This window comes from Eptesicus fuscus, chromosome 5 (assembly GCF_027574615.1).
Source record: "Eptesicus fuscus isolate TK198812 chromosome 5, DD_ASM_mEF_20220401, whole genome shotgun sequence".
Classification (NCBI taxonomy): Eukaryota; Metazoa; Chordata; class Mammalia; order Chiroptera; family Vespertilionidae; genus Eptesicus; species Eptesicus fuscus.
In genome coordinates this window covers 48,384,719-48,528,897 of record NC_072477.1, presented here as the reverse complement: position 1 = coordinate 48,528,897, position 144,179 = coordinate 48,384,719, and positions in this window count along the sequence as shown.

Genomic DNA, 144,179 nt, shown 5'->3' with positions numbered 1-144,179 from the left:
AAAGAGAGGCACAAGGGTAATGGGAGAGAAGACAGCAAGCTCTCGGAAGAGGAAATATAAAATAGGGAAGCAGGTCAAAGTTTAGGAAACCAATGAAAAGGGAACAGAGATGAATAAGAAAGAAGAGAGATGAGAAAAAGAGGAAAAAATACAACTTCAGATTCTACAAGGCATTAAAAATGCCCAGGAAGATCACTGAAAAATCCTTCATCTGTGCAAAATGAGCTACATGCATACTGGGAGATTACTGTCATTTTTCTGAAGTTTCTGACTTTTCAGAAACTCATCTAGCATTCACATGACATTGGTCAAGTTATGCTAGGGCAGGTGTCAATAACAGTGTCCATATTTCATTGGCTTATAACAAGGAAGGTTTAGTTCTTGCTCATACTATAGGTCCATTGTGATTCAACTGATGCTCTGCCCTCCCTTGTTCTCACTTAGGAACCCAGACTGGGAATGGGGAGGCATCTCCATGAATACTTAGATAGAGAGAACACAGAAAATCATGCACCGACTCTTCAAGCTTCTGCCTGGGAGTGAAGCATGTCATGCCCACTCACATTTCATGGACCACCAGCAAGTCACATGGCTGAGGCTGACATCAAAGGAGGAGGGAGTGTAATTCTACTGTGTACCTAAAGGAACTAGAACTATTTGATCAACAGAATTAATGACTCTGATGTGGTAAATTCCCAGGCTCTCTATTTCCAGTGTGGTATGTTCATAAGCAGAATTCATAGAGCCATAAAGTGGCAGAGCAGGGAGACCTAGCAAAGTATCTAGCCTAGGTTTCTAAATTTACTGGTAGGGAAAATGAGCCTCAGATAGATGAAGTGACTTATTGAGGACCACACTGCTAGTAGAACAGCCAGATTTCTGATTCCCAGCATTCTGTGCTGCTTGTATCACACCAGGGCACTTATATTAGCCTAATACATATCTACTCATTTGATCTATCAGATTCATTCCATTCTGAAGCAGGTTTTTAATCACCACTATAAGAAAAGGAAGGCCCTGACTGGTTTGGTTCAGTAGATAGAGCGTCAGCCTGGGGACTGAAGGGTCCCAGGTTCGATTCCGGTCAAAGGCATGTACCTTGGTTGTGGGCACATCCCCAGTAGGGGGTGTGCAGGAGGCAACTGATTGATGTTTCTCTCTCATGGATGCTTCTAACTCTCTATCCCTCTCCCTCTCTGTAAAAAATCAATAAAATATATTTTTTAAAAAAGAAAAGAAAGGATTTCTTGCCAAATGCCTTGGTGATGCCAAGTTATTTGTACTTCCAATAATGAATCCCAAACATACAAATAAATAGAAGGCAATTAAGAGTTTGAACTAAAAATTTGGATAGTATTAGAGAAAAATGTTTAACAATACACATTTCGGAGTCCTGTAAAACATAGAATTATTTTGTCCATTAGAAGAGGTATACATAACTATATATGTGCACACACACACACACACACACACACACACACACACTTGCAGCTATGTAGAATATTCCCAAATGGATGCCTAAGAAAGGGGTAATGGTGGGAGGAGATCTGCAATCAAGAGAGAGACTTTCATTTTCCCATATGCCTTATTATAGCATTAGGATTTTTCTACCATGTGTATATTACTTTTTCAATGAAAATAGTTAATAAACAATAAAAGAAATAAGATTTTAAAAAGTAACAGATGTCAAAAATGCTTAATGGGACTCTGCAGTATCTTTTAGAGTAACGTGAAGTAGAACAAGATGAGGGAAAAGACGAAAATGGAAGCAACTGACAGCACTTACCAGCAGGCAGTACATTTTTTAGCAAGTTGCAATATATTTTTATGTCAGACAAGCATAATTTAAATATCATTAGGCTGAGATAGTCAAGATCTGGGTTCATGCCCCTCAAATGCACTGCGGTCTTTTGCTATTAGTTTGAGAGGAAATGACTTGAACTTCTCTGTGGTTCAGATTTGCTATCTGTCAATAGCCTAGGATTTGGGTTTCCTCTACCAACATCTGTTTGTGCACTGGCCACTTGGGTTTTATTGAAGAGTCAGCATAAGCTGTGAAAAGACCAAGTGCCTTGAAGCAGACATACTTTGGTTTGTATTCTACACCACCCACTTAATAACTGTGAGACCTTGAGCAAATTAGTTAGTCTCTTTCCATTTTCGATAAAGTTGGATAATGTCTGCTTTTGGAATTGCTGTATCAGTAAAGATTAACTATATGGCAATACAGAAAATTTCTAGTACATGATGGCACTCAAAGATTGAATTCCCTTCTGAAACCATCTCAACAAACCAACAGAGAAGATCCCACAGTCAAGGAGGATGGCAATTACCCATTTCTGGCATTTAATTCATTCTTCCGTGTCTATATTGATGTAAACAAGTAACAGAACAGGTTCATACAGAATGACAAACTTCTGGTGATCAGAATCTTTTATCTATAACATATCTAGTGCTTGGTGCTAGATAGTATTTCTCTATAGTGTTCTCTCAACAGGGAATAGGCATCTTAAAAAGCAGCCCAATCACAAAAATAACAATAATGTTAGAGCTTATACCATGTTTTCACACATACTGTCCCATCATATTACCCAAATAAGTTGTGACTCATTCACCCATTTATTCAAGTCATCTACTCAGTAAATATTTATTGATCATCTACTATGGGCCAGAAACGCAGATGACCAAAATATATTGGTAGACAAAAAGAGCTATTCTATGCCCTCAAAAATCCTACCATTTATTTTCCTTTTATTTTTAATCCTCACCTGAGGATATGTTTAGAGAGAAGAAGGGAGGGAGAGACAGAGAGACAGACAGACAGACAGACAGACAGACAGAGAGAAACATAGATGAGTTGCCTTTCATCTGTGCCTTACCAGGGATCGAACCAGCAACCTTTTGGTATATATAGGACAGCATTCAACCAACTGAGCCAATCCAGCCAGGCAGAAATCCTACCATTTAATGAGACATACATTAATCAAATAATCACATATATAAGTGAGAAATTAGATCTGTGCTGAGGGCTTTTTAAGCTGCAAGGATATTGTGTGCAAGGACCCTGTGGCAGAGAGAGAAGGGATCATGTTAATAGGGGGGGGAGGAGTGTTCCCAAGTGACACATTATAGCATGAAGTTACTCCCTGGAGACCCTGGGAGGTAAGTTGGGTGAAGTAGGCTTTGCAGGGCCAAAGAGAGATGTCCTTAAGAACTACAGACAGTTAACATTTGCCAGAGGCTGGATTTGGATCCCAGAGCTGACAAGGTACACTAAAGAATATGCTGGTTATATTCAAGTGAAGAAGTCGGTGGAAGACTGGCAGACATTGAGTGCTTTCTGAGTGAAATTCAAAAAGCCTACGGGTGCCCTTGTCTTATTTGTGTCTCCTAAAAGCCCTATGTTGGTGGGAACGATGAAGAAGGAGGGGAGAAAAGATGGGGCTCATGAGCCTTATTGCAAAGGTAGCTCTAATGAGGCTGTACAATGCTTTGAAGAAGATGGGACTTGGACGCTTTTCTTTAATAAGAAATTCATGGTTTCAATACTTTCCTTGGTACCATATCTTTTCTCAGTTCTTTCTCCTAACCCACAGATGCCTATATTTATTATTGTTGATGGCTTTTGGAAATTCTCCCAGGCCCCCCAAAACAGACAGTAAATTGAAGTGTTTCTGCAATTGTGTGAAGCATCTTGACGTATGGGTTGCTCCACAAATTCAAGACTACTGAAATCTCTGACAACATTTTCTCTGAGAAAGTGAGTGATAAGTCTTGAGATAGTCATTGGAAGAGACAGTGGTTCTAATATATCAAAAAGATGCAGTCACTTGTATTAGGCTCACATCAGCAAACCAAGACTTAATACCTAACCTAATTACAGTTTCGAACTTCCCCAGGAATATGACCTTTAACCTGCCAACCTGGAATCCTGGTCTGCACTAGGAGGCAATCTGCTGACAGACCCCCACTGTTCCCCTTAAGAGGGCAACCTTGCCTGAAACAATGCATTCTTAACGAATAATTTCCCTTTCTGCCTTAAAAAACCTTCCATTTTGTACAGCCCTTTGGGGCAACTGTCTACTTGCTAGATGGGATGCTGCCAGATTCATTAATCACTCAATAAAACCAATAAACTCTTTACATTTCACTCGGTTAACTTTTGTTATTTAACATAACCCTAGTTACATGTTAGAATCAGCCGGTGACAATTAACAAAAATCAAACTATGACTAGGTTGCCTGCGAGACCAACCACATCAGAACCTCTGGAGTGAAGACCAAGGTTTTTCTTGGCATTCTTGGATCATTCTGCTGTGCAGCCATGATGGAGAACCAGTGGCATGGAGAAAGCACATCTTGATTATTGGTTAAGTGAACTTAGGAAATTCACCCCTGTCTTTGGACCTCAGTGTTCCTATCTGTACACTTGAGGAGCTGTTCCAGATTATCTGAAAGACCTCTAACTCCACTGTAGGAAGCCCGACTGCATCCATAATGAGTCCCTTCCCTGCCTGGGCTCTAATGTTCCCTCCCCCAAGTGCCTGCCTCAACGTGGGCCATGGCATCATGGAAAGAGCACTAGGCCAGGAGTCAGAAGATAAGTTTTCCAGTCCATACACCCAAAGTATTAGCTGGCTAACACTGAAAACATCACTTGAATTTTTTAGTCCTCAGTTTGCCACATCTGTTAGTTGGTGCTAATGTTGACCTTTCTCAGTACCAAAATCAGGAACTTGGACAGGACAATCCCTCCAGGCCTTTCAGCTCTCCAGTCTCAATGAATAAATTATTACTCCTGTTGGTAACACAAAGCCATCATCAGCAAGGAAGGGACAAGAGGGAGACCCCACATCAGTGGATGGAAGGTATCTGGACTCCGTTATGATTTATGTGCTGAAGACTCCCAATCTCCCTTCTCTTACCTGAGCTCCATATTCAACTACACCTTATAGCTGTTGTTGTTTTTTTAAAGGTACCATCTCATACATTGAGAGTTTGCCAAGATACATCCCTCTCTATCTTGTATGTTGAGGTCTGTGCAATCTCATGCTGAAATATCTCATATTCCTCCCCCAACCTCCTCCCTGCTCTTCTTGCTAATTACCCCCAGCTATCTATCCTGGCTGAATGACTTCCCTAAGACACAGTTTAAATATCATTCTGCCTCTAAAAAGCTGTTATATTTTTAAAAAATCACCCCAGTGATTTATTGTTCATAACTCTCTTTAGTTCCTTCACAGCACTTACCAGAGTCTGCTATTACTTTCTTCATTTCCCTGCTGTCTGTCTTTACACTAGAATATTGGTGCCACAGGGTAATATTCGCTTTCTGCTCATGTGAGACCCTAACATTTCGCACAGTGCCTGGCACAGGATAGGCCCTCAACAAGTATTTGTTACATGAATGAATGCTCATTGGGTGAAATCCAAACGTTTTAACCTTGCATACCAGGCCCCCCACCTTGCAGTCCAAGCCCACCTTCTTGCCCTATCCACAGCCACTGCTCCCCATCCCCGACAATAGGCATGTTTCACCTTTCTCCAAACCACCATGGCCTCAAATGTGCATGGGAATGAAATTGAAACATGCTGGTCCCAATGTCTGAAATAACACCCCGTCTCTTCTAGTAAACTCCCAGTCATCTTTAAGGAGCCAGCTCCCATTTCACATCTTTTAAAACTTCTCTCTGCCCTGCCAATCTCTCTTCTGCACTTCTGTGGTGCTCTAAAATCCCTGTACTGGATTTTTTTTTTAATCGAACTTCATTATACCCACTTGTTTAAGTGACTACCTCTCATTCTGGAATGTGAGCAATTTGGGAAAAAAATCTATTTATTTTCCATCAGCACTTGGTGTGATATCCAGTTCATAGTTAACAAACCTATGCAAATTATAATCTCCAATTCCAAATAATATCGTGCAGAATTGTCAGTCCCATTAGAATTTGCCTAAACTCATAACTGTCAGAATTAAAGAGCAGGAGCTTCTAACCAGCCTAGAAAAGCACACCTAGGCACTTTATTCATTTATGGACTTCCAATAGTGACAACAGGAAGCAGAAAAACAGGCCCACTTTTGGGAATAAAGTCAGATGGGTTTCAAACAAGGAGGTGATCTCCCACTTTATCCTTCTGCTGGAAATGACATTCTTCCAGACAACATTTACGAGTGCCTACTAAGTACCAACCACTGTACTAGGCACCAGAACCCCCCAAAGTCAAATAAGACATGGCATGACCTGAGGGAGCTCCAGGTATAGTAGGGGCAGAAAGAAGACATCCTTTCATGTTCCGCTGCCTAGTTTAACTTAAATCCTGATCATCTATACTAATAAAAGGGTAATATGTTAATTAAGATGTCTTCTGGACATCCATCCAGATGTCCATCCAGACAAAGCCACAGTGGCTGCAAGGGCCTAGGGCCGGGTGCACTGAAGAGGCACCACCGTGGGAGACGCGGGTGGCACTGCAGGCTGGTCCAGCGCCATGGCCCCTTTTGCAGAGGCAGCAAGAAGGTGGCACCCACATGAGAAGGCGGTGCCAACACGAGAAGGCAGAGCCCAGGCAAGAAGGTAGTGCCCAGGCAAGAAGGCGGTACCACGCCCCCTTCTGCAGAGGCGGCCCAGTCCCAGTGCTGCCCCTTCCACAGAGGCAGCCACATAGGCAGCAGCGTGGGCCCGGTCAAGGCGCCATGCCTCCACAGAGGCTGGACAGGGTTAAACCTGCTGTGCCTCAACCTCCCACAGCCCCTCCCACAGCCAGCCTGGCCCCAGATCTCCCCCTACCCACCAGTGGGTAGGGGGCAGGGCCAGCACTAAGAAGCGAGGGCTAAGGGCCAGCAGCTGCAGCAGCTGGCAATGGCAGCAGCAGCAGCAGCGGGTTGATGGGGGCAGTGCCTTCCCCTGATCAGCCTGGTTGCCTCCTGCAGAGGAGGACATCCCCTGAGGGCTCCTGGACTGTGAGAGGGGGCAGGCTGGGCTGAGGGACGCCACCCCCAGTGCACAAATTTTCATGCACCAGGCCTCTAGTTATTGATAAGGGAAAATCTCATCCAAGTTGGCTTGCCTGGAGGGCAACTCCAGTAGCTTTCCAGGGGCAAAGGGCCTTCTTAGTGCCCTTCCGGACATAATTTCCATGGCAGAACAGCATACAGCACAGCCATCGGGAGCACCTGACCTACCGACAATGAGGCACAAGGGAAGGTCCCTGCTGTGGAGGAGCCTAAAGCTCATGCATGATACAGGCACCTGGGACACATTCATTGACACAAAAGTATGCCAATTTCAGCACTCTGCCTAGGTTATCCTTAGATTATAAGAACTATCTACACTATTCCTTCACAAAAGATCACTGGGACTTCCTGGTGGCTTGTCCCATTGCCCTAGAACACTGGCAGATGTCTTAAACCCCATGTGTTTGTGGGTTTAAGATTTTTCTACTTTTGGAAAAAATGACTCAGAAGTGTGCAGAGCATGAGGGACAGATGGATTGTCCCTCCAGCCTGTTACCCTCTCAGCTATAACTAGAAGAGAAATAAGCTTCTAGTGTAGCATTCTCTATCAGAATGAAAACAATACTCATGCTCCTTACCCAGGGTGGCCTTTCAGAAGATCAGCATCTGCTTCTACAGCTATTCTCACTCCCTGATCTCTTGCTAAGACAGGGACACATATCTCCAGGATGACCTAACATAGCTCAGTTCTGAGCAGTGATCCTTCTGAGACTAAGACTTTTATGAGCGTTTGCCTTGACCTCCCCTTTTGGTTTTAAAACCCAAATTACATCTATTACATTCCTCAATAGAAAGGCTCTGCTGGCCAGAAGGGAATAATAAATTTTACAAATTACCCAATTAATCGCAACAGCAAACAATTAAGCTGGTGTGACAGTTGGCATTCCACCTTCTTTTTGGAGGAATGTTTTAAACCATACATAATGCTGTGGTTAATTTTATCATTGACGTTGTTGAGGTTGCTTAAACTTCTTATCAGCCCCTAGAGATCAGCATTAACTGGGCTACTTTATAGTGAAATCAAGCTGATTTCAAATATACTGCTCAGGAAAGTTTATACGAGTAATATTTCTCAAGCTTGTTTTATTTGTCTTCTGATATGTGTTGTTTTTTTGTTTGTTTTGTTTTGTTTTCTGAAGCAGGGAGATGGCATTGAATACTCTCAAGGTACAGTTCTGAGCACCTATTACTCACAGAGCACACCTATGAGCACAGTGCTAAGCATTTCATAGGTTTGGCCCCTTCTGGTTTCACAACCCTGCAAAGCCTGGGACTCGGAGGACCTGAGACCCACCTGTTTTACCAGCACAGCATCCTGCTCACCCTCACCATCTGATTCAGGTTTGCTTTCAGAAATGCAATTTGGAGATCTGCTCTCTTTCATCTAATGATCAAACATCCATTCATCCTATATTTCATTTCACTGATTTGGAGGGTAAATTGAGGCCCTGAATAGTTATAGTGGAAGTAACAGTAGTTACTTTTGTGTAGGGTTTATATGTGCCAAGAGTTTTTACTCATATTTTTAGTAATCATCACATGTCTTTTATGGTACATATCCTAATACTCCCCTTAAAATTTTAAAGCTAAGGTTCGAAAAGGTTATTTAACTTGCTCAAGGCTACAGAGTGGATCCAAGCAGGCAATGGAGGATTTGACATTTGGGAAGATGAACTTACTACATGAAACAGGCTCAAGCAAGTGGTTCAGGACTCAGCTGTTGCTGATGAAAGGAACCAGAGAGCAGACCCTGGCCAAGTGTGTCATAGTCAAGGGCCAGTTTGCTCTCTTTGAAGAGGCATGTGGAGCCAGGGAAAAATTACTTCAGCCAGTAGAAAACCACCAGCATTTACACCGCAGCACCAGTTTGATGGGGGTGAATGTGTGGTGAAGGCAATGGGCTGCTATACTGCAACACCAGAAATTTAGAACTGCAAGTGCTCTGAGGGACGATCCAAGCCAACCTGTCATTTCACAACTGAGAAAGCAAAATACCAGACAGGGCAGGTCACCTTCCCAAGTTCCCACAGCTTATTGGTGGTGGATTCAGTATCAGAAATCAGAAGTTCTATGTCCTAGGCTAGTGTCCCAGTTCATACATATGTGTAATAGTGTTGGGTACTCATGAAGATGGCTTAACATAAGCTCTATTTTTTTAATGGTACTAGCACTAACATAGACCTTGGCCTCAATAAGGTATGATTTTTAAAATCCTTATCAAATATCAACTAACAAGGACCTCTCTAAATGAATAGGAGTCTTCAATATATAAAATAATGAATACTGAATGATTAGAAATAAATGGAATAGACCAATGCCACTCCAATAAATTTAATTAAAAAAAAAGAAATAGAATAACAAAATAATTAAATTCAAGCCAACATTTATTTGCTTATTGACATTTTATTTGTTTCAAATAAGCATTGAGTGTATGTTGGGCATGCAAATAACAATAATTATAACAAATACCATTTGTTGGCCACGATTTTATATACATTATCTTATTTGCCCCTTAAAACAATCTAGTAACTATCCTCATCCCTGAGGCATAGAATACTAGCTACCTATTTCAATTTCCTTTTAGAAATAGAAACTTGATTTCCAAGTGGACATATTTTGCCCAGTCAGTTAAATGTATTTCTCAGAGACTCTTACCTGTAAATGTAGAGACATAACTAAATTTGGCCAATAAAATGTAAACAGAATAGTCATATGAGGAGGCTTCTAGGAAGTTCCCTTAAAGAGCTACCTCTTCTTTGCCTCTATCCTAATTCTAAGAACATGCATGTGATGGCTGGAACTCTAGCTTCCATTTTGAACCATGAGGATAATGGCTACATCTTAAGCATGGTTAAATAGAGAGCTGTGGCTCACCTGGCATGGCTCAGTGGTTGAGCGTTGACCTATGAACCAGGAAGTCATGGTTCAATTCATAGTCAGGGCACATGCACAGGTTGTGGGCTCAATCCCCAGTATGGGCATGCAGAAGACAGCCAATCATTGATTCTCTCTCATCATTGATGTTTATATCTCTCTATCCCTCTCCCTTCTTCTCTGAAATCAGTAAAAATATATTTTTAAAAAAAATAGTTATAAGGATTTGGAGTCCCTGACCCTTCTCTAAAGTTACTGTACCATTGTTGAACCACCTACAATGAACATCCTTTTTGTGTGGGAACTGGGGGAGAGGCTTGTCTAAGCAGCATAACTTCAATCAAGACCTAATCCTAACTGATATATTTCATTTTTCCAATGAGGAAAAGGAGGCTTAAAGAGGCTAAGGGCTCCTCCTACTTCTGTGACAGATATGATGCTAGAGATGTAACATAAACCCATTTCATTTTTCTCCTAGGAGCACAGGAAGAATAAATGTCTCAAGTTCCCTAGCTGTTAGATTGAGGCCATATGGCTGAGTTCTGGCCAATGGAATATGAGTGAAAATGATATATACCACTTGTAGGCCAAGCAGTAATATCCCCTGCATTACCCTTCATGCTTTCTCTTTTCTCTTCCATTTGCTACTCATCCACACTGAAGATCGGGTTATGAATGACATGGGGGGGAGGGAGTCGGGGGGGGGGGGGGGAGGAGCAGTGTGGCTGAAACTCCTGCCATCTCACAGACCCTTATTTGACTGACATAATAAAGAAATAAACCTTAGGGTATTAAGGCACTTAGACTGTAGCTGGTATTGATAAATTTTCTAATCCACCTTCATTCAACTATTGTGTAGAGGAACTGGAATTTGATCTCTGTTTGACTCTGAAGACTACACTTTGGTCCCTTCCTTGGAGGAATTCACAGCATGTCATGGGAAGACAGATGGGTACGTCGTTAGGTGCAATGGAGTGCTAGAGTCCCACAGCAGAAGTCTACACAGTACTCAATGTGACACAGAGGACATAATGGTTAATTCTGACGGTTTAAAAAGTCTCAGCCAGGAGTGGGAAAACTGAAAGTACAGCACATATTTTTAGGATACAAAGAAGCTTAAACAAAGCCTCTGTCCTCCACTACCTTACAACCAGGTTATGGAAGCAGAATAACTACAAATGAAACAAAAGCAATAGTGGAAGGCAGTGAAATGATTAAGAAACAGACTAAGAAACACATTCTGAGAGCTTCTCAAGAGCTAAGAAAAGAGCGGACTGAAATCTGGAGGGGGCAGGGAAGGCTTCATGGAGGATACTCAGTCAAAATTAGACCTGGAAGGACAGATGGAATTCGAGTTGATAGAAGGAAGAAACAGGAAAGATTTCACGGGAAAGGAACAGCCAGAGAAAAGGCAATGGTAAAATTTCTCACTTAGCAAAGTTGAATTAAGCGTCTATAATGTGGCAGGAAGTTTGCTGGCAACTTGAAACACAAAGATAAATAAGATGAACTTCCTGCCCTCAAGGAGTATGCGTTCTAGAAGAAATGAGTCTATTTATTGACCCGTAATGACCACAGAATGAGCATTTCCCTCAGAGGCGCATGTAAAGTGTAGCAGGAGCACAGAGGATGGAGGGAGCCCAGCAGGGATTTGCGTGAGGATTTGGTCAATGGGACAGGAAGACTTCACAGGCTGACAAGGTTCTAGCAGGCAAAACCATCCCAAGCATAGAAAACGCCTCTGCAAAGGAGGCAAAAATATGATGTGCCCATGGATCATAAGTCAAGTAATTTGGCTTCAGTAAGATTTGTGCTGGCACAGAGCCACAGCAGGTGAGGTTGGGTAAACAGGCAGAGGTAATTAGAGATTTTATAAATCCATGCAGGAAAGTTTACATAAAATACAATAATCAAGAAAACCCAGAGCAAACAGCATCATATGGAGTACCTATAGAAGCAAGTATGGAATCTGGACTTCACTTTCCGATTTGGGGGCATATTGGAAGAGAAGATGTATTTTCAAGGTGGCTTAAAATTTGGAAGGGATGGTGTCAGTCAAGTTAGAGTACAGAGGGCATTTTCATCTCAGATCTCAGCCAACCACCTTGAAACAGAAAGCTGGGAGTGGCCGAAGTAGAGGTGAATGGAGGAGAGATGAGAAAAAGATGCGGACAGTGGAGAGAATAGTAAGGAAAAAAGACACAGAAACTTTAATAGTGAAGGTGATTGAAGATGGAAATCTAGGTAAGACCTCAAGGTACCAGTTGTTTTCTCCTCTTCCTCTTCCAGAAATAGTGAATCCCTTACTCTACTATCTTTTCCTAAGTGTATTTATGATTTAGCCATGAACGATTATAAATGAAAGATTGATTAATTAGACTTTATCAAAATTTAAAATGTCTGCTGTTCCAAAACCACTTTTAGGAGAATGAAAAAAAAGTAAGCCCAGACTGGGAGAAAATATTTGTAACACTCTGTTAAAGGGCTTTTATTCACAATATATAAGGAGTACAAAGAGTACTCAAAAGTCAATAAGAAAACAAATGATCCAATTAAAAAATAGACAAAAGATCTGAACAGATGCTTCACCAAGGAAGAGGTATGGATGGCAAATAAGCAAATGAAAAGATGTTAAACATCACTAGTCAATGGGGATATGCAAATTAAAACCACAAGATAGCACTACACAGTATTCTAATGGTCCAAATTTTTAAAAAGTCAATACCAAAGGCTAGTGAGGATGCAGACCAAATAAGACTGTCTACATTGCTGGTGGAAATGCCAAGGGGCGCAGTCACTCTGAAAATGAGTTTGTCAGTGCAGGTTAAACATACACTTATCATATGACCAGCAATTCTGCTCCTAGGTATCATCTAAGAGAAATCAAAACTTATGTACACATAAAAACCTATAAACAAATGTTGATGGAGACTAATTTTTTGTTAATCCTCGCCTGGGGATATTTTTCCATTGATATTTAGATAGTGAAAGGGAGGGGGAGAGGAAGAAGGAGAGAGAGAGAGAGAGAGAGAGAGAGAGAGAGAGAGAGAGATGAGAGAGACAAGTGAGTGCCTCCTGCACACACCTCAACCTGGCTGGTGACTGAACCTGCAACCCAAGTACATGCTCTTGACTGGAAATTGAATCCGTGACCTTCCGGTGTGCAGGCCAAAGCTCTAACCACTTAGAAACACCAACCAGGGCAATAGAGATTACTTATAATCACCAAAAACTGGAAGCAATGCAAAGGTCCATCAACTAGTTGTGGAACACCCACACAATAAAATACTGGTCATTAATACAAAAGAACAAACTACTGGTACATGCAACAACATAGACAGATCACAGCATTTTGCAAAGTGATAAGAAGTCAGTGGCACTGCTTCCTTAAAGGCAGAGCTGGAGCTTGTGGCCATGTCTCTGGACATGCAGTCCCTGCCTTTTCCCAAGTGACCACCAGCTGACTGACCTTAGGTGTAGCCTTGAATGAAGTGCAGCATTAAAACAGGCTTTTTAAACCCCTGGGAAACATAGCAGGGGGCTTCACAATTTCTATATAGAAGGGACAAAGGCATGACAAACTGAATGGATGGGGTCTGGGGATGTATGTTGAAGTTATATTCCATAGCAAGCCCATTGTTCATACTCAGGTTGCCTAACATGGATCAATAAAAATAGCTAAACCTCCTAGGGAAGCTTTATTCACTTTAAATAGAATTAAGAAAGTATCAAATGTCCATATCAAATGAAATTTTTTAAAAATGTGGGGTGGCCTGGAGAGGTTTAGTCACTCCATGTCTCCCTCAATGCAAGCAGCACCTGCTGAATTTACCTAAAGAGAAATGAGCTACCTTCTCTTGAAAAAGCAAAGATCTAACCTCAGCTTCTGTCCTCATACAAACTCCTCAAGGCAGAGATTCGCGGGGAAAGGCACCTCATACAGACACAAGCACAGCTTCTGAAACCACAAATATTTAAATTCCCAGATGCTGACTCAGAACTTGAGGAAGGCTGCTCTAATGAAAATCATGTCACCTGCTAGTGGGTTTCTCAGAAAACATTCATTCCCTTTCCTCCTATGACATCTAAGGGAAATCCTATATAATAAAAGCCTAATATGCTAAGTGTCTGTTGGTTCAACCGTTCAACCAGTCACTATGACATGCACTGACCACTAGGGGGCAGATGCTCTGACTGGTAGGTTAGCTTGCTGGTGGGGTCTGGCTGATTGGGACTGGGCGAGATGGGCCGGGCACACCCTGGAGCCTTCCCATTGTCCCTCCCCGGCCTCTAAAATATCTCTTCTAATTAATTTCCTTTCAATGTACACAAATCCATGCACCAAGCCTCTAGCATTTTATTAGTTAAAAAACATTTTCCCCGAGGAGACCAATTCTTCATCCCATTTGATTTTCCATGAGGTTTTAAGCACCATAGTTTAAAGGGTTTCACTAGAATAAATTTTTGAATCAAATAGCTATGAAATCCCAAAGGAGCAACTGGAATTAAAATGGAACTGGAGAACATAATCTATGCAAAGGTGAAGCCAGCAGAAAGGTAAAAACAAATGGAAAGAAGTCAGTTACACTGTAGAACATTCATAGCTCCAGGAAAGTATCAAAATTATTAGCTGCAAATATTTCCTGAGGAACTTACACTAAAACCCCCACTGTGTCTCTCTTACTATTTACCTAGGCGTTTTAATTTGTACCTTATGCTTTTCTTCATAGTTTTGGTTTCCCATTTGCTTTATTCCTCTCTAGGCAGAATAATGACTAGATGTTTTAAAACATATGAGTGTTTTGACAACTTAGCATAAAATAAGTGAGTTACCTCTTTATCACTAAGGAACCCTATAATTTGGTAATTTGGCACTCAGCTACCTTCAATGAGAATTCAGCTTAGCTGAACATCAACCACATCTCAGATAGTATGCTAGGCATTGTGGGTAGGAAAACAAAATAAAGGCACAATCCTATTCTAAGGAGTTCCGGTCTAGAAGAGAGTATGGGCATGAAAACAAATAGTTATACTTCAAGGTAGGTGATACAGCAAAGGTAGAGTATATAGGGAAGGAAATCAGTACCCTTGTCTATAAAGACTCTTTGAAACTGTCTACTAAGCTTGCCATTTGAAGAATGAACATTACTTCCCCAAGTAGACAAGGTTGGAAGGGCATTCCAGGAGGAGGAAATGGCATGTGGGAAGGGTGAGAAATGTTGATAGCATGATGCATTTCAGGGATCTTAAGAACTTAGATATTACAGGACTGTCAAGTACAAAGTGGAAGAGGAATGTGAGAGAAGCAAGCAGTGACCAGATCACAAAGAACATTATCTGCTGTGCCAAGGAGATCAGATCTCACTGGTAGGAAACGGGGGCATTGGGGCAAGGGTTCTAGGGCATAGTATTTCTATCATAGAAAGATTACTTTGTCAGCAAAGGGAATCTCAGAGCCTGGACAAAAGCTCATGACAGAGGGAACAGGAAAAAGAGGACTCATTGGAGAGATATCAAAGAGAGAGAGAACCAGCAATCCTTGATGCCTAAGTGGCAGTGTGGTGTAAAAAGAGGCAGAAATTAGGGTAAATCCCAAGTTTCTAAGTTCAGAGGCTATGTGGTTGATAGTGACACCCAAAGAGATGAAGAATACAGACTAGGTTTTTGAGAGGTAAAGGGTGGAGATGGGAAGATGACTGTTCAGTTTTAGAAAAATTGAGTTTTCTATCTAGGTAAAGATATCTGAGAAGTGTGTTTTAAAAACCCTAGAGTGAAAAATCACACAGGAAGATAAGAGCAGAAGACTAAGGCAGACCCTGGAGAAGGCCACCAAAATGTTGTGGGCAAGCAGAAGAACAACTCCAGGAAAAGGTTCTGAAAACAAGAGCACGGGTCCAAATTAGGTATTTTCAGACTCACTAGCTGACTGAGGAGCCCTTTCCTTAAACAAAATCTCAGCTGAAGCCCAGAATGTAAAACAGAAGTAGGGTTGATTTACCTGAAGGAACTCCACCAACTCTTTATCTCAAAGAATACAGCCTGAAAAGCATGGTGAATGGTGCCTTGAGAATCACGGTGCAGACCACAAATACTTAACAGCAAGTGGTTTGAGGCACAGACCTCCCCCCAAAGTGAGTAAAGAACATGTAAACTACATATTGTAGTTACAGCACTGCAAAAAAAAAAAATGCAAGACCAACCTGGGTTTTGGTTCATTGCATATGCAACAAGTATGAACATAAAGCAAAGACTGTGACTGTGAGCACAGAGGACTACCTCCATCTCCCACTGGGGGAAAAAAAAAAGAGGCTCAGGGTTAGACAGCTGGTGAGTCAAGTTAGTTGCCCTAAGAGTAGCTGAGTGAAAATCATACCTTTATTTCAGGATTCTTATTATTTTATTCACTCCCTTCAACTTGCCCTGGAACCCAACCAGAAATTGAAACCCAAGCCTGAGGTAGAGTTTCGAGTTCTATTGTAAGCTTTTAGGCCATGGGGTATCTGGGTTTTGACTTCAATCACTGTGCTGAAAGAGCTCACGTTGCTTTCTCCTTGAATGACAGAGCACATCTGAAAAGGACATTGGAGAACCTGGGCTGCTTTTCTGAGGGCAAGGGGACCTTTGACCAGGGAGGCTATTTTCATTCATTCAGCATTAGCAACCTAGATCAGTTCCTTCAACTGAGAGGAATGGCACTGGAGGAACATTAAGACTTCTCTGTGTCAGGTGACAAAGCCAGCTAGGAGAAAATTGCAGATGATCATCACAATAGCACTGTGGAAGGTCAACTCATGAGAATACCTGTGTCAAGATGGCAGGACCAGCTATGAGACCATAGTGGCAACTAGATCCCTAAGCAAGTGGAGATGGTGGGGAGCATGGCTGGAAATGGAGATCCAGGACATGACATTCCTGTCCCTTCCAAGCCATGTGGCTTCTCACTGCTAAGATATACTAGTAGGAGTAGGCCATAATCTAAAAAATCTTGGAAATAAGAGGCAGGTCTGAAAGATTGGTTATCCAAAGATTGGTCATTCTGAGACAAATACTGAAGAGGAAGGAGGAGAGGCAAGCAATTTGCCTTTTAATTTATCTTGCTCTTCTGGATAGATTAACCTCTGGCTTGCTATAGCACAATTCACCTCCAAGTTTCCTGCTGGCAAACCATGTTGCTTGCTGTAGCTCAGCCACCATGAAGAGCATCCTCCTCCCCTTGTAGGTATGTGTGTTTCTCTTTTATACCAGTGGATTGAAGCTGAGGTGTTTCGAGCTTGGTCTGACACAGAATCTCCCACTTGAATAACTAGAATCTTGACATCTACTGTGGGGTCACAAGACAAAAGTATATAACTCCGTTTTCCATCCAAAGAAATCCAAGCCTCTGTCTTGTCCTAAGGCAGTGTCAGAGGTAATTTAAATAGGCTGGCTAAAATTATCCAAAACACAATCTGGTTTGGGAGAAGTATGTTCCATTCCCAATGCTCCCAAGTATTATATGTGGATTTTGAGAATCAAACATAAAACAGCGGCTAGCTAAAGATTGCTCAACTTCCAAAAGTCCCTGCAAGTAACCCAAGTGAATTGATGCCCTCCTAATGCTGTTCTGGAATCTTGTTAGTGGAACAGAATGTCCCACAAATTCCAGTAATTTCTACATTTTGCAACACAAGTACAAATAATTTTCTTGGTATTTTAGTCTTTGTTCAGTAGGAGTTGGTTTTGGGGGTGGAGTCTATGGAAATTGCTTGTTGGTGGCTTTGTAAGATACAGATGAACTAAAAGCTGAAGGGAAATCTTTCAACCCACCATGGGAACATGTCTCAGTGAGGGGCTCAGGTTTGGAGAATGGTACATCAAGTAACACTTTGGAGAAAACCTAATGAGAGGCCCTAGTCAGTGTTGCCAAGTGGTTAGAGCACTGGCCTACACACCAAAGGGTCGCAGGTGCAATTCCCAGTCAAGGACACGTACCTGGATTGCAGGTTTGATCCCCAGCCACCAGTTGGAGATCTCTCTCTCTCTCTCTCTCTCTCTCTCTCTCTCTCTCTCTCTTCTCTCTCTCTCTCCCTGACCCCATCCCTCCCTTCCTCCCACTCTCTAAAAATCAATGGGAAAAATATCCTGGGGTGAGGATTAACAAAACAAATCTAATGACAGAAGATGATCAGGATAAAACTTCATGCAAGTAAATTACAGCATGCAGCATGATAAAGTATAGAGGCAACTATCAGTAACAAGGAAATGGTTGTAGGTTCATCTGAGTGTTAGGAAAAAACCAAACAGATGGCTGAGGAGGCAGTGACATGTGGGCTCTCTGCCTTCTGAAGCATTCTTATCCAGTTGCCAGTTCTCAGAAGCAAGAGATAGCAAGAGTGCCTGTGGACTGGACCAAGTGTCCCAATCAGACCTGGCCATGCTTCTGGACTTGGCTTCAACAAGGAGGCTCAAGGGAAGGAATATGATCTAGACTGACATAATTCAGCCTCTCTAACTATCTGCTTCATCCTTGGAGCTACTCATTAAAGTCCTACTCCAGGATAATAGTAGCTAATCAAATATTTTCCCCAATTCTGTAGTCTTCACTGCAATATTATTATATGGGTAGATATTGTTTTCAACTCCATTTTACAGATGAGAAAACAGAAACAGAGGCTCAAAAGGGTCAAATAACTCCCAGAGTTTCATAACTAGCAGATAGTCTTCAAACCCAGGTTGGCCTAGCTCTAAGCCTATGCTCTCTCCATTCAAGAAGGTGTAGGTACATAGTAGCTAGCCTAGGACATAGCTCCAATAAACCACATTTCCAGTGTTATTCTGGGGGACATCTATCAGATCACTCTACTTGGCTCAACCATCTTGTCTTACTAACATCCCCCAACAATGGTCCACAAAAAGACTGTGAGGGGAGGCTCTTGGTTGTGTGGCTAACATTAAGGATGGTCCACAGAGGATCCAGGCACTATCTCCTATTGAATGCATGACCCTGAATCTTGAGTCCCAATCCAGTAAGTCCAATATAAAGAAGGAAAAACAATCTAACAAAATAAAAAGAGAGGAAGGTATACATTGAGCAAAAACATGCAGAAAATGGAGCTACTCTAAGGAATCAGGCATAGGAAACTGAAGGTGCTGGAGGAGAAGACGAATGCATCTTTGTGAAATGCTTGTGTGATTTGAGGGATTACTCAATTTGATATACTATTTTTAATCAAACTTCATAAAAACAATGAATTCATTTTATCCCATATACTCACTTCTGCATCCTATCTAGTGATTCCTTTAAATATAATTCTAGTTAGTTGGTGCTGAGCCGGTCTCCATGAGGGCAGGGCTGGTTTTTTATATGTTTCCCCTTGGCCACTGCCATCCCTGGGCTTCAAGTAGAGCTGGTCTCCAACACATGTGTGTTCAGTGTATGAACAAACAGATGAGTGAAGGAATAATTGATTGAATTTTATTTGTAGAACGAGTGAAGGAATAATTGATTGAATTTTATTTGTAGAATGAGTGAAGGAATAACTGATTGAATTTTATTTGTAGAATGAGTATAAATATGAGTACCATATTTATACTTTCTTTTTCAGTGTGAAATTTAAACTGCATTTCCTTTAAAGGGAGGCAGTGCCTGTGAAATCCTGCAGTGGGATAATGTCAGCATTTGCAGTCTTGGCAGAGGCACTCTGGCTTTGGCTAATCTGGGCTGCAGAGTCCTATGGCTCTTGAGCCTTGTTTGATGACCGTTGCCTACAACTTGCTCTCCAGTTTTTCCTTCTACAAAGATGATGGAATACTCTCATTCCAATTCCAACTGTCTATCCCATCCCAAATGGCCACCCTTTGCCCCTTACTTGGCCCCAAGAAGACTTCATTTTCTTAGAAATACTAGAGGCCCGGTGCATAAAAATTTGTGCACTGGGGGTGGGGGGGGGTCCCTCAGACTGGCCTCCCTGCTCTCACAGTCTGGGAGCCCTTAGGGGATGTCCTACTGATGGCTTAGGCCCGCTCTCCACTCCCTCTGTAGGAGGCAATGGGCCGATCAGGGGAAGGCACCGTTCCCATAACCCCCTCGCTGCTGCTGCCTCTGGCCTCCCTCTGCAGGAGGCTACTGGGCTGATCAGGGAAAGGCAACACCCCCATCATGCCTCTGCTGCAGCCACTGCCGGCCACTGTGGCTGCCTGAGCCTCTGTCCAGACCTCGCAGCCACAGCTGCCATCCATGGCTTGCCTGAGCCTCAGGCAGCCACTGTGGCTTTTTCCAGAAGGTTGCCCAGAAGACATCCGCTCTAATTGGCATATTACCCTTTTAGGTGATAAACACCCCACACACCCACACCCACACCTATAAAGTTTTCCTATGAGATGGTAAAATATGAAACATTTGATCCCATGGGCACAGAGATACCCAAACTGCTTTTAAAAAATACTACAGAGGAAGCTATAGAAACCAAACACACACACACACCCACACACACACACACACACACACACACACACACATACACACAGAGTTTTTGTGATCTTCTCTCTAACTGCACTCCATGGCAGACTATGTGGGAGCATGCTGGCTTTTATCTTTGCACTAGAAACCCGATGCACAAAAATTTGTGCAAGAGTAGGCCTTCCTTCCCCCAGCTGCAGGCACTGCTTCCCTCTGGCACCCAGGACCTGGGCTTCCTTCCAGCCACCAGCAGGCACCAGGGACCTGGGCTTCCCTCATAGCCCCAGCTTCGAAAGGTCTTCTGGAAGGATGTCCAGTCTAATTAGCATATTACGCTTTTATTATTATAGATACTGTTTCTTTGATAGAAGAAAAAACCAGGGTCTCAGCCCAGGAGAGAAGGGTTCAAGCAGGAGTTCCTGGGGCATAGAACTATGAACACTGATAAGGGCCCTGCTCAGCATTTGGAATTTCTGCTTTGAACAGATGTCCTGGTGGTCATACGGGCCCAACTGAAATGCCCAGTACACTAACCCAGGCACTTTGACTCATTTACTCATTGGTTTGAGAGGCAATAGAGAAAGCTGTTCAAAAAGTGGGCTGCTTGGTTCCAATCTTGACTCAACCACATACTAGCTCTAATCTTGGCTTAACATATCTGTTTCATTATCTGCAAAATGGCAATGATTATGCTAATAATACCTATATTACAGGATGATTATGAAGAATAATTGATCAGATACTTATACAGGTCTTAAATCTACTAGGTGGCCATGTTAAAACTACTTTACTTTCTGGCACTAAGGGCTACTGAAAAATTCATAAGACCTATCTATAAGAAACTTAAATTCTTCGAAGACAAATGAGACATGCCCATTCACATCTAAAATTCTAGATCCAAAGTGATAAGTACACTACAACAGAGTTACAAAGAAGTATTATGGGAGTTCTGAGGAGGAGTCGTTTCTTCCAAAGTGCTGGAGTAGGGATTGGGAAAACTTTGGAGAAGGTGGCAATGGAACTGGGTCTGAAAAGGTGATAGAAACTGTAGATGTACATATAGAAAATGTGCGCATTCCACAAGAAGAAGCTGTATAATCAAGGCAAAGAGACAGAAGAATCTGAAATATGTGTGAGGAGAAAACAATTTGGTTAAGACAAGCTAAGTTTTCAAAAATACTAATGCTTCAGACTCCACACCATTATCTTACACCAGAGGTGGGTAACCCTTTTTCTGTCAAGGACCATTTAGATATTCATAACATCATTCACAGGCCATACAAAACTATCAACTTAAAATTAGCCTGTTATATTTGGTCAAACGTTTAATTTAACTCACCCCTAATGATCTTGTGGACCTCATTCGGTCTGCAGGCTGAATATTCTCCACCTCTGCCCTAGACTATTTGCTTGATCTCTGTTACAGTATGAGTATTAATAAGATAGTGGCCATGATGGCTAAAATCCACAGCTGACTAGAGAGGTATAAGTCCAAGGTCTTGAGAGTTGGGTAAGAGGGAGAGGAGGTGGTGTCTAGGAAGTCCCAAGGCTCAAGCTCAACTATTAAAGACCAGTAGGGCCATTGAGTGAAACTCAGAGCATATATGGGAAAAGTAAAGACTAGGGAATTGTGAGAAATTCCTTGACACCACAAAATAGATTCATCATCCCTATTTTGATGAGAACCATGTGTATGGAATTTACTCCACCTGAAGATGATTAGTACCATAAGATTGGTGCCTATATTCTAAGTAACATTCCTTTTTTTGGTTATAAATCTGCCTCTCAGTCTCCTCTCTGACTCAGTTCTTTCCATTCTGACTCCTCAATTACTCTTCACAAATTTCATAGATGGTTCCCTGGCTGCATACAGCTGGGGTGTGTTGGATACATCCCTGCTCATCTGCTCCAATCCCTATATGCATCTGTATGCAATTGGCGCATCCCTTCTCTGCCCCAGTCTTCCCATACTGGAGTTTCATTTTTTTAGTCAGTTTCCTGTCCCTTGAATCATCCCCATGCTCTTCCTCTGAATCTTCTCCAGCTCCATCTTACCTGTCTAGAGATGTATTGACCATAAGTAACATTCCAGTATCCCAGGAGTGGATTCCATGTGGTTCCACATACAACCCCTGCTCCATCAAATAAAGAACTACTCTTTCTCACCGAAACCCACCTCCTTACTGGGTGGGATCTGATTACCCCTCTGGATACTTGAGCTTTCCCACCCATTTTATTTAACATACATAGGTATTCATGCACACATATGTATAATAATCTGTTCCAAATTAAAATCAAGTACATATTATACTCAAAATGCGAAGTATGACTCCTTCAGATTAAAAAGGCTTATTTTGCACAAGTGAAAAGGACGTCCTGTTTTAAGACACCAGAGGCTTCTTTTGATTTCATTCTCCTTGGTCCCCGTCTCTCTGAACACTGCTTAGCAGATGAAGTTCTGCGGAACAGAAGGAGCTGGGACGGCACCACTGACATCCTCAAAGAACAGAGGAACATTTTTAGCACAGCACCGTCACACACGTTTTCCACCGCTTCCATAAAATGACATGCACTGTATGAAAATGACACCTGCCATCTATTCTTAAGTACATCACAAAACACAGTGGTTTTATACATAAATCTTTAACAGAGAAGGAACAATGAGACAGGAGCTCAGCGTTCCTTTGTTTCCAGTCAGCCCTGGGTGTGATGGCCATGGGCACAGGGTCAGGAGCACGCCTGTGCCTGCAGTCCCACTGCCAAGGAGAGCAGGAGCCACAAACCCTTCCCTCACCCGCCCAGCCCCACTGCTTTTAAACTGTGATTTTTCCCCTCATTTCAAAATTACCTAAAGACCAATTGGTTCCAGGCAGCTCTTTCTGTATATTAATTTTTAATTGCAGAAATAGCAATTAGATGGCTGCACTGATTGCCAGTTCCCGTAATCTTTTTTAATTTGAGATAACAATCTATTCAAAAAATGAGTTTGTCCCTAAAATATCTTTTCTTAATGGCAATAATAACTGAAGTTATATACAAAACCAGCAGAGCAGCCCACAGGGAAGGGGTCTAAATTATACATGGAATATTCTGCACCTGGTTTGTCAGTTATAACAAGAACCTTACCACGGGTGCCCTATGAAAATGGTCCATTTCATATGTTTTCTTATTAATATCATTTTTGAAACAACCAGATCCTCTTTGAAGAGATGATTTTCAGGGTATGAGGCCTGCTTTTGTACACCCAAGGAACATAAGACATGTAGATAATAAAATAATTATTTTGCGCCTTGCTGTGGAACCTGGAAAGAGGAAGGTTATGAGGGAGAAGGAGAAATTAGATGAATAGATTTCCTGCTTGCAAGGAGCTCCCAGGCTAAGGCTGAACAAACAGAAAGCAAGTTCAGTACTCAGACCTGCGGGTCTCAGGCTTTCCCCACATACTCCTCACTGTCAGGGATGTTGAGAGCTCCAAAGGAATGGGCAATAAATGGGCTTCCTTTGTCCAGCCAGGTTCTGAACCATTTCAGAAATAGAAGAGTTGAGATGGAGGCCATATATCACAAAAGCTAAACAAGAGACCACAACATAGGAGGGAATCCAGTGACGAGCTAACTGAACCCCTGAACTAGGAAGGCTTCTTACCCACCAGTCATGACATAGCAACCTACCCAGGAAATGGGGAGTTGAAGACTCCCAACTAATCACTAACAAGGAATGGAGCACTAGAAAGAAAAACAACAAAGGAGTTGCTGAGCATGCTTAGTTACTCTTTCCACATTTGCCTACTAGAGAGATCCACTCCACCTCTCCAGGGGTGTGAGAAAACAGAGAAGGAAAACCAAAATTGAGGAAATGGGTTTTCCTCTAAAATATGAGAGCAACTTGACTGGTGTGTCTCAGTGGTTGAGCATCGACCTATGAACCAGGGGGTCACAGTTCAATCCCACATCAGGACACATATCAGGGTTGTGGGTTTGATCCCTAATAGGGGGCATGCAAGAGGCATCCAATCAATGATTCTCTCTCATCATTGATATTTCTATCTCTCCCTTCCTCTCTGAAATCAATATAAATATATTTTTAAAAAATGAAAAATGAGAATTGGAGTCCTAAAGAGGTCACTAAAAATCACCTGCCCCGCCCAGAATAAATTTTTTTTTTGCTTTTTCATGATTTTATCTTAAAATTTCATGAGCTTTTACATTCTGCTTTGTAAGATTTCATGAAAAAGGTTTTGGCCAGATCACCTGAGACATTTTATATTCTGGGTTTGAGGTCTACCCTTCCAGTCTGAATGGATTGTCTGTCTCAGTTCCCTCATCTGGAAAATGACTGTCCTTAATAGGACATCAGAAAATGATCAGAAAAGGCAGGTCAGAGAAAAGGCCCTTGGATGTGATAAGTACTCAATAAATGTTATGCAAATTCCGTGTCTATGCTAGGGTCTCATGCCTCCTGGTCCTCCACTGAGCAGCCTGTGGCTCACCTTCTCTAGTGAGAGCAGCTTTGTCATCACCCCTCAGCTGAACATTCCTTCCCTGCATCGTGCCCACACCCTGCTCCTCCAGCCACACTTGGTCCTTGAGTGTTGAAAGTCTGGGGTGTAAAGTGTTGGGAGTAAAGATGAAGAGACAGAGAGAGATGCAAAGATGAACCCTCAAGAACTTCAGATCTGGCAAGCATGAAAAAACCTATTATTCCCAAGTGAAGTAAACTGTGGAAGTTGTACAAGTAGAAAGTATGATACCTGGAGTGCAAATGGGGTCTAAAAGGCACCATCCCACCCTGCTGGGATCCCGCAGGAGTTTGTCTCAACATGCTCACTGGAGACATTTTAAAAGGGGTACCACCTATGACTAAAACTTACAAAATGAGGAGAATACCAATGTGAGCAGATATGTCCACTAGAACTCATGGGAATGAACTAGGCTGCATGAATCACAAAAGGTATAATACTGGGGAGAAATTATCTATAGTTTATTCCTAAAATTAGTTGTATCAGAAATATATTACCCACAGGGAATGACAAAGTCTAAGAGATAATTTACATCATGTGGTGAGTAAATTCATGGATAATAATATAGCTAATATTTATTGCAGTTACCACAGTTCGAAGGAATTAACTTGCATTATCATTTATAAAATGGCAGATCCCCATAAACCTTAGGACAGAAGAAACCTATCCTAGGTGAATTCCTCTAAGAAATGGACTCTGGGGCGGAGATTCATGAGCAGAAAGGTGGCGGGGGAGAGCCTACAGGAACAGCACATGTGAGGAGTGAGGCTCGCAGGACCAGGTAAGGGAGAAGTGGAAACACATGCACCTCAAAAGTCTCAGATGATCCCACAGGGAGCTAAGCTAGGAAGCTGAGATGATTCTTCAGTGATATCTCCAGGTGAGCCAAGGTGGCCAGGACTTCTGTCCCTGCATCAACCAGTCGGTGGATGCAGGCTGTTCCCCAGGAGGGGATGTAACTTGGCAGCACCCTTGACAGGGCAATCCTCAGGGAGAGACTCAGATGTGAGCTGTCAGCAGCCAATGTCCCCAGTAGCTGGGGAATGAGAGCCTCAGTACTCAGGAGGGGATCTGGTGGCAACCGCAGTATCCATTCCAGAGAGAAAGGAGTGAAAGGGAGCTACACTTATGGAGCCCTTCTATATGCCAGGCACTGTGTATGGCACTTTCTTTATGGTCTTTAATCATGCTGCATAGGCATCAGTGACCTCTCCCAACTTCCAGAGAAATTTCAAGATCCCCTCCTTCCTCTAACCTAGTGGTTCTCAACTGAGTGTGGTTTTGTCCCCTGGGGGACATTGCCAGGGCAATGTCTGGTGATACTTTTGGTTGTCACAACTATGAGTGGGGTGATCCTGGCATTGATAGAGGTTAGGATGCGGCAAAACAACCCATAATATATAGAACAGCCCTCCATAACAAAGAATTATCCAGCCCTGAATGTCCACAGTGCTGAGGCTGAGAAACCCTGCCCTGGTCCATAGGAAGGAGAACACACCACTGGGCCATAGTAATTGGGGCAAACTTTCTGAGTGGAAGGCCTTGATCCATGTGAATAGGACTATAGGTGGGCTTGAGGCTGCTTCCCTTTGGCACTCCTCCCCTTGGCAGGACCAGATGGTTTCAGAAGGGCCTGGGGTTGAGTTGATACATTAGGTCAGTCTTTTTTAAAACATATTTTTATTGAATTCAGAAAGGAAGGGGGAGAGAGAGAGAGAGAGAGAGAGAGAGAGAGAGAGAGAGAGATGGAGAGAGAAACATCATTGATTGTCTGCCTCCTGTATGTCCCCCACTGGGGATTGAGCCCACAACCCTGGCATGTGCCCTGACCAGGAATCCAATTGTGACCTCCTGGTTCATAGGTCGACACTCAACCACTGAGCCACGCTAGTCAATGGGTTAGGTCAGTCTTGCTCTGGGACATGGGAAAGAGGAACCTTTATTCCTTTGCCTTATCTTTGTGCCTCTTCTTAACATCAGAAGGGTAAGACTCCAAAGGGCCAGATGATATGGGTGAGGGGAAAGAGGCTCAGGAAACTACATTTATTCTGGGCCTTTGACCAGAGAAACAACCAGCTCTCTCAGTTTTCAGCTGCCCAGGGAGAAGTCCACTTGGAGCTCTGGTCATAAACAATGTGCACATTCCTTGAATGCTCCTCTGCATATCTTCAACAAACTCTGATGGGAAATTCAGAATTTTAGCCACCTCTATTTTTCTCATCAGAAGAATAACTATAAGGCCATTACTGTCACCATATTATAGATGAAAAAATCTGGGTCATAGGAAAGTTAAGCAACCTATGCATGGTCATACAGCTAGTCAAAGGCATACTGTACAAAACCATGCTCACTTATTTGAGAAACATACATCCTCTTTGAAATTATAGTCGTGCATTGCTAAATGATGAGGATACATTCTGAGAAATGCATCAGTAGGTCTTCTTGCCATTGTACAAACATCAGAGAGTGCACTTACTAGAACTAGTACACAAACCTAGATGGCATAGCCTACTACACACTAGGCTATATAACATAGCCTGTTGCTCCTAGGCTACAGGCCTGTGCAGCATGTTACTGTACTGAATACTGTGGGCAATTGTAACATAATGCTAAGTATTTGTGCATGTAAACATAGAAAAGCCACAATAGAAGATTTTTTTTAAAAGGCACACCTGTACAGGGCACTTACCATAAATGGAGCTTGCAGGACTAGAAGTTATTCTGAGTGAGTCAGTGAATGAGTGGTGAGTGAATGTGAAGGCCTAGGACATCATGGTACACTACTGCAGACTTTATAAACACTGTCCCACAAGTACCCCCCACCCCTGCTTCCTTATGACAGGGTCAGAAATAAAAGATTAAAGATATTAATGCTGCTCCATTAATATGAATATGGGCTGGACTGATTGGAATTACCAAGGAGTATCTGGCTGGCTTGGGTGTTTGCCATTATAGTAGTGACTGTGAGGAGGGAATGAAAGTGCCCTGAGGATCAGTAGAAATCCTATATAATAAAGAGGTAATATGCAAATTAACCCTCATGCCCTCACAAGATGGCTGCCTATGACCAGGCCAGCACGGGGGTTAGTGAGGGACGACCAAACAACTGAACAGCAGACTGTGTGGAGTGACCAGGCCAGTGGCGGAGGCGGGGGTGGTGGTGAGGGGTGACCAGGCCAGTGGGGGGGCGGCAGTTGGGGGTGACCAGGCCAGCAGGGGGGGCAGTTGGGAGCAGTTAGGCTGTCAGGGGGGACAGTGAGGGGTGACTAGGCTGGTGGAGGGTAACAGTTGGGGGTGACCAGGCCAGCAGGGGGGGCAGTAAGAGGTGACCAGGCTGGCAGGGGTAGGGGGCAGTTAGGATCAACCAGGCCGGCAGGGAGGGGGCCATTAGGGGCGACCAGGCAGGCAGGAAGGTGAGCAATTAGGAGCCAGCAGTCCAGGATTGTGAGAGAAATGTCTGACTGCCAGTTTAGGGGTCCTGGATTGGAGAGGGTACAGGCTGGACTGAGGGAACCCTGCCCTGTGCACAAATTTCATGCACCGGGCCTCTAGTAAGAAATAAAGATGGAGTGGTAAAGGAACATAGGGGGTGGTCAAGGCAATGTGATTTGGGTTATTGCATGTTGAAGTGGTCAGTTTAAAGAACTTCATGATATTTTTTTTTTTAAAAGAGAGTGTGTTTAACATGGCGAGGATATAGAACTGAGGACTGAATATTTTGATTTTGCACACTTGCTTTATGTTCCAGTGGGCACAAAGGACTCTCTCTAGCACTCAGTTGATGGAAGGAACAAAACTTATCTATGCTTTACAATATTACAACCTGAAAATATTTCCAAAGTATAGGGACACTGGCTCCACACTACCACAGAAAGCTTTCACTAAAGTTGCAATGGCACTTAATGCTTGTTAGGATGGCTCCTAAGGCCTTACATACTTGTACAGGATCACAGGTCCTCAACAAAGAATTTACAGCAAATTACTCTGAAGACCATGTAGCTGAATCTGAGGGCTGATGCACCCTCTAAATATGTAGGTCTGGGGACAGGCTCCTTTGTGCTGAAACAGGTCAGTGGCTGACTGCTTGGGATGTAATCTGTGCACTCAATATTGAGGTGCTGTGAGCAGAAGTGAATCTACTGCTAAGCCCCACAAATATTGCTCCCATCAAAGAAAAAAAAAATTCCTCCTGACCCACATATTCTTCCATTTCTTACAGGAAATTGAGCTCCATTATAATCTTTTGGGACCACTGTCATTTATGTGGCCCATCATTGACCAAAACATCATTATGCAGCACATGACTGTAATCACAGGGGGCATGCATGTCTCCCTATAGGTCCCTTGGTACCCTGAGACCCAAGCTGGGCTGAATAAACCTTGGGCTAGACTTTGTCTCATAAGCTTTCTGTTCTTTGCTTATTTGAAGTGTAAGGACTTCGTGAGCTTTCCAAATTTCTAAGCGAAGGCAAGATATGAAAGACAGGCTGGGTGATTTATATAAAGTGATAATGTGAGCCCATCTCCTTGCAGCCATCATTTTAGTCTGCAATAAAAATGACTGGTCTAGCACCTCCACTTCCGGAATATCAGAGGCCTAACTGCTTGGACTCTCAGACATAAAGCTCTCGGTTAATGGGCCTGTCAATTTCTTAAAGTGAGCAGTTTTTCATAGCACTCCATAAAACTGGGGGGGGGGGGATAAAATTTAAAAAAGAACATAACATTTAACATGAAAATACGGGTATCACTTATTGAGCATGAACTAAAAGCAGCAGAAAAAAAAAACTGATAGAGGAGCAGTGGTTAGGGAGGAAAAACAGAGATTTGCCTGGGCAGAGTGTTCTTTATCTATTTAACAGAGGCCCTATTTTCAGCAACTTAAAAGAAACACACAGATATTCATTAAGCATTAAACTTAAAAGTAAAAATCTTTATGTTCTTCTAATAACAATCTAGTGTCCTTGTTATGATAGATTTACTGGCCTCAATTTAGACGGTGATCACATTCATGCCCCATAAAACATATAGGAAGTATATTACTGAGCAAGTATTTACTAAGAGATTACATAAATATGTATGCCCTATTAAAGTTTCACTTATAAACTACATTCATTTCTTGAGCTGTTCAATTCGTAAAATTATTTACAAGTTTACAGACACCAAGGAACAAATTGGACATACTGTGTTATGAAAATATATTTTTCCAAATATGGATGTCATAAGAATAGAACACATCTAGTGATCAACATTTAATTATAAAGAATAGTTCAAGGCTTCATTAATGTCAACTGTACAAAAGATAATGGAAAAATCATGGAAGTTTTCAATGATTTTTATTAATTCTCTATAGATGTAGCTAATTTAGGAAGGTCAGTCTCATTTACATTAGAATTTATATTCAAGAAAAATATCAGAGAATGCAGAGACTAACCACAATATCATGGGTTTGCATCTCTGTTTAGAGCCAGCACAGCATAGTAAGCATGAACTGCAGTTCAAGTCTGTAGAGATGGGCTAGAGACTCACTTTACCATGATCAAGATGTGTGACCTTGGGCAGGTCTCTGAACTTCAACATTATCTGTTTCTTACATGGAAATGTACATACTAATCTTTGCCCTACTCACCTCTTAGTGTTATCATGAGGACATGTGAGATAGTTCTGTGAAAATATTTTGTCCACGGAATGAAAGTAAACAAGGGTGTTATCATGAGAAATATAATTATGTTTTTGGAGAATGTTCTGTTGACAAACAGTGATCCAGTGCAAACATATTCTCCAGTGGGAAAGTATATTGTTTGAACATGCCTAGGGCTATGATAAGGCTGCAAGAACTTCTGAATGCTATAAAGCACTATTGAAATGGTATATCATAATAACAAGAACAACAAGGAATGGTGACAGAACCATAAAAGAAAAAATATAGAGGGCATTTGAATTTCAGATAAACAGTGATTTTTTTAACCATAAGTATACCCCAAATATTACATGAAGCATACTTAAATATACTTATATTTATTTTACATGACATTCAAATTTAATGGGGTTTTGTTTGTTTTGGTTTGGTGGGGGATTAAATCTGACAATCCTAGTGTAGAAAAGCTTTGAGAATTCTCTATCCCCCTTGCCCAAGCAGGACAAACCATCTTGATCACTGAGAGGATTTCCTTCTTGTTTTGTTCTTTTCAAATATCAAGGGCTTCCAAGATGGTCCTCTCCTCTGGCCACTTCTTCTGGGTCACCTAGCATCTGCACTACCATAAACAATTAGAACATTATTATTCTCCAAATATTCGATTGAGAATTTTTCTTCCCAACTAAGCCGTGACTTGAGGAAACAGACTTAATCATTCTGATCACTCATTGCCTAGCACATAGTAGGTAACCAGAAAATGTTTTATGAGTTAAAAATCACCATTTTCTTCTCACTACAAAATCTCATTATGAGAAAACTTGCTCATGTCTGATACTTAAATGAACAAAACCCAATGCACAAGTCAACAGTCCATGTCTCTGACCTGGCCTTCACTGACCTCCAAATCATGTTTTGCAACAAACTATTGGCTGTCTCCCACAAACACCTCCAATGCAACACATCCAAGACTGAATGCTTGTCCCTCACCTTAAAGCTACATTTCTCTCTTGGTGCCATATCCTATAACCCAGGCCAGAAAACCAGAGTCATTCTAGACCACTTCCTCTCCCCTGATTTCCCTCATTACTAAATGCTTTTTAGTAAAAATAATAATAATAATAATAATTAATAATATATTTCTTTTATTGATTTCAGAGAGGGAGAGAGAGATAGAAACATCAATGATAAGAGAGAATCATTGATTGGCCGCCTCCTGCATGACCCCCACTGGGGACTGAGCCTGCAACCCCGGCATGTGCCCTTGGCCGGAATCGAACCTGGGACCCTTCAGTCTGCAGGCTGACACTCTATCCACTGAGCCAAACCGACTAGGGCAAGTCAAAAACTTTTGAGGAGACTTTGAAAGGAAAGTTCTTATTCATTGTTCTTATATATTGTTTGGCCTGCGGCAAGGGAATGGGCATTTTTTAAAGCGCGTATTTGATTCAGTGGAATTTAGGAACCAGTGTCTCACAGAACACAGCAGCAGAACTAGAAACAGCCTCTCTGTATACCTTACTAATTCCTTCTAAAAAATGAAAATACCCTCATCTATTTTGTATTCATAATTTTGAGAGCCTTATTAGCTTTTGACCTGAAATACTATTTTCATTTTTTAGTGCTCTTTGCATTTTTAGGTATAATTTGGGCTAATCTTCCCCACCCCACATACTTCAGGAAGACATTTCTCATTTTATAATGAAAGTAATTATAAAAGAATTAATATAAAAATCCATGTTATAAGTAGCACTTGTTTGGTAAAGTATTCATTTTATTATGAGTTTTCTCACCTATACTCTAAAAACACCATTAATTAGAAACAAAAGGGATAAGAAAAACAAAGGTTTTGGATTATTTGGAGTCATTCATATGTACACATGTATATGCAGGCATGCATGCATAGTAATACATATACACACAAACATTAGGATAGTTTATCCACTAGGAATTTATAGATGTCCCAACTTACCCACCATCATTCTTGGAATATGCTTCAGGCCCAAAATATGCTTAAAACTCAGAATAGCGCTTAATTATAAATAAGCAAAAACATTCCCAATTTTCTATCCCCCTCTAGATAGCAAACCATTTACCTCGCATCTTGCATCCTCTCACACAAAAATGGTAACTGAAATATCTTACAGTCAGTGAAAAACATGTTTTTTTCTAAACTTTTAAAATAAATGGTTTACCCAGGGGCGAGACCTTTCATACCATCTTAGCAGAGAGCAGATTTCCCTAGCAAATTGGCTGGCTGTGCTCTGAATTCTCAGCTGAAATTGAGGCACTCCTATTATTCATATTATCTGGCTACATAAGCTTTTTTTTTTAATCCACATATTTTGTTTCACTGGAAGAAAATTAGATTATATTAGGTTGTGTACAATATGGAGCTTCAAAACATTTATCCTGTCAAAATAATTTCTTAATTAGTTGTACAACATACTTTTTCAAGACAGAACTTGTCAGAAAAACATCCTGCAGTAGGGAATTTAGTGAATTCATTCTCGGGATCTTAATAAGACTTCACTTTGCCTTCTAGATGGAGGGGGACGTACTTGTCTGGCAATTCTTTGCTTCCTTGGAGACCCACTTCAGAAAAGAAGTTTCATCTACTTTTTTTATAAAGAAATTACTTATATTTTTGTTTAGAATATAAAAAATACATTCTGTTACTATATGTTGGGCTGGTGACAAAACATATATAATAAGGTACTGAAAAGGAAAATATACCTTCCTTCTCAAAATTAATATCCGCCCAGGAGTCTATATAAAATAAATTGGTTAAATACAAGGATCTAATTAAGGAACACACCATGCTGTACCTGCAACTGACATAAAAATATTTTACCACTCTGTCAATAAGTACTTTAAAGATACCGCTTTATTCATATAAAACATGATCTAGCAGAGTGTTTTGGTTTAAGAAAACAGAAGATTTGGATTTTCAATCTCATCTAGTCATGACATTTATGAGTGATATTCAGAAAACCAGTTAAGTTTCCCAGAGCGCTTCTTATTCAGCTGTAAAAGGGACAGAGTAAATGAACCCTCACTGATGCACAGGGTTATTATGAGGGGTAAATGTTGTCATGACTTAGGCCACACTTTGAAAACTCAAAAGCAGCATATATCAGCTGCCGGTTACTTACTAGGTGTCTACTCTGGGTCAGGCACTATTTTAGATGCTTTAGAGTATGAGCAAGGGATTATCCATCATTTAAAAGCTATGGATAAAGTGAGGCTCAAAGAGGTTAAACAACTGGCCCTCAATCAAACATCTAAGAAACAGAAGTGAGATTTGAACCTGCATCTAGGGGGCCCATGCCTGACAAAGCACCTTTTTACTCTTCCTCACTCCCTTTTCCTACTCTTAGGCCTCAAAAATTATGCTCTGTGCTCTGTTAGAGGGTAGAGAAAAGAGCCTGGAACTAAGCCCTGGGCTATCACACAGCAAGGCATGACCAATTTGTCTTGCTCCTAAAAAATTAGTCCCTGGGAACATTGCCAATCACCAGCATGAAGACCACACTGGAGTGGGATTTGGGCTCAGCTATTCAATCCTAATTCAAAGGAAAGTTGTATAATGGGACCATCAGGGTTCAGGCTCAGGGTTTCTAAAACCACAGATGGCACAGTTAAAAACAGAGGCAGTTCTTTCCCTCCTTACCATCCAATGTGGTGGCCGCATGGTAATATGTCCTGCTTGTTAATGAGAATATTAATGAACACCTGCTTTGTGCAAGGGATACCCAGGAGTGTATGACACGGTTCCTGTTCTCATAGAGGGCAAAAAGTCAATAATAAGCACATTAGAAATAAAATGGCAGTACATGATTAAATTGTTCAAGGGAACAGCCAAGAAGGCATCATAGTGCAGCACATGAAGAATAGCCATTTGTGTGGTTCAGATAATAAAATGTTGTGAGAAGTCAGAGGGGGAGAAATCTTTTGGGCCCAGAGGGTCAGGAAATACTTCAAAGAGGAGATCAAATTAATCCATTATGGCATTTTAGGTATTTTCATTTCCTCCCACCTTAAGCAGAGCATTTATTCTTTATTCTTTGCAATATTTTCTATAGCACACCTACTGGCCAAAGCTCCTTGATATGTTTAAACAAGGGGTAGAAGCATTAGGGCCAATGTGTCATTAATGCCTACTTTGTTAGGGATCAGAGATCCTGACCACAAAGCATTGGAGAACAGATGGGAGAGTGGAGAGAAGATTTCCTGGGTGAAAGAGAAGAGTATGAGCAAAAGCAGAAAGGAAGAATATGGTAACATGTCATTGTCTTCAGAATGGCTGTCATCAATAAATCAACAAACAACAAGTTTGGATGTGGAAAAAGGGAACCCTTGTGCACTGTTAGTGGGAATGCAGATTGGTGTAGCCTCTATGAAAAATAGTTTGGAGTTTCCTCAAAAAATTAAATATGGAGCTGCCATATGACCCAGGGATTTCTTGTAGGAATATATCTAAAGAAATCCAGAATACTAATTTGAAAGAACATATGTACCCCTATGTTCATTGCAGCATTATTTTCAATAGCTAAACTATGGAAGCTGCTCTAGTGCCCATCAGTAGACTAGTGGATTAAAAAGTGTGGTACACTTATACAATGGAATATTACTTGGCCATAAAAATGAATAAAATCTTATCATTTGTGACAGCATGGAAGGACCTACAGGGAATTATGCTAAGTGAAATACGTCAGATAGAGAAAGACAAATGTCATATGATTTCACTTGTATGTGGAATCTATTAAACACACACATACAAAAAATAAACAAACAAAATATAAAGACTCATAATTGCAGAGGACAGACAGATGGTTGCCAGATAGAGGGGGATTTGGGTGAAAACTATGAAGGGATTAAGAAGTACAAGTTAGTAGTTACAAAATAGTCACAGGGATGTAAAAGTATAGCATAAAGATATAGTCAATAATATTGTAATATCTATATACTAGAAACCCGGTGCATGAAAATTGGGCACGGGTGCAGTCCCTAGGCCTGGCCAGCAATCAAAGTGTGAGCGTCTGGCATGGAAGGGCAGGTCCCAGCTGACCTCTGGGCCCTGGGCAGCACCTGGGCCCCTGGGCCCCCACACACACCCCTCTGCCTGAGTCACTGTGTCTGGGACCCCATGCAGAGATGTGGTGAGCACGGCTGGACATCATGGACCAGGCGTAGCATGGGCTTCTGGGCCACCCAGCAGTGCCACATGGAAGCCGGATGGGCAGTGCGCTCTCTCCTGGTCGGCCTTGCAGACCCACTCCTGTGCAAACCCATGGGGAGCCCGACTGGCGGCTGTGGCCCGGCTCACCCGGAAGAGGCCACATGGGTGCACGGCGGGCTCCTCGTGGGTGCCCAGTACCTGAGTGTGGGGCTTCTCCAGAGCATAAGCCCTAGAGTCCCAGGGGAGGGTAGCTGGAGGAGTGCAAGTGAGCTCGGTGGACACCCCGCATTCTCACTGCACCTCTGTCCCGTCACCCCCACCCCCAGGTAGCTGGCAAGAGGTTGCAGCCTCTGCACCTGGGCACCAGGTTGCCTTCGCCCACCATGTTCCACACCACCCCCTGGTGGTCAGCGCACATTATAGCGAGCAGTCGAATTCCCGCCCGAGGGGACAATTTGCATATTAGGCTTTTATTATATAGGATGGTGGTGTCAGGTGGGTATTTGAAATACCATGGGGATCACTTTATAAAGTATAGGATTATCTATCCACTATGCTGTATATTTGAAACTAATACAAAATAATATGAAATATCAACTGTAATTGAAAAAGAAAACTGAAAAAAAGAAAAGGGAAAATGAATGGGGGGCATAGTAAGAGATGAAGAAACAAGTGAGAAGGGTTTGTATCACGTATTATGGGTCATTGAAAGGAATTTGGCTTTTACTCTGAGTGAGAGACATCCATGGGAGAGTTTGATCAGAGGAGTGACATAATCTGATTTGTGTTTTTAAAGGGTTTCTCCTGTATTGAGAAGAATCTGTAGGGGCAAGTGCAAAAATAGGAAAACTAGCTAGGAGATCTTAGCAGTAATTCAAGCAAGAGGTAACAGAGATTCACAGCAGAAGGGCAGCAGTAGAAGTGGTGATAAGAGGTAGAATTCTAGATATCTATACTATTAAAAGCCTACATGGCCCCCACGCCCTCCCGTCATCACAAGATGGCCACCCCCATGTTGTCACAAGATGGCTGCCCCCAAGTCATCACAAGAGGGCCACCACAAGATGGCCACCACTAGATGGCTGTCACAAGATAGCTGCCACAAGATGGCTGGAAGGGGCAGACAGTTGTAGGTGACCAGGCTGGCAGGGGAGGGCAGTTGGGGGCAATTAGTTCGGCAGGGAGGGCAGTTGGGGGTGAATGGGCCAGCAGGGGAGCAGTTAGGCATCAATCAGGCCGGCAGGGGAGAGGTTAGGGGGCTATCAGGCTGGCAGGCAGAAGCAGTTAGGGGCAATCAGGCAAGTGGTTAGGAGCCAGCAGTCCCAGATTGTGAGAGGGATGTCCAACTGCCGGGATCGGGCCTAAACTGGCAGTCAGATATCCCCCAAGGGGTCCCAGATTAGAGAGGGTCCAGGCTGGGCTGAGGGACACCCCCCCGCCCCAGTGTACGAATTTCATGCACTGGGACTCTAGTGCTTTTTATAATAGGGCTAACAGAATATTTCCTGAACTGGATTTAGGGTATGAGAGAAAGGCATTAATGATAGATATATTAAACGTAAGGTATCTGGCCCTCCAATTGGAAATTTATAGGAGTCAACTAGATATAAAGGTCTAGAGTTTTGGAGAGATGTCTGTACTGGAGATAGATTTGAGAATTGTTGACACATATTTGGTATTTAAGGCCATAAGACTGAATGAGGACAGGAGTGAAGATAAATGAAAGAAGAACAACAGGTGAGCCTTGGAATACTCCAACAGTAAGAGGCCAGAAAAGTGGAAAAATCAGCAAAAGGTGCTGAAATGGAAGGGCCAGTGAAATTAAAAACAAAGTGGGGGGAAAAGTAGGAGGGGGTAATCAACCATGTCAAATGCACTGATAGGCCATACAAGGCTTTATCAATGTTGGGTCATGGGTGTGTATTGTGGCAGTTCTGATGGTGTATCGGTGGCAAAAATCCCATGGCAGTAGTTGAAGAGGGAATGAGAGAAGAAGAATTTGAGATATCAAATGCATACAATCTCATAAGGAATTTTGCTAAAAGGGGGACAAAGGAAAGGGCAGAGAGGTGCAAAGAAGTTTTTCTTAAGATGAGAGAAATAACAGTTCATATATTTATAAGAATTATCTAATAGAGAGAAAATATTCCTGGAGCAAAATCCTTAAATAAGCAAAGCGGAATTAGAATGGAGCAGAGGTAGAGGGAAGGATGAGCTGTAGGTAAGAGCAATGACAGCTCATCTCTCTGAACAGCTGGGAAGACTGAATGTGGAAGTCATTAGAGGGTTTAATCAGGAAGGTTAATGGTGCCTGTTTTGAGCAAAGGGCAGGGACAATGTTAAGGAACTTGGTTTCAGACAATTTTCATTTAGTGTGTGTGTGTGTGTGTGTGTGTGCGTGTGTGTGTGTGTGTGTGTGTGTGTGTGTGTTTTGTGTTTGTTTTTTTGTAGGAAGTGTACTAAAATTCTCTACTTTGTCACTTCCTGAGAGCTATTATTTTGGTTGATCCAGACCAAATTGAGGCTCTCTCAAACAATTCAAACCCCATGACAGAAGTTCAAAGTGGCCCTTACTGTCCCACCAAACAGCATTTAACAGTATTTATTATTTTGTTCTTGGTATCCAAAAGATATATTACCGTCTAACCTAATTCCATTGTCTCTAAACAATGACCCAACTTAGGTCCCCAAATAAGCTTGCAGGCAGTTACTGAATGTTTAAACTTCCTCCTAATTCATAATCATCAATTTTAATCAAGTTGACACATCCATTGACAGCTGTCTGCTACTTTATCATGATCACCATGGGAAACCAAGCACTCACTCATTCCACAAATATTTATACAGTAGGACTTAGGAGCAGTCCATTTGCTAGGTCCTAGGGGAGGCACCATGGAGAAGGCACAGATGTGGTCCTCGGCAAGTATAGTTGTGTTTGTGTGTGTGTGTGTGGGGGGGGGAGGGGGATTACAGTTAAGCAATTGATTCCCAGTTAGAATATAAAACATTCAGAGAATAATGGGAACACCTGGGAAGGGTAGGTATGTACACACTGGGGAATAAGAAATGTCAAAATGGCAAATGTATAACCAATTTACAAATTCACGTTACATATTTTAAGTTCCCTCCTGGAAAGTGAATCTGAATATTCCATGAATGTGGAAAAATTCATGCTTCTGTTGACCATTTTTGGCATTTTTACTTCACTGGTAATTTCTTTATCCATTTACTGAGCTTTAACTAGGCACAGAGATGCTATATGCCCAGACTAGGAATACAAAAATAAGGAGGGTGGAATACCTGCTCTCAGGAAGTTCATTATTTCTACTCTTCTCTCCACAGGCCCACCTGCATACAACTGGGAGTTTAGAGTTTCCACCTCCCCTGTTTCTATCTCACATTCCTTCATGGCTAGCTACAGGGAAGTCAGTGGAGAGAGCAATGTTCTCCTCTTGCCATCTTTGCTTATCAACATCCTACTCATTCTCCATGGCCCAAATCAAGTGTCACCCGCTTAATAAAGTCTTTCCTAGAAATCTAAAGTTACCTTTATTTTGTTTAAGCCAAAGCTCCTTGTGGGAGGGGGTGTTTATATGGCTTTCAATGCATGAACTTTAGAGTTATATATTTTACTAGTAGCCCGTTTGCATGAAGATTCGTGCAATAGACCTTCATTTACCTGGCTGCCTGCACCAGGTTTCTGCCAGCACCGGGGACCCAGGCCTTGGCTGTGGCCACCGCCTTCTGCCTTCTTTCAGGGTCAGGGCTTGGCCCCGGGCGGTGGCCTTGGGCTCAGCTGCACCCAACATCCCTGCTAAGGATCGCAGGAGCCGACCCACAGTGGTTTCCTGCGATCCGTGCAGGCTCCCCGCTGGTGCCCAAGGCCAGGAAAGCCTCGGGCAGCTTTCCCGGCCTTGGGCTCCGCCACACCCCAAGGTCCCTGCAACGGTTTCCTGGTGGGTGTGGTTGGTGGGTGTAGCTTGGTTGGTGGGTGTGGCTTGGGCATGGCAAAGGTGCAGTCAATTTGCATATTTGTCTATTATAAGGTAAGATATACATTTATATATCTCCTGCTAAAGTCCAGATTACTTGAAATCAACTGTCTGATTTACTTTTCTGTTTCTGATTTACTTTTACATCCGACAAAGACTTAATTCAAGGGTTTATATATACTAGGTAGTCAATGAACATTTATTGAATGAACAAAAGCATAACTTACTCAAGACCTTCCAACTGCTTCCTCTTTCATATTCCCTTCATTACTTCTTCATCCCTAGTAAACACAGGTATTTTCAAAACTATTTTTGTATACTACCTTTTTGCTCTTCTCACTATAAAAGTTATATATACACTCATTGGAAAAAATAGAAAAGAATAAAAATACCCATATTCCAAGAATATAGGCACTGTTTAATATCTTAGTGTATTTCCTTTCAGTCTGTATGTATTAAGGTTTCAAACAAAATTACCATTAGGTTCTTTATGAAGTTTTGTATTCTAGCTCAGAGATTAAGTTACAGCAAGAATGTCAACGCCAAGAAATTTCGGGGCTGAAATAACACACGTTAAAAGAGGAGGCTGTCCTAGAGGATTCTTGGATTAAACTGGAGAATAAGGTTCCATTTATTTATTCCACAATCTACTGATTAAATTGTATCTCATAGGACCTCAGGAGTTGTTCATCTGTAAAATTTGGGTATGGGCACCTGAGGGATTCTGACATCCCTTCACTTCTGATGTTGTATGGCAATTTAATTCTATTATATGTAGGAAATGACTTGGATTATTGTTGGTTGTAGTTACTCAGAAATCTCAAGGATATTAACCAATAAATAACCTCTTCTCATAAATGAGAAAACGAGGCTCAAAAAAGAAAAGTCCCTAGTGGTATTCAGCTTCAATCCAATATTTTATAACTTCAAGTCTGTTCTTTTTTTTGGTACTGAAATTATTCTCAGTCAGAACCAAAACTAAGATGAGATCATATCTATGGAAAAAGAAGGGATCATCAGTGCTAGATCAACTTCCAGGCCATCTGTGGTGATGCTTTCCAGCACTAGGACAAACATTGGTTCAAGAAAACAAGTGAGCCGAAACCAGTTTGGCTCAGTGGATAGAGCATCGGCCTGCGGACTCAAGGGTCCCAGGTTCGATTCCGGTCAAGGGCATGTACCTTGGTTGCGGGCACATCCCCAGTAGGGGGTGTGCAAGAGGCAGCTGAATGATGTTTCTCTCTCATTGATGTTTCTAACTCTCTATCCTTCTCTCTTCCTCTCTGTAAAAAAATCAATAAAATATATTTAAAAAAAAAGAAAACAAGTGAAAACAGTCCTTTTAAAGGAGCTTAGGTTCTCATTGAGAAGGCAGACTTGTCTCATAACAGTACCACATGCTGTTCATGTGATTTACTAGGCAAGAGCCAATAAGCGTTGCAGGACAAGGACAGTGCAAGCTGTCAAGTCCAGGTGGAAAAGGTAAAGCCAATGACTAGTGGGAAAGTCAGGAGGCTTGGAAGCCAGGAGGGAGCAGGTGGGGTGCTGAAGCCTTGGTAGCTTAACAGGATCTCCAGGCAATGAGCACCACCAGGTGTAGGAAACCAGAATAGTCGACAGAAGACATCAAAGTCCCAACTCAACAAATTCAAGAGTTGGGCTTCTTTGCCAGTCTGGGCTCCAATGTCAGTGAGAAAGCAGCCAGGATGTACTCATTAGGGTACATTTGCTTTGAGCCCAAACGCTGGCATTCCTTTTGAAAGTCTGTGCTCCTAAGACCCCTACCTGCACTTCTTCAGGGCATGCATGCCCTCTATTCCAGGATCTGCATGACCCTCAATTCCAGGACCTGCATCATAATATGATGGGCTGAATAGAAATGGGTTGAATTTAGGCCAGATAGTTTTGGATCAGAGACTCTATGCCTTAGCCTCATATTCAGATCCCTTAGTGTAGCGAGCCCTTCAGATACCATGCAATGGACTATAACAATGTCTAAGAAAATACGGTAGGACAAAAATGAAAAATACCATATTTTATTTTAAAAAGAGATCATAGGTTAAATTAACTGAGCTAAAGTCTCTAAAATAATTTTCAAATATATGACCAGACTGTGGCATCAGAAAACTAAGATTTTGGTCACTCAGGTACCTGAGTTCTAAAACTCGGTTTCTTTGCATATACATTAAGAGAAATGGATTACATTATCCCAAATTTCATTTTTTAAAATAACTTTTTCATTTGAAATAATCTTAGATGCATAAAAGTTTCAAAGATAATACAGAGTTCCCCTTTCTCCTGGTTTCCCCTAATAAAATATTATATCACCATGATACCTTTGTCAAAACTAAAAAGTTAGCATTGGCACATCACTATGAACTAAAAAAACACACAGACTTTTTTCATATTTCACCAAATTTCATTTTTATACCAAATTACTATTGTTTTAAAATGTAAAGGCATCTGTCTGATTTCCTTTGTTGTTTGTTTTTAGCATAGTTTGTAAGGCCCTATGTTGGGATGGAGAAGCTCTAGCAGTGATATATTCATACTTGAGGAACATGCTCAGGAAACGTTCTGAAAAGGGGAAAAGATACCAATCAGAGCCTCTTGATTAGAGATTGAGAGACAAAAGATTTGACTGGTAGGGACTGGGTTCAGTTATCATGGGTAAGAAATGAGTAGGTGGAATGGTGTTATATTTTACTCAAATGATTCCAATCTGCTAACCCACCCATTGAAATCTCTGAATCTCAATGTAGAGCAGGGAGGCTCTGTAGCTCAGTTGGTAAGCGCATCCTCCTGATATGCCAAGGTTGTGGGTTTGATCCCTGGTCAGAGCACATAAAAGAATCAACCAATGAATGAATAAAGTGGAACAACAAATCGATGTTTCTTTTTCTTGTTCTCCCTTCCTGTCTCTCTAAAATTAATCAATCAATAAAAACAGAGCAGGGAACCCTTGCTCCTAACATAGCAAAACTCATTACATATATACTTGACAATTCATTCTTTTCAACTTAATTGTGCTTTTCTTCCTAACGAGGATAGGGTCTGAACTAAGATGATAAGATATATATGCAAGGGCCTCTAATAAAAATATAGGGATGGGGAAAAGTAGGTTTACAGTTGTACATATGTAAAAAGACATGCAGTTATAATTATTACAATAGCTTTATTAATTCAAAAGAATTTCACAGTAAACCTACTGTTGCCCATTCCTGTTTGCCCCCTATAGCATCACCATAATCAGTGTGAGTTAATCAATCTTACATTTTTAATCAATTATATATTTTCATTTTTTAATTTTCTCATTCATTCCATTTCTTGAGAAATTGATTACTGATAATTCTGAAAGAGATTCTCTTCAAGTGATGCCATTTTTAGAGAAAATAAGTTAGTTTGTAAAGATTAATAACAATTTGTTGAAGATTTAGGAAGGCCTCTGATAATTCAAGTAAAAAAATATGTGAGGCATTGTACTAACCAATTTATAAATATTAGCTCCTTATTCCATTGTTGTTATTATCCCAATGTTATTTCCATATTACAGATGCAGAAACCAAGAATTATGGAGATAACCTGCCCCACTCTCACAGCTTTGGCAAATGGTGGAATCAGGTGCTTACCTTCTTAACTACCTCTCGCACATACCTCTCCTGTTCTCTGAAAGTTTGCACACTAGTTGTAGAGCCAAGATTAACACACGTAAGATGATGGGGGGAAAGTCAGTGGTGTTGTCATCAAAAGGAAATGTGTAATGGTGCTCTGACCTACACACAACTACAAAGCATCATTTAATTGTTATTTGGTGACACAGTAAACAGGACAATCCATTTTTACCCTCCAGTTAATTAATGTTCCCATCTCCTCCAACTCCTTTGGTGGGAATACCAAGTTCATAGACCAACTGCAATAAAGGAGGATAAATGGTATGGATACAACCAGGAAGAGAGAGGGAGGCATTTTACATTTTTCAGAATCTGAGTAACACCAGCTAATGTTTTAGAATTGGCTCAAAAGGCTGAGAATGCTTCTGGGAAGAAAAAGAATCCTTTCAGATGTTTCCTTTTCAAAGAGATTATCATTTCTAGAGACAAATCTCATCCTCCCTTTCCAATCCAACCTTTCTTATTTCCTTGAGAAAATATTTTTTAAAACTAAATATATCTGGACAGTTTACAAAGTCCTCAGAGGCTGAAAAACCAGCTATAACAAGGACTATACTTGACACATTTTTCTTCAGGCTAAGTTACTTCATTCAAGTTTTAAATGTTTAAATAAATTGCTGCCCAAATCAATAATCTACAAAATCATTCACTTAAAGAGAGGTCTTCAATCCTTCTGCCCCACTTAAGGATTCATTTGTTTGGCAAATGAATGCATTTTATCATATTTCACATCGTCTGCTCCCAGCACTCCTAAAAAAGTGGTAAGTATATTTTCAGTGAAGACACTAAGACAAAGCTCTTAGTTGGTGCCACAAGCAGCACTTAGTATAACAAAGAGACTAAGTCTGGTCTGTGAATGTGATGGGCAGACATCAGGAAAACATCCTTTGTTCTTGTCCCTCCAGCAGAGCAGCGAGGTGGTCGAGCAGGCAGACTGTGGAGCTGGCTGGACTGACTCTGTAAATCCCAGCTCTGCTGACTGCTTTGCTCACAGCAAGACTTCAGGAAAGTTGTTTAACCTCTCTGCACCCCCGTTTCCTTATCTACAAAATGGAGATAATACAATACCTATTTGTAGGTTACATAGTTGGTCTACCAATGTTAGCCATTTTATCATTTATAACAGACCTATAAAAATGTTTTGCATCCCTAAAAACTGTAGTTTCTGAGACACAACCATGTCCCAGCTCACCCCTACCTACGTTCCTTGTGGGAGAACTGCAGGGCCCTCCTGAAACAGCTCTATGTATTCTTCCCTCTTGATGCCACATGGAGCAGAAGGTAATTCGCATTGTCAATCTCAGCCACCCCTGAATTCAAAATTTCACTCTGCAATAAAATCATATTGTGTATTGTTCTGGTTAAGAATCATTCATGTGAAACAAGCAATGATCCCATGGAACTTAGATTAGAGTGGGGAAAATAAGTCATGAAAAAGCAAACATATAAACATATAACACGTCTGGGATGGCAGAGGTGCCATTTTAGATGGGGATAAGGGATGGCCTCTCCAATAACATGGCATTAGAGAAGAGAATGGATGGCATAAGGGAGCAATCCAAAGAGGCAAAAACAAGTTCAAAGGCCCTGAGGAGGAGGTAAACCAGAAGAGTCCATGGGAAGGCAGGGAACCTAGAAGAGCTGGAGTTCTGTGAGCAGTGAGGAGAGTTGTGGGGAATGAGGTCATAGAAAGTGGTGGGCTTGGCCATACAAGGTCTTATAGACCATGGTAATGACTTTGGTTATTATAGTGGGGAGGCCCTGGAGGGTTTTGAGCAGAGGGCCAACTAATCTGATTTACCTTTTGGAAGGTTGCTCTGGCTCCTCAAAGAGAAAATATAATTAAGGCTCATTGGTAGAAAGAAGCAGAGGGACCAGGAACAAAGTGACTACAATTACAATGAGTGATGGTTATTTACAATGATGGTGCTTGGGCTGTGGTAGAGATAGAAAAAAAGTGCTAGATTAACCTTACAGTTCAAAGAGAGAAGCATAGGATTTTGTGATGGACTGGATCTTGGTGTGTATGGAAAAGTGATGTGAGAGAAACAGGAGACAGGAGTTACTCAAAACTTTGTAACATTTAATGAGATGGGGCTGACTACATAGGAGTCTCTCCTAGCCATCTTCACTTCCATCATCAAGACTAACAATGTGCTATCTTTCCAGGACCGTTCCCCCCCGACAAAAGATTTGTAGTTTTGAATAATCATTTCACAATAGATTCTAGGCTGAATACAGAATATCAAAACCACACTGCCACCTGAGAGCTGTATTCATTCACTAGCTAAGGGATCAGCGATTCAACAAACATGTATTCATGTCTACTCTGTCTGGCACTGTCCTAGGTGCTGAAGACACAGTGATTAAGTAATACCCTCTCTCTGCACAGGTAATACAATTATATCTTAGCAAATTTTTCAATTCCTCTCTACCACAGCCCTTGATTTTGGCTGCGATGAGTTAGAAGTGAAAACTTGGTGTGTAAATTTAATGATGCACCTACATACATTTCCCTGAGTTCCCCAGGGATTTCACTGCTTCACGACTTTGCATATTCTGCCACCTCCTCCCCATATGAGTGGGAAAATCTTGGTCATTTTAACTCAATCCACTCAACTTAACTCCTGGAAAGCCTGCCCTGAATTTCTCCTGCTCCTACTAGGATTGAGTCCACGCACCACGCTTTGTAACCTGCTTCATTATATACTTATCACTATTGCAATTATTGGTTAGCACCATTTTTTTCTGATGGACTATAAACATCTTCACAGGGACCATATGTCCATTTTTGTGTTTGCAGTACCTAGAACAGGACCTGACATGTAATAAGCACTCAATAAATGTATGTTGAAAAAGTAATGAACCAATCAATCAGATACTACTGCCAGATATCCCCTCCTTTAATTCCACAATGGCTTCTTAGAAGCTAGGGACTACAATTTAAACCTCTGAAACATCCATGGTATCTAGCACAGAGCAAATATTTTCTATTCACTGCTTGAATTTCCACCCAGGGAGATCTCATATTTTCATCAGTTCATAACTTATTAAAAATATGACCTTGAGAAGGAGTCTTTTACTTTAGTCTTCATGATTCCTCAAATGGGACTCAAGCACTAATATTTTCTAAGTTACAGAATCTGAAAAGAAACTTGTTTTTTTTCTAGCCATAAAGTCTTTCTGTAATAGTACAAACTGCAGTTAAGCCCAGAAATTCAGGCTTCACACAAGTCTTACTTTCTCAGAAGGAGTGTTTTCATAGTTTGCTTATTTGTTTACTATTAGAAGAGAATTCTTAAAAGAAAATTAAAAAGTGGGCTTCAGATATTACTATTCATTTTTAGTCTAAATATCAATGAGTAGTTAAATAACATTAAAGGTGTTTATCATGGAATATGATATTGAACAATTTAAACAATTAGGCATTAGGGATTACAGAAAACATGACTATGTGAGGACAAGTGTCTGACTTACTTCCATTATCACCTTTCAAATGACAAATATAATAGAAAAAAATGAAGAAAGTCCTCTATCAAATTATAAGTTGGGAAATGATATTGATATTGAACAATTTAAACAATTAGGCATTAGGGATTATAGAAAACATGACCATGTGAGGACAAGTGTCTGACTTACTTCCATTATCACCTTTCAAATGACAAATATAATAGAAAAAAATGAAGAAAGTCCTGTATCAAATTATAAGTTGGGAAATGAGGACATCAGAAACTGCAGACATTATGATGAATAGAGTTCAAATGGGCATCGTGGAAAGCAGACCATCCATTTCAGTGGTCAGCAAACTATGACCATGTTTGTAAGTATATTTTATCAGAGTATAACCATGCCCATTTGCTTATGTTTTCTTTTTGGATGCTTTTGCAATAAAACAGCAGATATGAGTAGTTTTAACAAAGATAATATCTTCTGTAAAGCCTAAAATGTTTACTATGTGGCTCTTTACATAAAAGGATTGTAGATCTTTGATCTATTGCTACAGCTTCCCACCTGTGAAGGAATAGCTCAGGGAATAAGATGAAAACACTCACTTACTGGGAGGGATGAGGCCTGGAGATTAAGCCAGGCAAAGGGACAGTGAGCAACCTGTGACTCCCACAACTGCCTTTGCAAGCATAAAAACACCAATGGCCATCCAATGAGGTAGGCCACAGCTGTGGCCCCTGATCCACCTATGGTACTGTAGCCCTCACTAGGCAAAGAGATGGATGGCACTCAGTTAATTTCTGCCTGCCATAAATAATTGTTGAACTGAGAGGCACAGGTTTCTGGCATAGCCTCTAAATTTGGCATTCACACTATATCCCCAGGCTGATGCATGTCCACACTGGCAGAGGAAAAATAAATTTTCCCCTTTGGCTATGAGATTTGAAATAGAGTACACACAGATTCTGACAAAACCCACCTTAGCTTCCAGTATTAGAAAAGTATAGAACTCCTTTGGAAAGGACAAATATAGGGAGAAAAATCACTAGAAACAGGCAAATTTTTTGCAGTTCACAAAATGAGGAACCGTACTGAAAAGTCAGAGCCAATGTCTTCCCATGAAAATTATCCAAGGAAGAAAATTTGAAACATTCTAACTACATTCTCAACATGTATCAAGAAACTACTGTGTTTATAAAACTAGAACAGGTAGTCAGGAGGAAGGGTAACATGCCATTGCTATATTAAAAAGTGAAATCAAGTCAGTAAATGGTGTTTCCATGCCGGGGCAACCCTGACCTCACAAAAGACAAAGATTCTTCTGATTTGCAGAAGTTTTAAGATGTTGTCAGAGTCAAGGTACACAGAGGCACTGTGGGAGCAGAAAAGGAATTTCTATAGGGTCAGCCCCAAGGAGTAAATTTGCACAATTACACCTATAGTTTGTATGTTGAGCCACAGCGGATTATCCCAATTGCAAACCATTTTAGCTCCATCTCTTTTTCCACAGCCACAAAACTCTATTTATATGCATGCACATAAAAACACACATAGGTAAGACAAACGCCACTGTTAGAGAAATCCAATATATCATGGACATGGGTGAGAAGGGGAAGTGGGTAATTAAAGGAGTTCAATAATTCTGGGCCAACGACTAGTAGACCCCAATCCAGGGGTCTCCAGATGGCATCTGCCTCACCTGAAAGCTTGTAACATATGTAAATTATTGACCCACTAAATCAGAAATGTAGGGGGCGGGGGGCCAAAGTGATTCAATTGCACACTAAAGTTTGAGAACTATTGCTATCATCACATACACCAAAAAATAGGCTAATAAAAGGCCTTAGGGAAGTGATTCTCAACTTTGGTTGTATATTAGCACCACCTGAAGAGTGTTAAAAAATGTTTTCAGCCTTCTGAACTCTAGAACAACAAAAAAAATTGAATATCTTGGAATGGATTCAGATAGCTCCAATGTGCAATCAAATTTGAGAACTACTGTTTTCTAAGAAAAGAAATCCCAATTGCATGAAAAGGCACCATGGTAGAAATAGGAATACATGTCATTGAAGACAGTACTAATAGATACAGAAAACAAGCCCAAGCAATAAGATACGATCTGAACTGTGCCAAAGGAATATACAAAGATAGCTGTAAACTCACCTGACCTGGGGACCAAATGGAGAGAAACAGAATGACACAGGTCTTTCAGAGTCTCTGGACCTTATTCTGAGCACACAGGTCAGTACACCTGAAAACAATGAAGAAAAAAGAAAGACATGGAAAACAAATCCCAAAACCCAACACATCTGTGGTTCCCAACATTGTCTGCACACCTGGGAGCTGTAGATACTCCTGATATCTGTGCTCCACCTTCAGAGAATGGGATTTAATCAGACTGAGTGTGGCCTGAGCTTTGGGAGTTTGAAAAGATCCACAGTAAATTTAATATGTAAACAAATTTGGAAGCCACTTCCAATATATGTGACCAACCACACAGGACAGAAGGAAAAAATAGAAAATACAGTAGAAGAAAGTTTTCTCAAGATGAAGTAAAACTTGTGCTCATCATCAAAGGGCTCATTGATGTTTAGATAGAACAAGTTAAAAGAAACCTACTCAGTTATAGCCTTATAAATTGCTGAATTTGAAGGACAAAGAAAATATCATAGAAGAATCCAGGCAGAAAAAATATATATCATATTAATATGCAAACACACACACAAATTAAGCAATGCCTATACAATTCTGATCAAGATAATAATTTATAAATAGTAACCTGAACACACACAAAAAAAATTCTTATTCATGTGCAAAGGAAACCAATGATATTATTTTCACGTACAGAATCAGCAGACAATTACCAAGAGAAGAGTAAAGCTAAGACATCAGGAATGAGGGAGTTTGGGTTAACAGAATTGGTGGTGAGTGATGTAACCACTAAACCAATGGGTTCTGAAACTTGGCTGCACATTGGAATCTCTGGGAAGCATCTGAGAGTACCACTGCCTCTTTCTATGCACAGATATACTGACTTAATTGGTCTACAGTGGGCGCCCCAAAAGTATTTTAAGTAGTTCCCCAGATGATTCTAATGTGTAGCTATGGTTGAAAATTACTATACTAAAACATAGTTAATTAAATAACTATCACTAATAACAATTATTGAAAGAAGATGTATGATGAAAATAATTGAATCACAATCTGGCTCTAAACTTCCTTATTATATTTACTTCTTCCTCCAGGGAAAAACAATTAAGTTAGTGCATTATTGCACAGTCTGAACAGCTTTGCCTAAGGGACATTCTCAATGCCCACAAGCAGCAACCATGGCTCTGTGCATATTGGCATCCATCAGATGTTAGGGAATGTCTGTCCTCTGCTCCCAGGTAAGGTGCAGAGTCCACATGGGATGTGGTAATGGGGGAGCAGGGAAGTGTGGAGCTCAGGAGAGAGGCCAGGAATCTCCTGATGCCATCCGTGCTTGTATTTGAATTCATCTAGATGTGTGAAGGGAATAGTGTCCCTTACGTCCGCCACCCTTGAGTAATGCCTTAACTCCAGTACAACACGCCTGAGAAGTAAACTTGTTCCAAAAGTAAACAAGTACTGGAAAAGAGGTATTTCATCAAAGGGTGTGTTGATTTTTAGGTAGAACAAATTAAGAAAGATAAATTAAGAGAAAACAAGGAGATAGGAAATATATACCTGCAATTTCCTTTCTTTTTATTTTCAGTTTGTGGTGGTTAAAATTTACTTAGCAAATGTAAAGAAGGAAAAGCGTGACTAGGATTTCTCAACCTCTGCACTACTGACCTCTGGGGCAGATCATGCTTAGTTGTGGGGCTGCCGTGTTCATTGCCATGCTCATTGCATCCCTACACACTAGATGCCAGAAGCACAGCTGTGGCAACGAAAATTGTCTCCAGATGTTGCCAGAAATCCCCAGGGGGACAAAATCACCCTGAGCTAAAATCACTGGTACAAGTAAAATGTCAATGTTACTTTAGAACAACCAGAGATTCATTTTCATCTCCCCAAGTTTGGATTATATATGATCCTGTATTTTATGTTTCATTCTTGACATTGTAAATTTGATATAAAAATATTGGTTCAAAAATATTCTGAAATAATGTAAATGTAACCACTAATAGAAAGAAAACAGACTTCATATCATCTAAATCACTTAGAATTTTTAAAAAGTCTATTTGTCAAGTGATATAAATTATTAAAAGCAGGGTGACAGAAGACCAAGGGAAACTAGTAAAAATGAATGTGAATGGGATAAACTTCCTCTTTAGAAAAGGAAGAACTGCAGATTAGAGTCAAAATCACATATTCAACCATGCATGAAAATTAAGTTAGAATTAAAGGACTATGCAAAATTTACTTGGCCAAGCAAACCAAAAGGTAACAGGAGCAGTGATGTTATTGTCAGACAAAGGTGAAATAAAAACTCAAAGTATCATGGACCAAAGAGGTTTACCTATCCTATATAATAAAACCCTAATATGCAAATCGACCTAACGGCAAAATGACTGGCAGAACGACCAGTTGCTATGATGCGCACTGACCACCAGCCGCAGATGCTCAATGCAGGAGCTGCCCCCAGTAGGGGCCAGCAAGCAGGTGGGCCTGGCTGCCAGCCAAGGCGAGTGCCAGTAGGGGCCCCCCAATCACCCTGCCAGTTGCCCCACAGATCGGCCCTGATCGCCGGCCAGGCCTAGGGACCCTACCCTATATATTGAGAACAGTATCTTAGACTTAAAAATTAAAACCTGGCAAGGCTACTCTAACACTGAAAAACCAGGATGATGCAGTGATGACATGCATGGACTCTGACTTGCACATTTTGTGGTCAGCCCTGATTCTGACACTTATAACTGTGTGACAAAGCCAATTACTTAACTTCTCTCTGCTTCAGTTTTTCCACCCATAAGATGGGGAAAATGGTACTACTGCCTCAGAAGGATCATGTTATGTACTACTTTTTATAATCAGGGCAAATAAATGTAGCTGCCCATACAACAGCAAGATGCCTTTCTCCTGTATGAAAAGTATGGTAACTGTGCATGCAGCGTCCCAGATTGTGAGTGGGATGTCTGACTTCCAAGGGGTCCCGGATTGCGAGAGGGCACAAGCTGGGCGGAGGGATGCCCCCCATGCACAAATTTCATGCACTGGGCCTCTAGTCTCTATATATAAAAGCCTAAGTGACCGGTTGACAGGTTGCTATGATGCACACTGACACCAGGGGGCAGATGCTCAACACCGGAGCTGCCCCCTGGTGGTCAGTGTGCTCCCACAGTGGGAACGCCGCTCAGCTAATGGAAGGGCGCCAGATGCTGGGCTCACGGCTGGCGAGCATCACTGTGATGGTACAAGCCTCTCCTGATCGGGACTGACTGGACCTGAGCCTGTGGCAGGCGCAGCGGGGCCAGGATGACCAGGAGCGGTGCAGCGCCTGGTCCGGGCTTGGGCTCCTCCCTGCCTTCCTGACACGGCCCGATCCCCATAGGCCATGCGGAGGGACCCCACCAGTGCATGAATCCATGCACCAGGCCTCTAGTAGTTAATAAAATTAAAATTGTCTTCAACTTAGAAGACAGTAGAATAACAACTATTGTTTTCTTCTTTCTAACATTCCTATAATTTCTAACTTAAGCTCCTTGAAGGCAGCAGCTGTATTTTTTATTTATTGTGTTTCCACAGTACAGCTGTATCTGCCAAGGAGATCACCCTCATCTATACATTTCTGTTGGTTAAGTTGGGTGTGTTTATGTGATCCATTAAACCTGATGGAGTTAAACGATTCACTGCCATGGGCCTCCATTTCCTCATCATAAAATGAGAAGTCTCAACTTTCCCACCACTATTACACTGTGATATTTTTATCTCCCCCCACTTTTTAAATGCCGGTTATCTAAATTATGCCTCAAAATTAGTGTTAAGCTTAAGGGACATGCAGACATTAAGGATCTCCCATATTAAGCAGTTTATATTGAGAAACTAGTTATTAATCCAAAATACTGTAAGACTCATATTTAGCAAAACTATAAGGTAGTGTTGCTATGAGAACAGTCATGTCAGATGGGATTACATTTTGACAGCTCTTTCCAGCCCCTTATCTTTCAGAGAGAATATTGCCTTGAAATGGTAGGCAAGGCTGCAAACTCTTTGAGATTAGCCACATAGTGTTTTCCATTTTGCTATCCTTGTGCCTGGCTCACAGTAGGTGCTCAGTAAATGAGTGTCAATGGTGATTTAAATAAAGGCCTATATTTTTATTTCCTGTTGGGGCCCTTAAAGTGTCCTTCCTGCCTTAGCTGGTTTGGCTCAGTGGATAGAGTGTCAGCCTGCGGACTGAAGGGTTCCAGGTTCGATTCCGGTCAAGGGCACATATGCAGGTTGCAGCTGGATCCCCAGTGTGGGACATGCAGGAGGCACCCAATCAATGATTCTCTCTCATCATTGATGTTTCTATCTCTTTCTCCCTCTTCCTTTTTCTCTGAAATCAATAAAAATTTATATTTTCTTAAAAAGTGTCATTTCTTTCCTCAAAATTTCTCAATAGCTTTGAAAATGTTCTCTCTTTTTTAGCATATATATTGTTTTAATTGGATTTATTGAGGTGAAACTGGTTAACAAAATAACACAGGTTTCAGGTGCACAATTCCACAACACATCATCTGTACACTGTATTGTGTGTCTGTCACTGCAAGTAAAGTCTTCTTCCATCACCATTTATCCCTCCTTATCCTCCTCTCCCTCCCCCAACTCTGTCATCCCACCAGAAATCACCACACTGTTGTTCCTGTCCATAAGATTTTCTCCTTTTTTTCTTTGTTCAATCCCTCCACCTCCCTGCCCAGTCAAATAGAGTCTGTCTCTATTTTGTTTGTTAGTTCGTTAGATTCCACATATGAGTGAAATCATATGGGACTTGTATTTCTCTGACTGGCTTATTCCACTTAGCATAATGCTCTCCAGATCCATCCATGCTGCCACAAGGGTAAGATGTCCTTCTTTATTATGGCTGAGTAGCGTTCCATTGTGTACATGTACCACAGCTTTTTTATTCACTCATATACTAATGGACACCTGGGCTGCTTCCAAATCTTGGCTATTGTAAATAACGCTGCAATGAACATAGAGGTGCATATAGTCCTTCGAATTGGTGTTTCAGTTTTCTTCCGATATATTCCCAGAAGTGGAATCACTGAGTCATAAGGCAGTTCCATTTTTAATTTTTTGAAAAAACTCCATACTATTTTCCACAGTGGCTCCCCCAGATTACACTCCCACTAACAGTGCACAAGGGTTCTCTTTTCTCCACATCCTCACCAACACTTGTTGTTTATTGATTTGTTGATGATAGCCATTCTGACAGGTGTGAAATGATATCGCATTATGGTTTTAATTTGCATTTCTCGGATGATTAGTGACATTGAGCATCTTTTCATATGTCTACTGGCCATCTGTATGTCCCCTTTGGAGAAATATCTATTCAGGTCCTTTGCTCATTTTTAAGTTGGACTGTTTGTTTTATTGGTTTTGAGTTCTTTAAGTTGTTTATAAATTGTGGATATTAACCCCTTATCAGATGTATCATAGTTGAATATGTTCTCCCATTCAGTGGGTTTTCTTTACATTTTGTTGATGGTTTCCTTTGCTGTGAAATATCTTTTTAGTTTGATGTAGTCCTATTTGTTTATTTTTTATTTTGTTTCCCTTGCCTGAGGAGATATATAAGAAAACATATTGCTATGATAAATGTCTGAGATTTTACTGCATGTTTTCTTCTAGGATTTTTATGGTTTTGGGTCTAATATTCAAGCTTTTAACCCATTTTGAGTTTAATCTTATATGTGGTATAATAAGGTGGTCTAGTTTTATTTTTTGCATGTATCTGTCTGATTTTTCCAACACCATTTATGAATAGACTACCTTTACCCCATTGTATGTTTTTGCCTCCTTTTCCAAATATTAATTGATTATAAAGGCATGGGTTTATTTCTGGGGTCTCTATTCTGTTCCATTGATCTATATGTCTGTTCTTATGCCAATACCAGCCTGTTTTGATTACTATGGCCTCATAGTATAGTTTGATATCAGGTAGTGTGATTCCTCCAACTTTGTTCTTTTTTCTCAAGATTGCTATGGCTACTCAGGGTCTTTTGTAGTTCCCTACAAGTTTTTGAAATATTTGTTTCTAATTCTGCGAAATATGTCATTGGTATCTTGATAGGAATTTCATTGAATCTGTATATTGCTTTGGGCAGTATGAACATGTTAATTTTTTTGAGAAGGACGCAGTAATCTCACTTCTAGAAATATATTCCAAGAAACTAGAAACACCAATCAGAAAGGATATATGCACCCCTATGTTCATAGCAGCACAATTCACCTTAGCTAAGATTTGGAAACAGCCTAAATGCCCATCAGCAGATGAGTGGATTAGAAAACTATGGTACATCTACACAATGGAATACTATGCTGCTATAAAAAAGAAGGAATTCTTACCATTTGCAGCAGCATGGATGGACCTGGAGAGCATTATATTAAGTGAAATAAGCCAGGCAATGAAAGAAAAATACCACATGATCTCACTCATTTTTGGAAAATAAAGAACATTATAACCTGATGAACAAAAAGATAGATACAGAGGCAGTAAAGCACCGAACAGACTGTCAAATTACAGCAGGAAGGCTGGGGAGTGTTGGGGAGGAGGATAAAGAGATCAACCGAAGGACTTGTATGCATGCATATAAGCACAAGCAATGATAGACACAAGACACTGGTGACGGGGGATGAAGGCATGTGACAGGGGGTAGGAGAAGCTGGGGGAAGGTCAATATGGGGGGGAAGGAGATATATGTACTACTATATGTAATACTTTAAACAATAAAAATAAATAAAAATATAATCTACATTTGGACAAGGGGATTGTGAGTGCATAGGATTGTTATAACAATGCCACTTAGTTTCTCACCACTCATCTAGGACTGCTGCACAGGGGAAATCATGAGAAAGAAAATCACTCACTCCCAGCATCTAAGTGAAATATGCACCCATCTCTCACCCATCTTTTCTGTTCCTTGCTCCTCAGATTAAATACAAAGGAAAAAATATCAGTCTAACAAGGTCTTATTTAATGTTCCCGACTGACTCAATTTCATATTGATCAAGTTTCAATTTGAAACTGGAGCTGACAGCAGTAAGTGAGATCAATATGAGGCTTTCATTCAAATATCTCATCTCCTAAAAACAAAACAGATTCTAAGCCTCTATAAAAACACTAGGTTCATGAGAAAAATCACATTTTTTTAAATAAGTTGCTTTAAAAATACATAACCAGGTATTTACACTTATGATAGATCTGAACATTTTTAAAAGAAAAGATATTTTTAGGCAGAAAAAAATGGAAATCATTAAGACTAGCCTAAAGCCCTTACTGATTGAGCTGCAAGGTTTAACTTCTGTGTTTCTCTGTGTTTTTCTCAATGCAGCTGTAAAAGTACCTTTTGTGGATGCTGAGTGACTTTTTACATGTATTTAATCGATGATTGACCCTTACATGCCCAACACTATGCAGAGTGCTAAGAAGCATCCCAAAGAAATGTCTGATGTAGCCTTGTTATACATAAAGACTGTCTACGAATGTACAATCCTATGTGGAAAATGGGAATACATATAAAAAAGGATCCTATATAATAAAAGGCTAATAGGCAAATAGACTGAACAGTGGAACAACTGAACAACTGGTCGCTATGACATGCGCTGACCACCAGGGGGCACGTGCAGAACATGGTGGGCATTGACCGTGGCGGGATGGTGGAGCAGGTGAGCAGGGGCGCCAGACCAAGGCGGGCACCCGTCCTTGTCATTGGAGCGAGTCTTTGGTGGTTACTGAAAGTTCTTTGCTCCCACATGCCGCGGTCCCACAGAGAAGCCCTGAGGAAAGATTGGGGCTGATACCCGCTCGCACCCACTGCTGGCACCCGGCACCAGCCCTGATCACTTGGTGCCATCAGCGGGTGCAAGCAGCAGCTGTCAGCCCCAACCTCCCCTCAGGGCTTCTCCACCTCCCCCTGCTCCAAAGGGGCGATTGGGGCCAGCAGCTGCCTCTTGCACCCGCTGCTAGTGATGGCCCCACTTGCACCTGCTGCCAGCATGCAGCGCTGGTCCCAATTGCTCAGCACCGTCAGCAGGTGTGAGTGGGGCCGGCGCCATCAGTGGTGGGAGTGGTGGAGGGAGTGGGGCTGCCAGCAGACAGGGGACTGGGGACTGCAGTGGGAGGGACCAGGCAGGGGGCGCACAGAGAATGGGCCAAGAACTTCCCCTGTACCCATTGCAGCCTTGCGGCCCACAGTTCCTTTCAAGGTGCACGGATTTGTGCACTTGGCCCCTGGTTAAGATATAAAACAAGACAAGATTGCATTAAAATAAGTGATCTCAATAAAGACCTTAGAAAGGTAATTACGGAATTGTTTAAACTTAAAGACTGACAGCTGTCAAAGAGGAAAGTGGTTGGGGGCTGGGCGAAAAACGTGAAGGGATCAAGCAAAAAAATAAAATAGACAAAGCAACAGTATGGTGATTACCAGAGGGAAAGAGGGTAAAGGGAGGTAAAAGAAGGTGAAGGGGGGATAAATAGTGATGGAAGGAGATTTGACTTGGGTTGGTGAACACAATACAATATACAGATAATGTGTTCTAGAACTGTACACCTGAAACCTACATAATTTTATTAACCAATGTCACCCCAATCAATTCAACATTTTTTTAAAAGAATGCGATTTGGAGAAGACAGACCTCTGCCACTTACTGTTTCCTTAAACAAATTTCCAATCTCTTTGTGTACCTTAACTGTAAAACAAGGAATATGGTATATCTACATTAAGAGGCTGTTGTGGGCTGTCAAGAATGCAATTGGCTCTTGGAGTGTAAAGAAGGGAGGGTCTGTGTTCATTGACACAAGCCAAAAGGTCTGGTAGAGGAGACCTTGTGAACACTTTGTGAATGGCAGAATTGGCTAAGTGGAGAAAAGGTAAGCTTGGGCAAGTCATTTACCTTTCTTGGGTCTCAGTTTCTTCATCCAAGTATTGCAGTTAGGAGTTCCAGTGTACTGCCTGATTATTTATTGCTGAGAAACAAATGACCACAAGACTTAGTGACTTAAAATAACATTTATTTTCCTACAAGCTAGTAAAATTGAGCATCTTTTCATATATCTATTGTCCATTTGTATGTCTTCCTGGGAGAAATGCCTGTTCAGGTCCTCTGCCCGTTTTTTCATTTAGAATATTTGGGTGTTTTTTTTTGTGTGTGTGTTGAGTTGTATGAGTTCTTTATATACTTTGGATATTAACCCCATGTCTGTTGTTTGTAAATATCTTCTCCCATTTGGTTGGTTGTCTTTTTGTTTTGTTAGTGGTTTCTTTTTTGCTTTGCAGAAGCTAACAGTTACCAGAGGGAAGGAAGGGGGTGGGCAGTAACAAAGGGTAAAGAGGGTCAAATATATGGTGATAGAAAATTAGACTTTGGGTGGTGGGCACATAGTGCAATATACAGATGTATCATAAAATTGTACATTTGAAATATATATAAATTCATTAGCCAATGTCACTCAAATAAATTTAACTTTTTAAAAATAAAACTTATTTTGCTCACTAGCTGTAATTTGGGCGGTGCTTGGAAGGGACAGCTGTCTTCCTTCCATTCAACATCAATCAGGTAGCTTGAATTCTGGTGACTGGAAGCATCCAAAGGCTCTCTCACTCACATGTCTATTGGTCCCTGCTAGCTGGGATCTTAGCTGGAACTACTGACTGGAGTGTCTACTTGTTGCCTCTCCACATAGCTCACGCTTTTTCACAGCTGGTGGCTGGGTTCCAAAGGTAAACATTCAAAGAGTGAGAAACTATACCCTTTTTTATGACCTGGCCTCAGAAGTCACATAGTATCACTTCCCCCACATTCTACTGGTTGGAGCCCACACAGGTTCACAGGGAGAGGAAATTTATATCAGTCCTTGATGGGGAGTAAATGATCTAAAAGAAAGGTAAGATATCTAAAATATATAAGGAACTCACACACTCAATAACAAAAAAACAAAAAAATTCAATCAAAAATGGGCAGAAGATATGAAAATATATTTCTCCAATGAAGACATAGCAATGGCCAACAATACTAATCACCAGTGAAATGCAAATCAAAACCACAATGAGATACCACCTCACACCATTCAGAATGGCTATTATCGAAAAGTCAACAAATGATGTGTTGGGATGTAGAGAAAAGGAAACTCATTCACTATTGGTGGAACTGCAAACTGGTGCAGCCACTACAGAAAAATGGTATGGACATTCCTCAAAACAACAACAACAACAACAAAAAAAACAACACAAAACTAAATCTACCATATGACCCAGTGATTCTACTTCTAAGTATTTATTGGAAGAAAACAAAAACACTAACTTAAAAAGATATATGTACCCCTCTGTTCATTGAGCATTATTTACAACTAGAGGCCCAGTGCACAAATTCATGCACAGATGGGGTCCCTCCCCCTGGCTGATGATTGGGGTTGATTGGGGCCGTCCAAAGGGAGGGACTATGGGAGGTTGGCCACTGGGGGGAGGGACCGTGGGAGGTTGGCTGGCCATGGGAGGTTGTCTGTGGGAGTAAACTGACCACCAGGGGCAGCTCCTGCATTGAGTGTCTGCCCCCTGGTGGTTAGTGCACGTCATAGTGACTGGTCATTCAGTTGTTCAGTCGTAATAGTGGCTTAAGCTTTTATATATACAGATAGCCAAGGTATGGAAGAAACCTAGGTGTTCAACAATAGATGAATGGATAAAGAAAATAAGATGTGGTATGTGTGTGTAATAGAATATTAAGCAGTGATAAAAAAACAAAATCTTGCCATAGATGGACCTAGAGGGTATTATACTAAGTGAAATAAGTCAGACAGAGAAAGACAAATACCATATGGTTTCATTTATATGTTGAATCTAAAAAACAAAACAACAAATGAACAAACAACACACACAAAACAAACAAACAAACAAAACAAAAAAAACAGATTCATAGAAACAGAAACCAAAGAGATGACAGCCAGAGAGAAGGAGGAGGGAGAGGGGTGAAAAAGTAGGGGACTATAGTCAATAAGATTGTGATAATTTTGCACAGTGACAGATGATAACTAGCATTAGTATAGAAATCACATTGTAAAAAACAAAAACATCAAATTACTATATTGTATACCTGAAACTAATATAACTAATATGTTAATTTATACCAACTATGCTTAACTTAAAAAAAAAATCTAAAAAATATAAAAAAGAACATGTGACACCAGAAACATTACTGTAGCTTTTTTGAGGAAATGCAATCTGCCACACCTCATATACTTTCTAAAAATGTTTGTAGCCATTAGTAGTAGTACCAGTAGTAGAATTGAAAAGGGGGAGGTTGATGCAAAATGACAAGAATTAGCAAGGCATGGGGCAAGCATGCTTTTATTACTGACATAGTCAAGGAACTTGTGATCACACAATTATAACTCAGCATGTTAGATTCCAGAACAGAGAGTATGAAAAGCGTAGGAGTAAGGAGAAGAGAACAAATGTTTCTGGGAAGATGAGGGAAGCTTCAGTAACAAGGTGCCCGCCAAGGGGTTCTGGAGCAGAATCAGGTTTTGTAAGGCCTGGAGCTCACACAATTTGAGGCCCCTCTTTAAGAAAAAATTCAAAATTACAAATTCAAACTCAGGTACAGCGCCTTGAAAAGGGCCTGTGAAAGTGAGGAGCCCTGACACCTCAGCTTTAGCATCACATAAAATCGAGTCTCCTGAGATCTAAATCAGAGAGGAGAGGAAGTGAGACCAAGAGGGACCTGACAGGTTTGGAGAAAAGGAAAGGGCGGAGGGATGGAGGGTCTAAATAAGGTCCAAGATCTCAGAATAGAGAATGGGGAACAAAAGAGTGAAAGGATAGAATATATCTTTGGAGGGAAGGCAACAACAGGAAATAAGAGCTGGTCTGGAGATCCTGAATGGCAGGAGACGAAGTTGGGATTTTATATTGTGAGCAATTGAAATTCTTTATTGTGAAGATTCTGAAAATGAGAATGAAATGATTTATGAAGTTTAGAAGGCAGAAAGGATTGAAGTGGAGAAAATGCTTGTCATAGACAATCTTTTGATACCTACAGGCTATTTGTCGATGTCTCAGACCACATAATTGGCATGTAGCTTTATTGCTTCTGCTAAACAAATCACTGGATCATTTATAATAGCTAAAAATGATAAACCAGAGTATTTTAAAACATGGGAGTTATTAGGTATATTTTTGGCATATTTTTTCATTGGGACATTATTATGCAGTTATTAAAACCATATTCATAAAAAGTTTTTACAAACTGGGAAAACACTTAAAATTTCAAGTGAAAAAAAAGCAGGACATAAAAGTATGTAACTATATATAGGCACATGTACATGTATATTCATATACATACATATGTACTTTTAAGTGTATATGTACTTACATACTTAAGTACATGGAAAACTACTGTAAGAAAATACGTCAAAATATAACAATAACCTTGATTGATTGTCAGATGGGTTAATTTTTTACTTTTTTGTTTTAATGTATTTTTAATGATTTAATTAACTTTTTTATCGATTTACAAAAAGATAATTTAAAACATCATGCTCAATTTTCAAGGCTTATCACTAAATAACACCTCTTCAAGAAGACTCTGATACCTGATCCCTCTCCTCCCTCCCACCTTCACACCACAGGCAGGTTAGAACTGCTGTCTTTCTCATACTTAGCATTCTGTAGCAGCCCCCACAAAAACATACCTCCCATCTGAGGGGACTAAGGCTGCCACCCCATTTCAGTGCCTTAACATAGTTGGTGTTAATAATATTGAACTGTGTCAGGTTCAGGGTATGTTGGCAGTTGTAGAGAACAGAGTGAAAGTTTTTCAAGCAACACGGCATAAGTGACAGTTCCATAAAGGGGAAAATGCAGGCCATTCTCCAGGAACCAGTGACCATTTCATTTTAATGATGACAATAGGAATATTAAGGTCTCTGGCATCTGCCATCTACATTTCTAGGTGCTCTGTGAGAGGTAGATATTGTTATCCACAAGATTAAATGAGATAGATAGATGTGTAAACTCCTTATGTGTTTGGCACTGAATAAATGAATAAGTGTTTAATTATCTTTTGTGATTTTCTCAAAGTCACAGAACTCAGCAGTCAAAGTGCTAGGAGTGGCACTCTTTAGCCCTATCTCCTACTTTCCCACTCTGCCACCATCAGTCCTGCAATCAATAGTCCTTCTTCTTTTCTTAAGGTTCCTGGTGTGGATCTGCCCTAGCAGCTAATGAGGGTGAGCATCCTCTTGCTATCTTGTGCTTTTAACCCAATGATTCAGTCACTTCTCCAGTGACCCTGATCATCTTTGTGGTTCCAGAAAAGACAATTATATATTTTGAAAACTGAAGAATATTATCATACATTTAGTACCCTCAGCCCACAAACTTTTCCAATACCAAATGCTCTTCTTCCTAAAATTAATGCATCACTCATGGACATTATCCTGATGATAACAGCATTCACTTACTGAATTCCAACTGTATGTCCTACCAGGTATCCTGCATATGTTAGCTCCATTTAATTATGAGAGAAGCCTTATGCCATATGCATTAGCATCTCCATTTTTCACAGGTTCATCGAGACTCAGGGGCGTGGCCTAAGTTGTCCAAAGCTTCCAAGCTAGTAAATGGCACAAGTAGGTCTGTCTGTCTGCAAAGAGCAGGCTCGTTGCACTTGTTCATACTGTAGGTAACCAACGAACACACTATAGTAGTGACCAGATAGTAGGAAATCAGTAAGTACCATGCAGTCATGACCACATAGTAGGTAATAAATAAATACAGGTTGAGTGAAATAACTATGACCTTCATGTCTTCCCTGATTTTTCCATCTTCAGGTAAGGTGAAAGTGAAGAGTGAAAAAAAGTTCTTGTCTATTAGAACTGTTCTACATATTTACCTCCTACCAAAGAGTCAAAATAAGCAGCAAAACTCAGAAACCACACAAATAACCCAAGTCTAGTTTAACCTCAACTCCTCCCCAGTCCCGTCAAGTGCAGGATACACATCACCAGCCCCTCTTTTTGCAGGACTGACCTCCCATTTCCCTCCCTTTCCTGACCCTTCTGCCTGTGCCCTCCCGGCATGTTGGCAGTCACTGCAAGCACATCAACAAAAGGTGAGTAAATACACTTAGGATGAACAAGGGGCCGAGGGGACAAGGCTGGGGGCTGTGTATCTGCCGGCCCTGAGGCAACAGGAGCAAAAGTGGAAATTGCTGAAGGGAGAGGCAGCCTCTGATTTCCAGACGCTCAACTCGGCTGGTTGATGGGGCAGTGCTTTCTCTTTCTAGAGATTGTGGGCAGAATAATCACACTGCTCCCCAAAGCTGGAAGTTAGGGTTTTCTCCTTTTGTACAAGCTGCAGGGCTGTTCCTGCCACCTGCCAAGGGCCAGCTGCCAGCTCCTTTGGGAGGCATTGTTTCGTTTTAAAGCAGGGGTGGAGGGGAGATGGAGTGACTCTGGCTCTTTTCTTTCCGGAGAGCATTTTGTTCCTTCGGCTGTCAAGAAGCCTTTGTACAGACAGGTCTTTATTCCCGAGGCAGAAGAACTGGAGACAAGCATTAGACACTTGCCAATTCTTGATCACTTTCCTCACCCTTTATACTTTGTTCTCTTGAAATTTGTTTAGACCATGTCTTTTTCCCCAAAAGGCTTTGAGACCTTTTTCAAAATAAGATTTATCTACAGTAAGGATATAAAATAGGAACAGAGAAGAGGAAACCTGAGTCAAGGGGCACGGTATATATTTTAAATGTAAAGATAAGCAAAAGCTGCTGTGATTAGGCTTTAAACTTTAAGCTTAGTAATTAAAGCTAAAAATTAAAAATTTACAAATTGTCTCTGAGATTCCTGCCAGCTAGGACAAGAAGAAAACATGGCATGTTATATAACTGTCATACTAGGCATCAAAGAGGAGTTTGATGTTAAATGGCCACATTGGGCATTTGTTTATACCTGCTCAAAATTGTCCAGGCTGCCGTCATTACAGCCATGTCATATGGAGTAGGACTCAGTCGTTCTGAGAAGCCATTTAACAGGCATTAGAACAGTAGATTCAAAATTATTTTCTATATTGAATCTTGGCTCAGCCAAAGAAGAGGTGGGGAATCTTCTTTTTGGGATCCTCAGTTCTCTCTTTTTATTTTTTATTTTTATTTTTCTTTAATTTCTTTATTGATTAAGGTGTCACATATTTGTCCTCATCCCCCCATTCCCATCCCACCCCTCTCCCCACGCATGCCCCAATCCCCTGTTGAACTTAACCGTTGGATAGGCTTATATGCATGCATACAGGTCCTTTGGTTGAACTCTCCCCCTCCCCCCACCCTCCCCCTACCCTCCCGTATCCTCCCTCTGAGGCCCGATAGTCCGATCGATGCGTCCTTGCTTCTGGTTCTGTTCTTGTTCCTCAGTCTATGTTGTTCATCATTTCCTCTAGATGAACGAGATCAAATGTCACTAGATATATACTAATAAGAACTGAATGTGAGACGAGCAATAATATTTATGCTGACAGGCAAATGAATCAATCCGTAGCGAGCTTCCCCCTGGACCAACAGTTCTTTTGAGACCCAATTTCAATGTCCAGTAGTTCCTTATGTGTACATGTCAGCACTGACCCCTCAGCTCTGGATGGTGGACAAATGGTGGTAATGGAGGTCTGACTCCCTCTGGTTTGGTCTCGGCCGATCCCAGGGGCACGGCGTCACCTGGACTAAGGGGCACGTGGCCTCACCCATATCCAAGGGGCGCGTGGTCTCACCCGGGCCTGGGACCCAGCCTCACCCGGATGGATCCAGGGGCGCACGGCCTCACCCGGACCCAGGATCTGGCTTCACCCGTACCCAAGGACACTTGGCCTCTCCCAGACCCAGGGGCACGTGGCCTCACCTGGGCTTAGTTGCACAAGGCCTCACCTGGATCCAGGGACACATGGTCTCTCCCGGACCCAGGGACGCTTGGCCTCTCCCAGACCCAGGGCCACTTGGGCTCACCCGGGCCTAGGTGCACGAGGCCTCATCCGGATCCAGGGACGCATGGTCTCACCCGGACCCAGGGACGCTTGGCCTCTCCCAGACCCAGGGGCACGTGGCCTCACCCGGGCCTAGGTTCACGAGGCCTCACTCGGATCCAGGGACACATGGTCACACCCAGACCCAGGGACGCTTGGCCTCTCCCAGACCCAGGGCCACTTGGGCTCACCCGGGCCTAGGTGCACGAGGCCTCACCCGGATCCAGGGACCCATGGTCTCACCCGGACCCAGGGACGCTTGGCCTCTCCCAGACCCAGGGCCACTTGGGCTCACCCGGGCCTAGGTGCACGAGGCCTCACCCGGATCCAGGGACACATGGTCTCGCCCGGACCCAGGGACGCTTGGCCTCTCCCAGACCCAGGGCCACTTGGGCTCACCCGGGCCTAGGTGCACGAGGCCTCACCCGAATCCTGGGACACATGGTCTCACCCGGACCCAGGGATGCTTGGCCTCTCCCAGACCCAGGGCCACTTGGGATCACCCGGGCCTAGGTGCACGAGGCCTCATCCGGATCCAGGGACACATGGTCTCACCCGGACCCAGGGACGCTTGGCCTCTCCCAGACCCAGGGCCACTTGGGCTCACCCGGGCCTAGGTGCACGAGGCCTCACCCGGATCCAGGGACACATGGTCTCACCCGGACCCAGGGACGCTTGGCCTCTCCCAGACCCAGGGCCACTTGGGCTCACCCGGGCCTAGGTGCACGAGGCCTCACCCGGATCCAGGGACACATGGTCTCACCCGGACCCAGGGACGCTTGGCCTCTCCCAGGCCCAGGGCCACTTGGGCTCAACCGGGCATAGGTGCACGAGGCCTCACCCGGATCCAGGGACACATGGTCTCACCCGGACCCAGGGACGCTTGGCCTCTCCCAGACCCAGGGCCACTTGGGCTCACCCGGGCCTAGGTGCACGAGGCCTCATCCGGATCCAGGGACACATGGTCTCACCCGGACCCAGGGACGCTTGGCCTCTCCCAGACCCAGGGCCTCTTGGGCTCACCCGGGCCTAGGTGCACGAGGCCTCACCCGGATCCAGGGACACATGGTCTCACCCGGACCCAGGGACGCTTGGCCTCTCCCAGACCCAGGGCCACTTGGGCTCACCCGGGCCTAGGTGCACGAGGCCTCACCCGGATCCAGGGACCCATGGTCTCACCCGGACCCAGGGACGCTTGGCCTCTCCCAGACCCAGGGCCACTTGGGCTCACCCGGGCCTAGGTGCACGAGGCCTCATCCGGATCCAGGGACACATGGTCTCACCCGGACCCAGGGACGCTTGGCCTCTCCCAGACCCAGGGCCTCTTGGGCTCACCCGGGCCTAGGCGCACGAGGCCTCATCCGGATCCAGGGACGCATGGTCTCTCCCGGACCCAGGGACGCTTGGCCTCTCCCAGACCCAGGGCCACTTGGGCTCACCCGGGCCTAGGTGCACGAGGCCTCATCCGGATCCAGGGACACATGGTCTCACCCGGACCCAGGGACGCTTGGCCTCTCCCAGACCCAGGGCCTCTTGGGCTCACCCGGGCCAAGGTGCACGAGGCCTCATCCGGATCCAGGGACGCATGGTCTCACCCGGACCCAGGGACGCTTGGCCTCTCCCCGACCCAGGGCCACTTGGGCTCACCCGGGCCTAGGTGCACGAGGCCTCACCCGGATCCTGGGACACATGGTCTCACCCGGACCCAGGGACGCTTGGCCTCTCCCAGACCCAGGGCCACTTGGGCTCGCCCGGGCCTAGGTGCACGAGGCCTCACCCGGATCCAGGGACACATGGTCTCACCCGGACCCAGGGACGCTTGGCCTCTCCCAGACCCAGGGCCACTTGGGCTCACCCGGGCCTAGGTGCACGAGGCCTCACCCGGATCCAGGGACACATGGTCTCACCCGGACCCAGGGACGCTTGGCCTCTCCCCGACCCAGGGCCACTTGGGCTCACCCGGGCCTAGGTGCACGAGGCCTCACCCGGATCCAGGGACCCATGGTCTCACCCGGACCCAGGGACGCTTGGCCTCTCCCCGACCCAGGGCCACTTGGGCTCACCCGGGCCTAGGTGCACTAGGCCTCATCCGGATCCAGGGACGCATGGTCTCACCCGGACCCAGGGACGCTTGGCCTCTCCCAGACCCAGGGCCACTTGGGCTCACCCGGGCCTAGGTGCACGAGGCCTCATCCGGATCCAGGGACACATGGTCTCACCCGGACCCAGGGACGCTTGGCCTCTCCCAGACCCAGGGCCACTTGGGCTCACCCGGGCCTAGGTGCACAAGGCATCACCCGGATCCAGGGACACATGGTCTCACCCGGACCCAGGGACGCTTGGCCTCTCCCAGACCCAGGGCCACTTGGGCTCACCCGGGCCTAGGTGCACGAGGCCTCATCCGGATCCAGGGACGCATGGTCTCGCCCGGACCCAGGGACGCTTGGCCTCTCCCAGACCCAGGGGCACGTGGCCTCACCCGGGCCTAGGTGCACGAGGCCTCACCCGGATCCAGGGACCCATGGTCTCACCCGGACCCAGGGACGCTTGGCCTCTCCCAGACCCAGGGCCACTTGGGCTCACCCGGGCATGGGGTCCAGCGTCAACCGGGTCCAGGGGCACTTGGCCTCACCCGGACCCGGAGTCCGGCCTCACCTGGACCCAGGGGCATGTGGCCTCACCTAGACCCAGGGACGTGAGGCCTCACTTATACCCAGAGGCGTGTGACCACACCCGAGTCCAGAGGCGCGCAACCCCGCCCGCACCCGGGTCTCAGCGGGGCCCCGTCTTCCCGATCCCATTTCCTGCCGGTCAATCCCCCCTCAGCAATTCCCCTGGCCATCCTTCCAGAGCTCCAGTATGGCTGCTGCAGAACTCGTCGGGCGGCGGCTCGGCGAAGTTCCGGTGCACCCGGTGCATGGCGGTGGGCCAGTCTGGCGTCGCTGCGTCGTCCCTTGGGTCTGCATAGGTGGCCGGTCGCCGAGCATGCGCACCTGGCCGCTTCCGGGGCGTTGAGATTCTTGACGGACTCAGAGGTCAGCAAGCGCGGAGTCTCCCACCCCATGTCTCATAGGGGCTCGTCTGTCCGTGCTTGGCTGCCAGTGGAGCCGTCCCCTCAGCCGGAGACCGCCGGGGGAACTGCGCCGAGCACGTTCCAGGCCGCTGTTGTATCGCCTGAGCCATAGTTCTTTTGTGTCGCCTGAGCTGTAGTTCTTAAAGTGTGGTCTTTGGGTCACCGGCATCAGCATCATCCCACATACCCCTCTTTTATTCTAGTTGTAGAGCATCTACTCAGCCAGCCCTATGGTGGTCTTGGATGGTGTCTGCTCTGCTCTCTTGTTGTAGTCTCAAAGTTGTTGTGGTAGGCAACAATCAGGCTTCCGCCCTATGCCTCCATCTTGGTCCTCCTTTGTATAGTTAAGTCTTGATTGTTGTTGGTGTCACTGGGGGGGCTCTCTTTGTCTATAAAGGAAGAGTTGCTGTGCAGGAGACACGTTTATGGGCCGGGTCTTGGTGCAGCAAAGCTTTGGCGCTCACTGAATATTCCCGTTGAATGTGTCCCTTATGCACGTGGTTGAAATCTGGTGTCATCTCCCACAGACCACTAGATGCCCTCGTTTCTGGGTCTCCAATGGGGTGTAGATCAGCTACTGCCTTAGGCACTCAGCAAGGATTACAGCAAAAACTGTAGTTTCTTCCTCCTGTCTGAGTGGCCCTGGAGCAGTCCGACTAGAACAGCAGATCATCTGGTCCGCTGCCAGAGGGCAGGCCACCCACATGCATAAGCCGTTGCTTGGGGCGCAGGTGTGCCTGCAAGACTTGCGGGGCAGGTCTTCAAAACATGCGGGGCGGGTCCCAGGGCGGGGCGGGGTCTCAGGGCGCCAACAGGCCATGGTGCGGCGAGCCTCGATGGCTGTGAGTCTGGTCCTTCTGCCTTCCATGTATCTAAGTCCCCTCGTTCCGCACTCCAGCGCAGCAAACACTGATTGCTGGGCGCACCTCTGCAAGAGTCCCGCCTCTCCCCGCAGGCATCTGGGTCTCCCGGGGTTCGCCAGAAGATGGGTTTCAGGGTGATGGAGAGCTAATCTCCCTTAGGTTTGGAACAAAAGCCCCTTTCCCCCGCCACCAGCCAGACCCACGCACCTCCACACCTCATCCCCTCCGATTTCGCTGGGAGCGAGGCAACAGAACAGCCTTTAACCTCCGCCGCCATCTTTTTCAAACTTCTCAATTTGTACTTCTTAATCCCTTCATTTCAGTCAACTCTACTGAAGTCTAGCGCCGCCGGGAGGTGCAGGGAAAGGGCGCCCGGGCCTCCGTCCGGTGCGCGGTGCGCGCGTCCCGCGGAACCAGGCGCGCGAGGGCTGCGCGGCTGGGACGGGCGCTGGGCGGCCGCCGAGCTCCAGGCACCGCCATCACCGTGTTCCGGACGTCGCCGCCGCGGCGTCCCCCCAATTTATACTTTTTAATCCCTTGAATTCAGTCAACTCTACTGAAGTCTAGCGCCGCCGGGAGGTGCACGGAAAGGGCGCCCGGGCCTCCGTCCGGTGCGCGGTGCGCGCGTCCCGCGGAACCAGGCGCGCGGGGGCTGCGCGGCGGGACGGGTGCTGGGAGGCCGCCGGGCTCCGGGCGCCGCCGCTGCGGCGGCGTCCCCAGCGTCCCGGGCCGGGCGGCCTGCGGGGGCGGCGGAGTTGCGAAAGTGAGTGAGTTTCCCAGGGTTTCGCCCGGAATGGGGTTCAGTGCAATCGGGGCCGGCGCTCAGCGCACTCCGGAGCCTTTATCTCCTTCCTGCCAGTGAACTCCGGCCAGGTCATCAGCCGCCCCCTCCTCTCCGGTTCCATCCTCCCCGCAGGCGCGTGTGCTCGTGTCTCCGCCCGTTTCTCCATACCTCAGGCTTTTACGGCTTCCCCGACTGTCCCCGTGGCCTTCTCCTTCCCCCCAGCTGTGGGTATTTCAGTCCGCCAGCTCTCCTGTGATTCTGGACGATGTCCGTTCTGACCTCTAGTTGTATTTTTGAAATTGTTGTGCCCGGCTGCAGGTTAGGTGTTTAACCTATGTCGCCATCTTGGTTCTCCCAGTTCTCTCTTTTTAAATATTTTCTTAAAAATTTATTTTTAGAGAGAGAGAGAGAGGAAGAAAGAGAGAAACATCGATGGGAAAGTGAAACACTAATTGGCTGCTTCCTGACTGGGAATCAAACTAGCAACCTTTCAGTGTAGCGGACAACACCCAACCAACTGAGCCACAGGAGCCAGAGCTGGGATCCTCAGTTCTCTTAATGGTATTATTAACTAGACCCCTTTTCAGTGGGCTGTTACAGTGAGTGGCACCACACTTAACTGGAAACATACAAGAACTACACTCCATGTCTGCTATGAATCTCAATCTTTTTACCACGCTGTACCTATCAAGTTTATTGAGGAAAGTAATGTTTATGAGGGTAGGGGTAGGGAGTAATTCAAACGATTTCTCATCTATCTTTGTCCAGATACTCAATACCTACCATGGCATTAAGTCAGGCCAGCTGGGAAGTGAATGGCTTCCATGATGGTATTGAATTACTTCTTCCCAACACCCTCCCAGGGCCTTCTCTGAATTGTTTAAATACTTGCACTGAGTTTCCATCCCACCCCACCTTGTGTAATGCCGTCATGCCATGATGAAAGGCAGTCAAAAAAGCCCCATTATACTCATTGCCCCATCTACCTACAGATATCCAGACAACCCCCGACCAGAGAGGCCTTGAGAGAAATGTGTCCCCGACATGAGGAAGAGGCGCCCTTCTTCTTAGGAACCAGCATGCTCCTATATTTTGGACACAGATTGGTAGGACTCATCTTCCTTTTAGAATCAGCTGATTTGAAGCTCAGATCTGAATCTGGGCTCTAAGTAAGAAAGTGTATGGGACTTCATCATACCAGTGCTTGAATAAGCCTTGATGCTGAGTCCATGGATGAGTTCTCACTTTGCCTCACCTTTTTTAAATCTGTCCCTAATTTGCAAAGTTGTCTTTATTTCATTAAACTGTCTTTGGTTCTTTCTGGAACAAGGTAAGTTTTAATAAGTATGTATTAAAAGGTGGAAATATACTAATTATCAGGGAAACAAGGTTTTCACTGGCACTAAACTCTGAAATATCTAAAATGGGAGCATGACTTAGAGGTTATTGAAAGATCAAATGGACAAGAACCACAATGATAATTTTATGTGCAAAAACTGTGTTTGTACTCCCTTTTTTTTCTTTTTAAAATAAGACTTTGACAAAAGTTAAGGGCCTAGGAAGTTTCTCTGTGCCCATTGACAGCAAAATGGATAAATAAATTATGATAGCCCTAGCCAGTTTGGCTCAGTGGATAGACCATCAGCCTGTGGACTGAAGGGTCCTGGGTTCAATTCCGATCAAGGGCCTGTGCCGGGTGCAGGCTCGATCCCCAGTAGAGGTCATGCAAGAGGCAGCCGATCAATGATTCTCTCTCATCATTGATGTTTCTATCTCTCTCTTCCTCTCTGAACTCAATAAAAATATATTAAAATAAATAAGTAAATAAAGATATATCCCACAAGGGAAAACTATACAGCAATGACAATGAACAACCTACAGCTACCTGCTATAGCTACCAAAATTAATGAATCTCACAAAAGTAACACTAAACCAAAAATAGCAGACACCAAAGAGCACAGACATACAAGTGATTACGTTTACAAAAAATTCAAGGTCATCTGAGCATCTATGGTGTTAAAGATCAGAATAATTGCTTCCCCTGATGGTGGTGGTTTCTGAAAGGAGGCATGAAGGGGTCTTCTTAGATGCTACTATTGGTTTATTTCTTAATCTGGGTGCTGCTGGCTACTTGGGTACATTAACTTTGTAAAAATTAATCAAACTGAATACTTATGATTTGAGCACTTCCTTGATATGTTATACTTGGAGAAAACAGTTTAAAACAAAACAAAATGAAAACAAGACCAGGATCTACACTACACATTGAAAACCAGTCTTGGAATTGGCCATAACACATATGTAATACCTTAAACAATAAAGAAAATTTAAAAAAAAAATCTGATTTCAGCTTCAGCCTTTGAAAGCTCAAATCACCAAATGCCTACATCAAAATCATTTCTGGCTTCCTGAACTTATGCATGATCAATGATCATATGAGCATAATCAATGTTAATATCTAAGTATTACATTGTGATAATATCGTTTGAATTTGTTACTTTTAAATATAGGAAAGTATTCTAGCTGTAACAAGAAAAGTCTCTTTATCTGGTTTATAAGTTGAATATTATTAGTCAGTACAAGAGGCATATATATTTTTGCTAGAGTAATATGCTACAATGATTAATAGCATACAAAGTTTTTTAGCACCAAAAACAATTTTAGTTTTCTGAGGGTTAAATAAATAGAAAAGTATAATTGACAATATAAATGCTAAGAGAATATGTGAGCTACTTAACTTACATCCTTTTTGAGACAAGGAATAATTTAAATATATAAATGTAAATAACAATGCAAAGTGGAATAGTACAGATTCAATTGTATCGTATTTCTAATCCTTGTAGAATTGTTTAGTATATTAGCAATCATTACATTAAAACACCTTTAGAAATTGTATTTAAATTGTTATTATTTAATTCCATTGAGCCAGAGTTAAGAAAAAATCTTATTTGGGAATTCCTCACATTTTGTAAGGACAAAGTAACAGGAGAATGTCAAATTCACCATATCAAAATCTCATGAGAAAACTCCAGAATCTTGCACAACAAAATTTATAGTAGATTATCTTTGGTCCCAACAAAATGAAAAATAAAAACAACATACAGGACAAAGATTATTAGACACAAATAAGGAACCCATACATTTTATTCTCAACAAACTTCAACAAAACAACTGAGTTGACAAGACTATTTTAGGAAAACAGTCCTTACCGTTTCCCCACCCACGGAAGCTAAACTTTAAACAAATTGATTGCTTAAATGATGCTATATCACACACTAAGTATATATAGCATTTTCATTATTTAAAAGGGAAAGGGTTTTAGGTTGACCAACCAATGTGTCTTAAAAACAAAGTTCCTTCTGTTACCGAAGTTAGCTAGTTATTAATAAAGAAGAGAGAGCAAAGGGAATTGGACACTGAGCCTGTTTGCTTTGCCAAAAAGCTACAGACTCATTCACACACTCCAGGGGACTGCCACCAAGGAGACTTAATCCTCTCTAAGCAGACAGGAAATCTCTCTAGGGCACTGCCTGCTGCAGTACCAGACTGTTGGAGAGAGCAGGGGGAGGCAAGCACATGCTCAGTAAAGGTCAAATGGTGTAGGGGGAGGTGCTTGACCATAGAGGCCTGTCAGTCTAGCCTGGGAAAGGGATCATTGGCTAGGGGTAGGGCCCAACAGAAGCCCTGGAAAGCTTGGGAAGTTGATTGGTTATTGTGTAAAAGACTAAGATAATAAAAACCTAGGGGAACAAAGAATCTCTCTATCTCTCTCAGTGACCCACAATCACCCTGTTCATTCACATTCTCCCTCTCTTCTGGAACATGTGACCATTCGGGGTCTAGTAGTTACCAGGAACTATGGCAGACTGTGTAGGCTCCAAAGGACTAAGCTTTAATATGGAACAGAAACTCTGGACATGGGCCTTTATTTTGGTCTTAATGAAGACAAGATAGGACTTTTTCCATGAAGGGACAGGGGGAGGTGGGGCATGGAAATCCAGGGGCAGCCTTCCCAAATAAACATTGCCACAGCACAATCTCCCATGCCTGGGTCCCTGGGATATTTTCCTCGTGATCCCATGGAAGAGCCTGATTTCCACCGACAACACTTTCAAAACACATGCTACTGAAAACCTTTTATTTTGAATTATATTCTGTCATACACATAAGTCTAGTGCTGTTATTAAATATGTCAGTTTAAAGTTAGTTTCTATGTAGTGATTAAGTTTCTGCAACATAATAATATATTTTTTTAAATTTTACTACTAAAATTGTAATAATAAAGGTGTCATTCCACAGCAAAGAAAATCATCAACAAAATGAAAAGGCGATCTACAGAATGGGAGAAAAATATTTGCAAATCATGCAAATCATATATCTCATAAGGGATTAATGTCCAAAATATATAAAGAATTCACAACTCAAGCAAAAGAACAATTCAATGAAAAAATGAGCAGAGAAGCTAACAGGCATTTAAAAAAAAAAAAAAAAACATATCCAAATGGTCAACAGGTATATGAAAAGGTGCTCACCATCACTAATCATCAAAGAAATACAAATTCAAACCACAATGAGATATCACCTCACATTTGTCACAATGGCTATTATCAAAAACATAAAAAATAACAAGTGTTGGCGAGGATGTGGAGAAAAGGAAACCCTCATGCACTGTTGGTGGGAATATAAATTGGTGCAGCCACTAGAACAGTACAGAGGGCCCACAAAAAAATAAAAAATAGATCTACCTCAAAATTTAGCAGATTTGCATGTCTGTGTATATAGCCAATGGAAATGAAATCACAATCTTGAAAAGATATCTGCACCTCCCATGTTCATTGTAGCATTATTGAAGATAGCCAAGACATGGAAGAAAACTAATTGTCCATCAACAGATAAATGAATAAAGAAGTTGTGGTAATATGTATACAACAGAATATTATTCAACCATAAAAAGAAGAAAATCCTGACATTTTCCACAACATGGATAAACCTTGCGGGTATTAGGTGCTAAATGAAATAAGTCAAATGCTATATATTTTCACTTATATGTGGAATCTAAATAAAAAACAAACTCAACCTAACAGAACAGTTTGGTAGTGGGGGAAATGGGCGAAGGTGATCAAAAAGTACAAAGTTCCAATTCTCAGGTAAGTTCTGGGAATGTAAGTACAGCATGGTAACTATAGTTAATAATACTATATTATACCCTGGGTGGTGTTGATCAATGGTTAGCATGTCAACCCATGCACCAAAGGGTCATGGGTCTGATTCACAGTCAAGGGCACATACCTGGGTTGCAGGTTCGATCCATGGTCTGATCTGGCTGCTTGGGGGAGGCAACCAATCAATGTGTCTCTCTCACATCAATGTGTTTCTCTCTTTCTCTCTCCCCACAACTCGCGTTCTCCCTACCTTCCATTCTCTCTAAAAATTAATGGAAAAAATATCCTCAGATGAGTGTAAATCATAATAATGATGATACTGTGTTGCATTTTTTAAATTTGCTAAAAGAGTAGATCTTAAATGTTCTTGTCTTAAGAAAAAGTGTGTTAACTATGTGAGGTGATTGATGTTAACTAAACTTATAGTGGTAATAATTTTGCAATATAGCCCTGGCTAGGTAGCTCAGTTGGTTACAGCGTTGTCCCAATATGCCAAGGTTGCAGGTTTAATCTCTGGTCAGGGCACATACAGGAATCAACCAATGAATGCATAACTAAGTGAAAAAACAAACTGATGTTTCTCTGTGTCTATCTCTCCCTCTCTTCTTTCCCTTCCTCTCTCACTAAAGTCACACAATAAATTTTTTTAATTTTGCAATATATCAAATCATTATGTTGGAAGTCTTAGATTAATACAATGTAATATATCAATTATACCTCAATAAAATTGTAAAAAATTGTCATAATGTTTTATTTTTAAGTTATATATCAGATTCATTCCTATCCCCTAGATAGAGGGGTGGGGAGCCTTTTTTTCTGCCAAGGACCATTTGGATATTTATAACATCATTCACTTAACATAATTTACGTACTATACATTTAAGATGATATGAAAAAAGCTCCTAGATTTATTGAATTTTGAGTCCTGCCTGCAGTTGCCTTGGCAGAACCAGACCAAATGATTTTGTGGGCCTTATATGGCCGGCGGCCGGCCGTGCCCACTCCTGCCCTAGAAGTTCATTCAGTGATAGGATATTTGGCTTTGACTGAGTACTAATGTTAACACTTGCCTACTTTTTCACTGGAGCAACCTTTCTATTTGTACTGCACATGTAAGTTAAGCACACTGTGGAAAGGTGAACCTGCCTGGAGGTAAGGTCTTCTGGTTGAAGTATTTGGTCTTCTAAAACTCTCAACGGAACCCACCTCAGGGCCTTTGTACTTGCTGTTTGCTCTGCCTGAAGCACTTTCCCCTAGGACTTCACATCACTAATGCTTGTCAACATTCAGGAATTAGATCAAAGTCTCTTTTCCAGAGGCCCACTCTGACATCCTAGTGAAAGCAGAAATTTATCCAGCCCAGTCACATTCTATCCCAGGCGCAGCACTCTGGATTGCTTTGCTCCTCTGAAAATTTATCACTAGTTGAAACTTTAGAAATTACACACACACACACACACACACACACACACACACACACACACACGGGTCGGCAAAAGTAGACTTACAGTTTATTCTGGCATTATTATTTATTCTTTTCTTACAACTTTGTTGTTGACAGTATTACAGATGTCCCCACTTTTTCTTCCCTTACCCCCACCACCCCTTTTCGACCCTGCCCCAGTCCTTCACCATCCTATTGTCAGCATTCATGGACAATGCATGTATACATATAAGTTCTTTGGTCAATCTCTTCCAGCCCACTCCCCAACCTCACCTACCCCCACCCTCCACCCCTTCCCTCTGAGGTTCGTCAGTCTGTTCCATGTTACCATGCTTCTGGTTCTATTTTATTCATCAGTTTATTGTGATCATTAGATTCCACATATAAGTGAGATATTTGCCTTTCTCTGACTGGCTTATTTTACTTAGCAAAATCATCTCCAGGTCCCTCCATGCTGTCTCAAAGGGTAATAGATACTTCTTTTTTATAACTGCATAGTATTCCATCATGTAACTGTACCACAACTTTTTTTTTTTATCTATTCATCTACTGATGGGCACTTGAGCTGTTTACATATCTCAGCAATCTTATATAATAAAAGGGTAATATGCACATTGATCAAACTGCAGAATGACCGGTTGCTATGATAGGCACTGACTACCAGGGGGCAGACGCTCAATGCAGGAGCTGCCCCCTGATGGTCAGTGTGCTCCCACAGGGGGAGCGCCGCTCAGCCACAAGCCAGGTTTACGGCTGGTGAGTGTAGCAACAGTGTCGGGATGTCTCCAAGGCAGTGCTAAGGATGTCTGACTGACAGCTTAGGCCCTGAGGGCTCCCGGACTGCAGAAGGGTGCAGGCCAGGTTGAGTGACACCCCCTACCTCTGAGTGCATGAATTTCATGCACCAGGGCTCTAATGATAAACAATGCTATGATGAACATAGAAATGCATATGCTCTTTCTGATTGGTGTTTTGGGGTTCTTAGGATATATTGCTAGAAGTGGGATCACTGGGTCAAATGGCAGCTCCATGTTTCACTTTTTTAGGAAAGTCCATACTGTTTTCCATGATGGCTGCACCAGTCTGTATTCCCACCAGCAGTGTGGTAGGGTTCCTTTTTCTCTACATCCTCAATAGCACTTGTTGTTTACTGATTTATTGATGGTAGCCAACCTGACAGGTGTGAGGTGGTACTTCATTGTTTTTTTAATTTGCATCTCTCTGGTGATTAGTGATGTTGAGCATTTTCCCATATGTCTCTTAACCATTTGCATTTCCTCTTCGGAGAAGTATCTATTTAGCTCCTCTGCCTATTTTTTTTTTAATTGGGTTAATTGTCTTCGGTTTGTTGAGTTGTATGAGTACTTTATATATTTTGGAAATTAAAGCCTTATCAGATGTATCATTGGCTAATATGTTCTCCCATACAGTGGATTCTCTTTTCATTTTGATGCTGGTTTCTTTTATTTGTTCTTGTATTATATATTTTTCCATATGAACAACTATAAACCTACTTTTGCCCACCCCTGTATATACACATATGATATATACACTAGAGGCCCAGTGCATGAAATTTGTACATGGATGGGGTCCCTAGGTCTGGCCAGCAATAAGGACCAATCTGGTTCTCCACCTCCCCACCTCCTCTTTCCCTCGCCACCCATGCACCGGCACTGTGTGGTTCCCCACTTCCCTGCCTTCCCCCTCTCCTCCTTCCTTCATGTCCATGTCTGCCACCATCCATTCCTGGTTCCCCATCCCAGACCGGGGCCAGGTCCCGATCAAGTGATTTGGACCTGCCAGCCAGGGGGAGGGACCAGGAGGTTGGCCTGCATTCCGCATCAGCAATCGGGGCCTAGAGGCTAGGGGAAGCTCCTGCGTTGAGCATCTGTCCCCTGATGGTCAGTACACATTATAGCGACTGGTTGCTCTGGTCATTCTGGTCATTCCATTATAATGGTCATTTAGGCTTTTATATCTATAGATATATTCTATACATATATATTATATATGTATATAATATATTACAGTTGTGAGTATGTAAAACACAGTTAGTTCTTGTAGTATTATTTATTTACTAGAGGCCCGGTGCACGAAATTCATGCATGGGGGTAGGAGGGAGGGGTCCCTCAGCCCAGCCTGCAATGACACCAGTGTCCTGCACCCTGGCCTCTAGCCAGAGGCCCCTCCATCCCTCCGCTTAGCCAGGGCATGAGATGCTGGGCTCGCGTTGCTGGGGCGATGCCGCCAGCATCCCGCCCTGGCTGCTATGGGTGCCACCATCTTTGTGACAGAGTGATGGTTAATTTGTATATTACCCTTTTATTTGATAGGATTATTGTATCCTTTTTAATACAAACAACTGTAAACTTATTTTTGCCCTATCCTGTACATACATATATACCTATACATATATATCTATACATATGTACATACATAATACATACATACTCATACATAAAATCAATATCTTTTCTATGTATTTCATTTTAAAAAATATGTGCAGCATTAGTAAAAAGCACATAATCAACAAAGGTTAGTTTCCCTCCCTACCCCTTCTCTTCTATACATTTGGAGCATACTATTTTCCATGCCCTAAATGTCCTCTTGCATTCAAACCCACTTTTCTACCCAATAAGTTCCTACTCATCCTTTTATCTCTCTTGAAGGAAGAATTCCCTACCCCACTGGCAAACTTCATTGCTCCTTATTTCCTCAACAGCTTTAATATGCTACATTAACCTATTATTATTGCCTGTATGCTCACCTTCCCCCCCACTCACCTCCAAGCTCATTTGGAGCATAAAATCATATTATCCATCTCCTTATATTCAGCACCTACCCCAGTCTCCTTTATTTAGTGAGGACTCTGCATTTATCCATATAATTTTGGACAAATTACTTAATCTCTCTACACTGTACCTCTGCTATTTCCTTTATAAAATGAGAACCATGTTATTTCCCGTAATATGGGCTGTTAGGGAGAATAACTACAAAATCTCCATGAGGACAGGGACTTGCAATTTTTGTTCACCTGCTGACTCTCCAGTGCCTAATGTCCCACACACATTGTAGACACTCAACAAATGGCATTTCTAGCATGACCCAAGTCAGATCATCCAGGCAAAGTACTTGGCATAGTGTCTGATCTATGCATGCTTAATAAATGTATAAATGAGCAACTCCTTCTAGTCTGGTCAGTGCCTGCCTCAGGCTCACACATAGAGGCTGGGAATTTTTCAGGTACTCTTAATATCAATCATGTAGCAATTCTCCAGTCGCCTGCATCAAGCCCTCCCTCTTTCATAGACCCTCCCTACCTCCTCCAGGTCCCAGAGAGCACCATCCCTTCTGAACTACTCCAATTTACTTTGTTACAGACCCTGGTTAAACTCTGATCACCCTGATTCCCCAAATAGCCTGTGAGCTCCCCCGGTGCTTTCTATTATCCCCTCAACAATGTGGAGCAATTGCTGGTATCCATTTATTTAGTGAGCCTAGCATGTCACCCCACACCCCCTCCTTTTCATAGTGTGTGTGCATGCACACACGCGCGCGCGCGCACACACACACACACACACACACACACACACAATCTTCAATCTCTCTACTCCCACCTCAACTCTTGTACTTCCTTGAAGAGTTCTGTCCACAATCTACAAGATTCCATCTTTGGGGCTTGGATGAATTCAGTTCCTCTGGTTGACTCAGGTGTTTCCCATCCCAGGACTCCCAGTGCGGCCCAGACCACTACAGAGGGCCCAGGGATATCTGGCTTTCTTAGGGGAGGGCAGTCACATCTACAGCTCCCTGGAGCCTGATTCCGCCATTTACTGAGCCGCCTCGCTCCTAAGGCTCAGCACACCCCAGCCCATAGTCTGCCTATCCTCCACCAAGACCGACCTTCCCTCCACCACCACCACCACCACCGTCCCCACATGCCCAAAGTCACATGATGCACCTGGGGACTCCAACTGCTTGCTGACTGCCTGCAGGGAAACCCCACACTCCACCTGGACCAGGCCCACTGCAGGTGTTCCCCTGGGTGTTCAAAGGAGAGACTGTTTCCTGATGGCAGGGACTGGGTGAAGGACCCAGCTCCCGCTACAGGGTGCTGATAGATGGGCTGGGTCAGAAAGAAAGATAATTACCTGAGATTGCTCCTCAGGTGAAAGGTTGCAGGAACAGGCTGCGATGGTCTCCAGGGACAAATTTTACAAAGTCCCAGAGAATGTGTAGGTGCCCTTGCTAAGGCTGGGACCTTGGCAGAGGTCGAATTGGGGCGCCAGGGTCGCTCTCCAGCAGCCCTCCTCACTGCCCCAGTCCAGACTATAGGTTTGAGGCCACGCGTGCGCAGTTCACTCCCTGCTCTGACCTCCAATGGTCCTGCACCCCCCTCCCCCCGCACAGCCTTTGGCCCAGAGCCCTGCCACACTCCTGGCCAGGCCTCCAGGCTCTGAGAACGTGGGCTCTGAGCTTTGTTTTTCTCACTTGTAAAATGGAGGTTACTCTAGCTTTCATGGTTCTTGTGAGGATTAGAGTTGATGTTTTTAACAGTACCAGATAGTTATAACATTAACATTGTAAGAATTATAATCATATTGTGTTTGACACTTTTCCAAATACTTTACATGTGAGGGAGATCAGGATATGCCACCCCAAATTATGCCACTCTGGCATAAGGATTATTTTGAGCTGAAGGCAATTGAGAATCAGAAGATGCAGAAAGAGTTCTCTCCCCTCCTCTTACTTGCCTAAAATCTGGGCATATGTTTCCCTCTGTGAAGGTCTCTCCACACCCCCTCTTTGTACCAGGAAGTGATGAGTGACTCTTATTACCAGAGATGGAGAGTCAACACAGAAATAAATTTGTATAAACAGACCTTACGAAAATGACCTTTATCTTCCATCAGTTACCCCATATTCCCCCAGGTGTTTCTTAGTCACTCTCCTGCCATATATCATCTCCTGAAGCCCCAACCCCCTCCATTGTTAAAATGGTATATAAGCCCCAAGTGGAACCACTTCTTTGAGTTTCAGTTCTTTGCTGTGAACTCCATGCATGTAACCATTAATAAACATTGTGTACCTTTTCTCCTGTTAATCTGTCTTTTGTTTAATTCACAGGCCCCCATGGATTGAAACCTAAGATAGTGGAGGAAAAGCTTTATTCTTTCTAAACACATGAATTCACTGATTTAATCCTCCTAAACAACCCTATTAGGTAGGTGCTAGTACCCTAATTTTATAGAGGAGGAAACAGGTACACAGAGAAGTTGAGTAACCTGCCCCAGGTTGCATGGCTCAGAAGGTGTGAAGCTCTTGACATCTGAATTGCTCAGGCATTGTGATTTCACAGCCCATGCTCCTATCCCTTGCTTAATAAATAGTAGTTTTAATATTAGCTAACAATAAACTGTGGTTAGTATTCTCGTAGTTAACAATCTATGCATTCTCTACCTTTAAGGTATACTCTGAAGATAGCCCTTTCTATTTTTCAATTTAAAAATATTTGAAGTTGGAATAAGGCATCGTTTATTCAAAGGTGGTGCTGCAGGAAAACATGGACATAACTGTCGGATGTTCAGGACCCTGAAATATTATGTGAAGACTTCAAATTCCCATTAAACTATTTGCTAGAAGATTAAGTTCCAGCATAAAATGCTCACTAGAACATACAATTCTGCCTCAACAATATTCATTTTACAACTTCCAATTTAAGTAAAGCAGTTTTATTTCAAGTTTTTCATTCCAGGGCCTTTTTGATCTCCTCAAAGCTGTCATGCAAATGCACTTCATATTTCTATCTCAAATTGTGGATCTGTTGTTTTCCTGGAATTGAGGGGAGAATTTATTCAAATTTAACCCAAAGTCATAGATAATAATTCATGAAAATAGTTCCCCCAGTATGTACCTACTCAATACAGTAGCCCCAAAGGAATTCTTATGGCCTAGTTATATCCTCCAGGGATGGAAACTGGGGGTGGGAGGGAGTTTAAACCAAATATGCTGACGCTGCACTAACTAGATTGCAGGCACCCTGTAATGACACCTTTGGATAACACAGAAAATGATTGTGTTCCAAGGATGGGCTGTAATGAGAGGGGAGGGTACAGAGAGCCACAGGCGGCATTCTTTCCAATCTAACAACACAACTGGGGGCAGGAGTAGGTGTGTGCTCTTTTCCAAAATATTAAATACTGCTATGGTGTTTTCTGCACAAGGCTTTTGGGAAGAGCATGAGGTTTAAAGAGCCAATCAGCATTAGTAGATTTCTAGTTCTTCTACAAAGGTGGAAGTGGGAAGAAAAGCCTCATCAATGTCATTGTGTATGGCACTTTTTGGTCACTGATACATTTTCTACCAAACGTTTACAAACTTTCTCTTCACTGAAGCTCTATTACTTGGGCAAATGACTAGGCCCTTTTCATCCTCTGTTTATTTATCTGTTATATGGGGATAAATTATAACAGCTAACTCATAGGATATTGTAATACACACACATACATAAGTATATAACATTTTTGTGTGTTTATAGGTAGATAAATGAATAGGTGATAGATAGATGATAGATAGATAGATAGATAGATAGATAGATAGATAGATAGATATCCTCTGGCTCCTAAGTTCCTCCTGGTTTTGATGGGAAAACACAAAATCAGCCCATTAGTATAGTGATGAAACCCAATCTTTCATGTGCTCTATGAAGACAAGATCTATTCAGTCTAAAGAAAGAGCTCAAAGTTGAAAAGCATCACTGTATAATCCTTTACAGGATGGTGACACTTGGCTGATTTGTCAAAAATCCTGCTACAGAACCATACTATGGGTGCTTTTAATGAATGTCAGATTTTAAGAATCAACGACATTGACATTACTCCATGAAGCAAAGACTGACGGCCCAACTTATAAATTCCCTGATGCACGTATTAGCAAGGAAGCAAAATGAGTTTTCTGTTCACTGGTCTTGTTCTGCTGTCAAATTCTGGGGGACTTGCATTTCAAGCAATATATCTAATCTCTTTAAATTAAATTATCTTCCTTTCACCAGCCAGAAATTTTTTTTACAAGAATATTATCAACTAAGTGGATCAGAAAATGTGGTTTTAAGTCTTGCTTCCTTGGTGAAATGATATTAAAATGAATGTTATTTCCCAGATAAATGACATGTTCTAAGGGTCATACACTATAGCTGTTAGAAATGTTTTTAAAAGAACTTTCAAATCAAACTAGGAGGAAAATATAAAATTAGAGGGAATTTCCTTCTTCAAAGAGATAGTAGATGTAATTTAGATTTTATCAGAACAATGATAAGTTTTTCTACCTCAATTTGGCTTCTCCGCTGATATTGTTTAATCATCAACACTATTATTGAATTGTTATAGTGTATATTTAATATTCTTCTGTGTGAAAAATATTCTCTATTTTGCAGTTCACTCAGAAGTTGTTTTTAAACAAAAATCCCTACATATGACCACAGCCCTTTAAATTTCTACCTATGCCTCATCCTCATCATATAGTCTGTCTACAATATAAAGCTGCTTGGTGGTGATGGTCATTAATATTGACTTCTCTTTGGGTGTTTTAGTAAATGCTCACTTTGAGTTCCCTGAAAATACAGACTTAAGACATTAAAAATTTTGCTGTGATTTCCAAGCTTAAATAATCTAAGCCAAGCTTGCCCAAAGTCTTCCATCTACTAGGTGGGAAAGGTAGAAAGAGAACTTAATCTTCTTTTTTTAGAAGATGAGCTTTTTTCCATATCCTTATAATAAAGAGGTAACATGCAAATTGACCATCACTCCAACACACAAGATGGCCGCCCCCATGTGGTCAAAGATGGCCACCACAAAATGGCCAGCAGGGGAGGGCAGTTGGGGGCAACCAGGCCTGCAGGGGAGGGCAGTTAGGGGTGACCAGGCCTGCAGGGGAGGGCAGTTAGGGGTGACCAGGCCTGCAGGGGAGGGCAGTTAGGGGTGACCAGGCCTGCAGGGGATGGCAGTTAGGCATCAATCAGGCTGTCAGGGGAGTGGTTAGGGGCAATCGGGCAGGCAGGCAGGTGAGCGGTTGGGAGCCAGCAGTCCTGGATTGTGAGAGGGATGTCCAACTGCCCGTATAGACCCGATCCCACCACCAGGATTGGGTCTAAACGGGCAGTCGGACATCCCTCAAGGGATCCCAGATTGGAGAGGGTGCAGGCTGGGCTGAAGGACACTACCCCCCCCCCATGCATGAATTTCATGCACCAGGCCTCTAGTATATATATAATTGATTTCAGAGAGGAAGGAAGAGGGAGTGAGAGAGAGAAATATCAGTGATGAGAGAGAATCATTGATCGGCTGCCTCCTGCATGCCTCACACTGGGGATCAAGCCCGCAACCTAGACATGTGCCCTGACCAACCAGGAATCAAACTGTGACCTCCTGGTACATAGGTCAATGCTCAACCACTGAGCCACGCCAGTCGGGCAAACCTTATCTTGTTGACATCCTAATGTAAAAGTGAGCCTAAAAATCACTGTTAACTATATTTTTGTCTTTACTTTTAGGCTGCCTAATTGTAAAGCCTTCCTCAGTGTAATCCAGACCAGGGTTGAGCACACTTTTTCTGTAAAGGGCAAGATAGCAACTGTTTTAGGTTTTGTGGGCCACATAGTTTCTATCACAACTATTCAACTCTGTGGTATAGCACAAAAGCAGCTATAGACAATAAGTAAAAGGATGAGGTAGCTCTGTACCAATAAAAATGTATTTATAAAAATAAGCAGTGGGCCACAGATTATAATGTATTAACCCTTGGTCTAGATCGTATTCATTGTTTATATCTTGGTTAGATTCATAACACACATATATTAGCTATGTTTATATCTTATCTCCAGGACTAAGTTATAAATTTGTTAGAGTACAGAACCCTGCTTTCCCAGCCAATCTAAGTCAATAAACACAATTTTGAAATCAGGTAGTTTCTTAAAAGATACCCACTAATTGACCAAGTGAGGGAGGGAGGAAGGAATATATACACTTAAAGGGGTTCTTCCTTGAAACTCTGGTTACTAGATTCAGCAAGGTGGTTAGATAGTTTTAGTCCTAAAAATAATGATACATGTATCTCCATGTTTTGAGCTAGCTCCAAGGATCTTAGAATGTTTCACTCATTTTCCCCTAATGCGCCTAATATCCGTTTGATAACAAGCTGTTATTGCTAGTAAATAATTCTAGGAAATTAGATTGCTACATTAAAAGCACCAAATTGATTTCTTGGTTAAGAAACACAAAGGGTACACTTGCTTTTAAGTAAAATTTCCAATAAATGAAGACTGCAAAGATATAATAAACCTGAAAGAGATTCCACCATGATGGAACTGTGGGGAGCCCCTAATGGTCTATGTCTTTAAAGGAAGACAGAAAGACAATATTGTCATTATACTTTACACATTCTCTGAGAATACTTCCTGTTTAGCTTAGAGACAGAGTTGGGTTTAATGTAGATGCTGTCTCAAAGACATAGATATGTTGTGAAACTTATGAAAATACATGCCATTTTCTAGTTAGAAATTCATTTTCTTAGTAACTTAGAAATTACTAAATAATTACTAAATGGCAAACAATACTCATTCAGCTGCTATCACTGTTTGTTCAAGAGCTCTCTGTTCTATAATCTAGTTGAGTCTAGACTGCCATTACAAAATGAGCAATGATTTTCACCCCACATATATCCTTTCTGATTGGTGTTTCTGGTTTCTTGGGATATAGTCCTAGAAGTGGGATTACTGGGTCAAATGGGAGTTCCATTTTTAGTTTTTTGAGAAAACTCCATACTGTTCTCTACAGTGGCTACACCGGTCTACATTCCCACCAGCAGTGCACAATTGTTCCTTTTTCTCTGCATCCTCGCCAGCACTTATCATTTATTGACGATAGCCATTCTGACAGGTGTAAGATGGTACCACATTGTCATTTTGATTTACATCTTTGGGATGATTAGTAACTTTGAGCATGTTTTCATATGTCTATTGGCCTTCCTTATGTCCTCTTTTGAAAAGTATCTATTTAGGTCCATTGCCCATTTTTTGATTGGGCTGTTTATCTTCCTTTTGTTAAGTTGTATGAGTTCCCTGTAAATGTTGGAGATTAATCCCTTATTTGAGATAACATTGGAAAATATGTTCTCCCATGCAGTGGGCTTTCTGGTTGTTTTGTTGATGTTTCTTTTGCTGTGCAGAAGCTTTTTATTTTGATGTATTCCCATTTGTTTATTTTCTCTTTAATTTCCATTGCCCTAGGAACTGCATCAGTGAAGATATTGCTTTGGCATATGGAAACCATGTAGTGTAGTCATTAAGAGGTTAGGCATTTGCCCTAATCAACGTGACCTCTGACAAATTATTTGAGCACTCTAAAGATTCTTTTATGGATCAGGTTTTAAGCTTGTTAAGAGGGCTAGTTGTAGTATTCACCTATGATATTGTGAGAATAAGTAGAATGATGCATTAGAAGTGCTTGTCTCGTGTGTGCAGCACAAACACAAACATTCAAGATAGGTAGCTTTTATGGGATACTTGTGACCGGGATCGAATAAAGTGTACCACAATTACTATGACACCAAAGACTACTTAGTACTTTAGGGTGTCTCCTCCATAAAACTTGACCTGCCACTGCTTCTTTCTCCACTTCTGACATTCACTCACCAAGATTTTATTGAGCACTTGCTATATTCTAGGTACTTTAAGAAATGATAAACACAAATTAGACAGTTTCTGTCAGCCTGGATAATCTCTGAGTTACTATAACATGGTGGGGAAATAGTTAAAAGGTGGAATGTACAAAGTCCTATAACAAAGATATGAATACAGAACAAGAGGGAAAATTGAAGAAATTATAAAGAGATCTAATTGGGGAAAATCATAGACAGCTACCTAAAACAGGTGACATTTGACTTGGGCACTGAAGGGTGGATAGAATTTGGACAGATGGAGATGGAGTAGGAAGAAGTGAATTCCAAACTTAAGGTTCAGTTGAAGAAGGGGTAGAAGTGATCAAGTACTGGGTCCACTTAGGGTCCAGTGAGTACCTGAGCTGCATTTGTTAGTCTTTTTTATCAAGTAAAACCAGTCCCTCAAGCCCTCCTTCTTTGCCCATTTTGTCCTCTTCTGGGTCCATTTTCTTTCCCTTCTGGCCAAAACCCAATGGTTATCTACTTCCTTTCATAGAATTCTTTGTTCCTCACCCTATCTCATTGCCAGTGATATCCACCATTCTTCCTTGACAACTTCTAATGTGAGTAATTGTCTGCCATCTCATGTGTGGAGAAAGTCATGAAAATAGTAATAATGTGATCCAAGAAATAGCTGACTCATATTATTCTCACTGGCCTCTGGCTTCATAAATTTATTGTCAGCTTCCTGCTGTACTATCCATAGTGGCTGACCCAAACCTTTCCCAGGCTTCCCAGACTCCTTTGTCTATTTCTATTCCTTGCACGTGGAGAAGAACAAGACCCACCAACTTTACTGCTCAAGAGTATACAACTCAAGTGTTTTCAGTCTATGCCCTTTTAACCACAGAAACTTTCAGTATTTTCACTCACCATCCTGGTCTCATTCTTACATCTGCAGAAAAAAATAGCTTTGATTTTGCAGAATTCAAACTCTTCAAATTAAGAAAGTTTCAGTGTCTAGTATAAAGTATGTTTTTGGAAGAGATAGGTCTACTATACATTCTTTCTCTTTCTTCTGCCTCTTCTGGCTCTTTTTCCTTAGCCTAAAATATGCTTAGGCCTCCCTTTTCTTGAAATAAAAATAAGCACAAAACCCTATACTTCTCAGATCAAGCTATATAGCCAACTTTTTTAAAAAAAGAAGTCAAAACACATTTCCTACAGACTTCTAACTCCTCAATCTATTGCATGTGGCTTCTGCTCCTTTATTTCCCACTGCTCTTTGCTGAGCTGAAGTGTATTGCCTACCATGGCAGCAGATGATCTGTTTTTATGTCTGATAGTTCCCACAAAGATGACCAGTTCTGCCGTTGAAGCTCCTGTGTTTCTCCCACTTAGGACACAAGAGGGGGGCCCATAGGTGGAGTGCGGTCGAAAATGTTAGAAGACTTGAGTTCAAGTTCATTCTGTAATTTTCAATTGCATAACCTTAGGCAATTTGTTTAACCTCTCTGGGTCTCAGATCTAAATTCATGAAATGAGAGTGATGCCACTGATAACTATACTTACCTCAGAGAACTGCTATGAGTTGCAAATGAGCTAATATGTGTAACCATCTCTCACAGATATAAACTATTTCTATAAGTGTTCTCACTGTCCCATCCTAATTCTAGAAAATGGGCCATCTGTTGGTGTTTAAATAAGCAAAGGCCAGCACTGTGAGGAAAGTGGACCAGCCCCCACCATTCCCACAGCAGGAGGGGAAAGTGGACAGTGACCATTCTGGTTCACATCTTCCCTGACCTGTTTTCTCCACCTCAGAGAGGGTGCAAGGAGTCACCACTTTAGCCAAACTGGCCCAAAGAAACCTTGCAATTCATCAGTGGAGTGACAGGCGCTCTGCTGGGTCAGCCTCAGAGCTGACCTGGGATGTCACATAGCAGGGGAATCATAGAAAAGGATTTGAAGGATTAAAGAGGAAAAGAGGATGGCTTCTTTTCATCTTGGAAAGAAAAGCTGCACAGGCCAGACTTAACAAAATTGCCAAGTAGGCACATTTCCCTGAGAAACACTTCACTCCCTTCTCTCTCCTCTCCTTCCATTCCCCTGCCTCTGACACACTTCCATCTGGTGCCTTGACTCTTCCTGGGTTTTTCGGGCTCCCAGAATGGGCCAAATTGGCTTGGAAGGCCAAGCACAAGCTTAGGACACTTACAGAACAAGGACAGTGACACAAAATGCGATGGAAATACGTTGCTATCCTGGGAAAAATCAAAACCGAGTTTCACTTTCTTACACTAATTTTATAGTACAAAAATCTTTATTTTGCATTGTATACTGAGGCAGTGGACATTATGTGTTCAGTGCTTGGGGCCTCCGCGGTTCTGAAAACATTGCTTCTGGCCTGTTCCCTGTGGTTCTTAGCTCCAGTGGTCCCTCAGTGCCCTGCTACAAATTGCTGAAGCTGGTAACTAAGTGAAACCAAAGTATTTGTGACTACCGGTGCCTTAGGATAGGTGCCCCATCAGAAAATCCATCTGTATCTTAACAGGATTTCAAGGGGACACATAAGTAGGTATATGATAGATAGATGATAGATAGATAGATAGATGATAGATAGATAGATAGATAGATAGATAGATAGATAGATAGACAGATAGATAGATGATAGATAGATAGATAGATAGATAGATAGATAGATAGATAGATAGATAGATAAGCAAGGGAGAATTCCAGGCACCCAGATAGATCAGAAAAGTAGATATTTGTAAAAATAAGTCTTTTTGCTTCCCTCAAATTGTATTGCATTAGTGGCTGTGGTTGGTCCTGGATCTGTCTTTGCAGACCATTTTCATCTAACTTTCCAATAACAAGTCTGGCAATAGGGCTGGTGAGTGAGGGTGCAGGAAACACATCATTTCAGTCCTTTACTTTATCTTCAGTTACCCACAGAAAGTAACCCTAGGCACCTTTCCTACTGTGCTGTTACTTTATTTTTCCTCTACATTCTGTACCCAAATATATAATTTTTTCCTTTTCTTGGTTTGTAAACGGCTCAGTCACTAAGGGGAAAAAAAGCACAGTGATTACTAACGGGAGATGCCACTAAAGTTCCAGCTGTGAACAGAAGAAATCCAAGATGACCCATCATCTATATGTCAATGCAAACACTATGTCATTCAGAATGAAGCAAGGAAGGCTGCGTGCAGACAGCCAGAATATTTTACCAATAGCACATTCAGTTCCAGAACTCGTGGATCTTTGCAAAGAAATGTAGGGGCTTCTCGCTTGATTAAATGGCCTGTGATGGAGGATTTAGTTGTTCCCCACAATGGTTGCATGCAAATGATAGATTCACATGGACTACAGCATGGAGAGCCCTTAGGGGGCTGTACATTTTTAAGTAATTCTGCCATTGTTTTTGCATAGTAATTGGAAATGTACATTCTATTGGGATGTGATTCTTATTAGAAGAGAAGGTAGCTGCTCTCTGCTACAGGCTTCTCTTCATTTAGGGTCACAGGGACTTAAAAACAGAGGAAGAGGCTACATTTATGCCCTAAATGGGGATCTGCATTAAACACCAGCAAGTCTCTAGCCTGCATTAGCTAACTTCCACTCTCTCTACTTTCATCTGCCTCTTTCCCCAGCTTCCTATTATTTATTTAGCCTGATTCTGCTTTGTGAATAAGTGACTCCCTAATGACTGAATAGTAACTAGAGTTAAATTAGTCATGTAAGAGAAGCAAATTAGTAAGTGGCACCCCACTCACCAGAGAAAGACTATATCATTCAATGTGCTTAATGTACTATTATCATCCAGGAGCCAGGAGCTGCCCCTGTGCATACAATGACACTCAGTGGTCCCGCTCATACAGCATGGGACCTGGCCAGGATGGAAAGCTGCCGGGTCATCTATCCATACCCTCCCACCCATTTCTCCCTTACACTTTGTAGATATTTGTGAATGCTGGCCTAGGTCAGAGTCACAGAACACGGCTGACAGTCTCACAGGGAAGGTCAAGTCTGTGACATTGTGAAACTCCACTGACGTAAATGAAGACAATCATCCAGTTACTTAGGGGGAGTGGAGGGAGGACAGAAGTACTCTGTATTCTTGCTATGCAAAGGATAGGCCTTAGACCAGCAGCACTGGCACCTCTAGTTAGAACTGCAGTATCTCTAGCTCCTGAATCAGAATCTGAATTTTCACAAGATCCTTAGATGATGCTCATGCACGGTAGTGTTTGAGCAGCTCTATCTTATATCTCTAAATGTCAGCATCCAAAGCACAGCGACCCTATATTTACAGTGCCTGGATCCACACCTGGCACATAGTTGGCACTTCAATGTTTGTGAAGTGAATTGAATGGGAATGAAGAAAAGGAAGGAAAAATACTACTAACTTTGCAGTGAAAAGGGAGAGAGAAAGGAGAAGTCAAGTTTCAAAGGAAAAATGGAAACTATAGGTAGCAGGAAGCATCTAGGGGGCTCCACCTGACTGGTGGAGATGGGCTGTGGCCTCTCCTACTGGCCAGAGTCGCTGGTGTGCCATCCTTGTCCTTGACCTTCGTTCACAAGTCTCTACCTCTCCTACCAGCCTGAGGAGGCTGGCCCCTATCTTGCTCCACCAGGCCTGGTAGCCACGGTTATCTCTCCCACACAGCACTACCAGGTTGCTCTAAAGCTGAAGCCTAAATGCACCCACGTGAACTCTTTGCAATGTCTTTAAAGTTCTGACCTCTGGGTTTAAGTGGATAGGAGGGCAAGGATGATTTATAATAATCAGCCTCCTAGGGGGCTCATGAGCCCAGAGCTGGAGCTTTCCAGTGAGACAGAAGTCATCAGAGCTCTCCATATTAGGAAGGAGAAAAAAATTACTCAATGTGTCTGGGTATGCAAAAAATAATAATAATAATCAACCTCGTGAAAGCAGTAAATTCCTTGTCCAAGAGACCAGGGCATATGGAGAGGAGGATATGCCTGTTCAGGAAATTCTGGGTTGTCTTTGACATGACAAAATGAAAGAGAATAACTCAGTTCCCAAACCAAGTTAATCCAAATATCTGATTGGTTTTAATTTCTTAATTAGATTGGTATGGGAAACCATAAGCAGAGTGGTTTTACTATAGGAAGATGCTTTTGATATGATAATGGTTAGTGTTTACTGGGATCTGCAGAGTGTGTAGTATCTCATTCAATCTTCACACCAGCCCAGTGAGACAGGACCTATTATTATTAACTCTTTATATGTGAGAAAATTGAGGAACAGAGAGGTTAAGTAACATGCCAAGGGTCACACAGCTGGTAAATAAGTAGGGAGTAGATAGAAAGGACTCAAACCTTGGTCTGTATAATTGTAAGCCAGTGCTCTTACCCGCCCCCATTATCCTGCATCTCTATTATGTTTTTTTTTTATAAGGAGAAATAGAGAGACATAGAGATCTGAGATAAGAAGAAGAGACTAGAAGATGACAAAGTACCCCTTGTGAGTAGGACTTGTATACACCGTATAAAGAAAGAAGGCTTTTGAGGAGGGTGATGGTTTTAGAGAACTATTTGCAAGGTTGAATTCACCTCTTCTGGCTACTCAGAGACAATTTTTAGACTTCAAGAGTTATTTAGCTAATGGATCTTAGTGACCTGAAGAAAGAAAATGCTGTTCTTAAGGAGGAAAAATTTATTATATTCCTCTGGTAGGATCAGGAGCTACCACTGATTTGAGAAGAGAAATGGTCTCTAAAATCCAGCAAGACAAGATAGTAAGAGGGAATGGCACCTCTGTCTTTCTATGCCTGGTCTCTCTATGCCTGATTGAGCCTGGCCAGTAATTAGTATAACTCCATGTAAAATGTGATCACCATCCTTCCGATGGGGTCAAGCTCATGATGGAAGGGAGTCTGCTGTCTAGTTTGACTAACCTCCTGGACTCCATTTTCATGGCTGCATTAGGGTATATCTCTTCCTGCAATGCAGTTTAATAATTGAAAGGGAAAAACCTAGAAACTAAAAGTAGCATATGAAAATTTGCAATGCATATAATTGTATTATGATTGGAGCCTCCAAAATAAGTCCTGGCATTTATTTATTCATGCACCGCATACTCTGGGGTCCCCTGGGAAAAGAACTGTTTAAATTAAGATGTATTATAAGACAAAATCCAGTATCTTATGCACTCAATTACAGCTCACTAGCATGAACCTTTTACATAGTACTTGCTTCCTTATACTCAATTCACACAAAAATTTGGCCCCCTGCCTCGCTTCAGTTTTAAAAAGCCTTTATTAGTATCATTATTATAACATATACTTCAATTTTATTTTTAGCTCATTGCTATCCAGGAAGATCTAGTAACAATAGGGGTAGCGTGTGTGTGTGTGTGTGTGTGTGTGTGTGTGTGTGTGTGTGTGGTGGTGGGGGGGGAGATATCAAAAAGAAACTCACAGAGCATGCAAATCTAAATTGAAATCCTCTTTGCTTTGTTATAATTTCCATCCTAAACACATGTACATAATTCATGATGAGGGACAAGGGGAGAGTATCAGATGGAGATGTAGGGCTGGGGACCAGCTTTTTAATAGAGACTCGTGCCATGAAAGCAGAAGTTTTTTTCTAAGGAGTGAAGAGCAGGAGAAAGGCGAAGAGGCAATGCCAGTTTGACCTTTCACCTTTACATCGCTGGAACCAGGAAGAGCAAAAGAGTTTACCCTTTAAACATTCTGAAATGACCACACATGTAGTAAATGAAAATGCCAGATATTTGAAACTTTTAAGAAATCTTACTGCTTTGTTTAACACACAACATAGTGTTAAAAATACGCAGTTAGATATTCATATCCATACCCTTATCTTTCTACAAGGGAAAGAAAACAAAAGCTTGGAACTCCATGGGGGTGGCCGGGCTGCTGTGTTATTGTACTTCCACCTTGCCCAAGGACAAGATTCGCCTTCAGGAGGGAGACCTTGACCCAGCCAAAGGAAAATGGCCACTGTGAGAGTGGACCTTGCTTTTTTCTGGACACAAGTGCAAACTTTAATGGATCCTCTCCCTCCACCACTCGCCCCAGAAGGCGACGGGGAATCTGAGTGCACCTGCTGCATCTCCCTTCATATCACGTTGCTGTTATGAAAAATAGTTTGCTATTTTGGAACCCCCTGGCAGCCAGAGTGAATCGCCGAGGGCCCCAAGCTCGTTTATCTTGTGTCAGAAGCAAAGCCAAATGAACGCCACCTCGCCCAGCACCTGAAGAATGGGAAGAAGCTCGGAGAGAGTAAAAATAACCCAGGGCTCAGGGAAACAGTGCCGAGACAAGCGGCCTGTGCAGGTTAAGTAGGGCTTCTCTCAACCCACTCTGACTTTTTAGCACACAGCACTTTGAGACAGGAAGTGGAGAGCATTCACACAAAGAAGCGGACTTTGTGGGTCAAGGTCTGAGGTGCAGGGGCCAGCTCCTGCCCAATTTCACCCAGTCCTGAAAAGCTGGTACTCTGGTGGGAGTAACTGAAACTCCCCATGGCATCCAGGCCATTGTGTCTAGGGGTCTGTGTGGCTTGGACTGGAGGTGTGAAAGTAGACAGTTGGCATTCCTAAGACCAGGGCAAGGCAATCCAGTCAGCCAGCATCACATTCTCCTCCTGCCCTTAAAGCAGAGAATGGCTGAAGGTGAGATCATGAGACTGGGCTGAACTAGAAGGGTTAAAAAAACGAAAAAGGCAAATAGAGATAAAGAAAGAGAGGGGGGGGGGGCGCGGTGGAGAAGAGAAGCTGGGAAGGCTTGTGGCAGAGACCGAGCTGATCTTGGACTTTTAAGGATGGATAGGATTGAGATTAGTGGAGAGGAATGAGGAAGGTCTGTCATTCAGTAGAAAAGTAAAAACAAATAGGTAGTTGTGAGAATGTGCTTGTGATTTTCTTTTAAATATTGTTTTCAGGATTCACAACCAGATGTTTTGATTCCAAAGCCCAAGTACTCAAGTTCTGCTCAGAAACTTACTTTCTGTGGCCTTAGGCAGTTACCCAGTTAGTAAACTTCAGTTTTACTCATTCCTCTTTTTAAAAATAAGAGGGATAACTAGTCCTACCATGTACAAGTCAGTCACTACAAGGATTACATTGGGAAAGTGAATGTGTCTAACCAAATGCCTAGCACGGGATGAGTGCCCAGTGAATGCTGTTGAATTGTGGAGACCGAAGTTTGAAAAGGGGCAGTATCCCTGACAACACTAGAGGGGAAAGTAGAAATCACAGAGGAAGTCATGAACTACCTCTGGTCTGCCAGGAACCACAAAAACTGAAGCCACAAGCACACTGACCTAACAGACCTTCAGCTTCCTCTATAAGCAGTGAATGACTCTGGAATTATCCAGAAAAGGAGGGAGGGAGTTTACAGGGTCCCAGCAACTTCAAACAGAAAGCCCAATAAGAAAAACATCAAAAATGATGCTAGGTTCATTAACACCAGAATTTAAGAGTTTTCCATAATTTCAGATTCATGTTTCAGCATTTCTGGTGTCAGTCACTTAGAGTAATTAAACAGTGAGATAACACTGAGATTAGATAAATTAGAAATAAATGTGGGTTTTCAGTGAATGACCCAAATCTGTTACAGTTAAAAGGGATCGGAAGGCATCAAGATCTTAGGGCATAAAGCCCCTCTCAGCTTTAAGAACAATCTAGCCCAAGTCAGCAGAAATGGAAAGTTTACCATCTGCTTGTTGGCTTCTGACATGGTTATTTCTGTTCAATTCCAAAAGGAAAATTGTATCCAATACAATTATTTTTAGAGTATTTCAAAATTATTTTTATTGGGGATAAATAAAACAAGGAAAATGTTATTCGGCAAAATTTAGCCCATTAGTTTCAAAGACTGTGTCCTATCTTTCTGCAAGCAATACAGAATGACTTTTTTTTTTTTTTCAGAACAGGCTAATACCCACTTCTAGAAATAGTTTCCTAAGGGAAAGTTTGCCTAAGGTAGTTGTTGGTCAAGGATGTCTCAGAGATATAGCCAGTGCTGTTGGTATTGATATTGGTATTCTTTGCAGGTGTTTTGTGAATGGATCCTTACAAAAGCCAAGTGCATTCAACAATTCATGGAAACTGACCTATAGCTACTCCTCCACTGCGGCATGCAAAGCCTCATCTTACACAAGCAATGAGTACCTTAAGGGAGATTCATCCATGATAATCCATCTTTGATTCGATGCATCTGAACTAGTTGAACACTGCTTGTTTATCCTTAACTATACTTGACCTTATATACTTGCTTGAAAGGTTCATTTGTACTCAAGCTTTTTGTTTTTAGAAGAAATGCACAAGCATGCACATGTAATTTTATCTTCACATGTTCTGATTGTTACTGGTAGACATCCTTACATCCATGTCTCTTCTGTCATTTGGTAGATTCCCCAGCTGTCCCCTGAATTTTGTATGTATAATTAACATGTTGCTGCAATCTTTGTACTTGAAAATCAGTTTGGCTGGGTATAAACTATTTTATGTCCTTGAGTATCCTAAATATGTCTCTTCATTTTCTTCAGATAATAAAGCATTGCTTTTTAAAAGACTTAAGACAATTTGATTGCTGCCCACCCCCCCCCCCCCCCCACCCCGTGAATGGCTCAATGCCATGGAGGAATCATTTATTTTCATTTTTAAGCCATTTTGCCATACTGGGCTGATTTTCCCAGGAAACACACACACACACACACACACACACACACATACACACACACATACACACACACACACACACATACGTTTCTTTTCAGTGTATATATTTTATTTGCCTTTTATTTCAAAAAGTTTGCTTGAATTATAATTTTTAATTTTATTCTGTTCCATGCTTTGGTTTCTTTTTTGGAACTCCCATTATATATGTACTAGAGGCCTGGTGCATGGATTCGTGCACCAGTGGGGTCCCTTGGCCTGGCCTGCACCCTCTGGCAATTCAGGACCCCTTGGGGGATGTCCAATAGCCAGTTTCGACCTAATCCCCACAGGCCGGATCCAGGCAGGAGGGAGCCTAATCCTGTGCATTGAGCGTCTGTCCCCTGTGGTCAGTGTGCCTTTTAGCAACAGGTCGACGGGTCATTTGGTCACTTAGGTTTTTATATATATAGATTGAATCTTCACTGCATGGCTTTTGTATCACTTTCTCTCTAATCTGTTTTAATTATTTCTTAATTTCATTTTGATTTAAATTTTTCCCTTCTTTTCCATCTTCTATTTCTCTTAAGGAATTTTCTGTGGTCTTTACTCACTCTTGTATTTTTTTTCATTCAGTCTTCATTATTAAAATATTTTATCTTATTTTTAATTATTCTCTGAGTTTAGATAAATCTTTTTTTCAAGCCTGCTTTTTCTCTTATAGCTTCTCCATTCACATAATGTCTGATTTTTTTCCTAATTCAAATTTGTATTGTTCCTTCACAGCTTCTATTATTTTCTTATCTTATATCTACTTTGAAATATTAGTTTATACTTTTAATCTATTTTATGGGCATACTTTTCTGGTTTCATTGATTGTCTATAGGGATGTTGACTGAATTCTTATAATAATTTGTATGGGATTATATATTTTTTCCTTATAATAATTTTGATGGGATTTACCTACAATTCTTTTCTGTTGCTTCTCTTAAGTGAAAAAAGAAGTTTTCCTGTTCTAAAAGGGAAAGGCAGGTAGGTATTCTTAGAGTCATAGCTCTACAGCTCCCTTTTCTGTTATTTTTGTGAAGTGCTCAGAACCATTTCCCTCACACTTCATAAGATCTGCTGACTCTGCTCCCCTTCCCTATTTTTTTTAATTTTTTTTTCTCCTATTGTCCCTAACCTAATCAATTTGGATTCTACCCACAGAAGTCTCTGTTCCCTGGGAGAATCATCTTATAAGGAAGATTTGGATAATTCATATCAAAAGTTCATAGGTTAGATTCCTCTGGCAACATCAGCCTTACCCATGAATTCTAGTCCAATGCCTCCTTCCCAGATTAGGGTGCTCTCCCTGGGTAATCCTGCTGAACTTTCTAGTGAGTGTCTGTCAATTTGGTTATTATTACTTAGTTTATCAGAAGTCCCCTTTTTTTCCCTTCTGCTTTCTCCTAACTATGCTGATCCAGTTAATATTGCTTGATCTTTGGCATATGTGGAGATACCTTTTCCCTTAGTTTTTTGGTAGATGTTGTATGTGTGTTTTTGGTTTTACTACCTTAGTTACTCTGAGATTTTTTTTATGGGTGGCTCCATAGATATTTGAAAACTATGTTATTGCCACTGTCATCTCCCAGTCTTCCAAATACCATTTTAAGTATTCTGAAGACCACAGAAGGCCATAGTCATTTCTCTTGTTTGATTTAATTTAGAGAATTTGAATGTATATTTCCCTATGTTTTAGTTACTATTTTATACCCTGAGGTATAAAATCATGAATAAAACTATTAATAACCCCCAAGTTCTTACAATATAGCCCAATCTTTTAAATAGTACTTAATCTATAAATTTTAAATGGGAATATCTTCTCCTCCTAATATATAAGAAATAGTTTTCCAACTAAACAATCGATTTAAAAATCATTGTATACTGATCAATGTACAGCTACTAAAAAAAATCAGCAAAATGCTAGGCATCATTAGGAAGGAAATGCTGAGTAAGAACAAAGATTTGGGTATCCGTTGTGTTAGATGCAAGTGACAAGAAATCACAATATTGGAGGGGAGACTTTTGCTCCAATTCTCTAACAAACTCAGCACTGCAAACTAGCAACTTGCAAACAATAGGAGATAATATCGTAAACATGGTGTTTGCATGGTGACTACCTTTAACTGTGGCTGGAGCAGCCACACATTCTTCTTCAAGTATAACCCCCACTCCCACTGGCCTAATTAAACCAGGAACACCAGAATAGAGAACAGTACATGGAGTTTTTACAAGTGTAGAATCAGAATAAATAGAAAAAAGGAAAGTTAAGAGTCAAAATTGGGAACTCAGTGAATCAATATAAAATATTAGCTGTAATGATAATGTATAAATCAATAGTTGGACAATATATAATGAGGCTCTAATAAGGAGTGTTTGATTTCTGCTCCTGCATTGACAACCTTGAAGCTGCTGTTGGAGTATATTTTGAGCTGGATGGAGCATGTGTCTGACCCCTAGATCCCATGTCTTATGCTCAGTTAATATTCCATGGGTAAAGACAGGAAATCTTATGAGAATAGAAAAGGGTAGCTTAATATTTTACCTCCTCCCGTCAGCTTTGAAAGCCTCTTCTGAAAAGCCAACTAGCATCTTTCACACTCGATCATTCTCCTTGAACATAAAAATCTTCAACATAGAGATGACAGAGAAAGAGCATCTTTCAAAGGCAAAGGTATCTTTGGTGACTATTTTTTTTTCTCGCTCAAGATGACAAAGTCACTTGGGGAAATGAGCCAACAGATCAACAAGGTTCCAAATCATTCTGAAGTCAGTACTGCAATTAACTTACTCTCACAAACTACCAAAATATTTATAGCAATTTTTCCAAATCCTAATGCATATAGAAAGTAGTATTTTGCAAATAGCAATTAAATACATCATCAATGTTAATTATAATAATTTGCATTAATAGAGAGGAAGTAATTTTAGATATTTTAGCCAAAGATCACGAACTACTGACTATGTCCTATACTTTAGGTTCAAAGTATATCTTCAGTCATTCACCATGCGGATCAAGTGGCTGATATGATTATGGGAATTTATGACTGATTCACTTGGCTAGTTATGAAACTTCTAAGGAGACAAGTTATAAGGATTTGAGCTCCATTTGAGCCAGTTAGAACTACTTTGCTTAGGCAAGGAGAGAATAGACCTATAGTCTAATCTTGATTCTCCTACTTTCTAACTGGTAACCCTGGGCAAGATTCTTGACCTTGGTGAGCCTTCATCTATAAGATTGGAACAAAAAGAATCCTTTTAGATTCCTCTATACTCTTTTAATGTTACTTCTATCTCTATATAACCTTCTGATTCCAGCATACTGACCCTTAAAAAACAGGATCAGCCATTTTGAAAATTTGGCTATAAGGGATGCTGGGTGAGCTTAGTCCAAATCCTTGCCTTCATTGTGAAAGCATTTCAAAGCCATCTTCCTGTACAGAGACAGTGTTCTGGGCTGGAAGGAATAGTTCTTTCCTAATTGAAACAATGGAGTTAATTAGTGAAAAAAATGCAATTCCCCAAATTAGGCTCTGGCAAGGACATTTTGATTCAGAATTGCCAAGAAATCCTTAATGGTCACAGAAAGGCCGTTTCTACACTTAGGAAAGCAAAATGTTCCTTGGCAAAAGTTCCATGGAGTAGTGACAATGGAGGTATTTTCTCAAAACATCAAGCTACACACTGGAGTGTTAAAAAAGATAATGACCAAAAAACTTTTTGTATACGTATTTCATTTTATCATAGAAAAATGTTTGCTAAAATATAAAATCACCAAAAATAGTTATTTAGGCTATAATAGCAACAATTTTACCATATTAAGGTATTGGCAAACTCTTGCCAATAACTCTTCTTAAAAAACAAAACAAAAGTACAACCTCACTGGCCTTGGTTTACAAAAGTATCTCATCTTAAAGGAATGAGGACAGAGAAGTGTATGTGTTCTCAGCAGCTTTTTTGTGGTAGCAATAGCCCTCAAGCAGAATTTAATGCATAGACTATGATGACTTTCATAACACTTAATAGTCCTATGGTATATGTGGGTACTATATGAAACTTAAAGGAGATACAAAAGAGTTATAGCTTCTAGGGAACTGATCATCTATTTAAGGAGACAAGCAATATTATAATTCATGATATGCAGATTATGAATAAAAGATTCCCAATCTTTTCCTAAGAGTCCCTTTTTCATTTTCCTCAAGTCTTACAATTGTAAGCTACAATAATATCTCTTATAATCAAACACATAAGGCTTTGAGAGCAGACAGATATTTAAATCCTGCCATGAGAGCTTATGGAACAGCACAGTGGAAAAATGGAGAAAACTGTGGAAGGTGGAAGAGATTATAGGAAGAACCACCTGAGGCTGGTCTACTTCATGTCTCATCCAAGTTCTATTCATGGGGCCAGAGGACTAGGCGAGAAGTATTATTTTCAGGGGTGATGTCAGGTCAGAAGAGATTACTGAGTAGATTCGCATGCTGCATAACTAGAAAGAGAGATCAAGGAAAGAAACCAAAGACCAAAAGCAGAGAAGTGAAGCCAGGGGAGGCTTGGCTTCAAGGGATTGGATCACGAGGCAAGGAACTGCTAAGATCATAATGGGAGGAACTAAAGGCAAGGGGGGGGTGATGCAATTAGTTCAAAACTGAGATTCCCAACAATGTTAGGGTATAAGGAGGCTGAATCCTACCTAGTGCCTGCTTTGCAGCCTCAGTGCACATGTAACATTTCAAGAGTAGAGGAGGACTGAATAAACAAAACACTTCAAAAATAAAACCAACAGCAAAGCAACCAGGTTTATCTAATAGGACAAATTGGAATAAAAATATTTTCACTATCTCAGCCATGCTTTTATAACCCTTTTTTAGACTTATTTATCTGGATTGACATCATTTTTATCATAATTTATTTTCCTCTATTGGGACCTGAATGTATGGAAAACCATGTAAACTGTATTCCAACATTATCATTTAGATTAAAGGATATCAAATGCCACCTGACAATTGGGTAAGATGGAGTCAGGGGTAACCTACCACTGCTCTTGCTTTAAGAGATGGACCCATCCTCTGACCTCACCATTGTCTCATTGTTCTACCATTTTCATGTTCAATTGCTTCATTTTATTTGTGTATTTTCTGTATATTCTCTGCAAATCATTCAACGAGGGACCAGTCTCTGGCTTCCAGGTTTTAGCCATCAGGGAATATTTAATGTAGCCTAAGTCACCCAGTTAACCCTATTTGTCCCACCTTCATTTTCTACCTGAAAACCAGACTCTGATGGAGGGAAAAGTGTGATGGCCAAGGACAGAATCTAGACAACAAATCAGGAGGGTCCCAGCTCATCACACCCAACTTGGAGTTAGCGCTTTGCTAAGTGGATTTTATGGACATTCTAGCACTTGCGCGCGCGCACACACACACACACACACACACACACACACAAATTACCAAATATGTCAGAAATGATTGAACCTAACAGGTATTAAGTTTAATGTTGAACATAACTTTACCATAAATTTATATTTGTTTCAGTTGCTTAATATCTGGGTTCTTCAATTTAACATATATTGAACATTTACTATGTACTAGGTACTTTGTTCCCATCTTCAAAGCACTCCTAGCTTAGGGAGATGGACCCATAAACCAATGACTAAATAAAATGTAAAACTATTATTGTGGAACTAGAGGCCCAAGGTATGAAATTTGTGCAAGGGGCTCGGCCCTCACAGCCCCGGCTTCGTCTGGAAGGTCATCCAGATGTTTGTCCAGAAGGTCATTCGGCCATCCAGTCTAATTAACATATTACCTCTTTATTATATAGGATAAGTAAACGAATAGATATATAATTCTATGAGTACACAGTTAAAGAAACAACTTTTAAATTATACTGGTTCCTACATGTAAGAAAGGAAAAAAAACAAGAATAAAGAAAATATTGGTTCTTCTATCATTAAGTTATTTCATCATCTGATCTACCAGACTTAATCATGTCTACTTATTTATTAGGCCTGAAGATCTTTACACAGTATATTACTCTATACATACACTTTCTAATAAGTTACTCTATTCCAAGATCACAATAGCCTTCTGAGTTAGGCAATGGGGGCTCACACCCATTCTACAGACGTGATCACAAATAGAAGAGACATGTACTGGAGTTAGGGAATCAAAACCAATGAAGTCTGAAGTGGGGCTAATCCTGTGCCTGAATTTCCCTTGGAAAGAATGGCAGGGAGAAAAACAAAACCCTGTGAGTCCAGAGTCTGAGCTGTGAGAACAGATTACCTCCCTCTGCCATGATAGACCATCACACCAATCTCACCCAGCTCAGCTTCTGTTAAATGCTCCCTGCCGCCCCAGGTTTTAAATTATTTAAATAATTAACAGGCTCTATAGATGTAATGCTGTGAATGGCCTTGTGATCCGGGAAGGCAGTTACACCTTTGGAGATCTTTAGCAAATAAACTGAAAACTCGGCTGTGTGAATTTTCTCTCTGCCATAATTAGCAGCAGATGGACGACTTTTATGGAGCCACCTGTCAGCAGGAAGACTCTGCTTACAGTTTCTAGTTTCTAGAAGGAGCAGGATTAAAATAGACCAGGGCCCTTTGCTTCAAGTACTCTTAAGGGTTTAAGGGTCCCAGATGTAATCGGATCTGCCAGAGACTGACAGGATTCAAGAGGCAACCGCTCCTCGGGGCGCTGGCTCACCTGTAAGGTATGAGGCAAGAATAAGACAGAACATTATTTCTCAGCAAGTTTGGGCAGCCGATCATTTCCGAAAACTTGGAGAGCAAGCCGGGAGCCAGGCTGTGCTGAAACGTTCCATTTTATTAACCTTTTTATCCAATTTGAAAATACAAATAGAGCTCTCAGGGTGTAATTAGTGGCAATGGCTCTTAATACCTGCTTTCCAAATTTGACCTTAATGGACATTCATTAAAATGGGCTCTGACTTCATAGCCGCGTTAGCAGAAAATGGAAAAGTCCATCTATCACTGTCAGCTCCCATTTTCTGCGTAATCATTCCTGGAAGAAAGAGGCCTGCAAGTGTGCACAGGGGTGGTAGATGTAGCCGAAGAGGAATTGCAGAGTTACGCCAAGAGCTGGCGCTTACGTTTCCCTAAAGATCACTGGCGTCTTGACAGAGACGTGGCCCTGAGTACTCACCCCAAGTCAGAGACCTGGGTGAAGAATGTGCTTCATCTTGGCTTTGCTGTGTGAGCCAAGGGGAGTCACCGCATACGTCTGTGCTTTTATTATATCTATAAAAAAGGAGGGGGTAATAATGCCACACCTGCTGCAGAAGGTTCTGTGAGGATAAACCGGAATAATGTATGCAAAAATGCCTTGAAAAGCATAAATTGCATGTAATTGCAAAGATTTTGTTTTGTTTTTAAGAATGACAGCATCAATGGCATTGGGGAAGGGCAGAATAAAACAATCATAGGTTTTGATAAGTCCACTCAGGTAGGATGTACTGATCCTACTTTGTAAAATAAATGATGGGCCAGAATGCAGTGAACAAGATAGGGGAGGGGTGAGGCAAGATGCCTCCTGCTGAACTATCCGAGGCTGATAGGAAGGTGTGCTCTTCTTGAGAGCACGGGTGAGAGGAGATGCCAGATCTGAGCACCTGAGCTCTGAGCACTAAGTGACTGCAGAAAGGAAAAAAGTGCTGGGCCAAGGTCAGAAGATGAGGGCCTCTGCCCAGCTCCCTCACACACACTCACTGCCATTTTCCCACCTGTGATTTCACGACTTCCTGATATCACCTGAAAACAGCAGATGTTTTGTGAGCCAGGTGCAGGGCTAAGGGCAGAAGGGATATTGAGGGAAGGAGTTAGGACAAGTTGGTTTGAATTTAAATAGGCCCCAGAAGAAGATACTTGAGGCAGATATTGACATGAAGCTTCACAGAGATGCACTTGTTCAGTGCATACATTTCCCAACTCTTGTGTCAATAAAGAATGAAGATCCACATGAACAGAACAGTTCCCTATGGAGCTTGAAAGAAATAGATGTTGGACAAATTAAAGGCAAAACAACTTTACACAGTAGGTGGTCAAGTGAAGGAGCTAAAATACTAAAGAGTAGGTGCAGGATCTAAATTCACCTAAAATTCTCCAGGGTGGATTTTTCATTCAGTTTAATTTGGATAATTGGAGAGGCATCTGTTCTAAGTCACGCTGCCTGAACCTCATTGGATGTGAGATTTGTCTGAAGCTTTGACCCTCTCTGCAGCCTTTCCAAACACAGTTTCAGCCTCCATTCACGGAGCACTCATGTATCAGGCCCTGTACCTAGTGTTTGCATGAACCTTGCTGATTTTATTTAATCTTATTAAGGAAACCATATGGAAAGTGTTTATGGCTCCAGTTTTACACAAGAGGAAACTGGAGCTTTAACAAGCTAAGTAACTTAACCAAAACCAAAAGTCAGGATTTAGACCTAGCTAGCCTGGGTCACAATCCAATTCTTTTTCCATCACTGCACAGGTGATTCCAGCAAAAGCGTTCTCCCTTCTAAACAGCCAATTTTTAACAGCAAAGATATTTCTTATATTTGCTGACATGCAGTGGGTTTTGTTAGATTCTTGGTCGTTACACATATTTCAATGTAGCTTTCTTATCATTTAAAGGCGGTATTATTTTGTAACAATAATACTACTGGTCGTCATTGCCTCTCCAGGGCTTAGCATTAAAGGGAAGATTTATAAATGTTTGATGAAGGAATGAAGGATGGGGAGAAGCTTAGACTACAGGTTGCAGAAGCACCTGGAGTGGTGCTATGGTAAGAGGCTGAGACGAACCAGGCCCGAGGTGTGTTCTGGAAGCAGACCACCTGCAAGGCCCTCGGAAGGTATGCCGCAGCTGCTGTGCTTTGGGTTTATGGTCCCTCCGAGCCACGTCAGAGAAAGACAGAAACGATCACATTGCCAGGGCATGGCTAAACTCACGCAGAGCCCCTGGTTTGCCCCCATCAGTTCTTGGGAACATTCCCTCCCAACTCCTTCTGATGGGGTCTGTGTTCTTAACTGACAAGCATTTATCTCCATGGTATATAAATAGCTGAACTTGACATATTGTGCTCATTTCAATAAAATGACAACTTCCGTTTACAAAAGGGTGGTGCCAAGTCCAGACTCAAACATCTTTGTGTAATGGCAGCATCTAAATGATGCCAAACACAGTCCAGAAACCTGTCCCTTCATTGATGACATTTTTCGTGGTGGAAGAAAAGAAGAAAGTAGCCTTTACTGAACCCCAACCCTGGGTCCAAAAATTCACATGCGCTTTATCATTTAAATCTGTGAGGATGACATTATTGTCCCCATTTTAAAGAGAAGAAATTGAGACTTGGGATGGTTATCTCACTTGGCCAAGATTGCTAATCAGTGAGTGGTGGATGTGGGATTCAAACCAGATCTGACACCACAGTGGAAACGTCTTCCAAATTCTAAGATGACTCAGATGACAAAAGGGAGCCCAGATGTGTTAAGAAGGCCCTGAGGAAGGCTTCCCTGGGGAAGAATAGAGGAGTATTTGGGTCTCATTGGTCACAGAGATCCTACATTTGGGACCAGGAGCTGTGCAGAATGGTCTGGAGTCTGTGCTAACAACGGTGTCACTCTGGGAACAACTGCACCACCTTGGGCCTTCATGTACTTACCTGTGAAGGAATGGGCAGGGACGTGGCATTCAGAGCTATTACAATTCCTTCCCTCCCCTCTCTACTAGAGAGACTGCCCCGTTTTCAAGTTGGGAAAGTGGATGAGGATCCTCCGTGTCCGTAGTGCTTATTGCTAAGTTGGTGTTTCCTAAGAAAGTATAAAGGCTTCTTCATATCTGACTGGCGCCATCTGTCACCTCTGACCTGAAACTGACAGCCTGACCAAAGGTCCAGCTCCAGCTTCAGCCCTGGAGGAGGAAGAGGGTAACAGCAGATGAGAAAGGACTGAATAAAGCGAGGCCTGAGGCCCAGGCTGTTCTGCTGAGTGGAAGGGTGTCGAGACACCCAAGATGAGCTGAGCAGATGAGTAATCACTGCCATTCCCACCCAAGGTGTGGAGAGCATATGAGGGATCACAGTCTGGGGCAGGGTCTCCGGTGAGATGTTAGCTCCTTTAAGATAAGCAATCTGTGCTCTGAAACTCCCATAACACACTACTCATGTCCTTCCCCTTTTCTTCCAGGAACAAGTCCAACTTGTTCTCCCAAAGCAAGTGAAGGGGGAATTTGTCTTTACACAGAAGATGTTGCCTCTGAGCTCTCTTGATCCCTGCGTCTTAGAAAGTCACGGGCAAAACTTTCATAATCTTGTCCAGACGTTGAAGTGACACATTATTGTACATTTCTGCCACTATCATTTTGGCCAAGATCTTTGCATTGGAAGTGTTCTGCTCTGCCTCCCAAAAGGCAAAAGAGATAAGGTCTGGAAAAGCTGGTCGGCTCCTTTCCTCCAAATCACATCTGAAGGAGATTGAGATGAGGTGTTACCTTGTCACTGGCCTTCCACCAAGAGACACTGACTGAGGAGCAACTCCAACATCTCCAAAGAGGCTAGCTCCTGTGGGCATGCCCCTGCCCCAGCCTCCTAAAGCATCCTCTGGGGAGACGCTTCCCCTGGACTCCCTGGAGCTTCGGGGATCATCCTACTGGGTCCTGGATCTCCCTCCCAGCGCTCCAAGGGTGTCCTCTGCCAAACTGCAGAAGCTGATTACTTATCCATAAAACATGAGATTTGCAGAGAGGGCGGTGAAGAGGCAGACCAGAGGAGAAAGGGAATGTTGGTGAAAGGGAGCATAAATAGTTAATTTGATGATGATTTAGAATGACTCTGCTTGCTGTTTGAGATAAAAAAAAGCTGCAGTGAGTTCAGAAAATACTGAAATAGGGCCTCACACAGGCATTTCATTTAGATTTAATAAGACTGATTATTAAGAGCATATTTCATGACGATTAAGAATTCTGACAGCCTCCCATCCACCAACTTTAATGTGCGCCACAAAAATTAAAATACTTATTTATACAACTAAAGTGCTAACAAGTTCACTTTGAGAAATTCTCTGAACTTGCATAGGCTTCCACTTTTTAGAGGGGAAGGAGAAAGACTCTGAGATGGTAGGATCTAGGAACCAGAGGGAAACTTAGGAGAATCACGAGTCCCATGACTCTGCCTTAGTTATGGCCCTCCACAACCTGATAAATCCACACATATGCACACTGATGAACACATATCTGTGCGCGTGAGCGGCCACCTTATTTCTGAGACATTCTCTAGCTTCTCAGGGTTGGGCGCACTGTTGTTCATCCACCCTACCCCTCAACATATTCCTCACCTCCAACTTGTTCTTGAGCTGATTTTAGTTTGAAGCAAAAGAACTGAAGTAAGCCACTCCCTCCATGAGGGCACTCCTAGAAGAGAGAGGTTTCTGCAAAGCCACTCAACAGGCCACGTCCCTTGCAAGAAGCCTGTCTTGCTGCCTCCATATTCCCATATGCCAGGAGCAAGCTATGAGGGCTGGCCTCTGCCTCAATCCATACCCAGCGATCGGCCGGCTTCCTGAACTAATACGCAGCTTAAGGCTCATCCTAAACCCCAGCCCACTTGACTGTACCCTAGTTCTTTATATCTCTCCCAGGGGCTGGCTTCATGTCCCCTTGCACCCCTAGAAAATGGCTGGGCCCTGCCAGGTATGGGCAGATCTTCACCCATATGCTCTGGCAAGGACTAAAGAGAGGGCCACTAATAGATACAGCCCAGGATGTGAATACCTGTCCTGCCCCTCGTGGGCTGTGAAATGAAGGGAACTTCCTGAAAATCTGAGTTTCAAATTCCCCTGTGAAAACTGTGCCTTCCTCACAGGGCTGCTGCAAAAATTAAACAAGATGATGCACAAAGCCTCCTGATATGCAGTAAGCATTCCACAAAGGGTACCTATTAATGCTACTAATTCCATACATAGCCGGCCTTGCTTAGTGTTCATTGTTCTCCCTTTGCTGAGTAAATTTTGTAACCTTTTCCCCACTTTTCCATTAGAATATTTCCTATAAATGAATTACATTTTTCACTGAGTGCCTACCTTCCCAGGGCAGGCAGCCACTGGCTTTTGTTCTCTTCCAACAATACTTTTATTATGGTATTAAGATCTTCCTTTGTATAATACATTGCACCTGTGTTTTCAATTTTTCAAATAAATATTTCAACCTGGCAATGAAAAAAAAAAATCTTCCCTGGATTTGAAAGCATTTCTCCACTCTAGTCACTACCCAAACCCATTCTAGTGTCCTGCCAGATTCACCATGTAAGCATTACCAAGGTCTCAGCATGCTGTGCTCTCTGGGATCTTCCCCCTGAGTGATTCCTGTCCCCAGTCTGAAAACCCTGGGCCCTAGCATTGGCTCAAACATCTCGATGTCCCAGTAGGACCTCACAGAGTAGAAACTCAGTACGTGTTGGCTGTTGACAGTGGGTGACTTAATGTGGTCTTTCATCTCATAACCCTGCCCCTGGTGTGTCAATTTCAGTAGTTCTCCCACTAATTGTTCCCCTCCTTCTCTGACCCATTGCTTGCTCCTTCTGTGCATAGTGAGTGTCCATTTTGCCTCCATCTATGCCTCTATTCATCCAATGATCTTCTCAGGCCTCAGTTAGTGCAGCTGGTGGCATCTGGGACTGTAGTGGGTTGAATGGTGGCCCCAGAAAGATATGTCTGTGCCCTAAACCCCAGAATCTATAAATGTGAAATGGCTCTTCACTGGCATAATTAAGTTAAGGATCTTGAGATCAGTCGTCCTGGATTTAGGCCCTAAATCTAATGGCAGGTATCCTTATAAGAGGAAGGTAGAGGGATGTTTGAGACTCAGGCAAACTAGAAAGAAGGCTACCTAGAGACAGATGCAGAGATTGGAGATGTGCAGCCACAACCCAAGGAATACCTGGAGCCACCAGCAGCTGGAAGGGGCATGGAAAGATAGTTCCCTGGAGCCTTCAGAGGGAGCCTGCCAACACATTGAATTCAGACTTCTGAACCACACAACTCTGAGAATAAGTTCCTATTAATGTAAGCCATGCAGTTTATGGGAATTGGTCATGGCAGCACTTGGAAAATAATACAGGAGCTAAAGAAATGCTGGCCAATAGTCAGAAGCTATGCTCCTGTATAGCTATGAAACACCCCTTCTCAGCTCACAAAGGCAACTGAAGGAAAGCAAAGGGGCTGAGTCAGAGCACAAACACTGCTATTGACCTTGACTCTGGGAATGACCCATTTGTGTACCTTGTAAAGAAGGCCCCTAGCCTGGCTGATGCTGCTCAGTAGTTGAGCATCGAACTATGAACCAGAAGGTCATAGTTCGATTCCTGATCAGGGCACATGCCCGAGTTGCGGGCTCAATCCCCAATGTGGGGTGTGCAGGATGCAGCCAATCAATGATCTCTCTCATCATTGATGTTTCTATCTCTCTCTCCCTCTCCCTTCCTCTCTGAAATCAATAAAAATATATTTAAAAAAATAAGGCGCCTACATGGTCGACATGAAGTATAACTTCTATATGTTTAGACATATGGTATGTGAGTCTTCTTTTGGACTCTTGCTCCTACCCCCACAAATGTCAGGGTGGACTGGCTATGGAGGTAGTAGCAAAGTTCAGGCTTGGAATTCCATACAAGGGTTTTCTCTCTATTCTGCCACTCGGTAGCTTTGTGAATTTTGGTGAGTGACTTTACCTTTCTGAACTTCAGCTTCCTCATCTGTAAAATGGGACAACTACTACCTTCCTTGCAGATTAAAACATATAAAAAGCAAAAGACTTGGTAGTCATCTATGGGCACTTTTAGGCACAGAATAAGCAATGGTTTTTATTATATTTTTAATATTTTCAGGGATAGGAAACCCTATAAATTCAATTCTCCTTTTTATTGCCCCTTCTAAAGAAAAACTAGAGAGGGTGGTAATAGAAAATGTATTAATTTCACATTAAGCATTAAGAAGGGAGGCCCTTGGAGCAAGCATGTCAAACTCAAGGCCCACTGGCTGTGAGTTTGACATGCTTGCCTTGGAGTAACTCAGAGCGTGCCCCATTGAGACCACAAAGGAACTCCAACTGTGTGACCTAGAGGAACCTGCACCTGCTCCTCCCCAGCCCCTGGGACAGTTCTGCAGAGGCTACTCAGAGTAACCCAGCACATGCCTCACTTCGGGCCACAGGAGAGTGCTGCCAGGAGGATCTGGAAAAAACCAATGTGCCCAGCCAGGGAACACAGGACCAGGCTGAAAGTGTGCTGCAAGAGGGACCTAGGGTGCCACCCTGCCACCAGTGCTGGGGATGCACAGCTAATTGCATGCCAGAGGGTTCTGGATGCTCACAGGGAGTTGCACACCAGAGGAACTGTGCATGCACTCCTACCAACCCGAGCATCTGCAGCAGACATCTGAGGGACCAGATCCATGGGAGAAGGGTATACAACTCAGAGCAGAGACAATAAAGGCAAGAGACTCAATGCAGACCCAGCCTCTTGGCTAACAATTTCTGGACCATTGCCCTGATAGGGTCTTCAAACTATCAAGCCCCAAGAAGGGTACCCAGTGCCAGAAATACACAGCAAAAATGGGGAGGCAAAGAAACAACCATCCAAGGAAGAAAAGGAGGAATCACCAGAAAAGGAAGTAAATGAGATGGGGGCATGCAATATGTCATAAAAAGAATTCAGAGTAAGGGTCACATAGTTCATAAATTGGATGGATGAGAAAATCAATAATTTATGTGAGAATCAAGAGGAAATGAAAAATGATGTAACTACAATAAAAAACACAATGGAAGGTTTCAACAGTAAACTAGAAGAAGCAGAGGACCAAATTAATGAGTTAGAAGATAGGGCAGAGAAACACACCCAATCTGAACAGCAATTGTAGAAAAAAGTTAGAAAGCAGGAGGAGAGCCTAAGGGAGCTTTGGGACAACATGAAACGAAGTAACATACATATAAAAGGGGTCCCAGAAGAACAAGAAGAGGAGCAAGGATTAGAAAACCTATTTGAATAAATGACAGAAAATTTCCCTGATTTGGGAAATAAAAAGGTCTCACAAGCACAGAGAATCCCAAACAAGATACACCCAAAAAAGACCCACACCAAGACATGTGGTAATTACAATAGCAATATCTTTACCAATACAGCTCCTAGGGCAATGGAAACTAAAGAGAAAATAAACAAATTGGACTACATCAAAATAAAAAGCTTCTGCACAGCAAAAGAAACGATCAGCAAAATAACAGAAAGCCCAATGCGTGGGATAACATATTTGCCAATGTTATATCCGATAAGGGCCTAATCTCCAAAATTTATAGGGAACTCATACAGCTTAACAAAAGAAAGATAAACAATCCAATGAAAAAATGTGTAAACGATTTAAATAGATAATTTTTGAAAGTGGACATACAGAAGGCCAAGAGACATGTGAAAACATGCTCAAAATCACTAATCATCTGAGAAATGCAAATCAAAATGACAATGAAATATCATCTTATGCCTTTCAGAATGGCTATCATCAACACATTGACAAAGGACAAGTGCTGACGAGGATGTGGAGAAAAAGGAACCCTTGTGCACTGCTGGTGGGAATGCAGACTGGTGCAGCAGCTGTGGAAAACAGTATGGAGTTTCCTCAAAAAATTAAAAATGGAACTCTCATTTGACCCAGTAATCACACTTCTAGGAATATATCCCAAGAAATCAGAAACACCAATCAGAGAGGACATATGCACTCCTATGTTCATAGCAGCACAATTTACAATAGCTAAGATTTGGAAATACCCTATGTGTCCATTACAGTTAAAAAACTGTGGTATATCTACACAATGGAATACTACGCTGCTGTAAAAAAGAAAGAACTCTTACCATTTGCACCATCATGGATGTACCTGGAGGTCATATTGCTACATGAATTAAGCCAGTCCAAGAAAGATAAACATCACATGATCTCACTCATTTTTGGAATATAATGAACAACATAAACTGATGAATAAAAATAGACTCAGAGACAGAGACACATTGAACAGACTATCAAACCTCAGAGGGAAGGAAGGGGAGATTGTATTGGGGGGGGGGGGCGGCGCGGTAAGAGATCAACCAAAGGACTTGTATACATGCATATAAGCATAACCAATGGACACAAACACTAGGGGGTTCAGAGCAGTGCTGGGCGTTGGAGGTGGCTGGGAAGAGGTCAATGGGGGAGGGGTGGAAAGGAGACATATGTAATACTATATGTAATACTTTAAACAATAAAGAATTTTAAAAAAAGAAGGGAGGCCTTTGTGGGTTGTACCCATGGCCATTATCAAGAGCCATAGAATCATGGAATGTTAGTACTAGAAAGGTCTATAGTAACTATCTAATTCAAGCCCTTTATTGTGCCGATGGGGAAACAGACTCAGGAGAAAGGGGTTTGCCCACTTCATTCAGTGTATTTTCCTAAGTTGGTGTTAACCATCAGGCCTCCTGATCCCCTGCCCTAACTTCATTTTATTCCATCAGATTGTGGTGGTACCATAGCCACTGGGCACAGCTCTCTCTCCTAAGGATGGAGGGAACCTGTGTCTGGCAAGTTAAGGCCATGTTAACACACAAATTCAGCTGTGTGAGCTCATGTCCAAAAAATCGTTTAAGACTTGCTTCATGTCCCAGTGAAAAGGAATGATTAAAATTTCTTTTGAAGCATACCTACTATCCAGAAAAATGTTGTTCCCTCATAATTTACATCAAAGACTATTGTGGGTGAATTAGCTTGGTTTCATCCCTTCAAATGTCAGCCCAGATGACCCATATCTGTGTGGGCTTGTGACTATAAGGTCATAACGACATTTGAGAGAATGCTAGAAAAGTGTTTCACCACAGTTAAAGTGTGATCAAAACATATCATTTCACGAGTCACAATATTTATCCTTTTAATATTAATAATGTCATTGTGCATGAAATACCATACAAGGAATAATCCTATTAGGACTGCAAAGATTTCCATGATGGTAAAAAGGGTAAAATATTCAGAATGTCAGAGAGAGGCACCCAGCAGTGTCACTAACACAGAATCCAATTTCTTTTCTTTGCAAATTCTTAAGGCAACCATGCATTCCCAAACATAGGAGCAGAAATTGACAAGGAAAAGGAGCCATTTATTTATGAGTCATCTATCCTGAGAGTCAATAAGTAAAATTTACCCAAATGGTACCACGGTTTATGGCTTATGGCCCTGTAAATTAAGCTTGGTGGGATTCTTCCAGCATGCTTAGAACAAATCCCTCTGAATTAGGCACTGGTCAAAAAGAATGTGTTGATAGCATTTCCCACAGTCTGATATCACATGCTTAGCAGTATCTTTATATGCAGGATGAAATGGAAATAGAGGGAAACATTAGCCCAACAAGCTGTGTTGGTGAGAAAACAGAAGCATCAGTCTCAGTAGGAACAGGGCTTTTTAAAGAGCTTCCCAGGATAGGTTGTTGAAAGCTCAGCTGTGTGGCAAGGTGGCTATAACCATAGGTATTAGACTCAGACTGCCTGAGTTTGAATCACTGATTTAGTACTGATGGGCTATGAGAGCATGGGTAAATTAGTCTGGCTTTCTGCCTCAGTTTCCTCCTCTAGACAGTAGGGTTGTCATGAGAATTAAATGAGATTAAACCTGTGAAGAGTTTAGTACTCAATAAACATTAGTTATCATGATTCTGATTATTTGGGCCTCGCCCCATCCTCCTCCAAGGCCATCTGGTGAGTAGGTCAGACAATCTAACTTGAGAGCTGGCATTGTCACCTACCCACTGAAATATCTCTTTTTCCGCTTCTTTGTCTGTAAAATTGGAATGATGCAAAAGATATGGTACTTGCCTGGCCAGCATGGTTCAGTGGTGAGTGTCGACCTATGAACTAGGAGGTCACAGTTCAATTCTGTGGGCTCAATACCCAGTGTGGGGTGTGCAGGAGGCAGTCAATCAATGATTCTCTCTCATCATTGATGTTTCTTCTCTCTCTCCCTCTCCCTTCCTCTCTGGTATCAATAAAAAAAATAAAAGGCATGGTACTTGAAAACAAACCCAAATTCAAATTTTAGCCCTGCCACTTACAAGTAGCACACCCTCACACATCTATAAAACAGGTATATTAAAGCTTTATTTGCAGGATTGTCATAAAGATGGGTAATATGCCGCAGGTGGCATACCCTGTATGTACCAGACACTCAATGAAAGCTACTTCCCATCTACTTCCTTCCTTCATTCAGCCACTTCAAAGGGAACATTCTTCCTTGCCTCTCAAACAGTACACATAACACTTTAAAGTCATATTACAAATATAGATAAAATCTCAAAAATCTCCGAACAATTCTTAGGACATTTCCTCTTCTTCATATCTTTACCTTCAGAATGTGTCCTAGAAAGAAACACTTAGCATGTATTTTGGCTTTATTTTCAGGGCTTATTTCTAACCCTTATTCCAGCCTCCAATGTATGCTTAACAACCCCTTCACAGAATGGTTACTGACTTCTGCAATGGTTCAAGCATTTGGTATCTTCTAGGCATATTCTCCATGCTCAAGAATTGCCAAACCCATGAAGACATTTAATTTTTTCCCAACAAGGTAAGAGTTCAAAAGTTCAGAATTGTTTTAGTTACCAACCACACTGACAAGGTATCTCAGACTCAAGAAGTAAATGTTGTATCACTTAACATAGATTTTTCAAATGCTTAATAAAGTTTAGCTTCCATTTGCTTGCTCGGGAAACTCCCCGAGCAGGACAGCCTCATCCGTAAGTGATGGCAAGAGCGGAGGGGAACCTCCAAATCGGAGTGCTTTCTGGGGGTTAGGATGCAACAAACTTCAGTTTATTGGAAATCAAGATGACCAACCCCAATATAAAGTGAAGACCAAGGACAGCCCATGTCCAAGGGGGACTCAAATGATAGTTTCTGCCACAGCAATTTAGGTTTCTGATTAGGCACCTGGTAATCTTTGCTCAAAATCCAAGTAGAGATAGAAACCAGAGGCTAAACATGATTGGGGAGTTATGACTCAAGCTGCAAGTAAAATCATGCTACAACCTTAAAAGCTCTGACTTCTCACTCCATAAAGCCTAACTCTTCCAGCACAGTATTTCAATTCTTCATGGCTTGGCCTTGCTTAACTTTTCCAGTCATTCTCCAAACACAGGAAGCTTCCGTCATAGCTACCACTCACCATTCCCAAGGCACTGTGTAAACACCTACTCTTCCGTGTTTTTCATCTTTGGCTGTTTCCATAAAGATCTTTTCTCTCTTTAACAACTGAGCTCCTACTCATCCTTCAAATATTAGCTCCAAAGCCACCTACTATGTGAAATCTTCCCTAATCTCTCCAATCAAAATGGCTTGTCATGTTCCTGACTTGATGTTGAACTCAGGATAAAGACCACAGCCCAACCTGACTTACAAAGCTCCCCATAGCCTGGTCTGGACTCATTTTGCCCAGTGGGCTTTGCTCTCTCTGGATGACAGTCTCACTGAACTTCCTTTTATTTACTAACAGGGTCCAGGCTATTCCCTGCCACTGGGCCTCTGTACATTCTGTTCCTAGTGTCTGGCGTTTCCTTCCTGTCTTTACCCTTTCACCTTGTTAACTCCCATTTTTCCTTATCAGGTGCGTTTCCTTAGGAAAGCCTTCAGAGATCTCTCTGACAAGGTCAAGTGTCCCCTGTAATATTCTTTTATTGTACTACTAGAGGCCCAGTGCGCACGAAATTGTGCGCTGTTAGGGTCCCTAGGCCTAGCCTGGCCTCCATCGCATGGCCTCTGCCACCCTGTGATGCTACGTGAAGCTCCCCGCCCCGGGACACTCCGAAATGCTCGAGGCCCCTCAACTGCTCCGAGAGGCTCCCCCTGCCCCTTGACTGCTCCACGGAGCTTGCTACCACCCTGCGAAGCTTGCCACTGGAGGCTCTGCGGAATTCGCCCCCCCCCCCCGCGAACCCCCCGACCCACCACTGCTCCACGAGGCTCCCCCACCTTGCAACTGCTTCACAAAACTCACTGCCACCTGGGTGACTGCTCCGCTAAGCTCATGGCCACCTCGTGAAGCAGCCCACCACCACTGCTCAACAGTCCCCAGTCCCACCCCGCCGCCAGCACCCCCTCATGGTGAGTGACTCGGGGGCTGGGGGAGAGCGGGGGACTGAGAGGTGCTCCATGCACTTCATGGTGATGGGTCGCCTGTTCAGTCATCATGCCACCTAGCTCTTTATATGTATTAGGATGTCTCTCATCCTTAGAGCTCATAGCTCAGTTGTAGTTTTACATTTGTGTATGTATGTGTGATGACTTTAGTTAATGTCAGTTTCCACACTAGCCATGAACCCTGTGTTTGCTTGCCAATGGATCCTCAGTACCCCATGCAGTGCCTGACACATGATGGGCACACCATCAATATATGTTAGATAAATAAATGTAGAGACCTAAGGACACCAGGGCAGGCTCAGTCTTGTGTAACATTAGTGTTAGAGTACATCTCTAACAATACAGGGGCCACAGTTCTATATAATTTACTTTTTATTGCTTACTAGAGGCCCGGTGCACGAATTCATGCACAGGTGGGATCCCTCGGCCTTGCTGGTAATCGAGGTCTATTGGGGGCCAGCCAGCCAGGGGGAGGGGCTGCGGGAGGTTGACCAACTGGCTGGGGGGAGGGGTCATGGGAGGTTGGCCAGCCAGCCCCCTGATTGGGGCTGATCAGGGGGGCGGCCGGGGGGATGGGCCGTGGGAGGTTGGCTGTGGGAGTGCACTGACCACCAGGGGGCAGCTCCTGCATTGAGCATCTGTCCCCTGGTGGTCAGTGTTCATCATAGCGACTGGTCGAATGGTCATTTCAGTCATTCTGTTCGTTCAGTCGTAATGGTTGCTTAGGCTTTTATATATATACTAGGGGCCTGGTGCATGAAATTCATGCACTGGGGGTCAGGGGTTCCTCAGCTCAACCTGCCCCCTCTCACATAATGGGAGCCCTCAGGGGATGTCCTACTGACAGCTTAGGCCCACGCCCCATGGGGAGCGGGCCTAAGCCGCAGTCTGGCCTCCCTTTGTGGGAGGCAACCAGGCTGATCAGGGGAAGGCACCAACCCCATCACCCCGCTGCTGCAGCCACTGCCAGTCACCGCAGCCACCAAGGTGTTTTCATCAACACGGATTCAAGTCCCTTCACCAAGAAAAAATGACAACTTGCTTTAAGCATTTTCAAGATGTGTCTTTTATAGGATATGCATTTCTTTATTTACTTTTTATCCTCACCTGAGGATATGTTTCCATTGACTTTTAGAGAATGTGGAAGAGAAAGGGAAAGACAGAGAGAAACATCAAAGTGAGAGGAACACTTTGATTGGTTGCCTCCTGCATGAGCCCTGATCTGGGCCCCAGCCAGGGAATAGCCTGCAACCCAGGTACATGCCCTTGATCAGAATCGAACCCAGACCCTGCTGTCTGCAGGCCGAAGCATTATCCACTGAGTCAAACTGGCTAGGGCAGGATATGACATTTCTTAGCCCTCCAGCAGTGGACCTTCATTTTTTTCTCCAGAATTGTGGTGGAAAAACCCTAGATCACCTTTTTGGACTCTTATTACCCAAGTTACTAAGAATATTACCAGTGGCATACAGGAAGCTTAGCCAATGTGCAGTCAGAAAAGGTGTTTCCTCTATAGTTCACACCAATCGAGGGCTGGGCCCTGCCCAGGCCTAAAACCTCTGGCTGAAGCTTTAGGCCTGGGCAGGCCCCTTCAGCTCCCTCTGATCACTGGCTCAGCCCCTGTACAGGCCTTCCCAGACCAAAAGCCTCTTGGGCAGGAGCGGACACCCAGCTCCCTGCGATCAATCGCAGGGGTCTGCTCCTGCCCAGGTCGAAAGCAGACCCCCAGCTCCCTGCCAAGGTGATAGATCGCAGGGGGTCTGCTCATGCACCAGGCCGAAGCAACCCCCAGCTCCCTGTGATCGATTGCAGGGGGTCTGCTCTGGCACCAGGCCGAAAGCCTCCACCAGAGGCTTTCGGCCTGGGGCCAGAGCAGACACCCAGCTCCCTGTGATCAATCGCTGGGGATCCGCTCATGCACCAGTCCGAAAACCTCCACCAGAGGCTTGCGGCCTGGTGCCAGAGCGGACACCCAGCTCCCCGTGATCGATCCCCGGGGATCCACTGGTGCAACAGGCCAAAGCAACCCCAGCTCCCAGCGATGGATTGAAGGGGGTCTGCTCTAGTACCAGGCCAAAAGCCTCCACCGGAAGCTTTCAGCCTGGTGCCAGAGCGGACTCCAGCTCCCTGCAATCCATTGCAGGGAGTCCGCGCAGGGCACCTATGTATGCACATTAACTGCCATCTTGGTTGGATTAATTTGCATCCTCGCCCTGATTGGCTGGTGGACGTGGCTTTTGGCATAGCAAAGGTGCGGTCAATTTGCATATTACTCTTTTATTAGGTAGGATATAGATGAGTTGTACATTTGTCTGAATTGACTGGAGTGGAAGCCTCTGAAAGGCAGGGGCTGTTTGTCATCCTTTTTCATTTTTTATCACCTCCCTATGTCTAGGTTCTAGCACAATGCATGGCACCAAAGGTTTCTGCCAATTATCTGCTGAAATGCAAGTAGCTTCAGTTACCTGCCATTCATTGCTTGCTCCCTATATAATTGTGAAAGTCATAAAAGCCACCTATAGGTGACCCAGGATTTACAGCAGCATCCACAGCAGGTTTTAAGGGCATATCATGCCAAGGAGGAAAGGAGGAATCAGAGAAGATACAGCTCCCCAGAGCAGGAGGACCAAGCAGAACCAAAGTCTTGCTGATGATGCAGTACAACCAAGTGCCTCTGACCAAGCACAGATGCCCAGGAGGTCCACAGGAGTGCTGGAGCCCCTGTCCAATTAGCCATTGTAGAGTGAACTCTGCTGGCCAGGGAGTTTATTCAGAATGTGATTTGTGCAGTTCACAGAGACCAAAATCCACTCTGTGCTTTAGAACTTCCTTGCCTCTAAAAACACACATATGCCTCTGCACACAAACTTTGCTTCTACTTTCAAAGAATTTCTGGACACTTGAAGCAAAACCTTTGGCCTTGCCTCTCCACCTAATGGACTATGCTGTACAGGTTAAGAACTACTGGTTTAATGTATGAAGATGACAAAAACCCAAGGCGTTAAAAGATATTTGGAATATATAGGGGTTAATTCTTATGTGCACATAAAAAGAAGTTGAGGTTCCAAAGCAAACCTTCCAAGCCACAATGCAGATCTTTGGAGAGCATCTGGTCCCACCAACACTTCCTTGCAGTGGGTCTCAGTCCTGTCCCAGCCTCTCCATGCCCAGGCCTCTAGCCCATCCCAGGCCCTTTTGCACCTTTAGCAGCTTTCTAATGCATGGCCTCTTTCCATAGATGGGGTGACTGAACCCTAAGCCTCTCTCTACTCTAATCCATCCTGTACTTTATTACAAAATTTAAAATATTTTCTTAAAAGCATGCATTAATTCACAACTATCCTCCATTGTTTAGCTATCAAAGACTGCTGACATTTACAGGAAACATACTGGTCCTGGCAACCCTGAATAACCACAAGTGGGGGAGCACAGCTTCTGAACACTCTTCCTTACAAGGTGCGCTAGCCTTGTAAGGGTATCTATGAAAGCCTCTTCTTTCGTAGATACCCTACATCTGTGCCAAGTGCTTTCATATCCAGGACCATTTAACTCTCACCACAACCCTGTGGGAGGTCATTTGTCATTATCTTCATTTACTGACCAGTAAACTAAGGCAAAATAACTTACCCAAAGTCACACAGGTGAATGTGAAGATTTTGAACTTGAACCCAGGCAGGGCCCTCTGGCTCTAAACCCTCATCTCTTTTGTTTTACCCCGATTCTTCCAGATATTAAAGGTTGTTATATGAAAAAGGTGTCCTGTGGGCAAATTGTTTAGGGAAAGTTGGTGACTTTGGTGCAGAACTTCTCAACCGTCCGTGTGCTGCTGGCATCCCAGCCACTGTGAAGCCCTATGCTGCACTGTCGCCCACAGATCCCTGTGGGGAGGTCAGGGAACCAGTGATCCTCAGAACACGTGTGGAGACCACTTCTCTGTGCCACGCCTCCCTGTTCTGGCTATTGTGCCCACTCAGAATGCTCTTCCTCTTTGATATCTCCTTCCCTCAGTTGTGAGAACTGGGCCTGTGAGAAGCACCTTCTTCTTGGAGGTCCAGACTGGACTAGCTGGACCTGGGGCAGGAGCCGAGGGCTGTGGCTGCTCTCACCTTTGGGGAAGTCCTGACACAAGGTCTCACTAAGCAACCCCAGGCCAGCGAGGTGGGCATTTGCAGCCAAGGAGCCAGCCAAAGGCAAGGATGGGCCTTTGTTGGGAGTGCCATTTCCCTGGAGGCTTAGGAGACAGAAAAGAGGTGGCTATCTGGCCCTTCTAAATTTCACAGGGAAGCTACCTCTCTGAGGTTGTTAAAACAGACATGGTATTAGGCGCTGACTGGTGATACACAGACCACAGAAATTGCAGTGTAACTCAGCAAGAAACACATTGGCCATCCACTGAAGACAATCAAGTACTTCTTATAGAAAGTAGGGGCCACCACAGGACACCAATATGGATGATGTTTCTGAAAATAAACAAAAAGGCTGTTCTCTCTCAGGCTTATCCATGCTGCCAAAAATAAAGGTTTAACGGAGACCTGTATGTCCTGAGCCAAAGATAGGGCATAGTGTCTGACCATGGATCTATGCCTTTGTTTCTGGGTGCCTGAAGCAATATAGAAGATGTCATTTAAATGCCAACATACTGGGACTTTCCGTACTCAGTTTTTGTGAGGACAAAGAGACATAATACTTAAAATTAGGGCTGCCCCAGAAAATCTGGGCCACATGATTATCTTCATTAAACTAATTCTCATCAAATCAGGTGGGTATACACCTGATTGCTCAATGAACTAGTTGATTGAATCTCAAAAACTGTCAAGTTGTGAATGTGGGTGTGGGGGCAGGGTGAAGGGAACACAGCCAGGGATGAACAGCATGTGGACCAGGTCAGGGAGAGGTAAGCAAAGCTGTGCAGGAAGGGAACCAGGCTCAGTGTCCCAGAGGCGAGCTGGAGGGTTCACGGTCAAGGCAGATCCAGTAGCCAGAACCCAAGGGAGCAATGAAGGGTCAAGAAACACAGAGGATCCAGGGCCTGACACCCAGGGCCTATTGATACCTAAGTGCCAGAAGCCAAGATAGGGAGAGGGTCTGCCATCATGCCAAATGCCATACCTCTGTCAGGGAGTGCTAGCAGTGAGGAGACCCAGGGAGCAACTTAGCTCTTCCTTGCCCCTGCTCCCCCCCCCCACACACACACACACAACAACACTGGAGTGAGGCAGGAAGGAAATGACCCAGCTCCCCCTCAGTGTGAAGAGAGGAAGAGAGGTCTATCTGGGCCTGAAAATAAACTTCTGGGACACTTAGTAAACTCTCTGGCAACCTACTCCCCCAAAATTAAGCAGCATTAAATCAGGGACAGAGATTGGCTTTGACGCCTCCCTGGCCTTGCCATTTACTAGCCATGTGACCTTGGAAAAGTCACTTACTATCCAAATGACCACACAGCTCCACTTGCCAGAGATAGTCATAGTTTGTATCTGTTGATATTTTTTTAAGAAAGAACTTTATTCTTAACTAGAGGCCCGGTGCACAGATTCATGCACTGGTGGGGTCTCTCAGCCTGGCCTGCGAGGATTGGGCCAAAACCAGCTCTCCAACATCCCCCAGGGGGTCCCAGATTGCGAGAGGGTGGTTCTCAGGTGACATACCACAGAATTGGGCTACTGGTTGTCCCCAGGCCACTGGTTGTCCTCCCTCTCAGCTTCTGTTTGAGTTGAAGGAGATGAAAAAGGGCAGTGGGGGAGGTGGAAGAGGGCAAAAGGGGAATGAATGGTAGTGGAGACTTGACTTTGGCTGATGAGCCCACAATGCAGTGTGCAGATGATGTGCATAGAGTTGTATATTGGAAACCTGTATGGTTTTATTAACTAATGTTACCCCAATAAATTCAACTTTTTAAAAAGTTACCAAACAAAAAAAAAGTAAGTATTTTTATTAAAAAATTAAATATTTATAGATTTATACCATATGATAAATGTTAATAAATGTGGTAACAAGGTTCAGATTCTTTTAAAGGCTCCTGGGGGCAGAGATAGAATAGCAGCCAGCCCTTCTAACAAGTTCACCTAATCCTGAGGCTGGGTTCACTTAATCCCACACCCTCTCAGACATGCCTTTGGCTCCTGTCCTTTCAGACACCATACCCAAGACACTGTCATTTCAGACCAGTTCCCGCACTCTGAATCCTGCCTGACCCCCAAGATGGCCCTACCCTTCATTCAGCAGATTGATCCAACTCACTTTTTCAGAGCAACAACAGGCATCACCCCTGCTAGTCCCGGGGGACATCAGGAACATTAGGGCTAGTCCCTGTCCTCCAGAAGGGGCCTGCCTTTCCCTGGGACCACCAGCCTCGGCAGCGCCATCCAGCTGCTGGCATTAGGAAGGAGAGAGTAAAGCCAACACAAGGATGTCACTGCTGGACTGGAGGCTTCTACGGACATATTCTACCCATCATCAGCTCAGACACTTCACAGTCAGGTAGGTGACAACATGGTGGCCCAGAATTGGGGACAGGACCCCAGGCTATGGCTGAAGGTCCAGGACATAGTCTCAGTGGGCAGCGGAGTTTTATTTAAATCATTTCTTCACAACAGTGCAGGAACAATTCAATTTTAAATCTGTCAGCATCCCAGAGGACTAGGGGGGAAGAAACCCATTAGTGGCTCTTTGAAATTAGCAGTAAATGTCCCAAAATGTGTGTATTTGGAAGATGAAAAAAAATCTCTGTGGAATGGAGCAGATTAGATTATCAGACGATTTCTCATAAACCATTCTGAAAATACTGCCCTTGGCAGCCTCACAAAGTCATGATTTAGGCACCAGAACAGGGTAACAGCCTGGACCCCGGGGGAGCTGGAATTTCCTTTGATGCCTCTATCCAGTGGCAGATTCTAGAGGAGTGAGGAAGCCTTGGCCAGGACAGCCTGTCCCAGCTCAGGGTCTGAGCAGAGAGCTCCTGGGTGGGGCTCAGCTGAGGGAGAGGAGGTTTCTTATACAGATACTGGGATTTTAGTGCTTTGGACCAGACCACAGGCCTCTGGTGGCTACTGGCTAAAAGCAGAGCTAGAGCCGAAACTGGTTTGGCTCAGTGGATAGAGCGTCGGCCTGCGGACTCAAGGGTCCCAGGTTCGATTCCGGCCAAGGGCATGTACCTTGGTTGCCGGGCACATCCCCGGTAGGGGGTGTGCAAGAGACAGCTGATCGATGGTTCTCTCTCATCGATGTTTCTAACTCTCTATCCCTCTCTCTTCCTCTCTGTAAAAAATCAATAAAATATAAAAAAATAAAAATATAAATAAAAATAAAAGCAGAGCTAGAGGAGTGCCCCAGGCAGAGGATACACCTGTGAAGGTCACAGAGAAGAAAGTTGGCATTATCCAGAACCAAGAGAAGCCTGCTTCCCTCAAACGTCAACCACTTTTGCTTTGAAATCTCCACATCAGCCTCTGTCTTCCCTAGTTCCGGCCTCCCGGGCTGCAGCTCTGCTCCACTGAGCTTGAGAGCTAGCCTGAGTGGGTGAGGGAGCATTTTAGATGTCTCCTCTCCACTGGAAGGTGGGATCTGGACTTATTCTGCTGCCTAGAGACTTGGTCTCCATAAGTGAACTTCTTAAACCACTTCTCTTATTCTAGTCTACACTGCTGGATTGGCCAGTTTACAGTGCTGGACTACTCCTCTCATGAACCCAGCCCACTTTCCTGTGACTCTGACATGTGGCTTGGTCTTGCCCAACCCTATCGTGCAGGGTGGATTCTGTATCCTGTCCCCACAGCCACAGGCTAAGATCCTGCTCCAAATGAACAGGCCACCAACACCTAGCCTCACAGACCACTGCCACCAGGACACTCTGAGGCCCTCTGATACCAGTGCAGCCCTAATCAAGTGTGCTATGCACCTTAGGACACTGTGACTTGAACTCCAGTGCCCCCTTGAGGCCAGCCCTACCCCTGAGGCACTCCCTCTGGCTTTGGTCCACACTTGCTAGGCTGGCCCAGCAAGCCCTTACAATCCAGTCCCCAAGCATCTCTCCTGCCTCATCTCTTACTGTCCCCGCTCAACCTCCATACCCCAGGAATTCAGAAGGACTGCATGAGCACGAGCCTGCCATGCTGCCTAATTCCTCCATCTCCTCCCACCCCCTCTTTTCTGCCCCACTCAGCTCAGCTGTCACCTCCTACATGAAGCCTTAATACCTTTTCTCTCAATTCGCCTCCCGCCTTTCTGCCTGCACCAGACCTACAGTACTACCACAGCTCCTGAAACGCTCTCGTCCTACCACTCAGCACAACTTAGGTGCTTAACACAGAGAGTCTTCCTTCTTTTCTTCCTTCTTCACTGCTCTTTTGTGGGTAATATAGGAGCAGAATAATCTAGAATCCAGAATAGGGATTTGGGTCAGGGTCAGAGAGAGGTAGAGCACCAGGGAAAGTAGAGTAGTAGTCAGAAGAACCAGAGGTCAGCACCAGGCAGCTGCTGAGGCACCGAACACAGACCTGGCTAAAGGCTCCCTCGAGAGTATGTCACCTTCTCCTGATTAGAATGGGAGTCCGCCCACCTGCCCGTTCAGCTAGAGGGAGTGTGGAGGCAGAACTCGTGGGCCAATTCCACACTCATGCCTTCAACCAGCTGAACTGCCTGCCCTTTGAAGTTTGCTGATTGGGATGGCTGGAACCCCTGACCCAGAGGACAGGCCTAAGTTTCCTCCCTCCCCGGCAGCACCCTGGGGGCTTCTACAAGGCCCCGCCTCAGATCAATCAGATCAGGCGTGGTGGATGGCATCAATATTTTGATGTACAGCAGCGGTCAGGAACACTAACTAAGGATGATCCTCTCCTAAAACACATTCTCCTGCCACCTGGATTCGATGACCCCGTTCTCACAGAACTCCTGAGCGCAGCTGAGAGACAAAGGCCACGAGTTGAAAATGGCACCTGGTTCAACATGTGTACCAAATCAACATGCCGTGCACCTTCCATTTACACCATGTCACATGTCAATTAGATCTCACTAAAGCTGGGGAAAAGGAAGGAAATGCCACCTGTTTGGGAGCAGGCAGGTCTGTGCTATGGAAATCTATCCTATTTGTTTCCAAAGGAAATACAATGAAGAAGAGCTCCCTTGACTGTTCCTAAATCCTCACTATTTCTCCTTTTCTGCACGAGAGAAAGCAAGGACAGAGATCGCCACAGAAATGGGTTCCATTCACATCTAAGAAAATTTAATGCCTGAGAATCCTCACAGTCGTGTGTGACCTTGTTTAAGGAGGGGGAAAAAAGACGAAGAGTTATCAATGCTTTGAATCCTCTATAAAACTAGATTCCCTGACATCGCAGGGGTCCCTGAACACTAGGGTTTTGTTGGTTCAAGCCTGAAGGTTTGGCATGGTCCTCTTATGGGCCTTCCTGCCCAGTGCTGGAACACAACACAGCCCCTGCGAGATCCCGGCCCTCTCTTCTATAGAAACAATATCACAGCTACCTCCTTATCACCCTGCCTACTGACTGCCCCACAGTGGCTTATTCACCAAAGCCATTCTAAAACCTGAGAGCTTCGAGAGTTTCTCCACATTAACACACTTCGCTGCCCCAGCCTCTCTGTTCAGCAGCCCACTGCCCCGCCGAAGGCATCAGCGGGTAATTTCCGATTCTATGCCAAAGAGAAGGAAAGCGCCAAGTTCAAGTGGACATTATGATTATTGCTGCCACCGCAGGAAAATGATCCCCACATGAGGGTCAGCTCCCACTCAGCGTCTCTGTGGTATGTCTTTTTCCATCAAAAGGCTGCTTCTCTGATCCCAGGAAGAAAGGGACCGGAGAAGGCGGAGCTGGATTTAAGTGGAAAGAAAATTAATGAAGTGATTTCTCTAAGGAGTAGAAACCCTATTCCTTATTATTTCCCATTTGCCACTCTCTCCATTGGCTCATCCTCTGCACAAACTGCGGACCTGTGTGAGCCATTTAAACTTTCTCTTGGACTGTTATCTATCAAACGAGGGTTCAAATATGCGCTCTCACTACCTAATGGGGCAGATGCAGTAAGAGGAGGCCATTGTAACTGCACTTGGAGACATGAAGCACGACAGAAGCTTAAGGCTTCCCCATGGTCTCCATCAGGTACAGCTCACATAAACCACATTTCTGCTCAAATAGACATAATTCCATTTTGATGTAACAAGCATTTACCAGCCTGATTACTATGGGTGGAGAAATGAGAGGCTGGCCAAGTCTCCACCATCCCCAAGTCCTCTGTCTACCTATAAACAAATCATTGCAATTGAGAGACATGAATGGCAGGGGAGTGTGGAGGAGCATATGGTTAATCCTGCCAGGAATTCAGGGCATAATTTACAGAGAAGGTGAGATCTGAGCTGTCTCTTGAAGGTGGAAAAGCTGAATTTTTATTTAGGTTAAAATACTCACTAAGGAATTAAAGGCCATTAAAGGACTGTTGAAGATGAAAAGGATTGGTGGGGTCGTAAAAAAAAACTAGAAAATTGAGGTCAAGATTTAAAGCCACCAACCTGTCATTACAACAGTGATAGCAGAATGCCAAGAAAATGGATTCTGAAATCATCAGCTGAGGCTCCCAGCAGCCACCCTCTGCACCCTCTGCAGGGTGCTTGCTCACCTCGCAGGGACTGGGAGCAATACCTCCTGTTTTCATAGCACTTAGCGCTCCAAAGGACAGGCAGGCATTTGTGTCATTTGCTCCTTACAGATCTCCTTCCCTCTATCAATATCAAAAGCATTTACAAAGGATACATATTTATCCCAGAACAAATCATCACATTTGTCAAACAAATCCACATGTATTAGAATTGATGCTGCAAATAATTTCCTAATTATGTAAATGAATACAATCTGTTTTTAATTAATCTCTAGGCTTTACTTGCATTATAAGAATAAGATCTGTTTTTATTTTATTACGGGGTTGCTATTTTCAATAACTATAATGAAGACCAACACTGACAATATCAGGAATGGCAGAATTGACACATATAACAGAAACAGTGGTTCAGCAGCAATTCTAGGAATTCCATGAAATCTGACAAAATTCCCAACCCAAGAAGTACAATGAGTTTATAACAGGTAGAATTAGAGAAAGGGAGATTCAACAGCAGTTCAACTAACTTTTATCAGTATGCTCTGTTTTGGGGGAAGTCTTCTACCCTGCACAACTCTCTAGTTATTTCTTTATGCTATATAAAATGAGGGTCAAATATGTATTCAAATATTTAAAATATATATAAAGATGGTATCAAATAGTTCCTATTATATATGTATATCGCTGGATATTTAACATCTTTGTTCGCTTGATTTTTAAAAATTATTATTTTGCCTTCATTCCTTCAGTTTATATTTTAGATTGAGAATTGCTTTATTTTGATGGTAGCATCCTTTCATCTACTGATTTGCAACATTACTGATTTCCTCATCTAATTGACAATTTTATGTAGACAATCTGTATTTTCATCCTGGGTGCTCTTTGGATCTTCTCTTTGTCTTTGGCCTACAGTTTTACTAACAAGTGTTTAGGTATGGATTTATTTTATTTATCCTGCATAGAGTTCATTAGACATTCAGAACCCAAAGAATGGTGTCTTTCTTAGAAAATGTTCATCCATTATATCTTCTAGAGCTCTGCATAGACTTCACTCTAGCTTCCACGTGTCTTAATGTCTGTCATTTTGGGGTCTTTGCTTCTATGTGCTGAATTTTGCATATATAATTTTTTAGTTCCAGTTCACTAATTTTTCTCCTGGGCTGTGTCTAATCTGGTCTTGGGGAGGAGGGGAAGGGGAATCAAAGGAATTGGAAGATAGAGCCATTGAGGTTTTCATTCTTTTGTTTGGAGGCATAACTAACATTTATCACAGTAAAAGCACACATCTTAAGTGTACAGCCTGATGACCTTTTACAGGTAGGTATGCATGCTCATGTACCTTCCGTCCATACCAAGATATAGAATATTCCCAGCACCCCAACCTGCTCCTGCATGCCCCTTCTCCAGCAATACCCTCCCACATTATTTAGCCACTATTCTGATCACAATGATCATAGACTAGCTTTGCCTATGAACTTCCTACATATGTAATCATAGAGCACATGTACACTGTATCTGGTTTCTTTTGCTTCATAATGTGACTATGCGGCCAAAACTGGTTTGGCTCAGTGGATAGAGCATCGGCCTGCGGACTGGAAGGTCCCAGGTTCGATTCCAGTCAAGGGCATGTACCTTGGTTGCGGGCACATCCCCAGTGGGGGATGTGTAGGAGGCAGCTGATCGATGTTTCTCTCTCATCGATGTTTCTGACTCTCTATCCCTCTCCCTTCCTCTCTGTAAAAAATCAATAAAATATATTTTTAAAAATAATAATAATAATGTGACTATGCGGTTTATACATGTTGTTTCATTAGAAGTAATTTGCTCTTTTCCATTTTTATTGTAATGTTCCATTGTATGAATATACCACAGCTTATTTATCCCTCTGCAGTTGATAGATTTCTGCATTTTTACTTTAAGGCTATTATTTCATTGAATTTAAATTTCAATTATTTTTTTTTTAATTTTCAGACATTCCATTTAGTCCTTTTTCAAATATTTCATGTCAGGTCACTTTTTATAGTCTCTTGCTCCTTACTCATATTTTCATTTTCCTCTTTTATTTCTTTAAATATATTAAACATGTTAAATATGTGAGGTCATTGCTGTAACTGGCTGTCCTTATTACCTCTCACTCATGATGTTTTGTTTCCTTGTACATTTTGTGATTTATAATTATGAGTTCATGTTCATTGAGACTCAGTCTGTCAGAATTCTTTAGAGTATGGATTGGATGTGGATTCCTCTGGAGATGTATGTTCATACCTACCAGGTAAGCTTTAAATTAAAATCCTCAGCTTGTGGTTATGCAGACCACACACATACTGTGAATTCAGGTCCTAAATCTATGTAATAGCTGGTTCATTGTCATGTTCGCCACCCATCAATAGCAAGTCTAAATCAGCCAAGGTTCTTTGTCGTCTGTCTTCATGGAGTGAATGTCTTTTCTAATTCACCATTTCCCCCAAGGATGTTGTTCTTCATCTTTACTTAGGAGTCCCAACTCATCTCCCTCCCTATGCAGGCCTTTTTGCCTGCCTCCCTTAAACAAAGGCACTGCTACAGAAGCCAGAGCTTCTGGTCACCTGGAATTTATTGGCAGCTGGGAGTAAAACAGGCAGAAACTTCTGCTCTCACTTATCTCTTTTGACTCCTGCTCCTGTTCCATCCTTAACCTTGGAGAAATTCCCTTACTTTTGCTCATCCTTTTATTAAAAACTAGAGGCCCGATGCATGAAATTCATGCACTTGGGGTAAGGGGTTGTCCCTCAGCCTGGCCTGTGCTCTCTCACAGTCCAGGAGGCCATAATCAATTGTCCCAAAGAGGTAGGCCCTGCCCACCTAGCCGGGATTCCACAATGGATCCCCCAAAGAGGTAGGCCCCGCCCACCCTGCCTGGGCTCTGCAATGGATTGTACTGCAAAGGGAGGCCACCGCAGTGCCGCCAACCGGGTAGCCTGGGCCGCCCTCTTTAGGGCAATCATGGAGCCCCCCAATTGATCACCCCACCGGCCAGTGGCCTGGGCCTCCCTCTGCAGGGCAATCATGTAATCAATTGTGCCCTGCATAGGGAGGCCCTGCCCACCTGCCACAACCCGCCGGTTAGTGGCCTGGGCCTCCCTCTATAGGGCAATCATGGGGTGATGGCGGGGGCCCTAACCAATTGCATCACACCCGCCTTGGCTGGCCTGGCACCAGTGGTCATCCAGATGGTTGTTCCGCTATTTGGCCATTCAGTCAATTTGCATATTTTTAAAATATATTTTATTGATTTTTTACAGAGAGGAAGAGAGAGGGATAGAGAGTCAGAAACATCGATGAGAGAGAAACATCGATCAGCTGCCTCTTGCACACCCCCTACTGGGGATGTGCCCGCAACCAAGGTACAAGCCCTTGACCGGAATCGAACCAGGGACCTTTCAGTCCGCAGGCTCACGCTCCATCCACTGAGCCAAACCGGTTTCGGCAGTCAATTTGCATATTATGCTTTTATTATTATAGATTACGACATATTCAACATTTTGTCCAGCATAGTTAGTTTAGATTTTTTGTCAAGCATATTTTGGTAGTTTATAAACTATCTAGTCCGTCATTTCTCCAGACATAATAATCCATTCAATCTTTAGGCCTCGGTTTTCAGCAAGGCAGGTGGAATGACCTTCAATGATCATTTTCCAAAACATCCCTTAAATATCACCTCTGTGATCTTCTGCCCCCCACAAAAAGGAATCCACCTCTTCGAGGTACTTCTTCATGGTGACTTTATCACCTGATATTCTTTCAGCCCACAGGCCTGCCTCTTTCGCTGAATTCCATCAGATTCTAAATACCCAAAAGGCAGGGCCTCACACAGACCCGGGCATAGAAGGAGCTCCAAAAATGCTTATTGAATGAACTAAGCTGATGGTCTAATGTCAACCAAATGTCCTAGGGAACAGAAACCTGGCATCCCCAAACCCTCAATTAACAGTGTCTGTGGAAAGTGTAAGAAAGCCACATAAACAAAAGAGGGCTTCACACCAGGCCTGTGAAATCAAAACTGGAGTCACCGAAGGCCAAACCGAGAACCTGATGGCGGCGGCGGTAAGCAAGGCTGAGCCCTGACAGGCATGATCACCGCATTCCCCTGGAATCTCTTGCTCTGAGCCTCAAGTTTCAGGGTATGAAAGTATTACCGTGCTATTTCTTAAGATAGTTACAAAGAGGTAAAATGTTTTTCAGGTTTAGGTGAATTTTATTATTATGCCATCTTTCATGCTAAAATTACAGGAGGAAAAGGAGCACTTAAAAAAAAAAAATTGTTTCCACCAGACTCTTAATTGTAGTTTCCCAGGACAACCAGCACTAAGTAATGGGTTATAACCTTATATGTATCCAACTTGATACCAGATACCAAAGTCGTCATATACCGTACAGCATTTTTTTTCTTCATGAAATAAAATGGGACATAACAAACATACAGTTGAACAGAAATGAAACTACTGAAACCATTGATATGGCAAAAATGAAAATAAAAAAATAGAATGTTAAACCTAAAGCTTATGACCTCAGAGAGTTTGTGTGATGATACCATCATCATCTGATTTCAAAGATAAGCAAGATTAGCCTAGTAGCCATTTGGAATGGCAGTGAGTAAAGAGGGCTGCAGGTGTCTTTGGCCAAGGTATTTTAAGGGCTATAGAAATTCTAATGGATGAAGCAGCTCTTTCTCCAGGCCATGCCAGCCTAGGGGCACAGTGAAGGAAGATAAAAATAAACCAGTCATTTCTTAGCTCAGCCCTCACCAGCTACTAGAATGCTATCTCTGACAAGTGCCTCCTTCAGATTCAAGGGTTGAGCATGGGAGTGTGAAGGGGACAACTTGGGAGTGTGTGGTCCCTGATGTGTCATGTCACTTTCTGGGACCATCTGGGACCAAAATCACACTATGAGTATGTCTAACTGCTCCCAAGTAAGATGGATATGCAGTGCCACTCCACTGGAGATACCCTCCTTCATGTTCCTCCAAGCCTGTATTCTCACTGTGACTGGCTTTGCAAAGCCTGGGTGGTAAATTGTAGCAGTAATGTACTCAAAGTTTTCATGTGCCCTGGACACTGACTCTGCGCTAGATCATGTGACTTGCTTTGGCCATTGAGACAAATGGCAAACATGAAAAATGCAGAGACTTAAAAAGTGCTTACACATTAGAGTTTGTTCTTAGAACTCTTCCACCACCATATGAACAAGTCCAGGCTAGTAGCCTAGAAAACAAGAAAACGAAGGAGTGAGAATGAGTCACCCAGTTGAACTTCATATCAGATCTACTAGCCCCAGCAGATCTGGCAGCTGGCTTCAAACACAAGAGTTGGCCTAGCCAAGACCAAGAGATCGATCGCCTAGCTGAGCCCAGCCCAATTTTCCAACCCACCAGAGCCATGAGCTAAGTAAATGACTATGGTTTTAAGTCACCAAATATGGGGGTAGTTTGTTATGCAGTAAAAGCAAATTTATACAGCCTTTCATAAAGATGTGGTAAAAATAAAATATGTTCATGGAGTGGCTGGTAAAACAGTATGCATAAAGTGAAACCTTAGACCTTAAGGTAGAGGTTATAAACCCTGGCAAAGTTATAAAACCCAAGAATTTGGCTATCATTTCCTTGGTATAATTTGAAGAGGTTGTTACAAAGGCCACTTATTTCAAATATCTCTCTCACCAGTGAATCATGGTATCAACCTCCTATCTCATCAAATCTGAATGAAACTTCCAAGCACTATAGTGTAAGGGGAAACAGTGAAACATAATAAAGAGCTCTAGAATTTATCCATTCCATCTTGTCCAATTTGTTGGCATATAGTTGTTCATAATATTTTCTTACAATCCTTTGTAATTCTGTGGTGTCAGTTGTTACTTCTCTTTGATTTCTGATTTTATTTATTTGGGTCCTCTCTCTTTTTTTCTTAATGAGTCTGGATAAAGATTTGTCAATCTTATTTACCTTTTCATAAAATCAGCTCTTGGTTTCATTGATCTTTGGTATGTTTATTTTAGACTGTATTTCATTTATTTCTTCTCTGATCTTTATTATTTCTTTTCTTCTACTCACTTTGGGCATTGTTTGTTTGTTGTTGTTTTCTAGTTCCTGTAAGAATAAAGTTAGATTGAGATTTTTCTTGTTTCATGAGGTAAGATAGTTTTCACTGTGACCCACAAATTTTGGATTGTTGAGTTCTCATTTTCATTTGTTTCAAGGCATCTTTCGATTTCTTCTTCCTTGACCTCATTGTTAACCCACTCATTGTTTAGTAACCTGCTATTTAGCCTCCATGTATTTGTCTGTTTTTCAGGTTGTGGTTTTTTTCTTATGACTGATTTCTGGTTTCATATCACTTTGGTCAGAGAAGATGCTTGACATGATTTCAATCTTCTTAAATTTATTGAGACTTGTTTTGTGTCCTAACATGTGGTCTCTCCTAGAAAATGTCCCATGAGCACTTGAAAAGAATGTATATTCTGTTGCTTTTGGGTAAAATGCTCTGAAGATATCAATTAAATCTATCTAATCCAGTGTGTCAATTAAGGCAACTATTTCCTTGCTGATTTTCTCCTAGGAAGATCTATCCATTGATGTCAATGGGGTGTTAAAATCCCCTACTATAAGTGTATTACTGTTGATTTCTCCTGTTATGTCCATCAAGATTTGCTTTATATATTTAGGTGTTCCTATGTTGGGTACATAAATGTTTACAAGGGCTATACCCTTGCTCCCTTTATCAGTTTGCTCAGCCATAATTCAAACTTTAATATGTTTACTATATCAGTAATTTTCAAAGATTGTTGTTAAATGTTTACAATGACACTCTTTTCTCAAATTTATACATGATTACTAAAATATGGAATGGATTCCATGCAAAGCTGATGTGGTTGAAGAGGGCTAAGAGGTGCAGATCTTATGGATCATCTTTCCCCACACCAGTCTCCCTGCCCCTCAGTCTCCCAGGCATCTCTCAGAAAGCCTGGAGCATACAAGCACCCATCAGGACATGCCTTCTGATAGTTCAGACTTCTCCATAAAGTAGGAGCCAGATCCCCAGGCACTCCAACACCCCACTCCCCCCAGGTGAATCCAACTCCAAGGATTGACTTATTAATGATGAGGAAAAATATTTCTGAAGAGAAAAATAAACCCCCAAATCAGCAAAACGTGCTTCAGGGAAGAAGGATGAGTAATGCTCATCTGACAGCCCTAACAGAGAGAGAACATGATATAGGAACAGCCCTAACAAAGAGTGAGCATGGAATTGAACCCTCTTGAATTGTACTCCCGATTAAGGGACATGGAAGACAGTTGGCCCCTGTTAGCTAAGCATGGGCCTAGAGTTGTGCAGCTGCCAACCAGTTTTAGGTACCAATATGCACTGACAAAGGTTGTAGTCAAGGGGGAACAGAAGCTATTTGAATATTTCAAAAATCCAAAGGGCAATATTATGCTGAGACACTAAACTCCTTTGCAACTGGCAGAAATGACAACACTGAGAGAACTTAAGCTCACCAGAACCCTAACTGGCAGGTGTACCTGTCTTTGATGAATAAATAAATCACTGCTTTGTAGAATGAAGCTGTTTCATACATAAAATCTTTTTAAAACATAGCATCCATTGAGAAATCATAATGAAAAACGTTAACCAAGTACTCGCTCTGTGCCAGGTGATTTATATTCATACCTCATCAAGCCTGGGAAGCAAGCGTTTAGAAACAAGGAATGCAAGTCAGGGAGACTAAATGTCTCCTTATTGTCCCACAGCAAGCAAATAATGCCACAGAATTAAACATTGTGCCACTTGTGTTCCTCTACTTTATGCTTTAATCTCCACTGCTCCATTCTCTACTGATGGAAAGGCTGCTGTGTGATTCCCCAGCCTGTAAGAGTGACCATTGAATGAGCTATTTGACAACATTACTTCTTTAAATTCGTTCTCAAAAAGCATAAAAACCACCTGAGGAGGTATTAACATACAGATGGGGCCTCAAACTCAGAGATTCTAGTTTAGTAGGGCCTGGCGTGGACCTGGGAGTCTGCATTTTAACTAGTATGGGAGGTAACTCTGGTGCAAGCAGGCTTCAGTCCCTACTTTGAAAACATCTTTAGAAGATCATCAATGTCATCAATAAGGAGGATGTTCAGAGAGCTTTAAGCGTAACCTTTATTTTACAATCTGAAAAGTTTCCAAACATTCAGAGGCTTCCAGATCAAGAGTTGCGTCTTAGAGTTAATAAGGACAGAACGCGGCTGATATAGAGGGCAATCCTAAATTTGTTCCGGTCCCCATCATCCCAGCCAGGAAGATGTCACTAATCTCCAGGGCTCGCTGTCCCAAGATAGCACTTGAATAAGAAGAAAAAGAAAGGGCACCCTTGTCTTTCCTCTTTGAAACATAAAAGCAAAGACAGCAAGGAGAATGCTGATGGTGACAGATGTAAGAAGTTTATTATATATTGCACAGATCCAGATTAGGAAAAGCTTTCTAAATTCAATTTTTCTACTTAAAGCAGAAAGCAAATAAGGCCATCCTGGTGTGGCATCGGTTTTAAAGAACTCATTGACAGCAAGACTATGGACTGTTTGACAGCTGGCCACAGTGCCAAATGGATGGAGTTTTGAGGATGCAATCATGGACCTCATCTTTCTTACTTAAAAAGAATCTGATTAAGGTGAAGCAGGGTAGGAAGTTGTTTTGCTGAGACGAGATTCAGGTTAAAATGACCGGAGACTGCAGAATCGGAATGGGATAGGAGTTCTCAGGCACATGAAGACAGAGGTGACCCTGTCTTTGAGGTGATAACAAATGACACCCACACCCCTCCTATTCTACTTTCTCCCCCAATTTAACATTAAATTGAGTGTCAGATGGCAAGGTGCTGTCAAGATTAAGTGGAGAGCTCAAACAAATGCCTTTTACAAGCTCTCACTTCTCAGATGATCAAACTAATCATTTTATCAGCCTGACTGATAACTTAGCTCCTTTTCCAAATTTAAAAATAAAATCAGGAGGATTCTGGGAAGATGCCTAAGTAAAGTACAAGGAAACTCCTTTCCCAAATTATCCTTAAACTAAATGTTAAACCTTATGAAAGGAAACCTTTGTGTAACCAAGAGAAGCAGGAATAGATGGTATACAGGTGCTGGTGGGAATGTATGAAATAATAACTCAAGGATTAAGAACCAGCCCTTTTCAGAGGTAGCTTTGAGTCCCATGTGTCGGTTTTTTCCCATTCCAGTGAGCATTTGGGTCTCTATCCCTCAACATCTGTACTTTTCCTGCTGGAATTTCAACTATTCTTTCAGTGAATCTGTATTTTCTCAAACCAAAAGACCTCTCAGTCTCACCTGACACTTCCATCTACTTCTGTGAACCAAGAGTCTTAGAAGACCAGGAGCTGCTGGCTGACATCTTCCTTCTCATCTAGACTCAGAGCTACTCTTGCAAGGGACATTTTCTTCTTCACCTGAATGCTCTGAGCTGCCAAGAGCTCTGCTCTCCAATATGGTCGGCACTAGCTACATGTAGTTCTTCAAATTCAAATTAATTGAAACTAAATCAAGTTTTAAATATAGGTACTCAGTAACATTAGCCACATTTCAAGTGCTTAATAGCCATATGTGATGAATGGCTACTCTGTTAGAGCAGTTACAGCCATGATAATGCAGTATTATCTGAGAAAGTTCTCTTGGACAGTCAGGCTTGATGGACTGGACGAACTTGGAATTGGGCACACAATTCTTTCTACAAAACAGGAACTGCTGGGGTCATCCTGAGAGAAGGGATGCAGGGCTCAGGCAGAACTCGCACTTGATGGCAATTCTTGCCTCCTGACTCCTCATCATTACTGGGCCAACATTTCTCCTAGCTCGAAAATAAAGTAAAAGAAAAAGAATAAAATCAAGTGAAGTCTATGACAATATCCAGCACAAGGTAACAAAAAGTTATTCCTCCACCAAGTAAAATTCTTTCTCTGAAATCGATTTGCTCCAAAAGCTACCCATATCAGGAAAAAAAAAACAAACTGCTTCATGCTTTCAATAATATACCATTACATATGTCCTTTACTGAATCAAAAAGACTACTCCAACGTAAAATGGCAGTGGCTAGATAGTGATGGCCTTTTCATTAATGAAGCCGAAAACAAATCTGAGAAGCACTCCTAAAATTCTGAGGAAGTGAATGAGAGATGAAATAGATTGCTCTATAGAGAGGCGCACAAGGGAAAATAGAATCACAGTTCATTTCACACACACAGACACACACACAAACAGCTTATACACCACACTCTTGATGAAATCTACACCAGCTGTCAATCCTGATTGATCTCAAAATATGAAACTTTCACTTATAGAAACTTTCACTCATAAAATTGAAAAGACTAACAGTTTGAAAAAGGAGAACCAAGTTAAAATTTTTGAAGTAAGTAGTTTCTATTGATAGACTGAGTTCAGGGAATAATATGCATGCTTTTTTAATACACAGATTTATACATTCCATAAAACAAGAGTAAATGAAGGAACTGGAAAATACAGAAGTGTTATTAGAAAGCACTTAAATCACCCTATTTAAAAAAAAAAACAAGAAATTTAATAAAGACAGTGAATAGCAAGAACGACAATTAAAAATGGAGAAAGGGAATAATTTAAAAGACTGACTCATGAAATTCTTACATAATAAAAAGCAAAAATATAAATGTCAAGTAAACAAATAAGAAGCAAAGAAGGTGGATTCAATAGCTCTTATTCTTTTAGACCAGAAGTTGAGAACAGCAATAATCAGATTTCTGATTAAAGAAGGAAGTGTGAGTAATACTCAAACCTTACTAAAATGATGGTAAAGACAAGAATGAAAGATAAAGTTAAGGAAATCTCCCAAAATATAGAGCAAAAAGATAAAGAATGGAAAATAAGGGAAACATGTAAAAAAGTTAAAGGACCAAATTGGGAGAAGGGGGACAAGGAAGTATGCATGTGTGGGGTAAGAATGGGGAGGGAGAGTGGTAAAGCAACTTCCATAATGAGAATCTAGCAGAGGATACCAATACCTAAACACTCAAGATGCAATTAAATAAGCATGTTATTTAAATTGGAGATTTAAAAACTAAGCTGTGAAAATAGATGCCTCTGGAAAATAGAAAATTGCAGGAAGGGGAACTGGCTGGTAGGGAGAGGGATGTACTTCATGGTAAGCCTTGTGGGTTTACTCGACTCTTTAAATAAAATGCATGTAAAACTTTGGTAAAAACAAAAGTTAAATTTTGTAGAGAAGCCATAAAGTTTAAAAAGAATAGGGGGATATTTTCTCCAGAAAGATTTGATTCTTTGTATTGAAAAAGCTGATTGAATTAAAGGCAAGATTATTGTTGAAAGAATTAAACTGAGTATATACCTGGGAAATATAAATTCCAGAGATAAAGAGTAAACCTTGCACTTTCCAGATTGCAGTAAAATGATGATCTACTAAGGAAAGAGAAAACCAGGACCAGATTACTAATTTAACTTAGTAATTCTACTGTCCATTTTCTAATAATTTGTGTGTGTGTGGCTCCTGTCTTTGGACAGTAGAATTACTAAATAAAACCATTATCTGAGTATTTTTTTAATTATGAACAAAATATATGGCATACAAAACCAGGGAGAAAGACTATAAGCTTTTTTTAATGAAAGAAATTATTAGCAACCAATATACAGATTATAAAAATGAAAGAATATTGTTATATTTGAAATTACCAATGAAACTGGTACTATTCTGAAAAAAAAATTAATAAAATTGATACAAGATAAAACCTAAATCCTATATAATAAAAGCCTAATATGCTAAGCGTCCTGTCATCTGGTCAGCTGTTCAACCAATCAAAGCATAATATGCTAGTGATATGCTAAGGCCACTCAACCACTCACTATGACATGCACTGACAACCAGGGGCAGATGCTCCAACTGGTAGGTTAGCTTACTGCTGGGGTCCAGCCAATTGGGACTGAGCAAGACATGCCAGACATGCCCTGGAGCTCTCCCACGGTCCCTCCCTGGCTGGCCAATGCCCCATGTCCCTCCCCGGCCTCAATCATGCACCGGTGGGGTCCCTCAGCCTGGCCTGCACCCTCTCGCAATCCAGGACCTCTTGTGGAATGTCAGAGAGCTGGTTTTGGCCCGACAATGGACAACTGGTCACTATGACTTGCATTGACCACCAGGGAGCAGATGCTCAATGCAGGAGCTGCCCCCTTGTGGTCAGTGTGCTCTCATAGGGGGAGTGCCGCTCAGTCAGAATCTGGGCTCATGGCTGATGAGTGCGGTAGTGGTGGCAGGAGCCTCTCCCACCTCCACAGCAGCACTAAGGATGTCAGACATCCTCTGAGGGCTCCCGGACTGCGAGAGGGCACAGGCCGGGCTGAGGGACCCCCCCCCCAAGTGCACAAATTTCGTGCACCAGACCTCCAGTAGGATAATAAATAAAGATTAAAAATTTTAAATATTTTTAAAATTTCAAAAATCCCTGGCATTTGTTGCTCTTACTAACGATTTTTTAAAAACTTCCTAAAGAAAATAAAAATAAATTTAAAAAAATCATTACAAATTTCTTTGAAATTTGATAAACATATAATATTAAAAACTACACAATTCCAAGCAGATATAAAAGTGACATAAAATCTGAATTATACAGGATAAAAACTAACAGATCAATATTACTTATAAATATAGATATAAAAATCACAACTATAATAGCAAATAAAATTCATTAACTAATTTAAAGACCTGGCCATTATAATCAAATAGCAATTATTTTTGGAAAGTAAGAACATATCAGTACTAGAAATTGTAATAGTTTCACCTATATGCCAAGTAAGAAAAATCAGACAATCCTATCATAAAAAGATGAAAAGAAGCAGATAAAATTAAATACCTACTATTTATAAAACACCTTCAAATAGTGGAAATAGAATCATGTCTCATTCAACATATAAACATTTGTGTTTTTTTTTGTTTTTTTTTTTTTGTTTTTTTTTTTAATTTCTTTATTGATTAAGGTGTCACATATTTGTCCTCATCCCCCCATTCCCATCCCACCCCTCTCCCCACGCATGCCCCAATCCCCTGTTGAACTTAACCGTTGGATAGGCTTATATGCATGCATACAGGTCCTTTGGTTGAACTCTCCCCCTCCCCCCCACCCTCCCCCTACCCTCCCCTATCCTCCCTCTGAGGCCCGATAGTCCGATCAATGCCTCCTTGCTTCTGGTTCTGTTCTTGTTCCTCAGTCTATGTTGTTCAACATTTCCCCTAGATGAGCAAGATCATATGTCACTAGATATATACTAATAAGAACTGAATGTGAGACGAGCAATAATAGTTATGCTGACAGGCAAATGAATCAATCTGTAGCGAGCTTCCCCCTGGACCAACAGTTCTTTTGAGACTCAATTTCAATGTCCAGTAGTTCCTTATGTGTACATGTCAGCACTGACCCCTCAGCTCTGGATGGTGGACAAATGGTGGTAATGGAGGTCCGACTCACTCTGGTTTGGTCTCGGCCGAACCCAGGGGCACGGCGTCACCCGGACTAAGGGGCACGTGGCCTCACCCATACCCAAGGGGCTCGTGGTCTCACCCGGGCCTGGGACCCAGCCTCACCCGGATGGATCCAGGGGCGCACGGCCTCACCCGGACCCAGGATCTGGCTTCACCCGTACCCAGGGACGCTTGGCCTCTCCCAGACCCAGGGCCACTTGGGCTCACCCGGGCCTAGGTGCACGAGGCCTCACCCGGATCCAGGGACACATGGTCTCATCCGGACCCAGGGACGCTTGGCCTCTTCCAGACCCAGGGCCACTTGGGCTCACCCGGGCCTAGGTGCACGAGGCCTCACCCGGATCCAGGGACACATGGTCTCACCCAGACCCAGGGACGCTTGGCCTCTCCCAGACCCAGGGCCACTTGGGCTCACCCGGGCCTAGGTGCACGAGGCCTCATCCGGATCCAGGGACGCATGGTCTCACCCGGATCCAGGGACGCTTGGCCTCTCCCAGACCCAGGGCCACTTGGGCTCACCCGGGCCTAGGTGCACGAGGCCTCATCCGGATCCAGGGACGCATGGTCTCACCCGGACCCAGGGACGCTTGGCCTCTCCCAGACCCAGGGGCACGTGGCCTCACCCGGGCCTAGGTGCACGAGGCCTCACCCGGATCCAGGGACACATGGTCTCACCCGGACCCAGGGACGCTTGGCCTCTTCCAGACTCAGGGCCACTTGGGCTCACCCGGGCCTAGGTGCACGAGGCCTCACCCGGATCCAGGGACACATGGTCTCACCCGGACCCAGGGACGCTTGGCCTCTCCCAGACCCAGGGGCACGTGGCCTCACCCGGGCCTAGGTGCACGAGGCCTCATCCAGCTCCAGGGACACATGGTCGCACCCGGACCCAGGGACGCTTGGCCTCTCCCAGACCCAGGGCCACTTGGGCTCACCCGGGTCTAGGTGCACGCGGCCTCACCCGGATCCAGGGACACATGGTCTCACCCGGACCCAGGGACGCTTGGCCTCTCAGACCCCGGGGCACGTGACCTCACCCATGCCTAGGTGCACGAGGTCTCACCCGGATCCAGGGACACACGGTCTCACCCGGACCCAGGGACGCCTGGCCTCCCCCAGACCCAGGGGCACGTGGCCTCACCCGGGCCTAGGCGCACGAGGCCTCACCCGGATCCAGGGACACACGGTCTCACCCGGACCCAGGGACGCCTGGCCTCCCCCAGACCCAGGGGCACGCGGCCCCACCCGGGCCTAGGTGCACGAGGCCCCACCCGGATCCAGGGACCCATGGTCTCGCCCGGACCTAGGGGTGCGTGGCCTCTCTCAGACCCAGGGGCACGTGGCCTCACCTGGACCTAGGTGCACGAAGCCACCCGGACCCAGGGGCGCGTTACCTCTCTCAGACCCCTGGTTGCGTGGTCTCACCCGGATCCAGGGGCTCACGGCCTCACCCGTACTCAGGACCCAGCCTTACCCGGATCCAGGGGCCCACGGCCTCACCCGGACCAAGGGTTCAGATTCGCCCGGACCCAGGGGCACATGGCCTCACCCGCACCCGGAGTCCAGCTTCACCTGGACCCAGGGGCGCGTGGCCTCACCCAAACCCAGGGGCGTGAGGCCTCACCTAGACCCAGAGGCGTGTGACCACATCTGAGCCCAGAGGCTCGCAGGCTCGCCTGGACTCGGGTCTCAGCGGGGTTTCGTCTTCTTGATCCCAATTCCTGTTGGTCAATTCCCTCTCAGCAATTCCTTCGGTCATTTTCTCAGAGCTCCAGGGCGGCTGCCGCAGAACTCGTTGGGCGGTGGGCTCGGCAAGGCTCCGGTGTGCCCGGTGCCCGGCGGTGGGCTGGTCCGGTGTCGCTGCGTCGGCCCTTGGGTCTGCAACGGTGGCCAGTCGCTGAGCGTGCGCACCTGGCCACTTCGGGGCATTGAGATTCTTGAAGGACTTGGAGGTCAGCAAGCACGGAGTCTCCCACCCCATGTCTCCCAGGGGCTCGTCTGTCCGTGCTCGGCAGCGAGTGGAGCCGTCCCCTCAGCCGGAGACCGCCGGGGGAACTGCGCCGAGCACGTTCCAGGCCACCATTGTGTCGCCTGAGCCATAGTTCTTAAAGTGTGGACTTTGGGTCACCGGCATCAGCATCATCCTGCGTACCCCTCTCTTTTATTCTAGTTGTAGAGCATCTGCTCAGCCAGCCCCCCGGTCTTTCTGGCTGGTGTCTGCTCTGCTCTCCCGTCGTAGTCTCAATATTGTTGTGGTAGGCAACGATCAGGCTGCCGCCCTATGTCTCCATCTTGGTCCTCCTTTGTACAGTTAAGTCTTGATTGTTGTTGGTGTCACTGGGAGGAATTGTCCTCCAGGCCAATTGGCCGTGAGGACCCTCTTTGTCTATATAGGAAGAGTTGCTGTGCAGGAGACATGTTTGTGGGCCGGGTCTTGATGCAGCAATGCCTTGGCGCTCACTGAGTCTGCCTCTAGAATGCCTCCCTTATGCAAGTGATTGAAATCTGGTGTCATCTCCCACCAACCACTAGATGCCCTCGTTTCTGGGTCTCCAATGTAGTGTGGGTCAGCCACTACCTGAGGCACTCAGCAGGAAAAAGCTTCTGCTCAGCTTGGCTGGGGCGGAGCTACAGGGTGGAGCCTACAACCTTGGCTTACTGTCAGCCCCGCCCTATGAGGCTCCTGCGTCTGTGTCCCTCTGTATTCCTTGCAAACACCTCTGAGAGAAACGCGCCCTGGAGTTTCGCCCACTGCCAAACAGTCCAGTCCTTCCCCTAATGAATCTGGACTCCCAGATTCTCGCCTGGAACTGGGTTTCAGTGTAGTTGGAACTGGGTCTCAGCGCAGTCTGGCGTCCCTGTCTCCTTCCCAGCAGGGCCACCCAGTGGCGCAGGCAAAAGTCCATCCTCTGCACACCTTCCAGTGCGCGCGTCTGGAGCCGCCGCTTCTCTGTGCCTCCGCCACCACAGCCCAAATTCATTCCCCCAGCGTGCGCCTGGCTTCCCAGGGTTTCGCCTGGAACTGGGGTTCAGTGCAGTCGAAACTGGGGTTCAGCACGGTCCTGAGCTTATGTCTCCTTCCCGCTAGGGCAGTTCAGTGGCGCAGGCAACAGTCCGTCCTTTGCGCCCCTTCCCGTGCGCGCCTCTGGAGCTCTGCCTTCCCCCGCTCCTCTGTGCC